We start from the raw sequence: 106,554 nt of genomic DNA, 5'->3' as shown, positions 1-106,554 counted from the left end.
TACAGTTCAATTTTGTAAGTTATGCAACCATCATCATAATCCAGTTTTGGAATAGTTCCATCACCCCTAATAAGATTCCTTTTGCCTGTTTACAGTTACTCACCACTCCCACCCTGGCCCCTGGCAAACACTGATCCATTTTCTGCTTCTATTAGGTCTGACTCTTCTGGAATGTCATATAAAACGGATCACGCAATACATGGTCTTTTGCGTCTGGCAGGTCAGAATAGGGAACTGGATGAAAGGGAAGGGTGGGGAGACAGTGACTACAACATCTCAGGGGCAGAGAAATCACCGTGGGCAGCTAAGCCTAAATTACGTGGTCAGCCAAGCCTGAGATACCGGGTGCAAAACTCAGAAAATAAGTGATAACATCTTGTTCCACCCAAACTGATAAGGACAAACAAACTGAACTTAATTGCTTCCCTGTCAACTGAAGCCACCCACAAGGTAGGGACTTTCCACTTCATCCCACTTAAACCCTGGCCGCAAAGCCCACCCGTTTCTCACCCTTGAGCACTTCCACACTCCAGTGCGTACTTTGACTTTGCAGTAGAACTCCCCGCTGGATGCTTAAACTGGGGCGGCCCTTGAGTTCTTTTTCCTGACGTGGGCAAGAACCTGGAAGCCCATACCGGCAACACTTAGCTTAACGTTTCTAAGGTTCATGCATGACACAGCATGTGCCAGGATTTTGTTCTTTTTAATTGCTGAATAGTAGCCTATTGTATGGAAATATAACTTATTCATTCACCAGTTGATGGACATTTGTGTTGCTTCCATTTATTGGCCGTTAGGAATGTTGTGCTGAAAATAAAACAGACTGAAAAAAAAGGGCGTGTGCAGAGCAAGTTTATTGAGCTAAAGTTGATTAATGCAGGAGCAGCACCAAACGAGGTTTCTGCTTGAAGGGTGAGCTGGGGGAGCAGCTTATAGGGCTGCTTGAAACAAAGGGAAAGTGTGGAGGGAATGGGGAGGGGTAAAGGTGGCTTGATTTATGGTCACTTCAGGGGCTAGGGGGGTGGTTTGGGCAGCGTGTCCTTCAGGCCCAGTTTGCTCATTAGCAGGCAGGATCTGATGTAAGACTGTGGCCATTCGGTGAAGATCCGCAGACTTTGCTGGTGTCAGCTTGAACTCTTTGTTAACAGTTCTTCCTCCTATGCTGGGGCAGGGGTTTTTATCAGCACATCAAAGGATTATTGGTTATGTCAATCTGCTTCAGTTAACCTCCATTTCTTCTTTGTAATTCCCTGGATAAAATGGAAGCAATTTAAGATGGTTAGTAAAATTATAGATCATTCCAATTTCACACTCCCTCCTTTTGGTCGAGGAGGTCCTTTGACTCCCTGAAGACCAAGTATGACTAGTTTGGGGCTCTAGAGGCTGATACTCTAAAGCTTCAGGGGACAGGAGAAAGAGTTTGGTGGCTTTGAGGCACTGTGTGACAAGTTGGTGATGACAAGGATGGAAACAGGTCCGAGGAGAAGGATGACGATTAGCATGATCAGCGGCGAGACCAGGGAATAAAACCAAGAGGTGCTGGGCAGAAACCCCTCATTGATTCCCACGTGGCCCTTTGTTGCTGGTTTATGCTGTGAAGCCATTTGGCTTATTTGAAGATTTCCTGGATGTGGGTCTCTACTTGTCTGATAGCGTTGATCCAGGTACAACAGGTTGTGTTGGCACCGGCACAGGCGCCTCCTCTTCTGCCAGGAGGTAACCTAAAGCTCATCGGTTGTCCACAGTTACTGCTGCGAGGGAAGTGAGAAGGGAGTTAGTCCTTGCAGGGCTTGCACCATTTCTTGAGCTACAGCTTCAAAGGTGGCACTAAGATTGCAGATGACGTGTTCTTGATATCCGGAATCTATCCAGGGGGCTAAAAGTCCAAGTCCAAGCCCTATTCCAGCAAGAATTAAACCGATAGCCCTTTGATTTCAGCAGGAGAGGTAAAGTTATAAGGGTGGAATTTGGGGTCTATTACAGAGCCATTTATGTATGGTCCACCAGCTCTTGGTCAGTGAGCAGGCCGGGAGATACTACAGAACTTAGAGTGGTTTTGCACAGGAAGGCGAAACCTGAGGGGAGGTGGAGAAGTCTTTGGTCCATGAGGGAATAAGCAAAAAAATAGCATAAGTGTCATTTTAGTTAGGCAGTGGGGCTAGGGGAGACGACGTTTGCTACAGGCTAGATGAAGGCAGTGGAGTTAACCGCAGCAAAGAGAAGATAACAGAGCTAACAAGGCTTCCCGGGGCCCAGTCCGGGCGTTCTTGCTCTCAGGGGAGACTATGCACTGGTTAAGAAAAGAGACAAAGGGGATTTTTAAGTGTACTCACCCAGGTCCTGAGTCTTGGAGAGCCGTCTGCGTCAGGTGCCGCTGCCTCTGGAGCCAGCCGAGCTGCAGGGCCAGGTCTCTGGTGCTTTCAGTGGACCACTGGGGCGATGGGGCTGGTTTTCGGTGCCATAGGTGAAACCAGGAGTCCATTCCTCGAAGCTTTGTGGTAGGGGGAGTGTCAGGAGGACTTGCGGGGTCCTTTCCTCCGAGCGCCAGTCCCTGTTTCCAAGGAGGCCATTTCCAGTCGGCCTCACCTCCTGGTTGCACAGGCGGTGGAGAATTGGGGGCCTCTGTAGAGAGAGACTCGGAAACAGTTTTGTGGGGCTCAGAAAGAGGTTGTGACAGTTTTGGGCAGTAGGTGGCCAGTGAGCAGCTCACTTTGGCAGTTTGTGACGAGGGAAATAAGGCCATGGGCCTGCCAGTAACTGTCACACGGGGAGAGTTGGTGAGGGCCGAAAGAGTGTCCCCGAGTTCATGAGGCCTAAGGGAAGAACTTTAACCCAGGGGAGGGGCGGTGGTGACGTTCAGTGACGTTCAGTAGGTTTCCCTAGCTGTGACTTGACTAGGCCATTGGGGCTTTCAACTACCCTGATGATTGGGGTGACAGGCACAGCGGAGGCGCTGCAGGATGGGCGAGTTGACAGGAGTTTAGAGAGGGTGTTGCCAGGAAGTGGCTCAACCAATTGGACTCCCGTCTACCACATGGGAGGCCCTGGGTTTGAGTCCCAGGGCATTCTTGTGAAGGCAAGCTGGCCCACGCTCACAGAGAGCTGACTGCCCGCGCTCGCAGAGAGCTGGCGCAGCAAGGTGACGCAACAAAGGGAGACAAGCAGACACAGAAGAACGCACAGTGAATGGACAGAGAGAGCAGACAGCAAGCAAACCGCAAGGCGGGGGATAAATAAATAAAATAAATCTTTAATTTAAAAAAATAGAAAGGGGTTGCCCTGTAAAGTGGGTGCCACGTCACTATGGATTTTTGACGAGTCTCCAAGTTGTGACAGTGGAGTCTAGGGTTACCTCAGAGACTGCCTGAGCCAAGGTCGCAGTGGTGAAGACTGCAGGTAGTCAGGAAGGAAGGCCTGGAGTTACTGCCTCCAAGGTCTGGCTATAATAGCCCATGGGGAGATAATGGTCAGCATGTCTTTGGGTTAGTACCCCATGTGCATTCCCTCCTTTTTTTTTTTTGCTGCAGTTTTGGGAGGAAAGAATGGAAGGGTTGGGGGAGAAAATGCAAAGTCATAAACACTACAATCCACCCTGTCCCTCAGCTCTTACAATCTTTCCACCACTTCTTCCATGAGCCCTGAGCATGGAATGGGTTTTATAAACGATGTACTGTGATATAAGGCCATAGCTACAACACAAACAACAAGACAGGCAATGACTGGAGTTCGTGGGCTCTGGGAGTTCCATCTAGAAGGTGGCTCTTGTCTTAAAGGGAAGGATATTCCAGGGGAGACTAGAGATACCAGTTACTGGCTTGTGTCTGCACTTCTAACAGTCCAATTAGAGGAAGCCCTGTGAATCTGGAAAAGAAGACTAAGGGCACAAACACAAATGTTTAGTAGGTGCCTGGTGTGGTTTTGTTTTTTTTATTTTGGTATTTGTAGCAGTTTGATTTTTTTTTCTTTTTATCATATTATTACAGTCTTTAATGTAAGAAATCTGAGTTGTTACATATACATACTTGGATCAATTTCTTCTATCAAGATTGTGTCACTTAGCTGCAAGGTTCCAAGTAGTTGGGTCTTTGCCTTTTACAAAGTGGTTCTCTGTGTTCTCCCAATAAGATAAGACTCCCTATAACAGTTTGTGCTAATTCCATCATAACATCACACTGTATTTTAATTACCTGTTTATCAGCCTGCCATTAGTCTGAGAACTCTGTGGGTGCAGGGACTGGCTCACCTCCGCTTGTAGAATGCCTGGTACACATAGTTACTAAATTATTAGCTAAATGAGTAATGAATAATATTTTTATTTAAATGGTCTAAGTACATTTATCATTAATAACCTCCAAATATCCTAGTCTATAGTATGATTTTAAATTCCCAAGTTTAAACAATTATAACAAGGCTTTGTGCCAACTCATTTTTTACAAATTACAGCTTTGAGGCATTTTATTATAAAAAGTTGGTAATCATTACATAAATTTATATGAACTTAAAATTCATACATTTACTTCATTTCTTAGCTTGACCTTCTAGTAAATCTTTAGCTTTGTTGATTTTGGCTGCTAAATAAGGAGATCCTCCCTTGTCTGGGTGATTCGTCTATGAGCATCTCTTATTTTTCCTTTATTGGCAGTAGAGCTTACACCTAGTATTAATGCTGCCTCCCGTTTTGTCATTTTGGGCTCAAATCCACTTCTGTAATAGCCACCACTGAAGGCAGATTTTGGGAGACTTTGAAAAACTTGTTTTACTTGAGGCTCCATATGCTTCATGGTTTGCAAAACATAACGGCCTGCAAATCCTGCAGCAGCAATGGTCAGTCCAACTGCTACCACTGTACTGGCCATAGCTCAGCCTTGGCTCTCCTGCCTCCAGCGGGAGCGCGGTTCATCCCAGCCCGAAGGCCGCGGCAACCACACCTCTACCAAAAAGCGCCACTCACACCTCCGGCCAGTTTGATGATATTGATGAATTCCAAAAAGAAATATTGAATTATGTTTGTAAACTGGTCTTTTTCCTCTGGGCAAATGAGATTATATAGGATTATTTAATCAAGTAAACCTCTTATGTCAGTAGGGCATTGATAAAAGGCATGGTAAAAGACAAGAGTTAAAGCCTTCTGAATGGTTAGAGTTTTGATGTTGGAGTTTTGTTTTGTTTTTTTAAAGATTTATTTATTTATTTAATTCCCCTCCCCTCCCCTGGTTGTCTGTTCTCTGTGTCTTTTTGCTGCATCTTGTTTCTTTTTTTTTTTTTTAGATTTATTTATTTATTTAATTCCCCCCCCTCCCCGGGTTGTCTGTTCTTGGTGTCTATTTGCTGCATCTTGTTTCTTTGTCCGCTTCTGTTGTCGTCAGCGGCACAGGAAGTGTGGGCGGCGCCATTCCTGGGCAGGCTGCTCTTTCCTTTCACGCTGGGCGGCTCTCCTCATGGGCGCACTCCTTGCGCGTGGGGCTCCCCCACGCGGGGGACACCCCTGCGTGGCACGGCACTCCTTGCGCACATCAGCACTGCGCATGGCCAGCTCCACACGGGTCAAGGAGGCCCGGGGCTTGAACCGCGGTCCTCCCATATGGTAGACGGACGCCCTAACCACTGGGCCAAAGTCCGTTTCCCCATGCATCTTGTTTCTTTGTCCGCTTCTGTTGTCCTCAGTGGCACGGGAAGTGTGGGCGGCGCCATTCCTGGGCAGTCTGCACTTTCTTTTGCGCTGGGCGGCTCTCCTTATGGGGTGCACTCCTTGCGCGTGGGGCTCCCCTACACGGGGGACACCCATGTGTGGCACAGCACTCCTAGCGCACATCAGCGCTGCGCATGGGCCAGCTCCACACGGGTCAAGGAGGCCCAGGGTTTGAACCGCGGACCTCCCATGTGGTAGACAGACGCCCTAACCACTGGGCCAAAGTCCGTTTCCCTGATGTTGGAGTTTGTTTTTTTTTTTTTTTTTTAATTTTTTTATTTTTTATTGACTTTGTAATAATATTACATTAAAAATATATATGTGAGGTCCCATTCAACCCCACCCCCCCACCCCCCCTGATGTTGGAGTTTTGATGCTGAAGTCTTAAGCTGGAGCCCCAGGAAGTTAAGCACACAGAGGAAAGAGAAGCAAGCCCCAGGAAGAGAGGAACCCAGGAAGCCTGAACCCTTGCAGACATCCCCAGCCATCTTGCTCCAACATGTGAAAATAGACTTTGGTGAGGGAAGTAATTTATGTTTTATGGCCTGGTATCTGTAAGCTCCTACCCCAAATAAATACCCTTTATAACAGCCAGCAGATTTCTGGTATTTTGCATCACACCCCTTTGGCTGACTAATACAGTAATAGAACAGTGGAACTTTCTCCCATAGGCTCTAGGACATTTGCTTAGAGTGGGCAGGATCCGGGCTCACCATACCTCACATGTTAACCCTGCAAAGGAGCAGGCCGTCATGCCAATTGTGTTTTAACACTCCATGGCCACTCTTTTTTCTTTTTTAAGGTTTATTTATTAATTTATTTCTCTCCCCTTCCCCCCCCCACTCCCCCACCCCAGTTGTCTGTTCTCTGTGTCTATTTGCTGCATGTTCTTCTTTGTCCACTTCTGTTGTTGTCAGCGGCACAGGAATCTGTGTTTCTTTTTGTTGCGTCATCTTGTTGTGTCAGCTCTCCGTGTGTGTGGTGTCATTCTTGGGCAGGTTGCATTTCTTTCGTGCTGGGCGGCTCTCCTTAGGGGTGCACTCCTTGCGCGTGGGGCTCCCCTACGTGGGGGACACCCCTGCGTGGTGCGGCACTCCTTGTGCGCATCAGCACTGCACGTGGGCCAGCTCCACACGGGTCAAGGAGGCCCGGGGTTTGAACCGCGGACCTCCCATGTGGTAGACGGACGCCCTAACCACTGGGCCAAGTCCGTTTCCCTGTTCAATTTGTTTTAATCACAATTTACATAAGGTTTTCTGTAACTTGTTTTTTTAAGATTTATTTTATTTTAGTTATTCCCACCCCCTCCTGCCGCCTGTGCTCTCTGTCTGCTCTGTGTCCATTCATTGCACGTTCTTCTGTGTCTACTTGTCTTCTCTTCTCATCTTATCTTTAGGAAGCCCTGGGAACGGATCCTGGGACCTCTAACATGGGAGAAAGGCACCCATTCGCTTCAGCCACCTCAGCTCCCTGGTTAGTTGAGTCTCTCATTGTCTTTTCTCTGTGTTTCTTTTTTGTTGCGTCAACTCTGATGTGGGCCAACTCTCTGCGGTGCGGGCCAGCCTCACCTTCACCAAGAGGCCCTGGTACTGAACCCAGGACCTCCCCATGTGGTAGACGGGAGCCCAATCACTTGAGCCACATCTGCTTCCCTCTATAACTTTTTTTTTTTAAGATTTATTTATTTATTTCTCTCCCCTTCCCCCCCGCCCGCCGCCCAGTTGTCTGTTCTCTGTGTCTATTTGCTGCGTCTTCTTTGTCCACTTCTGTTGTTGTCGGCGGCACGGGAATCTGTGTTTCTTTTTGTTGCGTAATCTTGTTGTGTCAGCTCTCCCTGTGTGCGGCGCCATTCCTGGACAGGCTGCACTTTCTTTCAAAGACCTTTTTTTTTTTACTTACTTAAATTTGGCAATTGAATTAATTACTCTCATCCCAAGGCTGTTAAAAAGTTCAAATTAGTGAATTATAGAACAAACTATGTAAACTAAGGTTTATTCTGTAAACATTTCCTCTGTCCCTGTCATTCTTAATTTCCAGGCCTACTAGACAGAGTTCTGAGCTAAACTTACAGTTCCCTACTTTACTGAACCTAGTCCTTTCCCCATAGCTCTCTCAAGGAGAAGGCCTTGGGGGTGGGGAGGGAACGGTATGTCAAGGAGCCTAGGAAAAACTGTTTTGTCCTTTTCTTTTTTAAAAGTTATTCAGTTTAAAAGTTACTAAACTTTTAACAGCACCACTTTTTGATTTACAGATTTATTGCGAGGATAGTACAGAGAGTTTCTGTAATGTATACAACATACAGTTTCTCCTATTATTAACAATTTACATTACTGTGGTACACTTGACACAATTAATGGACAAATATTGATTGCTAAGCATCAGTTGTTTTTAATGTGGTTTTCCAGGTTCAATTAAAATTAATAGGAAAACAGAATAGAGAACATTAATGTTACTTTTTTACTATTCCTTGTTTTTCCTAAATAAGATAGTGAAAGTATACAAATGAAACTATAAAAACGCATTTTGTACTAGCAGATTTGTTGAAATACTTAAAATACCTTAGTCAATGTATTTTATGTACTTTAAAGCAGTAATATACAATTTTTAAACAAGAATTAATGGCACATACAAGTATTACACTGTTTTTCTTAAAATGTATACAATTTAATTCTGTATGACTTTAAACTTATGAAAATATTTTGTCTTTACAGTTTTGTTAAATCCCTTGAAATTAGGTATATATACATATTTAATTTATACAAAGGCTGGAAAAAAGTTTTTTCCTCAAATGAATTACTTTTATTTATTAGCACATAATAATAAGCATTTAAAGTATTTATTTTAGAGCGTTCTCTATATTTATTATAAGATTTTTAGATTGCAGTGTATTAAAAAACACTTTTGCTTTTCTTTTCCAAATAGTTTTGTTTATCTAAATATTGGTGTGACATTTACCAGCAATCCTGTAAATCAATTGGCAAAAGTTTGAGTTTCCAGTCTTCTAAATCTGAATGATAAGATCAAATTCTTTACAAGGCCCAATGAATCTTCATTAGGATTTGGAAAATATTATTATAGAAGGGAAGATAAACTAAGTTAGAACCCAGAGGGAGAAGACAGAAGGATTTTTTTTTAAGACTTATTTTTTTTTATATTTATTTCCTGCCCCCTTCCCCCAGTCTTCCCTCTGGTCATCATCTTTTTAGAAGGCACTGGGAACCAAACCCAGGACCTCCCACATGGGAGAGAGGAACCCAGTAGCTTGAGCCACCTCTGCTCCAGCTTATGTTTCCCATTGTGTTTCCTCCTGGTGTCTCTTCCTTGTGTCATCATGTTGTGTCATCCTGTTGCATCAACACATTGTCTTGCTCATCTTCTTTAGGAGGCACGGGGAATCAAACCTGGGACCTCTTGTGTTAGGTGGGTGCCCAACCGCTTGAGCCACATCTGCTTCCCCAGAAGGATTTTCTTTTTCTTTTCTTTTGTTTTTTGTTTTTTTCTTGTTTTTTCTTTCAGAAGGATTTTAAAGAGCACCAGAAGCTCAGCTTCTTCAATTCTAGGAGTATTAATTTATCTTTAAGCAATTTGAATAGAACTCTCTAAAGAATTTTTATTTGTTTAATTTAGTATTACCATCTGAAAGTAGGAAAATACACATTAAACAAACAGACACAAACCACAGAAACAAAGAAATATAAAACTTACAGACTCAGAGAGATTGAGAAGTGAAGAATTTTCTTGTTTTTTGTTTATTTTTTTTTAAATAATGAAAATGCTCTAATAATAATTGAACTATGTGATTATACTAAATACCATTGATTGTACACTTTGGATGAATTGTATGCTTTACTAATATATATCGATAAAATTGATTTTTTAAATACTAAAAAAACCTTACTGACTGACTGTTCCTCCCAACGGAAGAGAAACAGTGAAGAAACAGAAACAGAAGAGAATTCTCTTACCTGACAGCGGAAAACAAAGGCTGTGACAGAGAGCCCCACCAGACTTTAGCTCAACAAATGGATTTTAACCTCAACCACCACATGGCAGGATTTCAAAGATCCGAGAGGGGCTAGCAGGGTGGGCCGAGGGACAACCCCAGAGAGGATGGAGCACAAAGGACTCCTGCAGATGCCTTGCTCCTTTCAGAGGTGTCTTCCCAGCATCTACCTTGGATCCCACTTCTGTACATCAAGTACTGTTGTGCTGAAAATAAAACAGACTTTAAAAAAAAAGAGGTGGGGAAACGGACTTTGGCCCAGTGGTTGGGGCGTCCGTCTACCACATGGGAGGTCCGCGGTTCAAGCCCCGGGCCTCCTTGACCCGTGTGGAGCTGGCCATGCGCAGTGCTGATGCGCGCAAGGAGTGCCATGCCATGCAGGGGTGTCTCCCGCGTAGGGGAGTCCCACGCGCAAGGAGTGCACCCATAAGGAGAGCCGCCCAGCGCGAAGGAGGGAGCAGCCTGCCGAGGAATGGCGCCGCCCACACTTCCCGTGCCGCCCACGACAACAGAAGCGGACAAAGCAACAAGACGCCGCAAAAAGACACAGAAGACAGACAACCGGGGGAGGGGAGGGGAATTAAATGAATAAAAATAAAATCTTAAAAAAAAAAAAAAAAAGAGGTGCAGAGCAAGTTTATGGAGCTCAAGTTGATTAATGCAGAAGCAGCATCCAAAGAGGTTTCTGCTTGAAGGGGTGAGCTAGGGGAGCAGCTTACAGGCTGCTTGAAACAAAGGGAAGGGTATGGGGAATGGGGCATGATGAAGGGGGCTTGATTTATGGTCACTTCAGGGGCTACGGGGGCTGTTTGGACAGCGTGTCCTTCAGGCCCAGTTTGTTCATTAGCAAGCAGGATCTAATGTAAGACTGTGGCCATTCGGTGAAGATCCGCAGACTTTGCTGGTGTCAGCTTGAACTCTTTGTTACAGTTCTTCCTCCTATGCTGGGGCAGGGGTTTTTTATCAGCACATCAAAGGATTATTGGTTATGTCAATCTGCTTCAGTTAACCTCCATTTCTTCTTTAAAATTCCCTGGATAAAATGGAAGCTCAGCAAATCAAGATGGTATAAAATCATTTATCATTCTAATTTTACATGAATAATGCTGCTGTTAACATTCTTGTTTGGGTTTTTGCATGGAGATGTGTTTTTGTATTTCTTGAGTAGATACCTAAAATTGGAATTGCTGGTTGACTGGTAAATTTGTGTTTAACTTCGTAAGAAACTGCCGATCTGTTTTCCAAAGTAGCTATACCATTTTATATTCCCACCAACAATGTCTTAGGGTTACTGTTTCTCCTTATTTAGGGTTACTGTTTCTCCTTATTTCCAACTACATAATATATTTAATTATTTTTTGTTATTGTTTGACTTTTAGACTCTAGCTTTTTTAATGTGAGTGCAGTGATATCCTATATGGTTCCCTGCAGCCCAAGATGACTCCCTTGTCTGTCTGCTCATTGTTTCTGCTCATCTGCTCGTCTTCTTTAGGAGGCACCGGGAACCAAACCTGGGACTTCCCATGTAGGAGGTGGGCGCCCAACTGCTTAAGTAACATCTGCTTCCTGCTTGTTGCGTCTCTCATTGTGTTTCCTCATTGTGTCTCCTCATTGCATCATCTTGTTGCTTCAGCTCAGTGTGCCAGCCATTGTGTCAGCTTGCTGTCTTGCTCATCTGCTTTAGGAGGCACCAGGAACTGAACCTGGGACCTCCCATGTGGTAGGCAGGCACCCAACTGCTTGAGTCCCATCCACTTCCCTATATATTTTTTTGCTTTTTAAAAATATTTATTTTATTTGTTTCTCTCTCCATTCCCCACCCCCCCATTGTCTGCTCTCTATGTCCATTTGCTCTGTGTTCTTCTTTGTCCACTTATATTATCAGCAGGCACTGGGAAACTGTGTCTCTTCTTTGCTGCGTCTTGTTTCTTTGTCCGCTTCTGTTGTCGTCAGCGGCACAGGAAGTGTGGGCGGCGCCATTCCTCGGCAGGCTGCTCCCTCCTTCGCGCTGGGCAACTCTCCTTATGGGTGCACTCCTTGCACGTGGGGCTCCCCTACGCGGGGGACACCCCTGTGTGGGGGGCACTCCTTGCGCGCATCAGCACTGCGCATGGGCCAGCTCCACACGGGTCAAGGAGGCCCGGGGCTTGAACCGCGGACCTCCCATGTGGTAGACAGACGGATGCCCTAACCACTGGGCCAAAGTCCGTTTCCCTGCTTCATCTCTTATTGTCACTCCTCTGTGTCTCTTTTTGTTGCGTCATCTTGCTGCGCCAGTTCTCCGTGTGGGCCTACTCTCCTCTTGGGCCAGCTCACTGCGTGGGCCAACTTCACCTTCATCAGGAGGCCCCAGGATTCGAACTCTGGACCTCCTATGTGGTAGACAGGAGCCCAATCTCTTGAGCAACATCTGCTTCCCTTAATGGTGTCTTTTGAAGCACAAAACTTTTGGATTTTGATCAAGTCCATTTTGTCAATTTTTTCCTTTATGGACTGTGCTTTTCATGTCCTACCTAAGAAATCTCACAGTCTCAAAGAGTTTCTCCTATGTTTTCTCCTTTATATTTTATTGTTTTAGTGCTCTATAATCCATTTTTTAAAAAATATTTATTGATATATAATTCACATTTTCAGAAAATTCACCCACTTAAAGTACACAGTTGAGTAGTTTTTAGTTTAGTAATTCAACCGTCATCACAATTTTAGAACATTGTCATTACCCAAAAAGAAACCCCTGTACCTATTGGCAATCACTCCCTGTTCCCCTCTAGACCCAAGGACCCAGTAAGCTGTATTCTATCTCTATGGATTTGCCTGTTTTGACAATTCCATATAAGTGAAATTATATAATATCTGGTATTTTGCAACTGCCTTCTTTAAAAAAAAAAGGTTTATTTATTTCTCCCCAACCACCTTGTTGTTTGCACTCGCTGTATCTGTCTGTCTTCCTTGTTTCTTTAGGAGGCACCAAGAACCAAACCTGGGACATCTGATGTGGGAGGGAGACACCTAATTGCTTGAGCCATCTCCACTCTCAGCTTAGCTGTGTCTCTCATTATGTTTTTCTTCTTGTGTCTCTTCTTGTGTCATCTTGTTGCATCATCTTTTTGCATCAGCTCACCACACCTGCCTACCACATCAGCTCGTTGTCTTGCTCATCTTCTTTAGGAGGCACTAGGAACCAAACCTGGGACCTTCCATGTGGTAGGCAAGAGCTCAATCACTTGAGCCACATCTGCTTCCCACAACTGGCTTCTTTTACTTTGTATAATGTCTTAGAAGTTCAGCTGTGTTGTAGCATGTCTCAGTACTTCCTTACTTTTTTTTCTTTTTCTTTTTGGAATAATAAACTTTATTTTTAGGGAATTTTTAGATTTACAGAAAAATTACATCAAAAGTATAGGGAGGGGGCAGGGTGTGGGTTATATGGGAACCTCTTATATTTTTTTAATGTAACATTCTATGTAATCTATTAACATTAAAAAAAGCATTATAAAATATATATATATAGGGAATTCCCATGTAACCCCACACCCACACGCACATACATAGTTTCCCCTATTATTATTATTTTTAGGAGGTGCTGGAGATTGAACCCAGGACCTTGTACATGGGAAGCAGGTGGTCAACCACTGAGCTACATCCACTCCCCAATGGGAGTTGGTTTTTTCATTTGTTTGTTTTTAGGAGGTACTGGGGATTGAACCTGGGACCTTGTATATGGGAAGCAGGTGCTCAACCACTTGAACTACATCAGCTCCTCTCCCCTATTATTAACATTTACATTAGTGTGGTGCATTTGTTACAGTTGATGAACCTATACTGAAGCATTGCTACTAACCAAAGTGTATAGTTTACATTATGGTTTATACTTTGTGCTGTACTATTTTATAGACTTTGAGAAATGTATAATGTCATGCGTCCGTCACTGCGACATCATACCGAACAATTTCACTGCCCTAAAAATGCCCTGTGTTCCACCTCTTCATCCATCCCCTTCCCTTCCGAACCCCTGGCAACCACTGTCTTCATATCAATGTTACAGGTTCTTCTGTTAACACAAGATTATAGCTACAATACCAATAAATCTCCTTTGCTCCATGGTTACACTCCCTTCTTATCTTTGTTCATGCCTCACTTTTGAGGGATTTGGAAGGATGTCTCCTCTGACTGATTGAGACTGAGAAGGGACTTAAATATTATGGGGCAGATGGAAGGAATTGTCTTGCTTGCAGTTGTAGATACTCCTTGTTTTTTTGGGATGGGACTTGTCAATCATCACTAATTACTTTTTATTGTCAAATAATGTTACATTGTGTGGAGGTACCATGATTTGTTTATTCATTCATCAGTTGATGGACATTTGGGTCACGTCCACTTTAAAAAAAAAAAGATTTATTTATTTATTTATCTCCCCTTCCCACCTCCACCCCGGTTGTCTGTTCTCTGTGTCTATTTGCTGCGTCTTCTTTGTCCGCTTCCGTTGTTGTCAGCAGCACAGGAATCTGTGTTTCTTTTTGTTGCGTCATCTTGTTGTGTCAGTTCTCCCTGTGGGTGGCGCCATTCCTGGGCAGGCTGCACTTTCTTCCTGCTGGGCAGCTCACCTTACGGGTGCACTCCTTGCGCGTGGGGCTCCCCTACGCGGGGGACACCGCTGCTGTGGCGCGGCACTCCATGCGCACTGCGCATGTGCCAGCTCCACACTGGTCAAGGAAGTCCAGGGTTTGAACCGCGGACCTCCCATGTGGTAGACGGACGCCCTAACCACTGGGCCAAGTCCGCCGCCCACTTCCACTTTTTAGGTTATTGTGAATAAGACTGTTATGAATAGTCATGCACAAGTTTTTGTGTGGACATATGTTTTTATTTGGGTATAAATCTAGAAGTGGAATTGCTAGATCATATGGTATCTCTATGATTAACACTCTGAGAAACTGCCAAACTGTTTTCCAAAGTGGCTACACCGTTTTACATTGCCCCTAGCAACAAATGAGGGTTCTGCTTTCTCCGCATCCCTGCCAACACCTGTTACTGTCTTTTTTATTATATCCATAATAAAAAGAAGAGGTAGCTCCTTGTGTTTTTTCAAGATTTATTTTATTTATCCCCCCATTGTCTCACTCGCTGTCTGCTCTGTATATCCAGTTGTCCTGACATCGTTTTCGAAAAGATTATCCTTTCCTCTTATTGAATTGCCAAGGGCTAGGATCAAATATTAATTTTGTGGGGACCCATGGAATGCACTGAATTTTATTCATAAAGATTTTTTTCTTTAGAAGGTACTGATGCTTGAACCCAGGATCTTGTGCATGGGAAGCAGGTACTCAACCACTGAGCTATACCTGCTCCCCTTGTTTTGTTTTTCCCCTTGTCTTTTAATATTTAAATTTATCATACTTATATATATACTTTTTGCAGCACAATGATAATTACATACTGTGCATTAGATCCTGGTTCAACAAGGCTCAGAGACAGACCAAGAATCAGGCAGGAGTTCCTTAGGTCTCCGGCATGGGGGGTCTGAAGAGGACTCCAGCCCATCTGACTGCGCTGGGAGGATCTTTCGAACTGGCGGAGTTGGGCGGGGCTTGGCCGCGAAGACGTGGGGTGGGAAAGTACCCCGCTTGCTGTTTCCAGCCTAGGGGGTGACTTTCTGAGGACTGCCTTATCGTTGGGGGAGCGGATGTTCTGTGTTTCGGCGGGGATGTGAAAAGAACAGGGGCCTGACGAGCCTTCCGCATTTGCACACATAGCTTGAGCTCAGGGTCTGTATGTTACCATCTAACATTGTGAAAATGACATATGGTGAGAATTATATATTGCAATCATTTATTAATTTGTGGATGTGAGCTGTTTTTAGTTCTCTTAAATCCTAATTTACTCCATTTAAGTTAGTGCAAGATCTGATAACATGTCTTCTAAGTAGTTGTGCCTAAGCATTTACTTATTGAAAAACAGGGAAGCGGATGTGGCTCATGGGATAGAGCTTCCGCCTACCATATAAGAGCACCTGCGTGTGATCCCTGAGGCCTCCTGGTGCGAAAGAAGAGAAAGCGTGCCTTTGCAGCAAGCCAGTGCCCATGCAAGTGCCTGTGTGAGTGCCCATGTAGTGATCCACTGCCCCGCGTAAGTGAGTCAGGCAGCAAGATGACACATCCAAAGAGACAGGGGGAGGTCAAGGTGAAGCGCAGCAGAAACCAGGAAGTGAGGTGGCGCAATTGACAGGGAAAGAGGCTCCCTATCAGAGGTCTGCAGGATCAAATCCCCGTGAATCTAGAGGAGAGGAGAAGAGAAGACAACACAGCAAAAACAGCAGGACAGGAGGAGGGGAAGAGGGGAATAAAAAATAAATTTAAAAATCTTTAAAAAAAAGAAAAAAGAGAAACAATTACTATTGTATTAGTCAGGCAAAGGGGTGCTGATGCAAAACACCAGAAATCTGCTGGCTGTTATAAAGGGTATTTATGTGGGGTAGGAGCTTACAGATACCAGGCCATAAAGCATAAGTTACTTCCCTCACCAAAGTCTATTTTCATATGTTGGAGCAAGATGGCTGCCGACATCTGCTGGGGTTCAGGCTTCCTGGGTTCCTCTGGTTTCAGCTCCTCTGTTTTCTCCACAATGTCAGCTGTAGACTATGAGGCTCTCTAGACTTTGCCTCTCTCCACAAGGTCAGCTGTAGACTCTCAGGTGAATGGCTCTGTCTCAATGCTGTGTCTAAGGAGCCATCTCTATTCCTCTGTGTTCTCCTGGCTCAGGTCCTCTCTTCCTGGGGCTTGCTTCTCTTTCCTCTACATGCTCACTTCCATGGGCTCCAGCTTAAGACTTCAGCATCAAACTCCAACTTCAGAAAACCCTTAACTCTGTCCTTTGCCATGCATATTATCTATGAGTCCCCACCCCTTAAAGGGTGGGAACTCAACGTCCTACTGGCACAAGAGGTTTACATAATTGCTTACTCAAGTAAACCTATGAATCCAATATAATCTAATATGCCCAGAGAAAAAGATCAGTTTACAAACATAATCCAGTATTTTTTTTTTTTTGGAATTCATCAGTATATCAAACTGCTATAACTATGAATAAGATTGCCATTATTTTTCCCTTGTATCCTAGCAATTATACTGATTTTTAAAAAATATGTCAGTAAGCTGTATTACCTATACATTCCATTTCAGGATCGTAAAGAGCATAGTAGAGTAAGATATAGTCTATAGTTAGTAGTGATATTTTGACAATGCTCTTTCATAGTTTGCAACAATTGTTTCACAACAGCGCAAGGTGTTGGTGGTGGAGTGATTTATGGCAGCCCTGTATGTTGTTAAGCATGTTTGTTTTGTAAGTTCACAACTTTTACTATACACTTACTGTTTAAAGAAAAAAAAGAACAACTAAGCGACATACCAGATTCACAGCTCTCTAGATGAAACTAGTGTTTAAACACTGTTATAAAGTCAAAATAAATGCATATAAATGAAAAGAAAAAGAGTATATTAGAAAAGGTTTGTTATGGAAAGAGGGTACAAGGTCTGGTGGGCAGAAGTTTCCCTGGATGGGAGGAGGGAAGCTAGGGGCAGGAGCCGAACTGCTTGGTATAGCTAACTCTTCCCGATTGAAAATCATTCTTTTTTTTTTTTTTTTTTTAAAGATTTATTTATTTATTTAATTCCCCCCCCTCCCCTGGTTGTCTGTTCTTGGTGTCTATTTGCTGCGTCTTGTTTCTTTGTCCGCTTCTGTTGTCGTCAGCGGCACGGGAAGTGTGGGCGGCGCCATTCCTGGGCAGGCTGCTCTTTCTTTTCACGCTGGGCGGCTTTCCTCACGGGCGCACTCCTTGCGCGTGGGGCTCCCCCACGCGGGGGACACCCTTGCGTGGCACGGCACTCCTTGCGCGCATCAGCACTGCGCATGGCCAGCTCCACACGGGTCAAGGAGGCCCGGGGTTTGAACCGCGGACCTCCCATGTGGTAGACGGACGCCCTAACCACTGGGCCAAAGTCCGTTTTCCTGAAAATCATTCTTGCCCAACCTGGCTCTTCTGGATTTTGTTTCATTACTGAAGAGGTATCCTTTGATAGATGTCTTGATAGAACAGGGATCCAGAAATGTTACTAGGTAGCCAGCATTTCAGAATTTCAGAAGTCAACTTCTATCGGGCAGGTAGAACATTACAGAAAAAGCAAGGGATGATTGGGGGGAAAAAAAAAAATTATATATATATATGCGTATCTATATTACTAGATAAGTTGTGAGCTTACAAAATAATCATGCATAATGTAAAGAGTTCCCCTCCATCACCCCTCCACCAACACCTTGCATTGTTGGGGAACATTTCTTACAAATATGAAAGAACATCATCAGAATATAACCACTAACTACGGTCCATGGCTTACATTTGGTATATTTTTTCCATACCCCCTGCTTTAATTTGCTAAAGGGGCTGCTAATGTAAAGTACCAGAAATGTGTTGGCTTTTTTATTTTTAAGATTTATTTACTTTGTTTATTTTTAAAATTTATCCCCCCCTTTCCCCAGATGTTTCTCTCATCTGTCTGCTCGTTGTTTGCTCACCTTCAGCAGGAGGCACCAGGAACTGAACCCGGGGCGTCCCGCATGGGAGACAAGTGCCCAACAGCCTGAGCCACATCCGCTCCCCACAGGCTGCAGCATCTGCTCTCATGTGGCATCTGCTGGCTTGGGCGGCAGTGCAACATCTAGCTCATGGTGGCAGGTGTGGCACTTGCTCATTTTCTTTAGGAGGCACCAGAATCTGAACCTGAGACCTCCCATGTGATAGGAAGGTGCCCAACTGGCTGAGCCACATCTGCTTCCTGAGTGTTGGCTTTCATAAAGGCTATTTATTTGGGGTAAAACTTTAGAGATCTACGGCAGTGAAAAGTCCAACTCAAGGCATCATAAGAAGAGCTTTCTCCCCCAAATCAGCTGCCAAGTGTTGAAGCAAGATGGTGGGCAGTCTCTGCCTAGTCTCTGTTTTTCACTTCAGGCTGTACCATCTCCCAGATCTCATCTGAGGGCAACTAGGTGTAGAGTTTGTCTCTTATTGGGTTTCTCTCAGGCTCGGCCACTCTCCTTTCTTCCCACTTTCAGCTGGAGGCTGTCAAGCAAATGACTCATCTCTCCCTGGGACCTCAGCTCCTTGAGCCTCTCCTGTCACACGGCAGCATCAAATATGGCAGAGCTCTCTTTTCCCATATGTCTCTGTTTTTTTATCAGACCAAGCAAGTGGGTGGAACCTCAACTCACTGAGGTAGTCCAATTAAAAAAAAGGTCTCATACCCATAGGAGTGGTGCATCCTACAAACATAATTTTTCTCATTTTGGGATTCATAAAATAATTTCAAACTGCCACATGCCTTGTTATTAACACCATGTATTAGTATTGTACATTTGTTATAGTTCATGAGAGAACACTCTCATGTTTGTACGTTAACCACAGTCTATCATCTACCGCATGGTTCACTGGGTTATACAGTCCCCAGCCTTGTACAATCCATCCAAAGTGGACACTCGGTGGCTCTGACTTTCATCACATTGTGCGGTCATTGCCTCGGTCAATTTTTGAATATTTCTTTACTTCCAAAGAAAAACTCCCATAGCCCCCTATTATTGATCTTTAGCGTTGATATGTCACCTTCTTTGATACTGATGCAAGAATATTACAATACTGCTGTTAACGATAGTCCATCAGTTACCTTAGTTGTATTTCCCTGCATCACCATATTCTTACCACCTTGTAACAGTGACAGACATTTGTTCTAGTGTATAGAAGAGCATTCTCGTCATTGCATTATTAACTACAATCCTCATTCACCTCCAGGTTCACTGTTATTCAGTGTCTAGATTATTCTCTAGCTTTCTTTCAGTAGATGTTTACGTCCCTAGACTGTCCCTTTCAGTCACAATCCCATTGATAGACCAGCCGTGTTAGTTCTACTCACTATAATGTGTTACCCTCAGCTCTATCCATTTCCACACTTTTACAATCGAGCTCATTAAAAATTCCACATACGTTAAACTTCAGTACCCCTTCTCAGCCCTCATCCTATCTCCTAGTAACCTGTACTCTAGGTTTTAACTCCGTGTGTTTATTCTTTGTGTTTAGTTCATATTAGCGAGACCATGCAATGTTTGACCTTTTGTGTCTGGCTTTATTTCACTCAGCGTAATGTCCTCAAGGTTCATCCATATGTGCAAGGAATGATTTGAAAACAAAAACAAATCAAACATTGCAGAGCAACCTAGTAGCTTTTGCAAATAACCAGCACCTGGCATAGCATTTGGCATGCTTGAGACACTCAAGAAATATATCTAATGTGTGCCATAGGCTGTGGCTATGAATCCAGGCCTCACCACTGAGTAGCCAAAGGGATGTTGAGAAATTTATTTTATTTTTTTAGAAGATTATTTATGTATTTATTTTTATTTCTCTCCCCTCCCTGCCCCCCAGTTGTCTGCTCTCTCTGTCCATTTGCTCTGTGTTCTTCTGTGACCACTTCTATCCTTATCAGTGGCACTGGGAATCTGTGTCTCTTTTTGTTGCGTCATCTTGTTGTGTCAGCTCTCCGTGTGCGGTGCCATTCTTGGGCAGGCTGCACTTTCCTTCGCACTGGGCAGCTCTCCTTACGGGGCACACTCCTTGCGCATGGGGCTCCCCTACGCGGGAGCACCCCTGCGTGACACAGCACTCCTTGCGCACATCAGCACTGCACATGGGCCAGCTCCACACGGGTCAAGGCCCGGGGTTTGAACCACGGACCTCCCATGTGATAGGGGGATACCCTATCCATTGGGCCAAGTCCGCTTCTCATGTTGAGAAATTTAATGATCTCTCATAGTCTTAGGCTCCTCATCTCTAAACTCGGGAGAATAATGGTATCTGCCTTGTAAGAATGAAAGGAGACTATGTACATAAAGGAGTGCAGGGTAAGCATTTGATAAATATTAGCACCTTATTTTAACTGGCTTTATTAGAAAATAAAAAATAAAAGCCTCAAGGCAAATCAGTTGCGAGAGGAATTGAAAGATGAGGTGGCATCTGCCCCGAAAAAAGTTTTCAACCTGAAGGATAAAAAGAAGAAACAAGAGGCTCTTTCACAAACTCTGCCTACAGAGGGAAACTGGATGGGGTGGGGGAGGCCTCCAACCCAACCGAGCACAGCACAGGCAGGACTAGTATGTGCTCAATAAATATTTGTGGAATGAATGATCTAGAGGGAAGTAAGCACTAGTTATCACCTGACCTCCTCCCAAGAATAATCCCTGAGCAAGAGTTCCTGGAAAAACAGGAAGTCTGCATCTACCAGTTCAGCATCTACCCCACTCAGTGCCAGGCCTTCTACAAGGATATGAGGTGCAGAGAATGAGTAAGACATTCCTTCTGGGAATCCCAAGTTTCCTCCATCGACACAGAGCTGACTTGTGGCAATATCTGGTTCCGAGCAGTATACTAGAATACACACATTATCACACTCAAACTTAACTTTATGAGGTTGGAGTTATCACTTCCCTTTTATAGAAAAGGAGCAGAGGTTTATCATGACTGAGTAATTTATTGGAGGTCAAATAGCCAGTAAGTGGTGGAGCCAGGATTCAAAGTCTGCTCATCTCAGTGACTGTCCTGAAGTGCCGCAGGAACCTCGAGAAAGAAATGATTGCTTTGCCTGGAGTGTGTCTGAAAAGACGTCACTGAGTAGAAAGAGAGAGAGAGAAAGAGAGACAGAAAGAGAGAGAAGGAGAGAAAGAGAGAAAGAAAGAAAGAAGGAAACAACACAGTGGTTCCTGAGTGCCTCCTGTGCACCAGGACAGTGATTATCTCACTGATTCCAGTAATGGCGTTGTGGTATCACCTCCACTTTTTTTCCCATACAACAATAAGCACCTTTATTACATGAGTTAGGACGGGAGGGAGAATGATCTGCCTTCCCGGGCCTTGATTTTCCTCAGGTAGAGCTCCGGCTCCTTGCCATCTGCTCAGACACACAGGCCTGGCCTCGGAGCCAGCGTGCAGGCAGCTTGCCCCGCAGGAACTGCTCCTCCAGAAGATGCTGATCTTGGCACTCTTTTTCCTTTCACCATATTTTTTCTGAATTGTCTTTGAGCACTTTTTGTTCAAAATCTCTTCCTCCTCAGGAGTCAGCTTGGCCTCTTTCTTGGACTCAGGGGCAGAGCCTAATGGGGCTTGCACCCTGCCGGCTCACTGTGCTGTCAAGGAGCGCAGTACAGGGAAGCGGACAAACTGATAGGGCGCCCGCCTCCCATAGGGAGGGTCCACGGTTTGATCCCCAGGGCCTCCTTGACCTGTGTGGAGCTGGCCCACATGCAGTGCTGCTGCACGCAGTGAGTGCCGTGCCACACAGGGGCGCCCCTGTGTAGGGGTCCCCCACGCGCAAGGAGTGTGACCCACAAGGAGAGCCGCCCCACGTGGAAAAATCGCAGCCCACCTAGGAGTGGTGTCGCACACGAGAGCTGATGCAGCAAGATGACGCAACAAAAAAGAGACACAATTTCCCAGTGCTGCTGATAATACAAGCGGATGCGGAGGAACACAGCAAATGGACACAGAGAGCAAACAATGGGGGGGGGGGGAAGGGAGAGAACGAAATAAAATAAATCTTAAAAAAAAAGCATGGTACAGTTCTGCACCAGGGTCTTGGGGCAGACCAGCTCATTATGGGATGCTCTGGCCAACATCGCTGGTCCCTGTCTGGCGAGTACAGCACTCAGAGCCCCAGGGTTAGGTCCCACATCCAGCCTGAGGGCCTGCACTTCCGGCCGTCTCCGCAGGTGGGTCTGCGGGGCCGGCCGCACTCCCGCCTTTGGTGGCAGCCTTTCTCTCGCCCCGAGGCTTGCAGCGCTTGTGCCAGCTGCCGGGGAGATGCCGGTCACTCGGCGCTGGCTGGGCGTCGCCTCCCTCTTGCAGGTGGGGAAACAGGCTCAGAGGGCGGGGGTTAATCGGGTCCTAACTGCCCGCGTCACTCCCACTAAATCATATCTGATGTGGTCCATGAGCCAACGTTATCGACAAGCCGCTTGTCACATCCGCTGAGGATAGACTTTGTACGACACTCTCCAGTTGCGGAACTACTCCACACAGCGCCCGTCCTGTGAGAAAGGAAGAGCCCCTGTTACCGTCTGCACCTGATGACGAGCAGGTGAGGCGGCGGGAGGGGGAGGGTTGCCGCCTCCCTCCCTCCCTTCAGTCTCGCCAATCTGCTGTGCAGGTCCTGTCCTCTCTATACCTGATGCTTAATAATCCCCCACAGACCTTCACTGGGGACACCTCCTCCGTGAAGCCTTCCTGGATAACTCACCACCCATGCAGGGTCCCTCCTTGTCTCACTGCACTCTCCACGCACATCCGGTCTGTTTTTCTCTTTACTGGTAATTCTCTACGTGTCTGACTCCCCAGGCTATGGGCCTCTCTATAAACACAAACACTGCCTCTTAATTATCTCTGTGGCCTCAATATTTTGCACGGTGAACCTCTTTAATTAGTATCACCCTTTAAAATTTTTTTCTCAAGGAGGCAACATTCCTACTGCAATCCCCATTCTCTGGGACTGGAGGGCCTCTACTCAATCCTACACCCGGTTCTTCGTTCTAGGCTCTTCTGAAGTTGTAACCTTCCCAGGTTCGTAGGAAGTATAATCGCCATCAATCCGGAGGAAGCCCGTCGCCCTTTACAAATATGGCTGCAATTGCCTCACTTCTGCTATCAGGTGACTGTCCCATCATCATCACGTGACCCACCCACTGCTGGACGGGTTGCCGGAATTAAGCCGCGGGGCTAACCCCAGTGCTTATAGCTGCTGTGGGCACGGGCATCCCTGCTTCCTTTGAGTGGCTTCTCTATCCCTCCAAAGCCCTGGGGCTAACCCCAGTGCTTATAGCTGCTGTGGGCACGGGCATCCCTGCTTCCTTTGAGTGGCTTCTCTATCCCTCCAAAGCCCTGGAACACCTGCAGTCTTCTCGCTATCAGTGATCCTGCGGTGATGGAGCTTTCAAGTCCTTCCAAAGAGGTGAGTGGCCAGGGGTCCCAGTCGGTCTCCTCCCACTGCTTGCTTCTGGAATCCTAGCCATCCAAGCTCTGGAACTCAGTGAATATATAGCCCCTTTTCAAACTCAGGCCTTCTTGGCCCCATTGAGCCAGGGACAGACGGAAGGAGGGAGAAATGGTTGGGAAGAGCTGTGGAGGAGGGTCCTGGCTGGTGGGCAGGGAGCTGTCATGTCAGTGGCTGAGAGGAGTCAGGGGTTGGAGGGAGGGCGACACCTAGGTGTCTATGGGCTTTGTGGCAACCCTAATAAACGTGGGAGACTAGGCTGTGGGCACCTGCAGGCAGCCAAGCCCTGACCTGAAAAGTAGTTGAAGAGTAGAGAGGAGCTTGCCGTCTAGCCATTCCTCCTTCTCTTCTCAGGAACATCCCAGGCACCTGGGCAGGATAGGCCTCCTGGCTGCCAGCCTCACGGGTTTGCTGCTTCTTCATGAAGTGTCGTGGGCATCAGGTAAGTAAGTTAGGGAGGAGGGAAGTAGCACCAAGACTCCCTTCTGCCTTATAGTCCTTTGGTAGCTTTCTAGCATACCAGAGGGACTTTAATAGGTGTTCAATAAACGCTTTGCCTGAAGGAGACCAACCTTGGGATGGGGGGATGGCAACAAGATTTTTGAAACCTGTACTCAGACTCTCTTTCCAGTCACTATGTCAGTTCTCCTAGTCCTAACCCTTCAGCCCTTGCCTCTGCTTGTGCTCCTCTTCCCAGGTGCTCGCCCATGTGTCCCTAAAAGCTTTGGCTACAGCTCAGTGGTCTGTGTCTGCAATGCCACGTACTGTGACTCTCTCGACCCCTTGACTCTCCCTGCCCCCGGCACCTTCAGCCGCTATGAGAGCACACGCAGCGGGCGACGGATGGAACTGAGCGTGGGGACATTCCAGGCCAACCGCACAGGCACAGGTGAGCTCTGTGCCTCTGTTCCCCTCTGTACCCAAGCCAGCCCAGGGCCCTCCTGGAGCTAAGCCATGCCAGTGATCGCCTTGGAGGCACTTACACCCTCTATTCCCTGTGGATGTCCTCAGGGCTGCTGCTGACCCTGCACCCAGAGCAGAAGTTCCAGAAAGTGAAGGGATTTGGAGGGGCCATGACAGATGCTGCTGCTCTCAACATCCTTGCCCTGTCGCCGCCTGCCCAGAATTTGCTCCTCAAATCCTACTTCTCTGAAGAAGGTGAGGAGGAGGGGACCAGGATGACATTGTTCAATGGACACTTCTTTGACCTTTCCTTGACCCTGACCTCCACCCATTCCTGACATTTTGGTCTTCTCTTCATTGCCCAACTCTACCTACCCGTCTTGTGCTAAGTGCTTGGGGACGCTCAGGCTCAGGAGGGCCTGTGCTTCACTCAGGTGGCTGGCTCCACGGGCCCCACCCCAGGAGCCCAAGTCCCCTTTGGCCCTGTCTCAGGAATTATTTAGGACCAGCTAATGGCCGACCAGGTACCCATATTCTCTTCTGGACTCAGACTCCCATATCTTGGTCATCCTTTTCTGCAGGAATTGAGTACAACATCATCCGGGTACCCATGGCCAGCTGTGACTTCTCCATCCGCGTGTACACCTATGCTGATACCCCTGATGACTTCCAGTTGCATAACTTCAGCCTCCCAGAGGAAGACACTAAGCTCAAGGTGGGCACTCTGGCTGCCTTCAGTCCTGGTAGCACTGACACCTGGGGGCTGCGAGCCTCAGGATAGGGCAGCCTACACACAGAACTTGCCCCTTGCTGGGTTTTTTCCCCCATAGTGTTTGTTGATTATTTATTTATCAAGAGAAATTATTCCATAGCCCACATGTTCAAGTTACATAATCCAGGAGCACTGTCAGTGACGAAAATCCAGGGTACTCAATTGAAAGAAATTCTTTATGTTCCAAAATAACTTTGCACCTGGAAAGATACCAGCCTTCCTCATCTCAAAATCTTTCATGGAATTACAGCTTCTGATGAAATCTGCATATGCCTTCTTTCTTGCTTCAGCCACAGCAAACTTAGAGAGTTACAAACCTCCGGGATACAACAAATGCTCCAACAATATGAATTTGCAGTCACTTGGCCCAAAGACCTTGTACCTGAGGTTCTGCCAAAACACTGGAGGGCACAGCAGTTACCCTCCTTAATGCCAGCCTCCTTTGCTCTGTTTTGCCCTGGGTTAGGAGGGCAAGGGCTGACTGCTGAGCCTGACGCACTGGTTGGGCCAGTCTGTGTTACATTCTCTCCTATCTTGGTACCTAGATACCCCTGATTCATCGAGCCCTGGACTTGACCCAACGTCACATCTCACTGTTTGCCAGTCCGTGGACATCGCCAACTTGGCTCAAGACCAATGGAGCAGTGAATGGAAGGGGGACACTCAAGGGTCAGCCGGGAGATATCTACCATCAGACCTGGGCCAACTACTTTCTTAAGTAAGGAAGCAAGACCATTACCAGGCCCAAGAGGGGCCTGGTCCCTCTCCTGGGCTATGTCCCAATTCTCAACCTGATTTGTACTCCACTCCTGACTCTCCTCAGCTCGCCTTTCTACCTTCTTGAACCTTTCAGCCTTGGACCCCTCAGTTTCACACACCCCAACGGGCCTCCCACTCCTCAGGGTCCTGGGCCCCTTTCCTGGCCATGTCCACTTGCTCATGTCGTTTCCTCTGGCCAGGTTCCTGGATGCCTATGCCCAGCACAAGTTACAGTTCTGGGCAATAACCGCAGAGAACGAGCCTTCTGCAGGGCTGTTCGCTGGGTACCCCTTCCAGTGCCTGGGCTTCACCCCTGAACACCAGCGAGACTTCATCGCGCGTGACCTGGGTCCCGCCCTCGCCAACAGCACTCATCGCAACGTCCTTCTGCTCATGCTGGACGACCAGCGCCTGCTGCTACCCCACTGGGCCCAGGTGGTAAGGTCCCAGGACTTCCATGCGTGTCCTCATGACCCCCAAATCCAGGATCCAAATGACTGACTTCCCAGACTTTGAGTGACTTCCTCGCTCCCAACCCTGGTATCCAGGAACACCTCCATAGTTGTCTCTTTAACTCCTCTACTCGCATTCACTCCACCGTCCATTTCTCAGGCCCCCCAGTTCCTCTTCTAGGATCCCCTATGCAGGGTCCTGGTTCTGTGGCTCCCCTTGCCCAGCAGTCCTTCCTTCCCTGCACAGGTGCTGGCAGACCCAGAGGCAGCTAAGTATGTTCATGGCATCGCTGTACACTGGTACCTGGACTTTCTGGCTCCGGCAAAAGCCACTCTGGGAGAGACGCACCGCTTGTTCCCGGACACCATGCTCTTTGCCTCAGAAGCTTGCGTGGGTTCCAAATTCTGGGAACAGAGTGTGCGGCTCGGCTCCTGGGACCGAGGGATGCAGTACAGCCACAGCATCATCACGGTGAGCCAGCGTCTTCTTTTCTGTACCACAGACCACCTCAGATCCCTTCCCAGGGGTCTCCAAAGAATTTCTGAGCACTGACAAAAGGCCCCACCTTTTCTGCAACTGGCTAGCTCTTTGGGGCAAGTTTTGGGATACCACAATTCTCTTGCTTGCCTTCCCTTCAGCCTCACACCCATCCCCTTCTTCCAAATGCGTGGGTCTCAGGCGTGTGCACCTGCCTCAAATTTCTTAGCTTCTTGAGACGCTCCCACTCCCACCTCCCTCTGCTTGGATAAGGAGGCAGCTCCTGCACAGGGCTGAGACACCCTTAGCCCCCATCTTCCCCACGTGACCTTTTTTTTTTTTTAAAGATTTATTTATTTTATTTAATTCCTGCCCGGTTGTCTGTTCTCTGTGTCTATTTGCTGCATCTTGTTTCTTTGTCCGCTTCTGTTGTCGTCAGTGGCACGGGAAGTGTGGGCAGCACCATTCCTGGGCAGGCTGCACTTTCGCGCTGGGCGGCTCTCCTTATGGGGTGCACTCCTTGCGCGTGGGGCTCCCCTACGTGGGGGACACCCCTGCGTGGGACAGCACTCCTTGAGCGCATCAGCACTGCACATGGGCCAGCTCCACACGCATCAAGGAGGCCCGGGGTTTGAACCGCGGACCTCCCATGTGGTAGACGGATGCCCTAACCCCTGGGCCAAGTCCGTTTCCCCCCACGTGACCCTTCACTACATTCCCTCTGCCCCCACCCTAGAACCTCCTCTACCACATCGCTGGCTGGACCGACTGGAACCTTGCGCTGAACCCTGAAGGGGGACCCAACTGGGTGCGCAACTTTGTTGACAGCCCCATCATTGTGGACATCGCCAAGGACACGTTTTACAAACAGCCCATGTTCTACCACCTTGGCCATTTCAGGTGCATGGAGGGCGAGTACCCCCATTCCACAGCAGGCCTATCATCTGCTTCGGGCTTATGTCACCCCATGCCATGAGGGAACAGGAAGGTGTTGAGGGTGGAAACCTTGGAGAGGCACACCCATGCCCTCTTGCACCATCTAGGCAGGAAGCGACTAGATGGCACCAGGCTGGGGCTGGGCCGTGCGAGGGCAGGGCCAGTGCCCAGCAGCACAGCTCAAGCCCTAGAGTCAGGGCAAGAGTTCTGGCCAAGGCCATGGGGCAGGGGTGGAAGGGTCGACTTCTTAGGTGAGGGTCTGATGGAAGCTGTCCCGAGGGCCGGAGGGCTTGGCCTGGGTCCCTGATGATGCCTGTTCTCATGTCTAGCAAGTTCATTCCTGAGGGTTCCCAGAGAGTGGGGCTGGTTGCCAGCAAGAACAATGACTTGGACACAGTGGCGCTGCTGCATCCCGACGGCTCGGCAGTCCTGGTCGTGCTAAACCGGTGAGGGCTGCAGCAAGGCCTGGAAACGTGGGGTGAAGTTGCCGGAGTAGCCCAGGGCCGAAGCTAGGGTGGTGGGCCTTGGCCAGATCACCCTCTCAGCTTCTTCCCCGCCTTCCCCAGCTCCTCTAAGGATGTGCCCCTCACCATCAAGGATCCTGCCGTGGGCTTCCTGGAGACTGTTGCACCTGGCTACTCCATTCACACCTACCTGTGGCGTCGCCCGTGATGGAGCAGATACCCAAGACGGCACCTGGATCGGCATGGGCATTAAAAGGATGGAGTCAGCTCACGTGCCGCCTGTGGCTTAGAGGGCACAGCAGGGCCAGGGTGAAGTCACAGTGATGTAAGCCCGGGAGCAGTGGTGTGGTGACTCACTCTCTCCTCTAGTTGGTGCCAGGGGCTGGAGGCCCCTAGAGAAAGGCTAGGGAAACCCCGGTGGCCCCCCGTCCCCCATGCTTGTGTGAGCGTGTGCTATGTGCTGGCTGCCTGTGGAAACTGGGCGCAGGCCCAGGGTGAGCTCACCGTCTGCACAAACACAGGATGGGCGAGGGGGTGGGGGTGGGAGGAGGTTAAGGAAAGGAAGAGACTAGGAAAGTCCCAAAACTCGGACTGCTTGTCTTTCCTGGAGATGGAGAACAGGGTCACGTGGAGGCACTGTCGGCATCAGGGCAGCGGCGGCTAAAGCCGAGCACCAGCACCTAGGTTCAGGTGTCCAGGTGGCCCCCAGAGTATCAACTGGGAAATATATCGCCCCTTTAAAGGAGAGAATGTCTCTCAGTCAATGTGAGCAAGTTTATTCTGGGGGTGGCACCCCACTTCCAGCTGTGTGGACAACAAGGAGGCAGAGGGGCCTCTGGAATGCACGACAGTAGAAAAATCAGTCCTAGGAGCACGGGGACAACTCATTCCTCTTCATCCTCCTCAGCCATGCCCAGGGCCGGGGTGTTTGGGGCCCGGGCAGGCGTTGCCCGCTGAATGGAGACGATGCCGCTGAGCAAGGCATAGCCCACCATGGCTGTCAGCCCTGCCAGCACGGAAAGGACCTGGTTCCTGCGCCGGTACGGCTCCTCTTCAGTCTCCGGGCCCACTGGCGTCTGGCGTGGGGGTAGCACCTCAGCTGAGGGGCAAGGAAGGTGGGCAGGGGGGCTAGTTCCCAGATCCCTGCCCACTCTCCCCAGGGCTGGCCCCCACCCAACCATCTTCCCTTTACCTCCATCCCAGGGGAAGTAGAGGCTGAGAATGTGGCTGCAATAGGCACAGAGGTTGTGCAGCCCCCGCAGGTGGGCCTGCAGCTTCCCGCTCGGCAGCTTGGCCTGTAGCAGCAAGGCCAAGTAGCTAAAGACAAAGGCGTCCAGGGAGGCGGGGCTGGAGTAGAAAGAGAAGGGAGTGATGGGGGAGGATGACTGAGCAGAAGGGGTAAAGACGGAGGTGGAGGCAGAGTCTAGGCCCTGGGCAGTGGGCTCTGGGCAGCAGGGGCCAGCAGGGTAGGAGAGGACACGCAGTTCTGGACCTGAGGTTGAGAGGGCTCCCCAGGTGGCGCCAGCCTGCCCCTGAATGGGGCTCTATCCCAGGGCCGCATAAAAGGCACATTGAGTGCCCCAGAGCCCTGCAGGCCCCTCCTGCGCCTGGCTGCCCTCCCACCCTCCTGGACCACTGAGGAGGCTCCAGCCCCACACACAGTCCCACTGTCACCAAACCCAGTGTCCGTCCTGAGGACTTCTTGTCCAGAGCCCTGCAAAAGCCATCCCAGAATCCTGCGGCTGCATCTGAACCTGTATCTCTTTCCAAGCCACCCATTTTAGCCCTGGAGTTCCAGACTCACGCGTCTCCAAAAAAGAATTTCTGAGTACCCAGGCGCTGAGAGAGAAGGGTCAGGCACTCCCGAGCCTCCTGATACAGCTGTAAAGAGGACACGAGGAGGGCGTGGGGCTGCAGGCACAGTGCCCCCTCCCCGCCTAGGCACTCCCATCCCCGGCCATCACCCTTGGGGCTCATCTCATACAACAGGCCCCCAACCCCAGAGGTACCTCCTTCTCCAGTTCTTCCTCGTTCTCATGCCTGTGCTCCCCACACAGCAACTGCAACCGCTCCACGTGCTGCCGCTGCATGCGGCCAGGCAGGAAGAAGTTGAGAGGAAAGGGCATAGCCTCGGCGTACCACTTCCGGGTCACTTCCACATAGTTCTTGGCATCTACCCAAAAAGTATGTATCTGGATTGGGGAGGCAGGAAGGAAGAGGCAGGTCTTGAGCCAGTGCACCTGCCTACCTCAGGGTGGGCTTCTGACAGCCTTACAATGAGCTGAGCCTGTGGGTGGGTGCCTGACCCCTCCCCTGCTGGTCGCGGCTGCTGGGAGTCCTGGGCACACTCACCAGCACTGGGAGCAGCTTCTCCACAAGAGACATGAAGGCCAGGGTGTCTGCCCCTTGCCGGGCTGACAGGTCATAGTCGGCATTGTATTTCTGTGGAGGAAAGGTCTGTGTGTGGTGGACACTGGGGGGACCCCAAGGGAAGGTCTCCCGGGAGAGAGGCATCCTGCCTGGCATCCCCCTCACTGGCCTCTGAGTGTAGGGGAGGCAGGGCAAGGAGCGTTTCCCCGCCGAGGCGCCCATGCTTGGGCCCAGCCAGTAGCCTGTTGCTGTTGGCAGAAAGCCTGGGCCTTGGAGCCTGCTGGCCATCAAGGTCCCCCGCCCACTGTGGGGGGGGGAGGCCCAGCCGCAAACTAGGAGCAGCTCCCAGTTTTTCCACGGAAAACTGGCAGCATGCCTGCTGACGGCAACTTTCTAACAGTTACTTCCCCCATCCAGACACCACAAAGCTAGCAGAGCAGAGCTCAGAGGCAGGCTGGGCCTCGGCCCATGCCTCAGGAACGAGGCCGCGCCATCCTCACTCTCCCTGGACCCAGTGACCATGCCCAGGCCCCCCAGCTTGTCCCCTCAGTGCCCAGCTCGTGGCTATTTCTTCATTCCATGGCCCAGGCGTCACCACTTCACCCATACTCTACCCCCACCCCTGGGTCTCAGCCTGCCCTACCTTCCTAGGTTCCAGACTTTACTCTCAGCACACTGTTCCATGTCCTGAGTAAGCTTTGCCCCCAGATAACCTCTTGAGCATATTCCTTAAACATTTCTGAGCCTCGGTCTCTCCCTACAGAAAGAGGTAATAATCTCTTCCTCTCAATGTGACTTGACTGTGTTAGGGAATAATTCAGGAGAAAACTCTTTGGAAACTGAAAGTGCTGCTGTATTTATCCATAAGGAATCAGGGTAGTGGTCCCGCCTCTGCCAGGAGCTCTGGATTTTATCTGGATCCTGCCTCTGTAAGCTCTCAAGTCTCCATTAATTTCCCAGCTCCTTCACCTTTGGAAAAGTAGAAATGAGAAAGAGGGTCCCACTTCTGACACTGTGTTCCTTCTTTGTTTTTTTTTTTTATTTTTTTTAATTTTTTGTATATGTATGTTCTTTCTTGAAATCACAAACCATGAATGTTGGAAGAACCCTTGGAAAACATCCTGGCTAAACCCCCTAGTTCTACAAATAAGGAGTTTATGGCTCTGCAAGATTAAATGACTTGTCCAAGGTCACACAGTCAATGGCAGAGTGTAGAGCACAGCCTACCCTACCCACTCATCCTGGAATGTTCTAATTCCTCACCCTTGCGTGAAGCCTTGTCTGTCCTGAGCCCCAGATCCAGTCAAACCTATTCCCTGAAAAAAGGGAAGTGACCCTCAGAAGTCCCTCTCCAGCCCTGCTTTCGAGGGCCTCATCTGAGCCAACTGCTCTCTTCCATTCTTTCCCTTCCATCGGACATCAGCCTGTGCCTCCCTCCCTCCCTGTCTAGCAGTCAGAAGGCACTGTGCCTCTGGTTGCCCCCTCATGGCACCCTAAGCTCGATCTCTGGTCTACTGCTTACTGTATTGGAGGGACACTGTGTGGGTCTCTCCACCAGACTGTGTACTCCCTGAAGCTCTGTGTTGCCTGTATGTAGCTTGGCCTATGCCTGGTGCTCAATAAATGTGTATTGCACTGGATTGACTGAATTTTCCTCTCTGGCAAACCCCTTCCCTCACCAAGCCACCTACCTCTTTTCGAAGGTGGGTGATGATCTTGTGTGGCACCGAGATGACCTCTCCATGACTGGTCCGAAGGGCTGGCAGAGTCCCTGTCATTGAGAGAGAAGTATGCCCACCAGCCCCTTAGCTGCTTATGCATACACATTTGCACCACATCCCTGCATGTCTCCTCTTCTGGCCCCTGTATACTCCCTTCCTCACCCCACTGATAAGAGTACCTGAAGGGCTCCGCCAGGGGTTGGTGATCTTATGCACCTTGAGTGGGGCACCAGTAAATCTGGCATAGGTCTGCAGAGAAAGAAGCAGAATGTAGAAAGGCTGGGGACATGGTCCCAAATCAAGAGAAAAATACTTATTGAACACCTACGTGCCTGCCATGCCCTCTCCTTAGCACTTTGCTCACAAAAAAAGAGGTAGGCATCGTGGTTCTCATTTTACAAAGGGACACCACAGGGCTCAAAGAGATTACAGAACATGTCCACGGTTACAAGTGCTGCTCTACCAGCAAGGAAAATTCCTTCCATTTCCTCTCCTCCCACTTGCCTGCTGAACACCTATACTCAGAGGCTCTTGGGAACCAGTATCTCTTCTAAGAACTCACCTGCGGCCTGTTCCCACTTATATCTCAACACCTGAACATTTTGTTGCATTTATCTTATGACAGGCCTGCCTTTCCCTATGAGACAGTAAACAACTCGAGAAAGGAACCAAATCTTATTAGTCTTTACATGCCAACGTTTGGTAATTGGAATAATACATATTTATTGAATAAGTGAGTGAATGAATGAAGAGAACTGATCTGACTCCAAAGCTCTTTCCAACTAGCCTGGCTATAGCTTTTCCGTCCAACAAACAATGAGTTCAATAAATGCTATTGAGGAGGGGGAGGAAAGGGAGGCTGAGGAGAAGGCAGAAATGGCAAGCCAGAGGAAATCCCTGTCCAGTCTAGCAAAAACCTCCGGATAAAGAAACAACGTCCAGTGGGAAGAGATGGCCCCAAGGTCACACAGCCAGCCAGTAAATGGATGAGCAAGGACTAGAGTCCACCTGCTGAACCCCGGACTAGGGCTCTTCTCATTGCTGCAGGGAGCCTAGGCACCGGACACTGAGCCCTTATCAGCCAAGCACGCTCTTTGTCTATCTCAGTTTCCCCCACCGCACTCTGTGCTGAGACGCCCGGGCAAAATTCGATGCTCGGCTAGTCCGGACCCCCTCCCAGTCCTCCAGAGCACAGCAGAGGGCACCGGCGGCACGCCTCACCAGCACGGTCAGGCTGTCCAGGTCCACAGACGGCAGCCCCCAGCCCCCCGACCAGCAGTACAGCTCCATGGGCGCCGCCATCTTGCCCGCCCTCTGGCCCGGAAGCACCTCCCCCCGCGCTTCCCCCCTCCCCGGCGCAGGCCCGCCCCCCGCCACCGCCCCTCGGGTCCCAAGCGCCTGAGAGCCGGGCTCGGCCCCCTCGGAGGCGCGGCTTCCCGCGGCGGGGGAGGCGGCCCGCGGGCGGGAGGCGGGGTTGCAGGGTTTCGGGGAGGGCGGCCGCCTGCAGAACCAGAGGCGGCCCCCGAAGGGGGGAAGGGCTGCCGGCCAGGCGCGCCTCAGAAAGTTACAGCGGCTCGACCGAGGGGATCCCCGAACCACCGAAGGCGCGACCAGCCCAAGAGAAGGGGGCGTCGGGCGCCTGGGCCAGCTCTCGCGGAACTGCACGTGGCCTGGATTGCTCCGAGGGGGGCTGCGGGGGGGTCCCCCGAGCCGCATGTTTTCCACAGCGCGTTATGTTTGGAGCGGGCCCCGCGCCGCCTATCGCCATGGAAACAAAACAGGGGCGGTGGCGGCGGCCGGAGCCGAGGCCGGTCAGGGGCCTGGATGGGGGGAGGGGAGGTGGGGGCTCGGGAACTGTTGCCTTGGTAACCGGAACGGAGGCGCGCACTGCTTCATCCGGGTCACGGCCAGCCCGCCAGGACCCCAATCTCGGCCGGGGCCTCTGGCCTTTCGCCTGGTCTTCTCCAATTCCTGGTGTCCTTTTCTTGTATCTTGGTTTCTTCAATTTGCACCTCTTTGACCAGTGTTGTAGATCCTCTCGGTTCCCGCCGGACACTTCCAGTCTTAAGTTTCCTTAGGGATGAGGGAAAACGGAGTTGCAGGACCCCACTTCAATAAAAAGGACTTGCTGTGTCAGAGCAGCAAGCTTCATGCCATGTGGGCTTCCCTTGGGCACTATAGGAAGCTAGTCTTGGTCACTCCCTTGGCATTTTCTCATGCCAGCTGTGGAATAATGCCCACTGTCTGGCACTGCCCCTACCAGGAGTTCCTGCCTTCTCCAACCGTGGCTTTCAGAAAACAGTAGCTTTCCCTAGTAGCGTGTCGGTAGGGCGGAGACACCCCAGCAAGGGGATGCCAGGGGAAAGGGAGGCACCTGGTGGAGACGACCACTGCGGAGGGGCGGGAGGCGGGGAGGCCTCTAGGTCTGCTGCCCAGTGCCCCGGTTCCGGGAGCTGGGGATGCCTCCAGGGTGATTGGCAGCTCTTTGTTTCAGCCCCCTCTCACCCGCCTGCTGGCCCCCCCTCCAACTCTCCCCTCCGGTCCCTCCGCCCCCCCCCCCCCTGGCTATTGCTCTCTCCGCCTAGCCTTTTCCCCTCCCAGCCGTCCTCCTGCCAGGGGTAGTGAGCCGGCTGAGCGGCATGGAGACGCAGGAACTTCGAGGGGCCCTGGCTCTTCTCCTCCTCTGCTCTTTTGCATCTGCCAGTCAGGACCTGCAGGGTAAGCCTGTCTCCATCCTCTTAGACCCCTTCTTACCTCCTCCCTCTTTGCCCCCAGCCCAGGTAGCAGGGAACTTGTGGACAAGGGGAGAGGGGAAGAATCCTGAAACTGAGCCCGAGGGGAGAGAGTTGTACACTGCCTAGAGTTGGTGAAATTATGGGGAGAGGTGGACACCAGGGGATGGTGGATTGGTGGGTGCTGGCCAGGATCAGGTATGAGGCCAAGGCTGAGGGTGCAGGAGCTGATGCTGGGGCGACCTGGCTAAGTTGATGTCTGAGCATCTGCAGGCACCCTAGGGTCGGGGAGAGCAGCACTGCTTGGGTCCCTGGGCTCCTGGCTGCCCAAGGATGAGGTGGGGGTGGGGACCAAGAGGTATGGTCTCTCCCGGAGGTCTGGTGGTGGGAATGGGCCGGCGAGTGTGGGAGAGGTAGCTGGATCAGATGACACAGGCACAGATTCTCTACTGGCTGGAAGGGAAACCACAGACTGGCCAGGACACAGGAGGCAGAGGAGCGGAGCTGGGTCCTACATTCCCGTGGGAAGGAGCCCAGCCCTCAGGAGGGCTGGAGACCTCAGTGGGCAGCTGTTCTCACCCTTAGCGGGTGTGCTGAGTCCCCAGGATGGGAGGAGGGGCACTGGGGTGTGGAGTAAGCCAAATCCAGCAGTGGAAAGAAAAGCTGCCTTCCCGTTTCTGTACTGTGGGCACCAGGTGCCACTGCTGCCTGGAATCAGCACAGAGACTCCCTTGCGCCACCTGGTGGGAGCATCTCAAGTTTGCCAGGCTCTATATTCCCAAGTGAGCCCAGGGCTGAGGTCCCCAGAGGATGGCAGCCTCAGCAGTTAGTAACCAGGGAAAGCAAGGCACAACGCCTCTGTCCTTCGATACCAACAAGGGTTGCTGCCTGATTGTTGGTGGTGGAGTGGGGGGCGATAATGAGGGACACCCCAGCCCTGAGGGCTGGAGGAAGAGGGCAGGCCTTAGCATTTGACCCCTTTCTCTGACCTTGATAATGCCCACCTGGGCAGTGATTGACCTGCTGACTGTGGGCGAGTCCCGGCAGATGGTAGCTGTGGCAGAGAAGATCCGGACAGCCCTGCTCACTGCTGGGGATATCTACCTCTTGTCCACCTTCCGCCTGCCCCCCAAGCAAGGTGGTGTCCTCTTTGGCCTCTACTCTCGCCAAGACAACACGCGATGGCTGGAGGCCTCCATCGTGGGCAAGATCAACAAAGGTGACTGGTGGGCATCTCCCTTCCTGCAGCAGTGACCTTCTTTGAGCACTCTCCCTCACCCCTACACTCAGGCCCCTCCAGATTTTCCGTGGGCTCCACTGGGGCCTTCCCTTCCTTCCTCCTTCCCCCCCGGCTGTGTCCAGGCACCGAGCAGCACTTGGTATGGGGTGCTTAGGAGTTGCCTCAGGAGGTCAGGTACCCAAACAGCAGAGTGAGCTCATATTTGTAGGAATGTAAGGTTGTACTTGGGGACACCTGCAGGGAGGGTGAGGTGTATCTCTGAGCTCCGGCAGTGATACAGAAAGTCCCCTCAGATCCCTGGGAAAGTTCAATGGGTACAGAACCAGCTGGCACCGTTGGAGGAGATAGAGTGATCTGATGTCACTGAAGAATAAGAAAATCCTAATCTCAATTTTAAAAACATTTATTGAGTACCTTTTCTGTACAAGGTATTGAGAGATACATAGCTGAATAAGGGGTGGTAGCCCAAGAGATGTGGTATCTGGAGAGGAGATGATCCAAGACTCAAGTAGGTGATGGGGGAGTGGGGGCCAGTGCCCATACTGACCTCCCCTCCTGGGCAGTGCTGGTGCGGTACCAGCGGGAGGATGGCAAAATCCATGCAGTGAACCTACAGCAAGCAGGCCTGGCTGACGGGCGCACACACACGGCTCTCCTGCGACTGCGAGGCCCGTCCCAACCCAGCCCTGCCCTGCAGCTCTATGTGGACTGCAAACTGGGTGACCAGCATGCTGGCCTGCCCGCACTGGCCCCCATTCCTCCAGCAGAGGTCAATGGGCTGGAGATTAGGACCGGACAGAAGGCTTACTTGAGGATGCAGGTGAGTAAAAGGGAGGACGTGCTCAGGTTCTAGGGAGAACTTGGTAGGTCCTCCCATCCCACTGTGCTCCTATCCCCCCAGGGTTTCGTGGAATCCATGAAAATGATTCTGGGTGGGTCCATGGCCCGGGTCGGAGCCCTGAGTGAGTGTCCGTTCCAGGGGGATGAGTCCATCCACCGCGCAGGTAACATGGGGACTTCTGTTAGCTGACATCCTGGGCCCAGGTCCGGTGGTCTCCAGTGACTTCTCTCCCCTTGATCTCCCTTCCCCTTAACACCCATTCCTTTTGCTCACCTATTCCTGGGGTCCCTGACCCTGTTACGTTAACTCCCTTTCCCCTCTGGCTCTGATTTCCAAATACAGCCATCCCAGAAGTACTGTGGGTTGAAAAATCTCCCTGCTCAGGTCATCCTGCCTACTAGGGTGGCCAAAAAACATAAGAAAATGACCCAAGAGAGCAATCTATTGCTGAGGAACTCTGAGGTGGGGAGAGGAAGTTAACTGCTTGGTCTTGGTGGGCTGACCTACGGGTCTCGGGTCTTTTTTAGCTCCCATTGGCAGCTGTCACCTTCTACCGCAGTTTCTCTCTGTGCCAGTTAGGGTGTTCAGAGGTTCTCACCTAAAAACATTCATTCTCCCAGACTTTTCACAGAAAAGCTCTTGGGGTAAAAGCTTTGGAGGGCGGGATGAAATGGAATATACTGGGGCCCTGGCCCGGCTTTGGGTTACCTCTCACTTGAGTCCTTCCACCACTACCGTGCCTGGGAGCCAGGGAGGACTTGGGTTTTGACTAAGAGGCAACGCCCTTAGAGGGCCCCTCACCCAACTGGAAAGAGCTGGTGCTGTTTCCCTGTCATCTCTACCCTCTCCCACCATCCATACTCCATCTTTATTTTGAGGCACCAGCCCTCTGTCCCTGCCCCTCTCCACATCTCCACCCCTGTGTTTTCTCCTCTCTAGTGACCAATGCACTCCACTCCATCCTAGGTGAGTAGGCCACAGCGAGAACGGGGTGGCATGCAGGGGGTGAGGAGGCTCCAGGCTTTGGTATCTGCATGAAACTAAGTCCTTTGCAGCCAGAAAGGGGTGGGATTTATTGTTCAAGGAGGAGCCAGGGCTGGTAACCCCGTTCTGAGCCTCTCCACACCCTGGGCCCTAATAGGGGAGCAGACCAAGGCCCTGGTCACCCAACTCACCCTCTTCAACCAAATCCTGGTGGAGCTGCGGGATGATATCCGAGACCAGGTTTGGTGGGCCAGCGAGGGGTGGCACTGATTCTGGGGTAGGGTGCCAGATGCCGAGAGCTGACTCCGCCCCATCCTTCCATCTACCAGGTGAAGGAAATGTCCCTGATTCGAAACACCATTATGGAGTGTCAGGTGTGCGGTGAGTGGGAGAGCAAAGGAGGGCACCAGGCAACAGTGCTTCCCCTCCCGGTGTCTTGAACGGTGTCTTGGGGTGCCTCTGACTGTGCCTACCTCTACCCCCAGGCTTCCACGAGCAGCGCTCCCACTGTAGCCCCAACCCCTGCTTCCGAGGCGTGGACTGCATGGAAGTGTACGAGTACCCCGGCTACCGCTGTGGGCCCTGCCCACCTGGCCTGCAGGGCAACGGCACCCACTGCACCGACATCAACGAGGTGGGGGAGGGCAGAAAGATGGGGTGGTGAAGGATCCAGAGAGGGCCAAGGAGGTGGGGCTAAGGTTGGTGGGAAGTAGAGGAACCTGGAGTTTAGGGGAGGATGGAGATCAGAAAAGAGGTGAGAAAGGAAGGAGACAGGAGGCACCCGGCAAAGACTGGAGGGCCACGAGGGCCTGGGGAGGGAGTGGGGGCACCCAGAGGGGAGCTGGGGGTGAGGATTGATACAATGAGGTTGGGTGGGGAGGGCTGAAAAAAAATTGTTTTTAAATGGGAGAGTGGGAGCCATGGGTCTAGGGGAGGAGTTTCCCAGGCCTCACCTTGCCCTCATATCCGGCCTGCAGTGCGCTCATGCTGACCCCTGCTTCCCGGGCTCCAGCTGCATCAACACGGTGCCCGGCTTCCACTGTGAGGCCTGTCCACGAGGGTACAAGGGCACACAGGTGTCCGGTGTGGGCATCGACTATGCCCGGGCCAGCAAACAGGTCAGGTGGGACAGGGATCTGGGCCTTGCAGGGGCCAGGGGCTCCTGGGTTGGAAATGGGACCCTTGTGATGAATGGAGGCGGCAACTGGCTTCTCTGCTTGGCATCGGCTTGGGTCTGGGCTTCATGTCTGTTCACAGATCAGGGGACGCCAGTGCCCTCTGCTGTATCCGAGACCTGCCCTAGGTCTGGTTCCACCCAAAGTCTGTCCCTTCAGGTCTGCAATGATATTGATGAATGCAATGATGGTAACAACGGCGGCTGTGACCCAAACTCTGTCTGCACCAATACAGTGGTGAGCTGAATACCCTGAGTATGTCTGGAGCTGTGGGAATGTGCCACCACTGCCCCCTTCAAGTTTCCTGCTTCCCCTGCTCCTGCCCTAGGGCACTACATAAAGCAGATGCTCCTCATGAACCTGGTTTGGAATTCCTATTCTGCCTCGTACTAGCTGTGGGACTGTTAGCAAACCGTTAAACTTTTCTGAGTCTCAGCTTCCCTATCTGGAAAATAAATCTTGAAGGCTTGTTATGAGACTCTAAAGGAGATAACTGATAGGCCTGGCATATAGCTGTGTGTACCCATCTTATACCCCAGGTGGGGTTGGGGGTGGTCCTGGGCGCTTGGCTTCCTGAGACATTGCTTCCCCACTCCTAGGGCTCTTTCAAGTGTGGTCCCTGCCGCCTGGGTTTCTTGGGCAACCAAAGCCAGGGCTGCCTCCCTGCCCGGACCTGCCACAGCCCAGCCCACAGCCCCTGCCACATCCATGCTCACTGTCTCTTTGAACGCAACGGTGCAGTGTCCTGCTTGGTGAGCTAGGCCGGGGGCTTGGAAAGAAGTGAAGAGCCTGGGGAAATGGGGAGGACTAGTGGACATGTTTAGGACGGGGGCCTTCAAGGGAAAGGGAGGTGGGCCTGGGCCTGGTGGGGAGAGATGACAGGCTGTGGGAAGCCAGCCAGACGGCTCACTCCCTTCTGTGTGGCCCCAGTGCAACGTGGGCTGGGCAGGAAATGGGAACGTGTGTGGGCCTGACACGGACATCGATGGCTATCCAGACCAGGCACTGCCATGCATGGACAACAACAAACACTGCAAGCAGGTGCAGAGGGCAGGCAGGTGGGTAAGCAGGGTGGGGAGCCCTAGGCTGGGTCAGAACCCCCCAATCCTCTTCCTCTCCCCTGACTTTCAGGACAACTGCCTTTTGACACCCAACTCTGGACAGGAAGATGCTGATAACGATGGTGTGGGAGACCAGTGTGACGACGATGCTGATGGGGATGGGATCAAGAACGTTGAGGTGGCTCCCCCGCTGCCCTGCCCCTCCCAGCCCCTGGTTCCCTTTGCTCTTCTCCTTCGCCCTCGCCCTGTCTCTGTTACCTTGCCCCATACTCCCTCTTCTCCTTGGCTCCCCAGGGCAGCCAAGATCGCAAATTAGGGTGGCATGAATCTGGTGCCTAGACAAATAAGGTGGACAACATGGAGGCTGGGTGGATGGGGCTGCACCAAGCAGCTGAACCATCACATGGGTGGTCATCTTCAACAAGGATGAGGGACAAGATGGGGGCAGGGTGGTCAGTGATTCCGAGGGGGCCTGACCCTTCCCTTTCCACTCGCTTGGCCAGGATAACTGCCGGCTGTTACCCAACAAGGACCAGCAGAACTCAGATACAGATTCATTTGGTGATGCCTGTGACAACTGCCCCAACGTTCCCAACAATGACCAGAAGGACACAGATAGCAACGGGGAAGGGGATGCCTGTGACAACGACGTGGATGGGGATGGTGCAAGCCTGGGGCCGAGGGGGTGGGGTGGCTGGGGAGAACTGCAGAATTTGCATCCAGATGGAGATGAAGCAGGGAGGCTAGGAAGTCTGTGAGGCTTTTGAGGGGCTTGCTTGTGGAAGTCAGCCTGGTTGAGGGGAGCAGATGACCCACAGCGGATATCAGCGGGAGTGTGAGGTAGAGTGGGGTCAGCCAAGAGCGTGCAGGCAGGTTTCTTGACCAGTTGCCCTCTGGGTGGGGAGACAAAGCTTGGGGCTTTCACCAGCCCAGAAGAGAGTGTGTGGTATGTCCTGATAATGACCTTGTGGTACCCCCATGTCTTCTAGGCATCCCCAATGGATTGGACAATTGCCCTAAAGTCCCCAATCCTTTACAGACAGACAGGGATGAGGACGGGGTGGGAGATGCCTGCGACAGCTGTCCAGAAATGAGCAATCCTACCCAGGTACAGGAGAATGGAAAGGGCAGAGGAGGGGAAGGGGGACTGGTGGATGGAGCCCTAGTCTTTGGCTGGAAAGTGGTCAGGTCACCTCTTCAGTTATGAAGAGGAGATGGTGAGAACAGATCCCCCTCTCTCAGACAGATGCAGACAGTGACCTGGTGGGGGATGTCTGTGACACCAATGAAGACAGGTAGGGTCTTGGCCAAGAGATGGAAGGCCTTGCAAGGGCTATTTTCCTTTTCTCTAGTATATTCTCAACTCCTTGTTTGGTTTAGCCTTAAATCTCCATTACTGTTGGGCAGGAAGTTATTCCCATGGTCTTTCTCCATTCCTACTGCTAGACCTTCATTTTCTTTGGCTGACTGCAGGGGGTCTGGGCAGATGGAGGGTAGATTCCAGAGAGACTCTGAAACAGAAGAAGGGAAAGCTGTGGTACCATCAGAGGCTTTATTGGATGCCTTCTCTTCTGGGTAGTGATGGGGATGGGCATCAGGACACCAAGGACAACTGCCCACGGCTGCCCAATAGCTCCCAGCTGGACTCAGACAATGACGGACTGGGAGATGAATGCGATGCAGATGATGACAATGATGGTGTCCCAGATTATGTTCCTCCTGGTCCTGACAACTGCCGCCTGGTGCCCAATCCCAATCAGAAGGACTCAGATGGTAAGGCTGGGGTTCCACAGAGGGTTGCACTGGTGGGGAGAAGGGGGGGGGGTCAGGAATGCAAGGCCTAAGAGGTGATGGGCCCTGGCTTGTGGCAGTCGATAAGGCCTCTCTGAGCAGTAGCCTCCCTCCGCCTAGGCAACGGCGTGGGTGATGTGTGTGAAGATGACTTTGACAATGACGCAGTCGTCGACCCCTTGGATGTGTGCCCCGAAAGCGCAGAGGTAACCCTCACAGACTTTCGGGCCTATCAGACCGTCGTCTTGGATCCAGAGGGTGATGCTCAGATTGATCCAAACTGGGTCGTGCTCAACCAGGTACACAGGGTGGTGGGCTGGGCAGGTGCCGTCAGACCAGACTGCCAGGTGGGGCCTAGGTGGGGTGGTGCACCTGGATCAGGGCTTTCTTCTTTACTGCACAACACCAGGGCATGGAAATCGTTCAGACCATGAACAGTGATCCCGGCCTGGCAGTGGGTATGTAAGAGTGGACACCCAGTTCAGTAGTTTCTGAACAGAGGAATCCTACAGGGGCAGAAAAAAAAGGTGGGAATGGAGACGGACAGGGAGGATGGGTGAAGGGAAGAGAGAAGGTGGTGGAGCCAGCTGGCAACACATAGCACAGGGATCCCTTCCCACTTCTACCCCACACTGGGTCCTGTTCTCTCCCTGCCACCAGCCACCTTGCTGCCCCCGACCTTTATTCCCCCACCAGGATACACAGCCTTCAATGGTGTGGACTTTGAAGGTACCTTCCATGTAAACACGGTGACTGACGACGACTATGCAGGCTTTCTCTTCAGCTACCAGGACAGCGGCCGCTTCTACGTGGTCATGTGGAAGCAGACAGAGCAGACCTACTGGCAGGCCACACCTTTCCGGGCCGTTGCCCAGCCCGGTCTGCAGCTCAAGGTTAACCATCTCCGTTTCCCACCTTCACTTACCAACCTGTTCCCCTCACTCTGGTCCCTGTGGCTGACCCACTTTCTCTGTTGATGACCCCCCTCTACCCTAGGCAGTGACATCAGTGTCTGGCCCTGGTGAGCATCTCCGGAATGCCCTGTGGCACACTGGCCACACCCCTGATCAGGTTCGACTGCTGTGGACTGACCCACGAAACGTGGGCTGGCGTGACAAGACCTCCTACCGTTGGCAGTTGCTGCACCGGCCTCAAGTTGGCTACATTCGGTGAGGCGAAGGGCTGAGTCCTCCTGGGGGACCCCAGGCCTGGCCTTCCTTCCCCTTTGGCTGGGACTCATCAGTGACCTCCCCTCTACTCAATTCCTTGGTGCCAGGGGCTGGAACTGGGGCCACTTCTCTCCATCTCCCCTCTCACCACAGACACGCTGCCTTGGCCCTGCTCTCCTCCTAACATCAGGCAGCCTCGGCTCTGGTGCTGGTGCTGCCGAGGACCAGTATGCAGTGTTGGGCAAGTCATCCCTCCTTTGTGCCCCATTTTTCCCTCTGGAAAATGTGGGCATTGGGCTAGATGCCCTTTACAGTTCTCTCAGAGTCTTTAAACCCCAAGCCAGTCTGTGGAGGGGCCCATCACACCCAGCCCCTTCACTGGTACAGCCCGGAACAAGCTTCCTCAAGTGTCTGACCTGGAAGGCCTGTGTACAGAAGAGAGGCCCAGAGAGGGGCCCAAGACTTCACAGCGCTTGGGAGCAGAGCTGAGGCCTCTCAGTTCAGCACTTTGTCTACAACTTTGCATTTCCTTCAGACAAGTGCCCCTAGTTGGTGGGAAGCCGGGACTGCTGACTGGAGAAAGGGGGATGACAGGGAAGGGAGGGGAAATGGGCCTGCCTAGAGATTGGACTTTCTATGGCCAAGAGCCCAGAGTCCAGGGTCCAGGGCTGGTTCCCCTTTAAGGTGCCTGGGGCTGAGGGGGGCCAGGACCTGGGACGAGGGGGGGTGGATTAGAGCCTGGGAAGCGGGTGACTTCACCCCCCAGCCCATTGTACTCATCGCCATGACAACCCAATCCCCGTTTGGAATGTGGCTGGTGCTTTGAGATGCAAAGGGGGCTGGACAAAGGGCCAGGGGCCCCAGGCCTGAGAAAAGCAACCCCCCTTCCCTCCCCTTTCCTTCCTCCCTCTCCCTCCCTTCTCCCTCCCTTCTCTTCCAGGCTTGGTGAGTTCTAGGGGGGCTGGGGACAACAGAGCCTGGGCATGATGGCACAGTGCCCACTGGCACCCCAGCACCCATGGACACCCCTATCCTGGACAGGGTGAAGCTCTATGAGGGTCCCCAGCTAGTAGCGGATTCTGGGGTGATCATTGACACATCCATGCGAGGAGGGCGTCTCGGTGTATTCTGCTTCTCCCAAGAAAACATCATTTGGTCCAATCTCCAATATCGATGCAATGGTGAGGCTCTAGACTGGGATCCACCTGACCCTCCAGGCCCTGCAGGAGGGCCCGCACTTCTGACCTTCCTCATTTCCCCTTCCTCAGACACAGTACCAGAGGACTTTGAGCCATTCCGGAGGCAGCTGCTCCAGGGAAGGATGTGAGAAAGTGGCCACTGGATTCAGAACCCTGATTTTAGACCTTTTGGCCTTGGGGGTCCATCCCAGAGATCCAGAGGTCTAATCTACAGCCCCACAGCCAAGCACAGATCCTCTAGTACCGACTGAAAGTTCAGCCCCCGGGTAGGGTGGGAGGGTGGGGGGGATGACCCCACTGTTCAGGGGATGGGAAGTTTTCAAGGGGTATTTCTCAGGCATCAACCCCAGGAAAGAGATCAGCACACTCCCATAAAGTTCCAGTTGTTTTGTAACCTAGTGCAATTGCTTATTTTAGAGATTTGTGGGGATAGTATGGGGAACCGGAAAGAACCTGAAGCAGGTGAAGGAGGAAGGCTAGTAGGACGGAAGTTAGAGATCTAGGGTAAATTTGGTTGAGTTTGGGGCTTGGGTGGGGAAAGGCGTCGCATGAGGTTAGGTGAAAGATGGGGTGCTGGCCCGAGGATGGCTAAAGTCCTCCCAGCCCCACTTACTCACGGTGGCAGCGGTGACACTCCAGTCTGTCTTACAGCAACAGGGGTCGAGAGCCAGGAGGGCAGGGGTGTGCTCCGCTCAGGGAAAGGGGGAGGCCGGGGGGTCGGGGGGGCCGGAGGCCGGGACGAGTGCAATATTGGCGGGGGAAAGAACAACACTGCACCGCATCCCGTCCCTCCCGCCCGCCCGGAGCCCGGGATCCCGCCTGAAGCCGGACCGGCCTGGGAACCGGGGGCGCGCTGGGGTGCTGGGTTCTCCGTGGAGGTCAGAGAGACTTGGCGCCCGAAGTGGGGTGAAAGGGGGTGGGGAGAGAGAAGGAGACCGCGGTACCCCGGAAGGCCGCTTTCCGACGCCCGGGCGGTGCGCGCGCTTGTTCTTTAAATACTCTGACCGCTAGGCGCTGGGCCGTCGCCATGGTGACGCGTGTCCCAGCAACTGAACTGAATGGCTGCACCCTGGCAACGCCGGGGGCGGGGGTTTGGGGCCGCCCACCTCGATCCTCGTGCTTTCTCCAGCCTGCGGAAGGCGGGGGTTTCGCGGAGGGGGGGCGTTCCCGCCTCCCAGCCCGGGCGCCCAGACGCGCTGACGTCAGACGCCCCCTCCCTAGCCCCGCTAGTCCGCGCGGCGGGCCGCGGCGCCCGGGGGCTCCATGAGGCCGAGCGGTCCCTGGCCACCTGGCGAGCGTCCCCTGAATTCCCTGCCGTACCGTAGTACTTTTAGTGTCATTTTCCAGTCTGGACTGGTTGGGGCTAAGAATTGTTTTCCTAATACAGCCGTAACTGATTTCCTCGGTTTGGACCGCAACCAGAGATCCCCGGACGGGGCCGGAGACCCTAAGCTCCGCGTACCACTGTGGCCCAGATGCCTCCCGGCCTTAGCATCCACACATGCGGCCTTACGTCCCTCCATCAGTTTCTACCTTCCCCAAATACCAATCTGCTCCCCAAAGGATAGTTCTGTCCCCCCAAAACACTTCCAAATACCAATTCTGTTGCCCCACCTACTCTGCCTCCTAAATACGTGACTGCCCTCAGCCCTCCGTGCCATTCCCCCCTCCCACATCCCGATGTCCCCTCCCACTTACGCCTTCCACATACCTCAGGACCCCACCCACTCACCGCCATTTTTCCCAGGTACCTTCCCCCGAGCCCCCGAGTGTCCCTCCTAAGGCTCCCAACCCCTCCTGCAGTGTGCTCTTCCCCTTCCCTCCCGAAGCGGGCGCCCTCGCCCGGGCCCTGGCTGCCGCAGGCTCTCTCACCCCCACTTGGGCTGCGCTGCCTGTCGCTTAACCTCTCCCCTGACCGAGCAGCCCCTCAGCCCGCCCGGGCCTGCCCCGCCAGGCTCCCGGTGGCCACTAGAGGGCAGGAGAGCCTGGCGGCGGTGCCTCCGCGCGCCAAGGTGGAAGGCTGGGCAGGAAGGACCCCAGGGTGTTCTTTAAGTGGAAATTTCTTCTTTGTCCTCTCTCTTCTCAGAAATAAAGCCCGGGAGGGAACCCAGGCACCTAAAAGTCCCCCGGGGTTGGGCAGCGGGACTGTGGGTTTCAGAATAGAACGGTGTGAAGAACGGGAAGAACGGGACAGGGAGCGGTTAGGAGGGTGGGGCTGTTCCGGGAAGTGGTGGGGGGAAGGGGTCCAAAACCAGTGCCTAGTCCACTCTTTCTTAACCCCTGTCATTTCTTCTCAGCCCCCACTGGGAGAGGGGACCTGGGGTAGACGACCCGGGGGTGGGCTTCCAGGCCTTGATGTCGAGGACCTGATCTAGCTCACTTTCTCTGTTCCCTTTTTCACCCTAGCTGTTGTCCTGGGGCCAAAACTAGAGCCATGGGACCCAGGTCCCAGTGCCTTACCCACACCCCCCCACACACGCTGCAGGGCCCAGGGAGTGGTTGGCTGGCCAAAGGGGGAGGCCAGGTGGAGAACAAACAGGTTGTCAGAGTTGAGCGATTGGAGCCCATGTAACTGAGGGGTCAGGAATGGTTGAGGAGGAGGAGGAAAGGGTAGGAGGTTGGGAAAGGAGGCGGGGGTGGGGTTTTGTCACCTGTCACCTGCTCCGGCTGGGACTAGTGCGGGGTGAGGTGGGGGGGGCGGTATAAAGCAGCAGGCGCCAGGGCCTGCTCCACCTCACACGCAGCGCGCCGCCGAGTCCGTTCTGCCCATTCCCCACCCAGTTCATCACCACCATGGCACCAGGCGTCCAGCCCCCTTTCTTCCTCCTGCTGCTACTCCTAGTACTTACAGGTGAGGGGCACAAGGTGGGGAGGGGGCTGTCTTTCTCATGTTGTCTTCCGGCCTTTCTGTGGGTTTTGCTTGCTGGCAGATGGCACCGGGAGAGGAAGTAGTTGCAGATGAGTGGCCCATTCTGTGCCAGAATGGAGGGGAGAGGCTGAGAAGAGGGGGGCCCCCCAGGAGAGGGGGTCAGGGGTAGGCGAATGTCCTGCAGACATGCCTGAAGGGGGGGAGTCAGGAAAGGTAAGTCATGGGAGTGGAGTAATGGGCCAACCAGGAGCAGAGGGGGCAGGCTGCTGAAGGGGAAGACAGAGAGGGTAGACCCGGGGGCTGCTTGATGCTGCCTCGCCCACGGCCCACTCCCCAAATCCTCCTGGCATTATTTCCTGGTTTGCCAGAGGTTGTATTTTCTCCTTGTTCAGATTTGTCCTCCAGTCCCAACCCTCCATTCTCAACTTCTTACTGCTGCCACAGCACCAAACCCCCAAACAGTTGTTAAAACTTCTGGTTACACAGGCCCCAGCCAGAGTGAAGATAAAACTACAGTCACCATGACGCCAAGCAGCCCGACGTCCACTTCCTCGGAGAGGAAAACTGCACGCACGACCAGCAGCTTACCCCACGCCTCCAGCCCTGGCACTACCTCGCCCACCACTCCAGCCCCCAATGTTACCTCTGCCTCGCCCACCACTCCAGCCCCCAATGGCACCTCCACTTCACCCACCACTCCAGCCTCCAATGTTACCTCTGCCTCGCCCACCACTCCAGCCCCCAATGTTACCTCTCCCTCGCCCACCACTCCAGCCCCCAATGGCACCTCCACCTCACCCACCACTCCAGCCCCCAATGGCACCTCCGCCTCGCCCACCACTCCAGCCTCCAATGTTACCTCCGCCTCGCCCACCACTCCAGCCCCCAATGTTACCTCTGCCTCGCCCACCACTCCAGCCCCCAATGTTACCTCTCCCTCGCCCACCACTCCAGCCCCCAATGGCACCTCCACTTCACCCACCACTCCAGCCCCCAATGGCACCTCCGCCTCGCCCACCACTCCAGCCCCCAATGTTACCTCCGCCTCGCCCACCACTCCAGCCCCCAATGTTACCTCCGCCTCACCCACCACTCCAGCCCCCAATGTTACCTCTCCCTCGCCCACCACTCCAGCCCCCAATGTTACCTCTCCCTCGCCCACCACTCCAGCCCCCAATGTTACCTCCGCCTCACCCACCACTCCAGCCCCCAATGTTACCTCTCCCTCGCCCACCACTCCAGCCCCCAATGGCACCTCCGCCTCGCCCACCACTCCAGCCCCCAATGTTACCTCCGCCTCGCCCACCACTCTAGCCCCCAATGTTACCTCCGCCTCGCCCACCGCTGCAGCCCCCAATGGCACCTCCGCCTCGCCCACCACTCCAGCCCCCAATGGCACCTCCGCCTCGTCCACCGCTGAAGCCCCCAATGTTACCTCCGCCTCGCCCACCACTCCAGCCCCCAATGGCACCTCCGCCTCGCCCACCGCTGCAGCCCCCAATGTTACCTCCGCCTCGCCCACCACTCCAGCCCCCAATGTTACCTCCGCCTCGCCCACCGCTGCAGCCCCCAATGTTACCTCCGCCTCCTCGCCCACCACTGCAGCCCCCAATGTTACCTCCGCCTCGTCCACCGCTGCAGCCCCCAATGTTACCTCCGCCTCGTCCACCGCTGCAGCCCCCAATGTTACCTCCGCCTCGCCCACCGCTCCAGCCCCCAATGGCACCTCCATCTGGCCCACCACTGCAGCCCACAATGGCACCTTTGCCTCGCCCACTGCTGCAGCCCACAACGGCACCTCCGCCTCGCCCACCACTGCAGCCCCCAATGGCACCTCCGCCTCGCCCACCGCTGCAGCCCACAACGGCACCTCCGCCTCGACCACCATTGCAGCCCCCAACAGCACCTCCACCTGGATCACCACTGCAGCCCAGAACGGCACCTCCGCCTCGACCACCAGCCCTGGCTCACGCTCACCCACCACTCCAGCCCACAACGGCACCTCCGCCTCGCCCACCCCTGCAGCCCACAATGGCACCTCCGCCTCGCCCACCACTGCAGCCCACAATGGCACCTCTGCAAGGCCTACTGGGACCCCAGATATCAAGAGTACTCCATCCTTAGTTCCTAGCCGCCACTCTGATGCTCCTGCCACCCCTGCCAGCCACAGTACCGGAACTGTTGCCAGTAGCACCAACCATAGCAGGGTGTCTCCCACCTCATCCCTACATAGCACTACTTCCCAGCTGTCCATTAGGGTCTCCATCTTCTTCCTCTCTTTTCACATTGTGAACCTACATTTCAACTCTTCCTTGGAAGATCCCAGCACCAACTACTACCAAAAGCTGCAGAGAAACATTTCTGAATTGGTGAGTAGCTAGCCTTGCCTCCACCTTGCTCCCCCTAGAGCAGCCAGTATTCTTAGCAAGCCTGAGACCTTTTCCTCTCACCTCAGTTTCAGCAGATTTATAAACAAAAGGATTATCTGGGCATCTCTGACATCCAGTTCAGGTACAGTTCTGAGCAATGGCCTCCGTGGGAGGGGGTGGGTGGATATTGGCATGACCATGAGAGGGCTGGTGCACTTGAGGTCGGGAGGAGGTGCTGAGCCAGAAGCCGGGATCCCGGCTGAGTGGCTCAGTTCCGTTTGACCAGGCCAGGCTCTGTGGTGGTGGATTCGACTCTGGCCTTCCAAGAGGGTACCACCAATGCCGATGAGGTGAAGACACAGTTTGTTCAGCATGAAAGGGAGGCAGCCAGATATAACCTGACCATCTCGACAGTCAGTGGTGAGGCCGCTTCCCCCGCTGCGGCCCAATGCCGTGCCAGGGCCCCTCTCGCCCTGCGCCTGGGTTCCCCGCTTTTCCCTCTCTGCTGGTGGAAGGAAGGGTCACCTCCTTTGGGCCAGTGCCCTGACTGTTGCTTTTCCTTCCAGCGCAAAAGGTGTCTTTACAGTCCTCTGCCCAGACTGGACCTGGGGTGCCAGGCTGGGGAATCGCCCTGCTGGTACTGGTCTGTGTTCTGGTTGCACTGGCCATCGCCTATCTTGTTGCTCTGGTGAGTGCTCAGTCTCTGACCCTGACCCAAGTCCCTCTCCCGGAAGGGAACCCATGGCCCACCCTAACCTTCCATCCCCCCCAGGCTGTGTGTCAGTGTCGCCGAAAGAACTGTGGACAGCTGGACATCTTCCCAACCCGCGACACCTACCATCCCATGAGCGAGTATCCCACCTACCACACCCACGGGCGCTATGTGTCTCCTAGCGGTATCAAGCGTAACCCCTACGACGAGGTGAGGGCTGGGGGAGGCAGGGAGGGCTGGGTGGGTAGGAATTTGGAAGCGGTATTTGGAAAACCCAAAGAGCTTGGAAGAGGTGAGAGGAGGCATGAGGTACGCGGTGACGGGCAGGGCAAGGAGCCTGGAGGTGTGAGTTCTGGGGAAAGGCTGGAGAGGAGACCATGCAAGAAAGGGGAGCTCTAGAGAGAGTGCCTCCACTACCGGCCTTCCCCCAAGGGCACTGCCTGTCCCCAGGTACCGCTCAGCTGAGCTGCTGTGACTGAGCTCCCTAGGATGCCTGGAGGCAAAGCGGGGGAGCACTGTGCCCAGGAGAGCCCTTCCTGCGGGGGCCACGAGGCGCGAGAGCGCCTGTGCTCCCCCATCTCCTCAGAGTGGAGAACAGCCTGGGGAAGGGTGGGGCGGGCGCCCACAGTTCTTTAGCTGTGGAGGAGGGTGAAGGCAAGTCGGGCGGGCGAGCCTGGGTGCTGGTGGGGTTCTTAGGAGCCTTGGGGAAGTGAGGCCCCCTCCCTTTCCAGGCCTTTCCCTACAGGACCTGGTAAATAATTACTGCGGCCTCCCGGGGCCGAAACTCCAGTCTGCGCGGGGGAGGGGAGAGATGTTTCCTTTCCTTGTGCCTTTTCTTCCCTTAGGACTTCCCTCTCCGGGTTTTACATACTCACACACACGCCTCAGCCTCAGGGAGCCAAGAATGAGGGAGAAAGGGGCAGGACAGGGCAGGGGGGCTGATTCCAGCTGAGGGAGGAGCAGCCCTGTTTACAGTCACCTGGCCGCTGGGGGGCGGGGGGGGGGGGGGGGGGGGGGCGCAGCAGGTGTGAGCTCTGCACTAACCCTTTGGGGGCTGGAGCTGGCCAGGCCCCTGGAGCTGTGATCCCGGCTGGAGTGCCACCCAGGGGCCCAGGAGAGCAGGCCTCGCTCAGGAGAGCCTCTCTGCGCCTTTTCCTGATTCTCTTCTCCCCGGACCCAACCCAGGTCTCTGCGGGCAATGGTGGCAGCAGCCTCTCCTACACGAACCCAGCAGCCACTTCCGCCGACTTGTAGGGGCACCTCCGGAGGGTCCTGCTGGTGCCAGCTCTCCCTCAGGTTCCTCCCCTCTGTTCTGAACTGAGAGTTAAGGTGGGCTGCTCGCCGTCTTCCTCAGAGGCCAAGTCCCCTAACCCATCTCAGCCCAGGGAAGCCCCTCCCAGCCCTTGGGGGAAGGCCTGGGGCCCTCATGCTGGGGTGCCTTCCAGGGAGGCTACCCAGAAAGCACGGAGAAGGGGGTGGGAACCGGAACGTGGCTGAATAGAACAATAAAGCTTGGACCTCCTGCTGGCTAACTTCTGATCCCTCATCTGTGACAACTAAATAGGAGGGGCCAGCCTGTGTGTGTGTGTGGTGTGTGTGGTGGGTACTGGAAGGGGGAAAGGAGACGAGAGGAAGCAGGCCTTGTTTGAGGAGAAACAGGCATGGAGGTGAAACTGGGCTCAGGTGGCCGGGGAAGTCACCTCTCCCCCATCCCTGGAGGCGCAGGAGGAAGGAGGAAACGAAACCTAGGCCCTAGGCGGGCTCCTGAGGGCCAGCCTGACGGGCGCTCCCCGGTCACCGGCGTCACCAGCATCGGCCTGCACCCTCCTCTCCCCTTGGCACGGTGCCCCGGGAGGCTCTATTCTTAGCTGCCTGGGTGTGAAGTAAATCCTTGGGCAGCGATAACAGTGGCAGAGTCAACACGGCCTCGATAAGAGGGGGGCTGCGTTAGATTTGGGCGCTGGCGCCAGGCCCCGGCCCCGTCTCTCGCCCTCACCCGCCCCCTGGCTCTGGGGTCCACTCCCCAGCACCCTGGGAATGGGGAAGTCGTTCTGGTTGCCTGACCCCTTTGGATCCAGGCACCGTGCCCGCCCCTTTAGCCACCTTCCCGCAGGGCTGGCCGCCCAGTCTGGGGGTGACTCAGGCAGCTGGAGTGACGCGACCCCTGGTGGCCGTGGCCGGCCCAGGCCAGGGACAGGTACCTGGGTGACAGGAAGTGCAGAAGTGCCAGGCGTGGGGGCCTCCTCTCAGGGGCCGGACCCGCTGGGCACCTCTGCCCTGGCACGACAGCACAGCACCCTGGGGCCCTCCTGCCTGCCACACCCCGCACAGAAACCAGCAAGAACGGGCAGGCTCGGGGAAGGCAAGAGATGTGCCTGGCATCACAGTTTATTGTTTAGAAACCATGAGAATAATCGTTGTGGCTTGGCACAGGCCTAGCAGTGCCCACCGCACGGGGTCAACGGTGGGCACCAGAGGCCTTGCCTGCCCCAACCCAGTGGGGACGCTTAGCCTCAGCTGGAGCCCCAAGGGAGACTTGGCACATTGGCATGGGTATGGGACAGGTAAAGCATGCAAGAGAGAAAGAGGGACATAAGGGGCATGCGGCTGGGGTATAGGGACCCAAATAAATAAATCAGGATGGCAGGGTCCCCTTCCCCTCACCAGGGAGTGCATGGGCAGTGTCCAGCCAAAAAGCCTGCCCGCCCCAGGCTGTAGTTCAGCATCCATGGGGCAGGGCGCTTGGTAGGGCCGAGCTGGGGATCATGCCCGATGTTCCAGGTGCCCTCCCTCCCAATCAGCCCGGGGAGGGACACAGGGCAGGGACTGGGAAGAGGCTCTCTCCATAACTTGGATAAGATGCCAAGGGCAGAGCATGGGCCAGGGCCTTGGTGGAGGGGCCTGGGCTAATAGGCAGTGCAGAGAATGGGGGCATCCAGAGAGGTGAGCAGAGAACCCCTGGATCAAGAGAAGGTTCTAGGGAGACACAGACATAGGGTGAGGGGCAGGACCACGTGGTAGGAAGAATTTGGGGGAGAAGCTGCCAGGGAAATAACCTGGCATCAGGAGGCTCGGGGGGCCAGGGCCCAGGAGGGGACCAGCTCCAGAAGAGGGGATCGGAAGGGTCAGTCCAGCTTGGCAAAGCCCCCAATGGTGACCTTCCGCTCAGGCTTAGTGCCCACGGGCTCCTGTAGTTGCACTGCGCCACCCCCAATGAAGCAAAAGGCAGGACACACAGGCCCCGAGCAGTCCAGGGGGCACTCCAGGAGCCCGCGGAAGGACACGGCATCCAGGAAGGACACCCGGCCCCTCTCGTAGTCCAGGCAGATGCCAAGGCGGGGCGGCAGGGGCACCGTGCAGCTGGCTGCTGGGCCGTCCCTCCCCGTCAGCCCTGCGTTGGAGCTCGCCCCGGACCCCAGCAGGATCTTGCCCATGCCGATGGTCAGGAAAGCAAAGGGTGGTGACGCCTCCACCGTGGCATCCTCAGCACCGCTGTCATGCCCGCTGTCGGGGTCGTACCTGCAGGAGCGGGTGTTGGGCAGGAGGATGTTGGGGGGTGGAGTAAGGAAATGGGGCATGGGGTACCGGAGGGCTGAGATGTTGGAAGGATGGAACGTTGGGGAGCAAGAGATTGAAGAGATTGGTTTTGGGTATTGAGGAGGAAACGTGAAGAGATAGGGATTAGAGTACAGGGTTGGGGATGTGGTTGGGTGGGAAAGGGATATTGAAAGGAAAGCATATTGGCAAGAGAGGTGTGGGGGACAAAAGGAAAGACAATGTGTTGACAAAGTACACTGAAGAAATGGGGAGCTTATCAAGATAGGAAGGGGGGAAAAAATGATATTGGGGATATGCTTGGGAGAAGGTTTTGAGGGTTGCAGGATGTTGGAAGAATAAGTCGGAAGATATTGGGGGAAGGGCAAAAAGAGAGAGATGACGGTGGATTGGTTTGTTAGAGGGATGTGGGGCCCAGTACTATAGAGTTAGGAGGGAACTGGTATTGGGAAGAAAGCATTCTGAAGAAATGGGAGATAGCATGTTAGGAAGAAAGGGTTCAGAAGAGGAGAAAAACATGAGTGGGAAGGGTGTTTAAAATAGGAGTTGGGGTAAGTGGGTTATGGAAATGGGACGTTTAAGGCAAGAATTTTGGGATACTGAGAAAAGATGTGAGTGAAAAAAAGGATGGCAGAGGTTTGTGGAAAAAGGCTGCTGGAACTGGGGTACTGGGAGAAAGGATGTGCAGGCTTGGAGAGATGGGGTGTGGGTCCTAAGTGACAGATGGAAGGCCGTGGAGACGGCTCCCTCTTCTCTCCTCCCTCTTCCCAACTACATACTCGACAGTCCTCAAAGCCCCTTCACTGAGCCCGCGTCTCCCCCCTCCTCGCCTGGCTCCGTGCACCTGCTGAGTCCTCCTCCGCCCTTCCCAGTCCTGCCACCGAGAGTCTGCACTCCCCTTGCCACCCTCTCCGCTGCCTCCCAGGCCCCCACCCCTCATCCCTTCCGGAGGGGCCTGACCTGGGGCTGATCACGTCGGGGGCACCCTGGAAGCTTTCCTGCAGCTTGCTCTCGAGGCCGACGCCCACCTTGACCAGGTAGGAGGCTGGGTCCACGGCGCAAGCCCAGTAGCTGCGGCCCTGGGTGACGGCCACATCGCCCAAGACCACGTCCACGCTCAGGTGGCAGCCGGTCAGCAGCCGGTCAGCAGCCAGCAGCAGGGGCAGCCCTGGGACACTCCGCACTGCTCGCTGGTCCTTGCTGATGGCCAGCCGCTCCCGGCTTGCGCCCCAGCGGCCATCAAGGAAGAAGTGCAGGACTGGGGGTGGGAGGAGGGGTTAAGACACAAGGAAGGACCTCAGGGAAACACACTGGCACCGGGACCCATGAGGTGTCAGCACAAGACACCGGGAGACCTCAGAACAAGGGATAAGTTGCCGAAGGGCTCAGAATCCAGGGACGGCAGGGCTCAGGGGAACAGCCTGGAAAACTAGCACGAGGGAAAGAGAATGGGGCAGGGGGAGGGGAATGAGGAGTTATTGTATAATAGGTCCAGAGTTTCTGCTCAGGGTGCTGACAAGTTTTGGTAGTGGGTGATGGTGATGGTAGCACAACACTGTGAAAGTAATTGATGCCATTGAACTGTACACGTGGAAGTGCTTTAGATGGGAAATTTCACGTTGTATGTGTAGAACCCCAGGAAGAGTTCAAATGGTGGTGGGTGGGCTCAGAAACCAGTGGCCCAGGCCCGGGCAACCAGCAGTGCTTCTTCCAACCCCTTCCCGCGGACATTGGTCCATTCCACCTGGGGACATCGCCACTACAGCCGTGCTCTGGGACACAGCCTGGCCCCTACACCAACCCCTGCCTCTCCTACCCCTGCTTAAATGGCGCTGCTCCTCTCAGGCTCACACCTCAGGGCCCATGATATTTTCTAGATGGTCACTTTTCTAACACTTCTTGAGCCCTTACCATGAGCCAGAATCTGTGCTATGACTGTGTGCAGCTTCTTGTTTCATTCTTACAACAACCTTTTGAGGTAAATATTGTTATTATCCCTATTTTACAGAAGCTCAGAGAAGCTGAATAACTTGCCCAAAGCCACACAGTTGGCAAGAGGCAGAGCTGGAATTTGAACTTGGGCAGTCCAGCTCCAGAGCTAGAGCAGGGCTGCTATGTCATACGGCCTTTCCAGTGCCCACCCTGGACCGGCTGTCAGTGCCTGGGCCCTGGCATACCCTGAGCCCTTCGCCCGGCCATCCAGGCCCACCCCACGGTGCCCACCGCCGCTCACTCACCAGGGGCTGGGGGCGTGTGCAGGTGCACGTCTTCGCTGTACTCGCCGTAGCCAGCCTTGTTGCAGCCACGGACACGCAGCACGTACACGGAGCCTGTGTCGGGGTTCTCGAGCAGGGCGCTGGTGCCCCTCACCTCCTCCCGCCGCTGCCAGCGGGTGGGGCCCGGCTGGGCGGGCACATCTGTGCGCCGGAACTCCACGGTATAGTGCCAGGCAGGTGGTGAGTGGGGGGGCAGCCGCCAGCACAGGAAGATCTGGTCGTAGGCAAAGGTGCGCTGGGTGTCAATGACGGGCGCCTCGGGCACTGTTGGAAGAGACAGTGGGGGTCAGTCAGGGCCTGGCCGCTGGCCTGGCGTGGGGGCAGGGCAGGCAGGAAAAGGGAAAGCAGCGGGAGCCGGGGGGTGAGTGTATGTGAGAGGGAGCTCGGGAGAAGACCCCAGCTGGGCCCTAGAGGTCTGGTGCAGCTGCTAAAGGGGGCGCCCACAGGATGGGCCGAGCCCACGGGCAGGGAGAGAGAGGGAGGAAAGCACCAGGCAGGGTGTTGGGAGGCCTGTGCGCCAGTCCTGATCTGCCACCGTCGCTCTCGGGCCTTAGGTAAGTTACTTCTCTTTTCTGGGCCTCAGTTTCCTCCTTTGTCAATTAAGGGTATCAGAACAGATAGTTCTGGGGACCCTTCTAGCCTTGACATTCTATGAATTAAGAGGAGCCCCAGGGAGAGGCAGGCAAAGGCCACTGAACTCAGGCAGGAGAGCACAGAGCAGGAAGGAGAGGGAGCGGAATTGGGAGGGAGCGGCAAGAGGCAGCAAGATAGAAAACCGGGAGAGGACAGAGGGAAAGCACAGGCCTGGGTGGGGGTCAAGGGGAAAAGAATGAAAGTCCAGAGGGCAAGGGACAGAAGGGCAAAAGGTCAGAAGGGCGAGGATTAGGCCAGAGCCCGAGAGAGGCAGAAGCGAGACAGAGGGCAGTGGTCAGAGGTCTAGTTCAAACAGGAAAGGGGAGGCAGTGAGTGGGCCGTGAGCTGCGTGGGGGTGGTGGGGCGGGTTGGGGGGCCCGGCAGGGGGCAGGGCCCCCAGGACAGGGCCGCTGACTTGCCTGGGGTGCTCCGGAGCAGAGTCCGCGGTGGCCACAGCCTACAAACAAAGAGAGGGAGAAGCAGCGCTGAGCGCGATGGGACGGTGTGGCAGGGTGGGCTGGGTGGGAGGAGCGGCTGGCCAGGCCGGGCGGGAGGCCAGGGAGGTCCCTGGTGGGCACTGCCCCCCGGGCCCGCTGCTGGGGAGAAAGGGAGGAAGGCACTGTTCGGGCGTGGGGCCTGGCCATCTCCTTACCTCGCAGGAAGTTAAGCTCCGTCAGCAGCTTCATCTCACGCCCCACGTCCAGCTGACAATGGCGGAAGGAGGAGCTGGCAGCTGGCCGGAACGTCTGAAGGGCCTCGGTAGCTCGGGCAATCCTGGGAAGGGGGCAGGCGAGGGTCAGGCACTGCCAGCTGGGCAGCCACCCTCCTCCTTGATTCTGCCTCGCCTGCCCCTGGAGCCTGGGCGTCTGCTTTAGGTCTCTGCCTTAGAGGGGCAAGCTGGACATGAGCTGGCCTCATCACCATCCTGGGGGCTGCCGCTCTCCACATGTCTTAGACGTTTGGCTACACCCATGACGCCCCTGCCCCCCAGGAGCCCACGCCCCTGTGCCACGCCCCTAGATACCTGTTGTGCAGCTGCTTGGCCGCTTGCACGAAGCAAGGCTGGTCTGTTTCCTTAAGCACCTCCTGGGCATAGCCCACCAGACCTGAGCCATCCAGCAGGCTCCGGTGCTCCTGGATCTGGGCACTGAGCCGGGCCAGCCGCTCCTGCTGGCATTCCTCAATGGCCTGGAGCAGCGATGCCCGCTTCTCCTCCAGCACAGCCCCCAGTCCCCGCACCAGCTGGGACACCTCCTCCTTGGCCTGCTGACCACTCACCTGCCCAGGGAGAAACAGGAGGCATGATTTACTGTCTTTCTCTTGAGGCCAGCGCCTGTGCCAACCTCTTGTGGCACCACACCATTCCAGGATCACAAAGGATCAGGGAAAATCCTACCTGCCCGTGCCAATAGGGCCAGGCTGTATGTAGCTGCAGAGGGGCCCAGACACCCAGAAGGGCTCAACCCCTGACCACTTGTGCTAACTTCCCTGGATGTTTGCATCATCATCCTGCCTCCTGAAGGGCCACCCCACCTCCCCCAAATAAAAGAGACTGGTGATTGCACTTAGGTCCACTGGTACCTATGTCATCCTATGGCCCATTTCCAGGTCAGCTGACTCAAGCAATCAGGCAGAAGGTATTCGAGCCACCACCTCGAGCCACCACCTCGTTTGAGCTCCCACCTTCAGGGATACGTGACAGCCGCAGGAGGCAGCTGAGCCCGAGGGCATCCCTTCCTGTCCTGAGCTATAGCCACCACCATCGCCACCCCCACTGCAGCTCCAGCTCCAGCCTGGCCTGGGGCACTGGCGTTCCTGCCAATCAGATTTAACCAGAACCTCAACGTGCATGAACCCCTGCCCCCAAGGCAGTTACCAAGTGACCGGGCTGTGCCCACCCTCGCTTCCTTCTGCCCTGCTCTCAGGCAGGGCCCGAGGCCCACCACCCTGCCCTCCCTCACCTCGGTGTGCCTCACGGTCTCCTCCAGCTCACAGATCTGGGTCTGCACAGTGTCCTGGTTTCCCAGGATGTATGTCAGGCTCTTTGTCAACTTGTCCTGAGAGGGAAGAAAGAGGTGGGCATCAAGCCCAGGCTGGCAGAAGCCAGCAGTGCCGAGTGTGTGAGTGTGGGTCAGCACTGGGGGTGCGTGAGGAGGGGTCCTCACCCTGAGAGCCTGGTAGGCGCTGAGCACCGGTGTGATCTTGTGCCCACTGTGGGTGCGTCGCACGCGGCAGAGTTGGCACACCAGCCGCTGGCACGTCTTGCAGTAGTGGGTCACCTCTTCCTTGTGGTCTGGGCACATCAGGCCCTAGGGGCACAGAGAGCAATGAGACAGTCAGCCGGTGGTGGAAGGGTGCTGACCTCGCCCAGGAGCTGTGGTTCCCTCCCTCCACGGGCCTGTGGGGTGGAGGGGAGTTCCGCTGGCGGCGCTCTACAGTGCCACCTGGTGGCACACACTGGCATCATCGAGCCTTTCCAGCAATCTCCAGGCAATGCTTGTTTCATCAGCATTGGCCCTTCATCTACCTCTCAAGGATGCATGGTAGGGATGGTGATAACAACCTTGGATTTAGGGTTAATAATTAATCTTGTTCATCTCATTCACTGCTGTATCCCCAGTGCCTAGAATAGCACCAGGCACAAGGGTGCTTGGCAAATATTTGTTCAATGAATGAATGCGTTCAGCCCTTCTTAGTGTACAGAAACTTTCACAAACATCCCGTGTGAGACTCTCAGCAACCCTCAGGAATGGCTATTGCAGGACAGATATTCTCACTCCCTTTCAAGCAGGTGAGGAGACGGCAGCTCAGAGAGGTTGAATGATTTCTCCACTGACCGTTTCAGAAAAAGGAACTCGGCAGTGGCAAATCTCTGCCCACCTCTTTGCTGTCCCTTTTGGGGACCTGCCAGGTACCCCCACCCACCCACCGCCGCCATGTCCCTTCTTCTTCAGGCCCTGCAAGGGCTGGCTCACCTTGGGGCGGAAGGAGAGGGTGGGCAGGGTGGGCTCGTGCTGGGCCTTCTGGGTGCCCCAAGGGTGGAAGAGTTTGAAGCACTCGTTGCAGAAGGTGGCCCGGCACTCGGTGCAGCCCTTGGTGGCCTCTAGTGGTGGGGGCTTGCACAGCTGGCACAGGATGGCACCACCCACACTCACACTCTGGCGGTACCGCTCCACCACGCGCTCCAGCGTCAGGTTCCGGAAAAGCCCGGCCAGGCCGCGCTCCCCCAGTTCCACATCACCCTGGCAGGCTGGGCATGGAAACATGATCACCTGGGGGTGCAGAGCGCCTCGCTTCCGCCCGGGGTATGTCCCGAAGCCTGTGGATGGGCCAGGGAGGTAGAAGAGACAACAGTTAAAGCCCACTGGGTGGGGGGAGTCTATTCGTTTGAAAACCTAGATTTTTATTGTGCAGGAGTTCAGCTCTCATTAGAACCTGGATGAGCCCCTGACCAGCAATGGACCCCTTCCGTCTTCCTAACAGACATCCCAACAGCCCTTACCCCCACCCCACAGCCCCCAGCCCCACCTGACTTAAGCAGCCGGTCCAGGCGGTCTGGCTTGGGGAGAGTTCTTCGGGAGAGGCGGGGGCTGCGGGTGGAAGGAGTGGAGGCAGGAGAGGTGGGCTCGGAACTGGGGTCCCCGCCATGGCCTATGTAGCCCTGCTGCCCCAGCACCTCCCGGGCACAGGCCTGGCATACGTTGTGGGTGCAGGGCAGCACCAGGGGCTGCTTGTACATCTCTTGACAAACTGGGCACAGCAGTTCCTTCTCCATGTTCTTCATGCTCGTCTACGGAGGGACCAGGAGGGGAGGTCAGAGCTTGGACATATCTCAAGCAGGACCCTCAGCGGCCCTCAGGGACCCCAGAGACCTCAAGAAGAGGCAAGACAAGCATGTCGGCGTTTGCCTCTCCTGGTTCACAGACCTTTCCAGCTTTCTGCCTCCGGCCTGTTTCTCACCCGCCCGGCTTTGGGCCCAGGGAGGTGAGATGGCTGGAGCTCTCACTTCCCCCAATTTCCAGCCCCACACCCCCTTCGCTCCTGATGCAGCAGCGGGAGCAGCACCCAGCTTCACCTGGCTGTTGTCCCCATCCCCCAACCTCTGGGCCGTCGGCCCCAGGCGCTGCTCTCAAGGACACCGCCCATTCTGCAGCTCAGTGCGGACCCCCGCCCCCTTCTCTAGCACCCCCGCGTGACTCCTCCCCACAGCCAGGCGCTGCTAGCTCGCCATCCTTCAGCTCTCTCCAGCCGTCCTCCTGCCGCGGCTCCGGCCTGCGGCCACCCCAACCTCCACTCCCCATCCTCCCCTTCCCCATCCGCCTCCGCCGGTCCCCCGATTCCAGCCCATTCCCTTTCGCCCCCCACCATTTGGTCCCCCTGCCCTTCCCTCCCCTCCCCCCTTGCGACCCGGCTAGCTGCAACCCCCTCCCCAATTCTAGGGAGAAACAAGCGCCCCGCCTTCTTGCCCCCTCCCCACCGGAAGTAGCCCTCCCTTTTTGGGTGGCGGGGGTCCTCAGGCTATGCCCCACCCCCCACACCTCACCTTGGTCCCTCTCTTAGCAGCCATCCCGGTCAGGGGCGCAGCTGACACAAAGGAGGGAGGGACAGAGAGGGAGGGGGAAGGAAGTGGTGGGGGGAGCAGGGTTGGCACCGCCCCTGGGAGAGACGGGCACGGGTTGCCATGACAACTGCAGGCTCGCAGGCAGCCCTGGGTGGGGGTGCAGTGGGGTGGGGTCTCGGGGAGGGGCCCAAATTGGGAACAGCACCCTGAAGCGGCTCCTTCCTCGCCTCTCACCTGTCCTCGGCTTTCTGTTTTCCTGGCTGCCACACGCCCCCTCCTCAGAGCAGAGCCCCCTCCTGCAGCCCCAGCCCTGGCGCACTCCTGGCGGCTGCCCCATCTCACCCGCCGCGGCCGGGCAGCTCCTCGCCCCTCACACCTCAGCAGACGGCCGCGTCCACGGCGCTCGCCTCCCGGCTGTCCCCGGCATTACCCTCGCCCTCCTGCCTCCCGACCCTCCAGCCCCTGGTCCACGTCCCAGCAGCTTCCTGATCCCCACCTGTTCGAGGTCCTAGTCTGCCCCGGACCCCTCTTCTCCCGCTCCCCTTCCCCTCGACCCCACTTTGACTCACACTGATGCGGACCAGTGCATCCATGATGGAGGTGAAGGTCTGCATGTCTTCACCCTCGGCCATGGCCCCACCGCGCCCGCCGCCGCCCGCCCGCCCCCGGGTGCCCGATCCCGGCTGCGGCTGCGAACCCCCGGCTTAATGCAGGAGCCGAGTGGGGGTGTGGGGAGTGGTGGGGGTGAGGTGTCACTGCGCATGCTCCAGGGACCAGCCTCGAAGGGCTCCAGTCGGACTGGGGGTGGGGGGTGAAGAGGGTGGGAAATAGTTCTCCCCACGTGGTTCCCCGAAGGTGATGGGGGGTGGGTAGCACGGACGGGTGTTTGACGGGGAGCCATTTCTTAGGTTCGCTTTCCTCCCTGGCCTCTAATCTTACTCATGTAAAGCGGGGGGGAAGAGTTTTACAGGAAAATGGGCTCCAGGGTGGGAGCACTGGATTTTGCTTTGGGCACAAATCCACGAAAGATGTCGAAGCCATGATCATGAGGGAGGAAACAGTCATTGGAGGTGACACAAATGGGAAAGAAGACAGAGGTAGGCTAGAGGTGATGGGCAGTGACTTGGAGAAATAAGTGCAGCTTGCACTGAGAAGTAGTGGAAGCACGGGGCGCGGGGAAAGGCGGGGGACCGGGACGGTGGCCTGGGATGCTCTTGGATTCACTGCTTCCTCCTCTCCGGCAGGGGGCGCCGCGTCCAGCCGCTGTGCGCAAGAGAGAGGAAGACGTGGGAGGAAGTAAGGCTGCGAGGGCCCCTGGCGCATGCGCTCAGCCGAGAGCACCCGGTTTGGTCCCTGCAGTTTTTTGGCCCGAATCGCCTGTTCGACTCGCCAGCTGGACATGATGGGTAACAGGGCCGGCGGGATCCTCGGGACAGACTGGCGGGGTCCGAGCTGGGCCGGGTCAGCTTTCCCGGTCCTCTCCACGCAGAGCTGACGTGTCCTGGGCTCCGGGGAACCGGCATTTTCCACGGGACCGGAGGGCTTGGGGCGCTCGGGGCTGGGGAATTCCTGGGGGGCGCCGACGGAGCGGGGAGTTGGGGAGTGGCTGCAGCCCCGGAGCGCTTGAAAGCGGTGGGCCCACCGAGCTGTGGGTGTCCACTCCTCATTTTCCCGCCCTCTTCATCTTCAGTGGTGGGCACGGGCACCTCGCTGGCGCTTTCCTCCCTCCTGTCCCTGCTGCTCTTCGCTGGGATGCAGATGTACAGTCGCCAGCTGGCCTCCACCGAGTGGCTCACCATTCAGGGGGGTCTGCTTGGCTCCGGCCTCTTCGTCTTCTCCCTCACTGTATCCTCCCGGCGGCGTAAGGGGAGGGGTGTTTGAGGGTCAGAAGGGTGGAGAGCCGCGCGGTCTGGCGCCTTACCGTTACCCACACTGGTCTGGCCCCACTGCTCGCCCTGCTCCTTAACTCCCTTAACCCAGGCCTTCAATAATCTAGAGAATCTTGTCTTTGGCAAAGGATTCCAAGCAAAGATCTTCCCTGAAAGTAAGTAAGAATTGAGGGGTTGGGCATTTGAATCCTCACCTCTTCACCCTACTCCCCCAACACCATACTGAATCTCCAGGAGCTTAGATGGTAAAGGTTGTACAGGGCAAGTGAATATATGTTTAATAAAATGGAAGACACAAGAGGCTTTTGGATCCAGCATTTTCTCAAACTCCTGGGATTGGAACTGGAAGAGGACTGTGAAAGCAAGAAACTAAGTTGCCTTCTAGCCAGCTCCCAGGAAAGGTTTGAGGGGAACAAGCAAGTCTGGGCTGATGTTTTACATCCATCCAGGGGGAGGTGTTCTCTGTCCACCAAAAGAGAAAGCAGTGAAGGGTTCTGAACTTGACTCTTCTTGAGCCAGTATTAGTGAATTCTGTTGGTTTGAGGTGATTGAAAACAGCCTTAAATATTAAATACACCAAAATTTCTATGGCAGCAGCAATCCCAACAAAACTAGAACTGTTAGATTATCTTCTCTTTGTTATTGCTCATGTGATGGAGACTTGCCAACACCTATGTATCACTGTTGCCCTCATTTCTTCACCCCTCTCTGACCTTGCCCTAGCCCTGTTGCAAGCTTCCAGAGCGCCTTCCATGGATTTTGTTGCCATGTGTATTGTCTTCATTTGCTTCTGAAAGAAACCTTTGCTGGGGGGGCGAGATCCCTGACCCTCATTGGTTGCCCTGCCCTCCCCAGCTGGGCCAAAGCTACTCTGCTTGCCCTTTCTTTCTCCCCTCCCTTCTCTCCTGTCCTACTCCAAATGTCTTTAGGTCATTTCCTGTCCCCAGGGAAGAATGTATCCATGTGCTGCCTTCTAACCTGTGTCCAGGGAGGGAGGCCCCTGGCCAGCCAGTTTAGTGAATTAAGTCCCATTGGCTGGTTTCTGATGGGAAGGCTTTAATGCTTTTCCTCAAATGAGAGCAAGCCTTGCTCTTCAGGTTCTTTCCTTGTCCTTTTTCTCTCTAGGTGAAGAAAGAGCCAGGTTAGGAATATTAAAAAGGGATTTGGGACAGAGCTGGTTCTTCCATGTCCTGGGCATCACGAAGGCTATCTGAAGGCCCCCTGCCCTCGTCATGCCATACCCCTCCAAGCAGCTCCCCAAGATTCAGAGGATCCAGATTTCTCCCAGACTCAACATATGAATACTGGCTATTTCCATTCTGACCACAGCTTTTCTTGTCCTCTCTTGCTTCCCTAGTTCTCCTCTGCCTATTGTTGGCTCTCTTTGCATCTGGCCTCATCCACCGAGTCTGTGTCACCACCTGGTATGTGCCTGACAGCTGGGTAAGGGATGCAGTGCCTTGACCTTTGGCACTGGATCCTACTTTGTGGGCTAGACCTTCTTGCCCACACCTCCTTCCCCCTCTGCTCTTCCTCCTTTGTCATTACCCGTTTTCCTAAACCTGGGCCTGGGTTCCCTGACACTGCTGTTTCCCCTAAGAGGCATCAGACTGCATGCTCACTAACACCATGACCGTCTTTCTGTCTTCACCCTGTAGCTTCATCTTCTCCATGGTTGGTCTGTACTACATCAACAAGATCTCCTCCACTCTGTACCAGGCCACAGCTCCAGTCCTTACACCAGCCAAGGTCACGGGCAAGGGCAAGAAGAGAAATTGACCCTGAATGTTCAATAAAGTTAATTCTTTGTAGCTCTGTGTGTCATCTCTGCCAATGACCACCTGGATATACAGAATATTAGGGCTGGTGGGTTCTTACCCTTTACAGACTTTGGAGATGGTAGGAGATGGAGGAATCCTTCCTCCAGGGTTCACTTACCACACATTTATTCAGTGCCATCAATGTCAGGCACTTTGCTGGTCCCTGGAGGGGCATATGCTTGTGTGAGAATCCCATCATGGAACAAAAGAGCATGGCTGTCCTGCAGACTTGACCTTTGGGGAAAGGGGTAAAGGCTGCAATGCAGGAAGATCTGCCCATCAAAACTGGAAGAGATCCTGGAAAAGAGTGAGGGCAGGCAAGGTACTGCTCTGTGGGGTTCCATTTGCCACCTGTGGTGGCTCCGATACTGAACTCTGCATCCTGAGCAAATGACCCCCTTCCTCCTTCACGTTGGTCGGTGGTAATTCTCTACTAATCTTGCCTTCCTGGGCAATCCATTCTACTCCAGCATGGGCATGTGCCTGTGTTTAAAAAACTTGACCACTGCCCCATTCTCCCTCTTTTGGTGCCTTTATTTTTCTCATAACCAAGAGATGGGAACTTCTTGAGTTTTAGCAAACTAGTCCAAAGCTACCAACCTCTGAGACAGCCTAGATGGAAATGAGAAGGCTGGCTGCTCAGGTCCTGTGCTATCGGTGCTCTGCCTGGAGAAGCACCTCTCTGTCCAGAGTGCTTGTCCTTTGGGGCACTCTCTGGGTGGTGTGAGCTTTAGGGTGGCCACAGTGCCGTGGTCAGCTTTGTATTCTCTATAGTGCATGGGCAGTGGACTGGTGGGTTGGTTGAACCAAAGAACCTCCCCTAACAGTACAGAATCCTGTATGTGGGAGGGACCTGTGTCCTGGAGGAAGACTCAGTGAAGACGAGAAGTGAGTGAAAGGAGTCCTGGCCCTGGATTAGAGGGCCTCTTCCATTTGTGGCCAGGACCCAGGCCCTTGTCCCTCAATCCCTGGGCGGAGGGAATGCTCTGCAGTTTACCCAGATGCCTGGAGAGGGCGCCTCGAGCTCACGCCTGCCTCCAGACTAGCAACATCCTTCCTAGCAAGAAGCCCCGCAGGACTGGGGACTGGGAGCTGCTGGTCCAGAGTCCTCGTGGACGCCAGGGTTTTCGGAGGACCTGAACGGCAGGCTAGTTGGGAGACCTGAAGCCTGAAACAAACCTCCTCTGCTCCCCCGTAGGCTGCCAGCCAAAGCAGAGAGAGTCCAGTGGAGACCAGAGGCTGCCTGAAGGATGGCCCCTCTAGGCTCCAGTTCACCTAGTGATGGGGGTGGGGTGGGGTGGGGAGTGTCCAGGATGTGGGACCCTCTGGGGGGGAAAGGGAAGTTGTCTCGAATGGGCCCTGGACTCGAAAGGAGGCTGCGTTTGGTCTAAACTTTTCTCCTAACCTGGGGTGGGAGCAGTGAGCCGAAGGCCAGGGTCTAGCCCGGGCAGCACAGACATAGCCCAGGGAGCCACCCACCTGGGGGCACCCTGCCTTCCATGAAGACAGCTGGCTTGGGTGGGGCCAGGAGTGTCACCGAGGAGCCAGGAAGCAGGTGCCCATGGATCTGGACACCTGCTGCCACCTGCTGAATGGGCACCAGGGGCAGTGTGTGGCCCAGGAATAATGACCCCTTTCTCGGGGATCAGGTGCATTTACAAGGCAGGCTGGCGCCGACCTGGGCCTTCCAGCCAGCCTGTCTCTGGGGTGCTTAGTCTCAGGCTGCCCGCACCTCACCTGCCAATTAACCCTGGCAGGGGTATCACCGCCATCTAATAACCATCATTAAACAAAGAGGCATGAGGGCATCACTGACCTGAGGCGAGAAGGGCAAAGATGCTAACCTCCCGGCTCCTGAGGTCTGCTCCACCCAGGAGGCTGGAGGCCTGGGGCCTCCAGGGGCACTCCACCCCAGGAGGACAGAGGGAAGCCAGATGTTTCCTCCCACTCCCTCACACGCGGCCCCGACACCCTCAGGCACCCGTCGCCAGCTCCGGAAACAGGAGTAAATAACACAGGGGGAGGGCCTGTGGACACTAGTGCGGGACGGGAGAAGGACACGCCGTGGACTCCTGGCCCAGGGAGCGAACCTTGGGGCAGGAGGTGATGTCCTGACAAGGAGGGGGCAGCAAGAAGGTGAGGTCAGGTCCCAGGAGGCTCCCCTGTCCCTGGCAGAAGCTGGGCTCCCCCCTGACTAACGCTAGCCTGAGGGCACGCCTGGCACTTAGGCCATGCCAGAAGGTCAGGGCTGGGAGCAGGCCTGCCGTGAGGGCGCCCAGGGCAGGCAGGGAGGGGGAGTCCGCGCCGGGCCTTGGCTCCAGCCCTTTCCGGCCCTTATTGTCCTTGGTGAGAACAGGACGCTGTCCTGTTCCCACTGCCCGGCCCCCCCAGCCCTGCTCCCCAGGGGCTCGGGAAGGATGTTGGGAAACAAGAGTGAGCCAGAGACTCGTAGCGACAGAGATGCTGAGAGACACAGAAACAGATATAAAGGGGGAAAAAGCAAGCATTGAAACTCATTGTGAGCCGAGGCAGCCCTGGGCACTGTGGGAACCACAGAAGAATAGGAAGCCGGAGGCCCTGCCCTCGGGACCTCCGGCCGGCTGCCCGTGCACACTCCTCCTTGACTTGGGGTCACTCACAGAGCCGCCTCTGCAGCAAACAATGGCCTGAACCCCTGTGCAGGCGCAGTTGGTGGCATTCAATTGCGCCACTTCAGGTACATTTCTTTGCCTCCCTCCCAAGACACTGGAAGTTTCCTCGGGAGGCAGGGCCCCCGGAACATGCTCCCAAATCCCGCCCCCCAGGGCCGAGCGCAAGTTGGCCACACAGAGGTTGCACTGTAGACTCTATTTGGCTGGGTTCCAGCAGAGGCAGTGAAAGGCCCCTGCTGGGACCAAGGTGGGCACCCCCGTCACCTGGGGTGAAGGGCAAAGTGCGACATGCTGCAGGCCTGACAGGAAGAGAGGGGAGCCCTCTCCCCAGGACCAGAGAGCCAGCTCTCCCCACCCAGGCCTGGGCAACTGTGGGGGTGGGTGGGAAACTCCAGCGTCCTTTGCAGCTCATTTTGACCTGGGCTCACAGGTCTCAGCAGGTCCTCCCTTGAGAGGACCTCGGGAAGACGGAGAGAGGTCCAGGAAAGACGGAGAGAGGTCCAGCACCCTTCTTTTCTGTTGAGGCTCCAGACACACTCGAATGAAGAAAAACCGAGACATGTTTGAAATGTTCACATTTGACCTGTAACTTTTTAACACAAAATTTCAATACAATTGTGCTATGCACAAAATAATTACAGGAATTATAGGACATTTTCATTCAAAGGGAAATACTGGCCCTATTTTATGAAATTCTATGATCACAGATATATCAGATTGGTTATCCTATTCTTTCTGTGTATATTTGGAAATCCCGTAATAAAAGCTCGAGTAATTTTATGGAAAGTCCCTTCTTTAAATTCTGTCAGAGAATTTAAACCCTCTGTGAATGTCTGTATGGCCCCATTTGGAGATAACATCAGAAGTCTGAATTTGAGGCCCCAGCTGACAGTAAAGCCTGAGCCAAAAATCCCTCACAGCCTGTGACGAGCCCTTATCTTGAGGACTCCGCTTAACCCTCACATAAGCTGGAAGAAACAAGCAGGGGAAGGTTCCCCTATGCATTTTAGGCTGAGGCTACACTGCCAGGGGCCCACAGAAAAGGAATTTCCATATACCAACCCCCTTCCTTTCTGCAGCAAGAGTTGTTGAGAGGGCTGACCTCGGAGGCAGTTTCAAGGGAATTTCTGGGATTGAGGTATGTGAATATATATGAGAGGACGAGGAGCCCACCACCGCCACCCACAGAAACCGCCTGCAGCCTGGGTGTGTCAGGCTGTGGCTCAGATGGGTTCACATATGGGACAGGAGGAAAGGACCTCAAAGAGGTTTTGAAATCAGACAGACCTGAGTTCTAGTCTTGGCTCTGACTCTTAGGCAAGTTGAGTGACCTCTCTGAACCTTAAATTCCTCAACTGCAAATAGAGATGATAAACCTACCTGGAAGCCTCCAAGCTTGGTCAAGAAGATTTGAATGAAATAACAATGTGGTGGAGCCTACCTAGCATGGTACTCAACCTAGTAGGCATTTGACAATGTGATTTCTTTCCTATGTAGTGACAACTTTAATTGAACATTTACCACTTGCTTGACAAATATTTTCTCTTTTAACCCTTATACCAGCCTTTTGAGACCAATATTATGACCCCATTTTACAAATGAAAAAGAAAATGAAAAAGAGGTTAAAATAATCTGCCCAAGATTATACGCAACTGATAAGTGAAGGCAGGACTGGAGTTGAAATTCGGATCCCTCTGCGCCTGTCATGGGGTTTACTGGTTATAACACACGGCCTGGCCCCAGCACCTCCCTGGTCTCATGGGGAAGAATGCCTTTCCACCGTTTCCCATGTCATTGCATCACCACCCAAGCCCCCCAGAGTTCCCTGTATCAAGCTTCCACCCCAGGGCCCTTGCCCTTGTCATTCCCACTGTCTGGAACTTTCTTTAGGAATATTTCCTACCCTTCTCCCTCCTTTACTTCACCCAGGGCTCCGTGTAAATGTCTCCTTATCAGAGAGGTTCTTCTGGCCATGCACCCTTGTCATCCTCTAATCCCCTTACCTGGCTAATTTTCCTTCACGGCTTACTACTTGACATGCTAAATATTTGTTTCTTTTCTGTCTCCCACCACTGGAAAATCAGCGTCATTGAAGACAGGCAATTTGTCTGTTTTGTTCGGTCTGGATCCCCAGTGCTAGAACACTGTGTTACATTTAGCTTAGTAAATATTTGTTAAAAAAAAAAAACAAAAAACTAAGGGGAGCCAATGTGGCTCAGTGGTTGAGTGCCGGCTTCCCACACGTGAGATCCTAGGTTCAATCCCAGCCCCAGCACCTCAAAAAAAAAAAAAGAACTAAGAACCCCATTACCAACACACAACTGTGATGCTTTCAGCTCTCCTCTGAAACTCAACTTCCACCCTGCCTCAACTCCAAACTGCTGAGTCCCCAGAATGAGCCAGGTGTTTCTCACAGCTGCCCAGGCCTGTTCCCCATCCCTCCTCCCTTAGGCTATCATCTTTTCCCAAGGTAGGTTACCTTGTTTAGGAAATCCTGACTCACCCAGCTCCTTCTCCAATCAGTAGCATAATCTCAGGTCCACCGTTTCCCCTTCCAGTCTGTCTGCAATTTTGTAAATCTGTGCTCTGTCATGTGTCTGTGCTGTGACCCCTAAGAACTGTGAGTGCCCTGAGGGCAGGGATGGAGTCAACACAACCTGACCACCTGGAACCTTCTCCAGGGACCTAGTAATCACCTTGGTACGTATGGGCACCCAGAAATCTCTACACCTGATAGGAGACACACAGGCCCACAGACGGGTCACCTACCTTCCTAAAGGGTGGGCCCGCTGCCCTGAAGGACTGACCCCCGGTAAAAAACCACCTCCTATACTTTTAAGCGTCCTTAATAATCGGGCCCTGGCCAGCTTTTTCATCCTCATCTCCTGCCACTTCCCCCATGAGGCATTCTTTGGGCCAGAGACAGACACAAAGGATTACTCACCACCAACTCCCGCTGCCCTGCCTTTGTTCAGGCTGCTCCCCGGGCCTCGCTGCCCCTCCCCCTTCTCCACCTGAACGGCTCTTACTCAGCGTTGCAGTCACAGCCCTGGCGTCTGGGCCTCTGCGAAGCCTCCCCCCACCCAGGCAGAGGCAGTCCCCTCCTCCTCAGGGTTCCACATAACTTTACATATTCCTCCATCTTCAAAGCCCTAGAATATGGGGCTTCCATATTTAGAATTGTCTCCCTCGGAAACCGAAGCTAGGAAAATCAACAATCATAAGCTTAGCCATCTGAAGAAGAAATTTACTTCAGAAGATGGCTTGTGAATGAGGGTCAGGAGGCTGGGGAAACTGCGGAGGCTGAGGTGTGTCCTCGGCCCTGAGACGTAACTAATGAAAGGCGTTCTGAGCGACGACGACGGCGGTGACAGAAACTAACTCCCCTTGCACGCTTCCTAAATGCCACCCATTGTTTTAAGCACCCTCCTGTAACCGAGGGTTAAGGATGAATAATTATGATTACTAAATCATTATATAGATGCCTTTTACTTCCAGTATATTATAAAATAGCCAAAGGTTAATATCTGAAATGACTGAAACTAGCTAGACTGACTCACCCTTTGTATATGGTCATTTCCAACTAAAAACCTGCTATTATGATGATTATTCCAGATGGATCTCACCTTTATATATGGTCATTTCTACCTGCTATTATGATGATTATTCCAGAGGAATCTAACCCTTGTGTATGAACACTTCTATTGAAATGGTAACCACTCTACCCTCCTCGGCTGAAATCCTTAAGAGACTTGTGGCTGATTCTCTTGCTCTGTAACCCCCCCAAGATGCCTGGATTTCTGATGATTGTTTTGTGATTGTAATAACCTTGTGACTCACCCTTGCCTGTTTTGTGCTCACAAACCCCGCCATGTCCTGTTCAGCCCCTTAATGTTTATTAATGAGAGAACATGAGCCAGCCCCACCCCTCTTACTCATTAGCATAAACTGCTAAGTCTGGTATTATTAATTATCAGGATTGCTGCAGTTCTGGGAGGCAGTTTTTGGGCCTTTAAGGAGACTGTTCTTTGTTTTTTCAAACAAACTCTTTATTTCTTTGAAACCCTGGTGTCTCAGGAATTGGTCTTTAACGTGCATCTGGAGGAGCAGGTATAGCTCAGTGGTTGAGAGTCTGCTTCCCATGTACAAGGTCCCTGGTTCATTTCTCGGTACGTCTAAAAAAAAAGAAAAAAAATTGCATGAAGAGGAAAAGAAGATGTTGTTTTCCTTGTCTTTCCCCAAAAATATACTGGAAAGCTGCAGTTTCTTCTATGGACAGGGCTATTCTGGGTAAATAAAATAGAATTGCCGGATTTTCAAAGCTGATGTGCTGCCTCCAAACTGTGTCAATATCTGAAAGTCACTGTGACCAGTGAGGCACTGATTGAGCCACCAAAAGGATTTTCAGAGTGATGGCAGTGGGGGTTTGAAACTCATATGGCAGATTTTTTAAAACTTTTTTAAAAAGATTTATTTTATTTATTTCTCTCTCCTTCTCCCCTGTTGTCTGCTCTCTGTGTCCATTCGCTGTGTGTTCTTCTGTGTAGGCTTGCATTATCTGGCGGCACTGGGAAACTGTCTCTTTTTTGTTGTGTCATCTTGCTGTGTCAGCTCTCCGTGTGTGTGGTGCCACTCCTGGGCAGGCCGTGCTTTTTTCACTCAGGGCAACTCTCCTTGCAGGGCGCACTCCTTACGCGTGGGGCTCCCTTACGCGGGAACGCCTCTGTGTGGCACAGCACTCCTTGCACGCAGCAGCGTGGGCCAGCTCACCACACGGCTCAGGAAGCCCTGGGGAACGAACCCTGGACCCTCCATATGGTAGACAGATGCTCTATCAGTTGAACCACATCTGCTTCCCTAAACGTTTTTTTTTTTATTATGCCTTAATTTTTACTTTAACAAGGCATATTCATAGTTTAAAAAGTCAACTAGTTCTACAAGGTTTGTAATGAAAAATAGTCACCTGTCTCACTTTTTCCCACCCTTGCATATACAGTCCTCAGAGACATCCACTCAAGTTTCTTGGCTACTTCTTCTGGTATTTACCTCTATATTTCTGAAAAGCATGCTCATATTATTATTATTTGTTTTTTTTTTTCCATTTTAAATATAATGAGTTTACTGTCTGCCATGGAAGATGAGGATTTAGTTTTCTCTATTCCTGACTCTCCTAATACACCCCCCCAATTTAAATATAACCCAACTTTTGTTTAAATCAATACTCATTGCTTACATTATTATGGCTGTGAAAATATTCTTCACAGCTGAACAATGTGATGCTTATACTAAGTCTCCGTGAACCTGTAAAAAACCTGTTTTGTTAATTAACATCAAGGACATAGGACTGAGAAACCTCACTCGCTAAAATCATAGACAGGGGAGCGGACTCGGCTCAACGGATAGAGCATCCACCTAACACATGGGAGGTCCAGGGTTCAAACCCAGGACCTCCTTGACCCGCGTGGAGCTGGCCCACACACAGTGCTGATGTGCGCAAGGAGTGCTGTGCCACGTAGGGGTGTCCCCCATGTAGGGGAGCCCCACGCTCAAGGAGTGCACCCCATAAGGAGAGCCGGCCTGGGTAAAACAAGTGCTGCCTGCTCAGGAGGGGCGCTGCACACACGAGAGCTGACGCAGCAAGATGACACAACAAAAAAGCAAACAACACTGGGAAGTGGACTTGGCCCAGTGGATAGGGCGTCTGCCCTCCACATGGGAGATCCGCGGTTCAAACCCCGGGCCTCCATGACCCATGTGGAGCTGGCCCTTGAGCAGCGCTGATGCGCGCAAGGAGTGTTGTGCCACGCAGGGGTGTCCCCCGCATAGGGGAGCCCCACGTGCAAGGAGTGCGCCCCGTAAGGAGAGCCGCCCAGCACGAAAGAAAGTGCAGCCTGCCCAAGAATGGCACCGCACACACGGAGAGCTGACACAACAAGATGATGCAACAAAAAGAAACACAGATTCCCGGGGAGAGAAATAAAAAAAATGAATCTTAAAAAAAAAAAAAAAGCCAACGCAGTGTCCCAGTGCCGCTGACCAGAATACAGGTGGACACAGAAGAACACATAGCGAATAGACACAGAGACCAGACACCTGGTGGGGGTGGGGGGAAGGGGAGAGAAATAAAATAAATCTTAAAAAAAAATACATATATATATAAGAGGATCCCATATACCCACACTCCCCACTCCTCCCAGATCACCAAATTCTTTCATCAGTGTGGCACATTCATTGCATTTGATGAATACATTTTGGAGCACTGCTACACAGCATGGATTATAGTTTACATTGTAGTTTACACTCACCCCCAGTCCATTTAGTGGGTTATGGCAGGATATATGATGTCCTGCATCTGTTCCTGCAATATCATTCAGGACAACTCCAAGTCCTGAAAATGCCCCCATATCACACCTCTTCTTCCCTCTCTCTGCCCTCAGCAACTCTCATGGCCGCTGTCTCCAGGTCAATGATACAGTTTCTTCTTTCGCTAGAATCACAATAGTTCTATAGTAGAATACCAGTAAGTCCACTCTAATCCATATTGTCTTTTAAATTTCTACTTTCCAAGTGGATCCCAAATTCACTTTTCAGCGTTGGCTTGTTGATTCCTTTATTTACAGCCATGCTTACCTTTGAACTTACGAAAACACTGCATCATTTCAATTTTACCTAAACTCAGCTCTTTGCCATATCCTGTATTGACCCTGTTACTTCCTTTGGTAAGTTGCCCTACAGTTTCTCTGGTGTGAGTTTATTTGTGTCAGGAAGTTAAGGAAGTAAATAAACCTAATTCTGCCCAACTAAAGGTTTGTTCCTGGTGATCTTTCGCAGATGGGCTTTATCATTTCTTTTATAACTGTTTTCCCTAAAGTTGATAACTACCTGAACTTTTTTTTTACTTGTGTGTGTGTATATATATATGTACACTCACAAGTATATATACTTGTTTACGTATATGAATTCATCCCCAAAAATGTTCTGAAATTAGTTGTCAGTGCATCTGCTTCCCTGACTCCTCTTTTCCCCTTCCACCCCAGGAGGAGCTGAGTCTCATGACACATCTCTATATCTTCAAAATCTGTCATGGCACTCAGGAAATGTTCCAGCGAATGAATGAATGAGCAGGTGAGCAAGTAAATAAATGAATGAGCGTGGTTCCTGTCCCCCAGAACTGGATCTATGGGTGGACATTGTATTCCCACCTTGTTAGGTAAGGTCATTCGCTAAGAACGAAACTTGGGGGGGTGGGGGGCTCCCCCGAGCGAAAGAAACAGTCCAGAAACCCTTCCAGACCCAGCCCACTGTCGGTAGAGCAAAGGCAACTGAAGACCGCCTGAGGGAGGGAACGCGACGGGGGTGGGGGCTCTCGGCGCCATTTAGACTACAATTCCCAGAAGGCCGCGCGGAGGCGGAGCATGCGCTGTGGAGAACTTTCGAACGCTGACGTCTAAGCTGCGTGGGGAAGGAAAGACGCGCGGCAAAGAGGTAAATGTAGGTTGAATTGAGAGGAAAAGGAGGGCGAGAGCGGCGGAGGAGCGAAGATGAGGCTAGGTGATCGGGAGGGTGGGTGAGGGAGGATAGGGAATAAGGCTCGAATGCAGGGGGTGGAAGGGACCCCGAGCTTTGCTTTCTCTTCCCGCAGGGACCATGACGAAGCTAGCGCAGTGGTTGTGGGGACTGGCGCTCCTGGGCTCCACCTGGGCGGCCCTGACCATGGGCGCCCTGGGCCTAGAGCTGCCCTCGGCCTGCCGAGAGGTCCTGTGGCCACTGCCCGCCTACTTGCTGGTGTCCGCCGGCTGCTATGCCCTGGGCACCGTGGGCTATCGCGTGGCCACTTTTCACGACTGCGAGGATGCTGCCCACGAGCTGCAGAGCCAGATCCAGGAGGCCCGGGCTGACTTGGCCCGCAAGGGGCTGCGCTTTTGACACCCTACCCCCACTCCTTCCCCGGGCGGCCAGTCTTTTCACCCCCTATTAAAGAGCACGTTTATTTTCTACTATGTTTAGTTTGAGTATGGAGAATGGGAATTCGGAATTCGGTATACCAGCGGTGGAGAAGTTAGAGGCAGACCAGCTTCCTGAGGCCATCTCACCTTCTTTGCATCCTGTTGGTATTCCCCCTTTTTGGACGAAATGAAGCAAAGCCCCCTCTTCTCAAGATGGCTCAGGATGGAAAGTCATTCCACTTTCCTGGTCCTTAAGCTTGTCAGGAAGTATTTCTTAAGGCCTACTCTCTTTTTCATCATAATATCCGAGCTATTCTCTTTTAAAGGCTTTCCTGGGTCTTTCCAACCTCTTGGTTCAGATCCTCTTCTGACTCCACTAGAATACCTGGATCAGACAGTGCACCCCTCCCCTGCCAAGAGTAAACTGCCCAGTAGTTGCCCTTCACCAAACCAGGCAGGTTGGGACTCACTGAATGGAGAAGATATAGCAGTGATGGGCAGGGTAGGTTTATTATAAGGCACATTCCAATGATATAGCCCCAACCTCCAAAATTAAAAAAAATATATAATCTCTAGAAAATAAAAGTGATTTGTCTCCCAGGGCCCATCCCATCTTAAAAGTAAAGCTCTTCATTGGTCTATTGTCAAAATTGTCCCTTTTTCTTCCCGACATCCCATTGCACCCGTGGGGTTGGTCAGCAGGAACAGCTGAAACTAGGGGCTCTCTTTGGTATCAGGTTGGCAGTAAGGTGCCCAGTGGTGAGGTGAGCTGACTCAGGTTTGCAGAAGCTGGTAGTTCCTATCTTGCTCTCGGGGGTACTTCCAGAAAAGCCAGAGGCGGATGAAGCTGGTAAGGATTCCTGGAATGTTGGGCACCTGAAATCACAAGGCCACTATGAGAGGAGCTGGCTTTCCACCTTGCACACCTGTCACCCTATCCCTGTTCTGCTTACCATAATGTAGGGATCTCTGAGTTGAAACCCATAGAGGGTCCAAGAGGCAGAGGTGAGGAGGGTGGCAATGGTGAGCGAAAAGGAAAGACGTTCTGTTGATTTGGTCTGAATGACTTTGGCCTATGGGAAAGGATGAAAGACAAGCCCTTGTTGGAGCTTTTCTGCCTCCATAAAGGGAGGTCCCACCCCTAGCCCACACATAATAAAGCTCTTACCCTGCCAAACAATTCTCTCAAGTAAAAAGGTCAACCATCTTCCGTATCACCCAACCCTTCCCTTTTGCCTCCTACTCACCCACCTCTACTGCCTTGTCTCCTTCCAGGGTTAGGATCTCCCTTCTTCTGGGGGATAAGCGTCCACAGTCCCTGGCTATGGGAGCCTGGCCTTTCCTCCCCCACCTCCCTGGACACCCCCACACACCAAGTCAGCCAGTGGTGAGAGGTACATGCTGATGGTGAAGACACTGCAGAAGAGGCCCAGCTGCTCAAGCCGGGTCCTGGGGTTGGGCACCAGGAGCCAAAAGTAGCCATAACCCAGGAGAAGGAACCCCAGCAGTGTTGCAGTCTGGAGGAGCACGACATGCTGTAGGGGAGAGAGTAATTTTCCAGATGTGCCAGGCGCCCTGCCTGAAGCACCCCCTCTGCCACAATCAATTCACCCTGCCCTCTTCCATGCTCCTCTGGGGAAGCCGGCCTTTGCCTGCCCCTCCAGTGCTGCATTTGTTACAGCCTCCTTCCCACCAGTTACTTGGGCACATGTCTGATCCATCTGCAACACTGGTAGTTTCTAGGGGAAGGAAAGGTATCCTTTTCTGTGAGTTCTGTACACACAATAGGAGCTTAATAAATGCTTCTGTAATTGAATGAGGATGCAGAGGTAATCATTTCATTCTTAGCAGCTGGGACTCGCTAAGAAGACATTATCAGAGAGAAAGGCCCTTTGCCCTCAGCTTGTTGGGCAGCTCAGGGCAGCATGGGCACCATCAGGCCAGGCAGAACCGGGGCACCGGCACCGTGTGATTCTCAGAGGACTGGCTTCACAGAGGAAGGAGGACTGCAAAGCTGGAGGGGCCTTCTAGGAAAAAAGGTGGCAGTGCCAGCCTGTTACATATAGTCTTCTAGGAAGTAGTGTTTGCCCTGCCAACAAGGCAGGTCGTGCAGCAGAGGTGGGTCCAGGGAGGGCCTCTACCTTCCGAGGGCAGTAGTGCAGGTACGTCAAGATATACAGGGTTTGAAGCACAGCCCCCACGGCGTTGACGACGATGAGGGTCCCATCACCCTTCAAGGCCCCATAACTCAGCCAGCTCAGGTTGCTGCAGTGTGGAGGGAGGGACATCGTCCCTAGGGCTTGATAGGGGAGCGGGGCCGAGGCCTCTCCTCGGTGTTCCTCTCTTCCCGCTCTCCCACCTCCCTCGGGCAGCCTTCCCCGCCGCTGCCGTCGCCCCTCTCACTTGACATCCGTGGTGAGAAAGGGCAGGAACTGGACGCTGTCCACGCTCCGGGTCATCCTCATGTGCCTGAGGTCTGAGCTGTAACAGGGCCCCGAAGGGAGGGATGGGGGATTGGAAGGGAAGACCGGGCTGCTGAGAGAACGAGCCCCCCATTCCGGTCCTCCAGTCCCCAGAGACCCCCGCCCCCACCCTCAACTCCCTCGCCTGCTCCCTCAGGCTAAGCGGCGGACCCCGCCGCTGGTCCTGCTCCCCTCGACCCCATTCCACTTGGACCCCGGGTCCCGGCCGCAGCCTGGGGCGGCCGCCGCGTCTCTGCCCTCTCTCCTTTCCCGACTTCCTGGTCCTGCCCCGGCCCGGCCCGGCCGCGCTCTCACAGGCCGGTGGAGAACATGCCGAGGGTGAAGAGCACGCAGGCCCCGGAAAGGAGCGAGTCGGCCGCGCCGCCCGCCGCCATGCCGCGCCGAGCCGATCCCGCGCGCGCCCGCGGCGGCGCAGAGCTCCGCCCCGCCCCGCCCCCGCGCGCCCGGCCGTTTCTCCGGAAACAGAACCGGAATCCGGCCGGCGCCTGGCACGCCGGGCGGGCACCAGGCCCCGCCCCTCGGGACGCGCGTCCGGGCGGGCCCGCGGCCGCCGCTCCCGGGGTGCGGGGTTCTGAGCCGGCCTGGCCCGGCCTGGCGGGCCCAGCCCCTCGCGGAGGGTCTCCGCGCTTGTCCCCGACACCCGCCGCTCCTCACACTCTTACTCGCCTAGACCCCCAGCCTTAACTCTCGTGCTCCCACAGGCCTACGTGTCAGACCTCCTTAAACTAAAACCGGGATATATTCACGTACCACACGATATCTCCATAAAACAGCTTAATAAATTAAAATCGGGCAAGATTCAGCCAGACCTCAACACGCCTTCCATCCAGAGCTCCAAAGCTGAATCAGTTTCCTAGGCCTGCGGAGGTTTTTCTTGGAGTTGGCTGAAGCCTCTTGCCAGCCCCTAACCCTTAAAAACAGTGATGATCAGGAATCACTAAGCCTTTGTCAGATGCTCTCCCCCTTCGGCCAAGCTGCCAAATTCACGACTTGGCCAATCCACTTAGAACCCTGTCATTGACCCCTCAGTACATCCTCCTTGCTGCTGGGAACTTTCCCTCCCAGCCTCCCACAGGCCTGTGTTGGTGGGGCTGAGGGCAGTGCGTGCCTCAGCTGGCGTTCCCCTGCGCGCCGCCCTGACTCACCCGAACAGCATGAGCACCTAAATGGATGCCAGAGCCGGGCGCTGAGGGGGTAGGAGTGGGGCAGAGGTTGGGCAGGAAGAACTTCCAGACTGAGGTGCAGCCTAGAACCAGAGACACTGCTATGGGAAACACTTTCCTGCCCTGAGATCCCCCCTAGGGAAGGACACACTCCACCCTTTCCGACTGGCGAGGGGCACCTGTTCTCCAGGGGGAGAGGGCAAGGTGTAGCACAGAATCTAGCATACAGTAGGCACTTAATGTTTTTCACTGAATGGTCTTAAGCCAGTATGGAGGGGCCATCAGAACAAAACAAAACACATGAATTTATTTTGAAACATTGTATAAAAATTCCAGTTGTAGAAATCAGCACAGACACACAAGTATATATACAGATATTGTACACGTGGGCACTGCCCTTCACACTACACTGTAGGCAGACTCTGTACACATGGGCACTGCCCTTAGTTACACTCGAAGAACAGGTTGGCACAGCCCCCTGCTGGCACAGTTCTGAGGAGTGCTGCCACCAGGGTGGGGGACGAGGATGCAGGGCCTTGCTACAAACCTCTCTATGGCAGTTCCACAGACAGAAGTCTGTGATGACGCTGGGTCAGCCCGAGCATGCTGTCTCTCTTTTGTCCCTGCCTCCCAAGCTTTTCCTTCAGTCAGTTCATGTGGGCATCCTGGCTCTCTCTGCGAGGGGCATCTTTGCCAAGCTCAGCATCCATCTGCATAATCCTAGGCCTCTGCCAGCTCCGCTCCTGATGTGCCCTTCTTCAGTGGTGATGCCTGTGCAGCTTGTTTCTTTGGCTTAAGGGCAGCAATGGCAGGTAAAGGACTGTCCCCACTGCTTTCTCTGTCCCTTTGAGGTGGAGGTGGGGATGGCACTACCAGGCTTGCCAACCTCCTTTGGGTTGCAACTCTTAATACTGACCCGTTTTGAGGCTGCTGGGTGGCAGCTTGTGCATTTTGTCGGAGTGGTTCCCAGAGCTGGGGCTTTGAAAGCTGCCCCAGGACAGGCGAGGGGTGCCTGTTCCTGCCCCCCTCTGTCCAGTTTCAATCCTTAAGCCAGGTGTGGCATACACCTTCATGGAGTTTGCAGCAGCAGAAGTGGCAGGAGCAACACCACCCAGGCAAGTGGGAAGAGGCGGGGGGCAGCACTGTGACCGATGCTATGCAGAACCTGTACCTCCGGGTCATCTGCATGGTGAGAAGGCAAAAGCCCCAAGGTGAGTAGTCCCACTGCTGGCACTGCCCATCAGCCTGGTGGGGCTTCCCCAGCCCCTGCCTGGCAAGGGGCCCACCTCCTGGACCCAGCCTCTTCAAACAGACCCTTCTGTACCCTAGGCCCAGTATGTTCCGGCTACCCACCTCTTTGAGGTTTCTTCTCCTGTGCATTGGCATGGGCTTGAGGACTGTGAGCTGAAAGGCAAGCATGGCAGTAGATCAGGAATTGTGCCAGGGAGGCAGGGGTGTGTGTGTGCTGGGTGGATTGGGCAGTGGGACTTCCCTATCATCCCAGACCAGGCCCAGCATAGAGATGGAGGAAGGAACCCACAAGGCCCAGACACTCACTAATTTTGCCATTGACGGTCACCTTCAACCTCAAGCACTGATCTTCTTGGTGGTGAATGGGTTTGGCTGCAAAACAAATGCATAGGATGTTAACGAAGGAACCTTTGTTAAAGAAGAAAAGATTTCTGGTCCCTGCTTTCTCAGGTACCTGCCTGCTCATTTTAATCCCCTCTCTTCTCTCTAAACACGGATTCTTACCCTTCTTAGTTTTTGCCCACTTGCTACACAGTGTTCAGCCCACTCCTATTCTTTGGAAAAACCCTCAGCTTTGGAACATAAGACAGGGCACCAATGTGGCTCAGTGGTTGGGCATGCCGGCTTCCCACATATGAGGTCCCAGGTTCCATCCCTGGCCCCGGTACCTCAAAAAAAAAAAAAAAAAAAAGGAACATAGACAGTGTCCCCTCTCCACATTCCACCCTCCACCTCTTCACACCTAAAGTTGGGTGAGGCCTTCACAATATGTTCCCCTTCCTTGGTCCATCTTATATTCCACCTGCCTAGACCCCACTGACAGAGTGAGTCCTGGATCTTTTCTCCACAGAGCTGATCTTCTAACTCTTAAAATCTAACTGGGGAGTGAGGGTGTAGCTCAATGGCTGAGCACCAGCTTTGCATGTACAAGGTCCTGGGTTCAATCCCCAGTACCTCCTTAAAAGGAAAAAAAAAAAATCTACCAGTGACTTTCCACTGCCCTCAGGATAAAGTCCAAACTCCATAGCACTTCTGGGCCTTTCCATGATTGCTGCTGTCAACTTCTCCAAACTCACCTCTCCCTGCTTCCTGTGTTCATCCCACTCCAGCCAGGCTGACCCATAAGGAGTTCCCTGAAGATGTCATACTCTCTTTAAACATGTGCCATCGTGCTGGCTGACTTCTCTGCTTGTCCTAAGCTCTGAGGCTGTCTTCCTCACCTGCCTGCCGTGTGCCCAGGGCATTTTCTCAGGGTCTCTGTGCTCATGTTTTCCATCACACTCTACTAATGGTCTGTTAACCTATGTGTGTCCCCTCCCAGCTTGAGGACAGGTGCTACATAGGATCTTATTGATCTCTGGGTCCATAATGCCAAGCAGAGCGCCCAGACACAGCAGAGGTTCAGTCCATATTTATAATGTGAGCAAATGACTAACATAGAAGACACCGGAAGGGACTCTGCTGCTTGACTGCCCACCAAGCACGTACCTCCTGTGTTCCCCAGTATGCCCATCCACCTGTGTGGAGGTCTCCCAGGCACTCACAGATGTAGTAGTAGCTGTGTCCCTCTTTGAACTCCTTGCCCAGGGTGAAGGGTGTGAAGCGCTGGAACTTCTCAGACAGCTTCTCTGGACCATGCCTGGCTCGGGGCTGGCTGCACTGCCATCGCACCTGGTCCTTGGATTGGGGCTGGCACAGCTGGTACTCCTCACGCTCCACCAGGTACAGCGTGTACTGCTCCATGGCGGCGTCTGCCACAGAGTCATCCTCGTAATGCGGACAGATGATGTCCAGGTAGTCATTCAGCTGCACGTGTACCGTGTAGTCCTTACTCCAGAACCTAGGCACGGGCAGAAGGGGAGAGGGCAGGTGGTCATTCAGGAACCAGAGCACAGCCTTGAGCCTCCAAGTGTTGAAGTGACCCCTCCCATTTCACACTCGAGTCCACCAAAGATTTTTCCAAAATCTCAACTCCCAATAATTGATTTTGAGCTTAATACCTCCCGCGATCCCCTCATCACCACTGTCTCCCATTAATCCTCCAAACAGCGTCCACTGACAGAATCTTTCAGGCATCAAAATACTTCCCATAGGCCAGCTAACTCGGGAGCCCTGAAGGCCAGAGCCAGGGTCAGAGGCCACTGGCCTGAAACAAAGTCGTCATCTCCTTGGGAGACCCGCTTGGATATTTCCCAGGCGGGAGGGGTGGGTTCAGCCTGATCGTTTTGTATCATCTATCAGTCTACAAGTCACTGCTGCACAGAGCTGGCACGTGGTAGGTATTCCACCGACATTTATCCAAGAATGGGCTCCTAAATATTTCCTTAGCTCACTCATTTCCTTCTACCCATAAATATTTCCCCCCGATCTATCCTACCAATTGCTCCTTGAAGTGTTCTTAGACCTCAGCCCAGGGCACTGCAGGCTCATTCTGGAATCAGAATCCAAGTAACTCTTTCTCTTTACCAGTCTACCACTGAGCTCCCGACACATTTAGTCTTTACTTCTCTCTCCCCCATCATTTTCTTCCCTGAACCACCAAGTATATCCCACATTTCCCACCTCCATTCTTTCCTTCAACCCATGTTGAAGGAAACCCAGGCCCACAGGTAATGCCCCTAGTTCTTTAAGTGAAATCACTTTCATAATTCAGTCTCCTCAAATCTCTCTTCCTAGCTACCCAAATTTATGCCCAGGTCTCCTTGTCCACTTCTTTCACAACATCTCTGTCCCTTTATAACCAAAAGCCACCCTTCTACCTACGCTGAGATGGGCTGCAGAAAAGCTGGAGTTCTCGGATCTGAGGCTGCCTCTCCCCTCCCCTCCTCCCAAGCTGGTCCCCTCCCCCAGCCCTCTCCCTCCAGGTCCCCCAGGCTCCAGCCTGACTGCCTAACCCCCTCAGCTCCAGACACCTGGCTCCAGTATGAGGAGAGGGAAAAGTGTCCCCCCGCCCCCCTCCCAAGCTGGGCAGCTCCTTTGAATTCCCTCAAGCGCTGCCAGCTAGAGACTCAGCAGAGCAGGCTGCCAACTTGCTTCAAACCAAAACCCTGGACAGGGGTGGCGGAGGGAGGGGCAGGGTGTTGGCCAAGAGGCCTTCCAGGGTGGGCACCCACTGCCCAGTCAGCATGACCCCCTACGAGGCCTGGCTTTGCAGGACCGGCTCAAGCTGGGCTTCCCAGGGCCCCTCCCCCACTCCGGAGAAAAGAGAGAGAGGGAGAGAGAGGAGCAGAGAGAGGCTTTTAAAATTCCTCTGTGGAGAGATAAACATAGAAGCCATTTCGGAACAGGTATTTCAGCTCTGGGCCTGGCATCTGTCCCCTGTTCCCGTGACGGGCACTGACTCATTCCTCATTCACCTCTGCCACCCGCCCCGGCACTCGTGAGAACCTGTAAAAATTTACCTTGTCAAATGTGGACGGCCCCTAAGACCCCCAAACCCCAGGATGGCACTGCCCACTTGCCCCCAGGCACCGTCCTCCAGGCTAAGGGAGCTGGCAGGGTCCATGCCCCTCCGGGGACAAGGAGGCCAGGGACCAGCTCCGAGTGGCACCACCCTTCTCATTAAGTTGCCCCCGCCTGGGGCCTGGAGATCGCAGGGCCAGTGCCCACTGTCCTGAGTCACCCATGTCAGCCTCATACCCACCCAGCTCAGCGCCACCTCAGCTTTGTCCCCAGCGGGGCCCGGCCTAGCTGCCCATGGACTCCACTGCGAGCCGGCTTCTCTTTAGTCCTGGATATGGTCGGGGTGTGTGTGTGCGTGCACGCACACACCAGATGGACAGGGCAGAGCTGTGCTTGGGGGGAGGCACCCGTCACCCCTCTCCTGGGGGTACAATCTGCTCCACTTAGCCCCTGTTTGACTCTTGCTCTCCATCTGGGAAAGGAGGGCAGCGGCGTCAGGGAAGGCAGGAAGGGGGGGCAAGGAAGAGGCTCCTTCCTGAAAGGGAGGAAACCTGGGAGTTTGGGAACGGAAAAGGCCAGGGTCCCCCCCTCCCTACTCATGGCTTCCTGTCTCCTCCTCCCCCTCAGCCAACACCTGGCATGGCATAAACAGGGACTTTGCTCTCTCCCACTAGGACAAGACTGAGTCTAGGAAGCACAGAACAAACTGCAAGGTGGGGGGGGGGGGCGGGGGGGGGACTGCCCGTGTTGCCCTGGCACCCTCTGGGCAAGAGGGCATTGACCTCTGGGTTGGCAGCTGGCTGTTCCCTCCACCCCCTTCATAACATGCCACAGACGAAAGACCCCCCCACCAGGGAATGCCACAGGGTCAGAGGAAGCTGGCACAATATATTTCCCAGGAGAGAGTGACAGGGGAGTGGGGAGACGGGCTGGATTAGGTGTTTTTAGGGTCGCCAAGCTGCCCGGCACTCTGCTCCTGCCTCCTCCCTCTCCTGTTTTCCCGAAAATGTCGGTCCCATAACTTCAGAAAATCTCAAGGGCAAGAACAAAGAATCCAGGGAAGCTTCTTCCTCCCAGTACCTTTTGCCTCTCAGCCCTAAACCTGCCCAGGAGAAATTAACTCCTTGCTGCACAGAGCGCTTGGTAAGCCTCTTAACCCCTTCCCTTCTTCCCCTGGTTATTATTAGGAATAATTGTATGTCCCCCCCATCTCTTCAGTTTTACTGACTTAAGCCTCGTAAACTTCAGCCTACCCATGGAGAGTCTGTGCCTCACTCAGGCAACCTCAAAGGACCCCCTGTAGGGGGCTTTCCAGGGTCACTTTGCATACAGAATTAATGCTTAATACCTGCCGCCCAGAGCCCTGCTGAGGGGTCCTTCCAGGGGACACAGAGCTCTGCTCACTCTTAATGTCACATGGGGTACCTGTCAGAACACGCAGATGCCCAAGTGACAGACAAGGAAGGGCAGAGGCTTTGACGGTGGAGGGTCTAGAGCAAGAGTCCTGGCAGCCAAGGAGGGTGGTCCATGCGCGGCGCGGGTGACTCCCGGCACGGGTCCCTCACTTCAGAGTAACAGGGGTGCTGGGGGAGGAAGGGGAAGGGCAGAGGCAAGGTCCAAGCGAGTGGGCACGGTCAGGTTCCTGCCCTGGGGTGGGGTGTTCCCAGAAGTGAGGGGAGGAAAATCCCCAGAATCCCTCCCGCCTCTGGTCACCTTCCCTGGGCTCAGGACAGGGCCTGGCCGGGACAGTTGCCCTGGAGGGGAGGGCAGTGTCAGCGGGGCACCCAGGCAGCCGGCAGGAGACTCGGGGCTTACTTGGGGTTGGAACTGTTCCAGAAGACGGTGTGGCGGTCAGCAGCGGCCAGACTGCAGCACAGACCCAAGAGAGGGGCCCAGAGGAACTCCATCGCGCGGGGGCCTGGCCAGGCCAGCGGGCCGAGGGGCTCCTCGGGGTCGGGGCTCCGGCTGCCTTTCTCCGCCGCGGCAATCAGCGCCGCGCTCTCAGCTCTGGCCCCCGCGCCCGGCGACTCCGCCTTTTGGGCCGGCGCCGCCCGACACCCCGCCCCGCCCCCGCCCCGCCCGGCGCGCGGCTGCCCGGGGGCCTGGGAGCTGGAGGAGGGGAGGCCGGGAAGGGGCGGGGGCCAGGGGTGCGGGCGCGAGCGGTGCGCCAGCCGCTGCACCACAAAGCTCAGAGCTGTGTGTCTTCGCTCACTTGCGGGTCTGTGTGCAGTTTCATCGGCCTGTGCCCCGCGCAGTTGCAGGCGGGAGAAGGGAACCAGCTCTCAAGTGCGGGTCTGCAGATGGCGTAGGGTGCGGGGCAGGGCTTTGATGGATCCCGCGCGGATCTTGCAGGGTGCGAGCTTGTTGATATGCTCCGCATCTTTCTCGAGTCTTGCAGGCACAAGCTCGGGCGCCCGCGTTCCCACACTGCCCACCCGCCCCCACCCCCCACCCCCTTCCTGGACTCCGCGCTCTGCTACCCCTCCCCACGCACACGCGGCTGTTTGTTTTTGTTGAGTTTGTCAATGTTGTCTTTGTTCAGGAGATTGTGTCATCGCCTAGATGCCGGGAATAAAGTGCGACCCTGTGCGCGGCCGGGGGCTAAGCCTCGTTCCTTTAGTGCCTGTGCGCAGAAGGGACACGTGGGACCCGGGGCAAGCCCGGGGGCTCGCTCATGTTTCCACATGCGCCAAACGGGCACTGTGTGTGTGTGCGTGCGTGTGACACAACACGCGTGTGTGCCGTGCGAACGGGCTCTTGAATATGGGCCGTGAGAATCTGGGCAGGGAGGGTGACAAACTGCAGCCACACATGTGCATCTGGCGTGTGTAAATAACGCGAGATGGTGAGAGCATTTGTAAGTAATATCACAGCCCCATGGGGGCAAGCGTGTGAAACTCTTTGACTTACGTATGCTAATGTTGGTGAAGTGTGTGAAGAGGAGGGGAAACGAGTAGGGGCAGACAGTGTGTGTGGAGGGGGCGGGAGGCAAGTGTTTGTGCGGCGACCCCGGGCTGGGGCCCCTGTCCCCAGCCGGGGCCCCCTCCCTCGCGCCATGTAAACAAACCCGCTGGAATTCGCCTCTCCGGGCTCCCCTCCGGGGTCTGCGGCCGTCTGGTAGCGGCGGGTGTCTGCCTCCCAGCTCTGGGGTGGGGAGGCGGGCAGGTGTTTGCTTAGGCTCGAGTGTGTGCCTGGAGGGGGAGGGCCGATTGCGGTGAGTTTGGTGGTTTGTGTGTGTGGCTGTGTGGCGATCTGCGTGCGCGCCTGCGGGTGCTGGAGAGCGCGTTTACCCTGCCGGCCGGCCCTTCCTTGCGGCTGCGCATGGTGGGAGGGCGCTGACCCGGGAGGCGGCCAGATCGGGCCCGGCTTCCCGGGTTCCCAGGCCTTTTCATCCTTTTACAGCCAGGCCTGGCGACAGCCCCTGTAATTATGCGGGGCCTGGACGCCGCGGCGAGTCCGGCGCTGACCCCGCCAGGGAGGAGCCTGAGGCGGCTCAGGGCCCGGGCCGGCCCCCATCCCCCGCGGGGCGCAGGGGGCCCGACACACCCAGAGGACGACAAATATTTACTGTGCGAAAACCTTGTGCCGGGCCCGGTAACCCCGGCGGTCGGGTCGGGGCCGAACTTTGCGCACGGCCACCCAGGTTCGCGCCTGGCGCAAGCGACGTGCCCAGCAGCGCGTTTCCCTCGGGTGCGTTCCGCTCCGCACCCCCCCCCCCCCCCGCCCCGAGACCGAAGTCTGCCCGCCAACCAGCCCGGGGGCGCGTCTCACGCGCCATTTGCTCACCTGGGAGGATACCTGGGCGTCGGCCTCTCACGCGCTCCGGGCGAAAGGCGAAAGTACCCCCATCCCAGCTCTTGTCCCCAGAGAATCAGAGCTCCGTGAGGGCAGGGATTTGTGTCTGTTTTGCTCACTGCTCTGTCTCCAGAGCCTGGCCCAGCACCTAGCACACATAGTAGATGGTCAATAAATATTTGTTCAATGAGTGAACTCACTGTTCAATGAAGGTGCTTAACTAAGTCTGCTAGACAGAACTGCTCTGAAAAGAAACAAACGAGGGGCTGGGGGATAGGTGGCCCTCTAGAGAGAGTGGCCCAGGATCGGCTCCTGGAGGAAGGGGATTTGAGCAAGATTCCCGTTTCTCTGACCGCCCGAGATGGGCAGGCACTTGTGGGGTCCCTGGACTGCGCCACTGGGCCCAGGCGGGTTCCGACTCGCTCCACACTGGCTGGCTGGGGCCACGTCCGCTCTCAGCCTGCCTGCGTCTAGGGCTGGAGCGAGCAGGTGGAGAAGGGGTGAAGGAAATCCAGGGCACGGGGGGGACGCGGACCCCCGTTTGGCGCCCTCCTCCACATTCTCAAGTCACTCCCTGACCCCAGCCCTCCTCCATCCACGCGCTCGTGCGTTCGTGGGTCGTTCATCACACCCAAGAGGACACCTCTGGGCGCCGGGCGCTGTGGCGGGCCCCGGGAGAGTAAGGGTGAGCTGCCCTCGTGGAGCCCCCTGCTCAGTAGGGGAAATAGAAAAGCCACCAGTTACACAACACGTGTCCGTTTGCAGGCTGGCAGCAGCCCCACAGCGCACTGGCACCGCCGGGACCCCTCCCGGAGCCGCTGCGACGCCTGGTGGACCGAGAGCAGAGCGGCAGGCACTGTGCGATCTACAGACAACAGCAGGAACTTCCGCGGGGAGACTCGACCTACCCACCGACTCCGCCCCCGGGCTTCTCCTCCACTGCGCCCGCCCCCCAGCCTGCTCCGGCGGGTCGCGTCTCTGTTCTGCCTAGGGCGACCTTCCCCCGCTAAGACGTGCGCGGGTGTTGGCTCTCAGCACCGCCACCCCGAGGCAAACATCTGTGCTCAGGGGCGGGAGCTGTCTGGGGTGTCTGTCTATCTGTCTCCCTGTCTGGGAAATTCCCCCCATGAGTCCTTTCTGGGAATTCCTGGGGTGCAGGGTTAACCCTCAGCGTGCCCAGGGTGGAGGCTCTGGCGCTGGAAGGAGACGCTGCCTGCCCCGGGGGTGGCATTTCCAGTCTGGCCCGGGCACAGCTGCTCGGTGGCTTCTCCCTTGATTGGTACCCTGTGGTTTGGGGGTGGGGAAAACCGGAGAGGCTTGGCCTGGGGCACCGGCTAATCTGGCTCAGCCCCAAGGGCATCTCTGGGCAATGGGCGAGGCAGGGGAGGAGGGTTGGACTTGACCCTGGAGCCCCCTCAGCTCCACTCTATATCATTTAGAAAAATAAGAAGTGTATGTGTATGTTTCCTTTGCTGTACATAACTGCTACGGAGAGATTGAAAGGTGAAGCACTTTCTTGTTTGCTTCTTGTTTATTATTTTTGAAATAATGAAATGCTGTAATGATTGAAGTGATGAATGCATAACTATGTGATTATACCAAATACCATTGTTTGTACACTTTAGATGAATTGTATGCTTTATTAATCTGTACCAATAAAATTTATTTTTTTTTAAGTGTATGCTTTCTAGTTTTTTAGTAAAGTGTGCAGTTTTCAACATAGACAACAGTAGAATAAAAGGGCGGGCAACCACCAACCACTGTTAACATTTGAGTCTCCTCCCTGACCTTTTGCTTGTGTGAATTTTTGCTAGCTTGCTTTATTTTTTTTCTTTTAGTCTTGCTTGCTTGCTTTATTGTGATAAATATGACTCAATTTGTTCTTCATTTTTTCCACCTTTAACTTCACCACATAAGGAATTTTCCTTGCTATAAACTCTTTGTAAACAATATTTTTCACAGCAGCGTAACGTTTCATTGAGCTAGTGTTTCAAAGTTTGCCATTGCAATGAGGCAAAGTTGAAATAAACATCTTCACATATACACTCAACCACTCCTTGGTTACTGAGCAGTTGGACGGATTAGTTTTTAGAACTAACAAATAACCCTGTGGCTGACTTTCATTCAACCTGTATTTATGGAGCCCCCACTCTGGACCAGACTCTGGCCTGGGTGCTGGAGACTCAGGGTAGGGCAGTAGGCAAAGGCCCTGCTCTTGTGGAGCTTATATTTTAGATGATATCTTGGTATGTGCTTTACTGGGTTTTGGAAAATTTCACATATATGGGAAAATGCTTTTGATATTGCCAAACGGAAGCCAGATTGTTTGCCTGGGACATTTCTCTTACAGCAGGCCAAGTGGCTGGAAATGAAAGGCATCTGTCTCCCCTCCCATATCCAACTCAGAGTGGGGCCAGGCTCCATGGCGGAGCTGGAACCCTCCCTGGTGGTCTTCTGGTAACCCAGGGGAGAGGCTGTTGGGGCAGGATGGGGAGAAGTAGGGAGAGGGAAGGGGCAGATGCCAAGGGGATGGGACTGTGGTTCTATAGCCCTGCCCCCTCTTCCATTCCAAATTTTCTGGTCACTTGAGTCACTCTGCTGGGAGGTGCTGAGGGCTCTGAAATTCATCCTTGCCCCAAGGAATCTGGTCTTCCGGCAATTGTACAGTTTGAATATGAGATAAGTATTATAATAGAGGTATAAGTGGTGAGCTGTGGGCTCACCAAGGTGGGAGGGCTTCACAAAGGAGGGGAGATTTGAAATGGGTTCTGAAAAATAGGTGGGTGCCCTTGCAGAGAAGAGGGAACAAAGAGCACAGGTGGAGGGATGAGCGTGTGTGCCGGGAAAGCTCTGCTATAGTAGAATTACAGAAAGTGTCTGGGGGTGCTACCAAGCAAAAGCTGGTTCTCTTCTCCCAATGTCTTTTTTTTTTTTTTTTTTAAGATTTATTTATTTCTCCAACCCCCGCCACACCTCTCTCATTGTCTGCTCTCTGTGTCCACTTGCTGTGCCTTCTTCTGTGTCTGTTTGTCTTCTCTTTAGGCAGCATAGGGAACCAATCCTGGGATCTTCCAGAGTGGGAGAGAGGTGCTCAATGTCTTGCACCACCTGAGCATCCTGGTCTGCTGCATCGCCTATTGTCTCTCCTGTGTCTCTTTTTGTTGCATCATCTGGCTGTGCCAGGTCTCTCCTCAGGTCAGTTTGCCGCGCGAGCCAGCTTGCCTTCACCAGGAAGATTGGGAATTGAAACCTGGACCTCCCATATGGTAGATGGGAGCCCAATTGCTTGAGCCACATCTGCTTCCCCCAATGTGTCTTTAAAGACAATTTCTGAGACGACAGGGTTTCAAAGAGAGAGAGTTTAGGGAAGCGGACTTGGCCCAGTGGTTAGGGCGTCCGTCTACCACATGGGAGGTCCGCGGTTCAAACCCCGGGTCTCCTTGACCCGTGTGGGGCTGGCCCATGTGCGAGCAAGGAGAGTGCCCTGCCACGTAGGGGTCCCTGCGCTGGGGAGCCCCACGCACAAGGAATGCGCTCCGTAAGGAGAGCTGCCCAGCGCGAAAGAAAGTGCAGCCTGCCCAAGAATGGCGCCTCCCACACGGAGAGCTGACACAACAAGATGACGCAACCAAAAGAAACACAGATTCCTGCGCCGCTGACAAAAACAGAAGTGGACAAAGAACACGCAGCGAATAGACACAGAGAACAGACAACTGGGGCAGGGTGGCGGGGAGAAGGGGAGAGAAAGAAAGAAATAATTTTTTTTTAAAAAAGAGAGAATTTATTGGTTGTGCAAGCAATGGAGCCCAGTGGCCTCATGGCCCAAAACTGCCTCTCTGATCTGCAGAAATTGTAATATTGTTTAACATCAGGGTGCTACTGAATAATTGGGGTAGAGCTGGACACAGGCACCTTCATTAATAAACATTAAAGGGTTGAACTAGCCTGGGGGTGGGTGGGCCGCAAATGAGGCCGAGTTACAAAGTTACAGTCATTTTCAGAGATCAAGGTTCTGAGATAGGAAAGTAGAGTAGAGGTCAGTCACAAGGTTTCCATATGAATGTAGTAAACATACACAGGGCAGAGTTAAGAATTACCACCACCATAATAAGTGTACACAAGGGTGACCTAAATCTATAAATACGGTAAGGTCAATCTAGAATTACCATCACAAAGGTAAACATATGCAAGGGTGAGGCTACGTCTAGATTAACCATAAACAGAGGTGAGACCACTCTAGCTAGCTTCAGTAATTCCAACTTTTAACCTTTTGCTATTTTGTAAAATAAAGACATCTGTATAATGATTTACTAATCATAATTATCTGTTATTTCTTAACCCTAGGTTACAGGGGAGCCGCAGGAGATAAGGACAGAAGGTGGCTCAGGGACATGTTGCTAGGGACCTCGAATGCCAGGCCCAGGATTTTGAATAAGTAGGGAACGTAACAGATCTATATTTTAGAAAAATCATTGGTGGGAAGTGGATGTGGCTCGACTGATAGAGCATCCGCCTACCACATAGGAGGTCCAAGGGCCTCCTGGCTCGTGTGGTGAGCTGGCCCATGCGCAGTGCCGCTGTGCAAGGAGTGCTGGCCCATGCAGGGGTGGCCCCGCGTAAGAGTGACCCCCGTGCAAGGAGTGGCCCCTGCACAAGGAGCGCTGCCCCGCGTGAAACCGCAGCCTGCCCGGGAGTGGTGCCACACACACGGAGAGCTGACACAGCAAGATGACGCAACAGAAAAAGACACACATTCCCAGTGCTGCCTGATGAGAATACAAGTGGACACAGGATAACACACAGCGAATGGACACAGAAAGCAGACAACTGGGGGCGGGGAATAAATAAATAAATCTTTTTTAAAAAAGAAAAGTAATTGGTTACTGTGGCGAATAGAATGTGGGTGGGGAAGGCGTCCTGAGGTAGGGGGCTGGTTCAGCCTGAGCTGCGGTGGGAGGGATGAGGGTCTGAAGCGGAGGAGTCCGATGAGAGCTGAGCTGGGGCCATAGGGCAGGGAGGAGTCTGGGGTGGCTTTTAGATAGCACAGGGAGAGGAGCTGCCTCGGGAAGCATGGATGAAGAGTTCAGTTGTGGACATTGTATCAGTTAGGAATGATTTTGGCTGCAGAATACCCAACTACTAATGGTTTGATCAAGAGGGGTCATTTTACCCCCATGACAAGCAGACTGGGGGTGGGAAAGCAGCTGGACAGTGTCATCAGAGGCCTGGCGCTCTCCTCCCCGCCCTCCTCTTTGCGCTCCGCTCTCCTCCTCTGCCATCTCTTTCTCTGTTCTGCTGTCGTCCTCATGACCCTGGTTACAGGGTGGCCACCTCAGCCTCAAGAAGAAGGGGTGGCCGCAAAATGTCTTTTCTGCTGGAGGCTCTCTTTTTATTTGAAAAGAAAAACTTTCTCGCAGTTTCCCAGCCAGCAGACTCTCACTGGACTGAATCGGCTCATGCGCCCACCCCTGCAAGTGTGTCCGTAAAGGAGAAGGGGGTTCTGAGCTGGGGCAGGGGCCTAACTCCCCAAAACAGGGATCTCCTCTGCTCCCCAAAGAAACTGGAGTACTGTCGGCCAGCAAGCAGAGGTGCCTGGCTTTGTCTCTGCCGCAGACATGCTGCATTTGAGGGGCCACTGGACCTTCCAGACGGAGGTGTCCTGAGGGGTATCTGGACATGGTGGTCTGGCGCCCAGGAAGGTGGGAAGCTCAGAACAATTGTTTGGGGATCTCACGGTGAACCTGGAGGCTCACGGGCTGGATTTTTAGCTTGCAGTGCTTCAGGCAGGGAAGAAAAGCAGTGGAGAAGTGGCTGAGAATCCCTTCCTTGTGGTTTTGGCTGGGGGGACATCCCTCCTCTCCAGCTGTCCAGCTCTTGGCCTCCCAGAATGGAAAAGTTGGCTGAAGGGTGGCAGGAGGATGCTCACTCTCAGTGCAGCTGATAACCCTTCTCCACCCCTGGCTCTAATCTTTCACTGCACCGCAGCATCAGAGCAGGACCTTAGAGATTTTCATTTCAGAAGTGTTACTTTTATATATAGTCATAACTTTTTTTTTTCTAATTACAGAAGAAATCGGGATCAGTGCAGCAAACTTGGAAAACTTGGAGAAGCACAAATGAAGAACAAAAATTGCAAACAGAAGTTAAATCTCAGGAGCCAACGCCTGTCTTGATTCTCTTCCCATGGCTCTGTAATTTTATGGTAAATATCTTTGAGGGTTTCAGTTTAATGCCCAAGTTACAGTCAGCTTGGAATCCCTTACATTCGTGTAGCATTTTATGATCCTCCGGGGTTTTCAGTTGTATATTTTATCACATACTGTTTCACCTTTATAGACTCCTATGCATTGTGAGGTGGGCAAAGCAGGGACGGTGTTCGCACTGACCAGGTGAGGAAATGGAGGCCAGGCAAGGTGACAGTGTCTGTGTCGCCACTCAGACCCGTGCCTGGGGGAGGGGAGGGCTCAGGCCTACGCTGCAGGGTTTTGTTTGTTTGTTTTTAAAAGATTTATTTTTTGTTTATTTCTCTCCCCTTCCCCGCCCCGCAGTTGTCTGCTCTCTGTGTCTGCTTGCTGTGTGTTCTGTGTCCGTTTGTATTCTTGTCAGTGGCACTGGGAATCTGTGTCTCTTTTTGTTCTGTCATCTTGCTGCGTCAGCTCTCCATGCGTGCGGCGCCATTCCTGGGCAGGCTGCACTTTCTTTCGCGCTGGGCGGCTCTCCTTACGGGGTGCATTCCTTGCGCGTGGGGCTCCCCTACGCGGGGGACACCCCTGCGTGGCACGGCACTCCTTGCGCGCATCAGCACTGCGCATGGCCAGCTCCACACGGGTCAGGAGGCCCGGGGTTTGAACCACGGACCTCCCATGTGGTAGGCGGGTGCTCTATCCATTTAGCCAAATGCGCTTCCCTACACTGCAGTTTTCCTTCCTTACCTCCCTGCCTGAGGGCCCTGGGTATCATGGAAAGGCCTTGGCACAAAGCCCTGAATTTTCTGTGAGGTATGGAGGGAGTGCACGGAGAGAGGGAGAAGGAAGGGGCTGGAGCCGGGCCAGGGGAATGCCCAACTCCTTCTTGAACCTGAGCTGATGGGAGGGGGCAGGGGGAGAAAGGACAGGGGGACAGGAGGGACCTGGAGGGGATCTGAGGATATTTATGGGACTGCCTGGTGAGACGCGTCCCCTAGGGCGAAAGCCGGCCCTGGCCTGCCCCTGCAGGTGGTAGATGTCCAGGTAATGGCTCACTCTCCACTTCATCAAACATTTTTTAAGATTTATTAATTTATTTATTTCTCTCCCCTCCCCTCTCCCCCCCGCGCCCCAGTTGTCTGTTCTCTGTGTCTATTCGCTGCGTGTTCTTTGTCCACTTCTGTTGTCAGTGGCACGGGAATCTGTGTATCTTTTTGTTGTGTCATCTTGCGGTGTCAGCTCTCCGTGTGGGTGGCACCATTCCTGGGCAGGCTGCACTTTCTTTTGCGCTGGGCAGCTCTCCTTATGGGGTGCACTCCTTGTGCGTGGGGCTCCCCTACGTGGGGGACACCCCTGTGTGGCACGGCACTCCTTGCTTGCATCAGCACTGCGCGTGGGCCAGCTCCACACGGGTCAAGGAGGCCCGGGGTTTGAACCGCGGACCTCCCATGTGGTAGATGGATGCCCTACCACTGGGCCAAGGCCACTTCCCTCATCAAACATTTATGAAGGTCGGCATTTGCCTGGGCATGGGGCATTCTGCTAGGCACTGCAGAGGACGCTAGATAAGGCAACTGTGGACAGGGAGAGAGCCGAAGAGAGCTGGGCTGGAGTGCCAGCTGTGCAGACTCGGGCACGTTATTTACCTTCTCTGAGCCTCGGTTTGTTTCAGCTGTAAGATGCGGACAAGACTGTCTTCCTCATGGAGCCATTATAGGGATGGAATGAAATAGTGGATGGAGGGGCCTGGTGCTGAGCCCGGGGAGTGAGTGAGTTGTCAAGAAGCATTAGTGTGTGTTTCTCTTCACGTGCTCCTTATGGGCCGATTGGGGGGAAAGTTGACACTGGGGCTGAGGAGGGGGCGCCTCCAGGATATGGGAAAGGTGGGAGGAAGGAGTTCCAGGAACACAAATATTTGCTGTACCAGGTAGCGTGTGATAAATGACCACCCCAGGGACCTGGCGGCCAGGAGCTCTGAGGTTCAGTGGGGCAGACAGACAGATGGGGGAAATGGCTTTTGAGGGGTCTCCTGGATAGGGAGGGTGGGCAAGGGCATTCCCTGCCTGAAGGGGCTGCCAGACCACTCCTCCTGGGCCTGCAGGGAGAGGATCTGGACTCAAGAATCTAGGCGGCCTCTGCCGCTGGTCAGCTCCGCTCCGCCCCCCCAGCCCTCCCTTTCTCGTGGCCTCGGCTTCACCAACGTTCACCAGCCGTTTGCCAGGCGTTGTTGGGCCTGGGGATCGGCTGTTGAGGCTTACACAGGAGTAGGAATGAACTAGGTAAAGGAGGGGGTCTGAGTGCAAAGACTAGCCTGGGGGGGGTGTAGAGAGGGAGGCTGGGAACCCCACAGAGAGGTGGGTGGAAGTGTAGGAAGAGCTGGAAGGCTGGGCGAGGCCCCTGGGCAAACACCCTGGGGGCGCAGGTACTTTGCGCTTTGGGGACCCAGAAGAACTGAGCTCCTCTGGGGCAGGAGTCCTCACGTGGGGCCTGGGGTCAGGCTGGCAGCCTGCAGGGTCCCTTGGGGACTGGCCTGGATGGGCTGAGGCCATTCCAGATGAGGCTGCAGAAGGGCACGTGGGCCCCCTCGGCAGAGCCCCCCAGAGAGGCCGAGATGTTTGAATTTGACTGGGGAGCCAGAGCAGAAGGAAGAAAGAGAAAAAGGGTTTGGAACCCAGAGAGTGGATAATGGACCAGGTGCCCTGGGAATTGCAACGGTATCAGCTTGCGTTTATAGAACACATTTTCCATTCCAGGCTCATTTGAAGCCCTTTGTGTACATTAGCGCACTTGATCTTCACGCTTATCGTAAGAGGTAGGCAGTATCACTAACCTCATTTTACAGATGCGAAAACTGAAGCACAGAGAGGTTGATAACTTTGCCGAGGCCACACAGCTACTAAGTGGTAAAGCCAGAGCTTGAAATGAGGCAATCTGGCTTGAAAATCCTGCTTTTGACCAGTGCACCATCCTATCCAGCTGTCCTGGCAGGCGCTCTTGGAGGGGGACAATGAATGCTGGTCTGAGGCGGAGGCTTTGGGGATGCAGAGGATGCAAGACCATTCTCAAAACGGTCCCGACAGGATGCTGCAGTTGTTTAGATATGAGAGCGGGAGGGGGTTGTCTGTCCAGCATCAGGCGCCTTGGTGGGAGGTAGGCCTATGAAAGCCTAAAGATAAAATACTTGCTGTCCCAGGCCTTGTCTGCTGGAGCGCAGCCATCAGACGCACCCACTCAGGGCCGCGGAGTTGGGCCTCGGATGTGGGGTGTCTAGAATTCATTCCTTCTAGACTCTTCCGGTGACTCTGGCTGTGGTTCTGGCTGCCCGTATACCAGGCTCCTGCCCTTCCTCCAAGGCGGCTTCCCCAGCCTTTTCCTCCCCTGTGCACGCCGCCTGCTTTCCTTCCGACACGCTCCTTTTCTGCTTGAAGTGACAACCTGTTTCTGTCACTGGCAAGCCAGGACCTTGACTGTACAGAGGGAGTCAGTGGTGGTGCCAAGTCTACAGCCTGATAGACCAGGAAGACGGAGATTCCACAGACAGGAAGGGAGATCAGGAGCAGGAGTGTGTTTTCGGGGAAGGATGAAGAGTCTATTTCAGGAGGTTTAAGGTGGCTGGGACTTCCAGGAGAATGGGCTGAACAAGAAGTTTCAAATCAGGGGTTGGACCTGGAGTCAGTGCTTTGAGTTAGAGGTGTGACTGTGGAGCAGACTTGGGATCTGAGGCCCTGGAATAGGTGTGAGACTGGGAGTGAGAGCTGGCTCGCAGAAGCTGTGCCCGCAGTGGCCAGGCAAGTATCATAAAAGAGTGAAGGGGACCAGGTATATTTGTCAGGGAGGCAAAATATAGGCTTTAGGCTTGCATTATATCGCCTAAGTCACCCAGAAGAAGAAAATACCTCTAGCTGTTTCAGCAAAAGCCCACACAGGGGAAGTGGACTTGGCCCAGTGGTTAGGGCGTCTGTCTACCACATGGGAGGTCCGCGGTTCAAACCCCAGGCCTCTTGACCCATGTGGAGCTGGCTCACGTGCACTGCTGATGCGCACAAGGAGTGCCCTGCCACGCAGTGGTGTCCCCCGTGTAGGGGAGCCCCACGTGCAAGGAGCGCACCCCGTAAGGAGAGCCGCCCAGCGCGAAAGAAAGTTCAGACAGGCCAGGAGTGGCGCCGCACATAGGAGAGCTGACGTAGCAAGATGACGCAACAAAGAGAGACACGGATTCCTGGTGCTGCTGACAAGAATAGAAGCCGACACAGAAGAACACACAGCGAATGGACACAGAGAACAGACAACTGGAGCGAGGGGTGGAAGGGAAGAGAAATAAATAAAAATAAATCTTAAAAAAAAAAAAAGCCCACACAGGGTTCTCGCAGTCCTATCTTGGGCCACATGTCCATTCCCAAACTGAGCTCCATGGCCTGGGACTGCTGTCCCACCGCACCCGGGGAATCGAATCCAGGGCCTCCCCTATGGTAGACAGGAGCCCAATTGCTTGAGCCACATTAGTTTTGCGAGGAATGTTTTTTCGTTGTTGTTTGTTTTGGTTTTCGGAGGTTCCGGGGATTGAACCTGGGACCTTGTACATGGGAAGCAGGCGCTCAACCACTTGAGCTACATCTGCTCCTGGGATGTATTTAGTTAGTTTGTTTGGTTGGTTTTTGATGGGGAAACCTCAGCCCCGTTATCAAGAGAGAGGAGAGGACCAATGGAGAGAGCCTGGTGATGCCCGGGGCACGGAGCAAGTAGGTCCAGGGGGAACAGGAGGCCGTGGGGTAAGTCCATCTCAGCAAGCGGGAGCAGCTGGTCCTCGGAGTCGGGGCTGGCAGGGAGAAGGCGGTGGGAGGTGGTGGCGGGAGGACGGTGGAGGGAGAGGAAGGGAGTTGTCCCGAGCCTGTTCCCAGGTCACCTTGCTTCCCCAGGCCTCACTCAGGCCAAGAGCCTGGGCTCCAGAGACAAGCTGCAGGGATTCACATCCCAGCGCCGTCATTTGCCAGGGTGTGACCTTGGGATATCACAGCCGTGCCTCAGTTTCTTTGTTTATGAAACTGAGGGAAATGGTAGTGCCCGCCCTCCGGGTTGTGGGGAGGACTGGCGAGATGAGGTGTGTAAAGCGCTTGGAAGGGCTGGCACGCCTGGAAGCACCTTGGGACTAGCTGGTATGATGGTGATTATTATGCCTTTTATTACAGAAGGCTGCCAGTGACGGTAACCATGCCGATCCAGCTGGCTCCGGCCCCTACCTGCTGACACAGTCGCTGCCGTCCCTGCAAAGCCCCCCGCAGATACTGCTGATGGTCCCCATAGGGCGTCTCACGTGAGCTCGTAAACGCGTCCGAGCTTGCTGGAGGCTGCAGCTGTTCTGCTGGGTGCAGTGTTTTCCTGCTGGTGGGGGGGTGGGGGGGTGGAGGAGGATCCTGTGTCACCTCTGTCGGGGGTTCCCAGGAAAGGCCGCTGGCACTTCCGCACGCTCTGGTTTGTGTGCCGGCACTTTAGTTTTCAATCTCGACCCGCGGGGCTGCGGGCGGCTTGCCGGGACGGGGCTGAGGGCGGGTCTGCACGCTTGCCACCTTGCCGGACGACGCAGAAGGCTGGGGCAAACCCCGGGAGCAGCCCCGCCCCGGGCGAGGGCAGTCAGCGTGACGGAGCCGGGGCCAACCCCCCTGCTCTTGTACTGACTGGAGGCAGGACCCTCTCCTCTGGGCTGCCCTTAGTCACCAACCCCCGGGCTTAGCCCTGAGTCCCCAAGACCCTCAGCAAAGCCGGTCACGAGGCTCCCGCCCCCACCCTTCTACCAGGGCTAACCTCCCCTGCTCCCTCTGCCTCACCCCCCATCTTCAGGCCCCTTTTCCCACAGAACTGCCTCCTCCCTAACTTACATTTAAAAAAAACAACATAAAACAAAAAAAAACCCTGTTTCTACATCAAGCGATGCACCTGGATGCTCTGCAGGACTGGAGAAGGACAGGGAAGCAGGGAGGGGGCAGCGTCTGGTCCCAGCGCGGGCCACAGCGCCCGGCTAGAGGAGGTGAGCGGGTTTCAGGGCGTTGAGCCAGAGCCCAGAGAGCAGTTCAGGGGTGGCCTGGGCCTGGGGCAGGAGGAAAGGGGGGCCTGGCCTGAGGAGCAAGGAGATTTCCCCGGGAGATGGCAAAGTGCTTTATCCTGATCAGGGTGGTGTTTACACAGGGTACGCAGTAGTCAAAAGTCATAGACCTATATACTAGATTGTGTGAATTTTATTATAGGCAAATGATACATCATTAAAGGTGACTAAAAATACAACGAACAGGTAAAAAAGCTCACTGGAGACTCGCGTTGCTTGTGAACCGCAGCGTCCTGAGGGGCTCAGCACCAAGGCCTGAGCCCGGGCTGGGGCCGTGAGGGCTGAACTGCCCTCCCCCTAAAGGCCTCCAGCCCACCCAGCACCCTGCGCGCCCTCTGTCTCGGCTGCCAGGAGAGGGGTGTCTTTCCAGGCTGCCCGAGTCCAGAAACGTGCGTTTATGGCCAGGGACGCCCGTCCCGGAGAGGCTTCCTCTGCCATCCCTCAGAGCCCGCTGGACGGCTCTGTGCCAGGCCGGCGCAGAGGCCAGGGCGCAGGTTCCACCGCCCCGCGTGCGCCACCAAGGAGCCAAGCAGTGCTCCGTGTCCCTGCCGGCTACTGCGAGCGCCTACAAAACAAACATGGTTAGAAGAGCCAGAGTCTGCAGAAGACACAGATGAAACGGGGGGAGAAATAAAAATAAACAACCCCCCCCAACCCACCTCTGCGCCTCATACAGAAAAACCAACCAAGGTGGCCGAGCTGGGTGGGAAGAGAGCAGGCCTGGTTTTGGGGGTGATATTTATATAAGGGGCTTGGTTCCTCCCTCGGGCGAGTTGTAAAATTGGAAGGCACATGTTTAAATTGTTTAAAATCCTCCAAATGTGCTTCCTGTCTGGCCGTGCGTAGGGGGAGCCGGTAATATGTGTGCCTGTGTGGTCTGGGGACGTGTTAACGAGGAAGTTTAGAGGTAACGATACTGAGGGGCGGGCGAGAATCGGGAGGAGAAGGCGCCTGTTGTTGGTCGGGTGCGTGTTCCCGGCGCTGGAATGCACGTAAACGGCCGCGGGCCTGGGGAGGGGGCTTTAGTCTGGGAAACGAGCATCCCTTTTAAAACCGCTGGGCTTATAAACCCTAGGAAAAGGCCTTAAGGGCTAATGACGCAGGTATGTGGGTTTTGCTTCTGAAGCAAGAAGATGTGATAATAGTTGACAACATGTAATAATTGGAATTTGGCAATCTGCATTTCGGTGGATGAGATGAGGATTTTGTCCTGCAGCCATCTTGGCCTTCTACCTTTGCTTAAGCTGCGCCCGCTGCTGGGACGCCACCACCAGCTGTCGAAATCCTACTCATCCCTCTGCCTGGCTCAGTACCACCTCCCCACAGTGAGAATTAATCACTCCCTCTTCTGGGCCCCCATGACATTTTGTCTGGTACAGTGTTTACTTTGTTCCTTCTTGTCTGAAATGTAGCTGAACGTGTGTCCGCGCCATCGCGAGGACCAGAACTGGGCCTCAGCTGCCAGTGTCTTCCCTGCAGCGCTGTAATGTTGAATTTCACTGTGTTTTTTTCCTTTTACTTTGTTTTGTTTTAAAGCAGATTACTTTGCAGAAAATAAAGACCCTGTATTGGCATTGGCCTACCTTGGTTAAAGCCACACTTGAGCATAGTTTTTATTTGACACTGTTTGAATTTTGCATCAAGGTGTAGACGTGATTGGAACTTCGGTGGAATTCAAAGCTAGAGGAGGAGAGTGGACTTGGCCCAGTGGTTAGGGCGTCCGTCTACCACATGGGAGGTTTGCGGTTCAAACCCTGGGTCTCCTTACCCGTGTGGAGCTGGCCCATGCGCAGTGCTGATACGCACAAGGAGTGCCGTGCCACGCAGAGGTGTCCCCCGCGTAGGGGAGCCCCACGTGCAGGAGTGCGCCCCGTAAGGAGAGCCGCCCAGCGCGAAAGAAAGTGCAGCCTGCCCAGGAATGGCGCCACACACACGGAAAGCTGACACAACAAGGTGACGCAACAAAAAGAAACAGATTCCCGTGCCGCTGACAACAACAGAAGCGGACAAAGAAGACGCAGCAAATAGACAGAGAGAACAGAAAACTGGGGTGGGAGGGAAGGGGAGAGAAGTAAATAAATAAATCTTAAAAACAAAAAAAAGCTAGAGGAGGCAACGTGGGACTGTACAGCATTGTGAACCCTGTTGTGGACGATAAGTGTGTTTAATAGTGCAAACACATATAAGTGTGTTCTTCCATGAACTAGAACAAACCTGTCACTATTATTACAAGGTGTTAATAATAGGGGAGTATGTGGGAAAAATACACCTAATGCACGTCTGGACCATAGTCCGCATTAATATTCTAATATTTTTCCATTAATTGTAACAAAGGCACCACACCAAGGCTGTGTCAATAATAGGGGGTATTAAAGGGTATGAAATGTCCTAAAATTGATTGTGGTGAAGAAAGCACAACTCTGTGATTCTACGGATAGCCATTAATTGTACAGTTTGAATGGACTCTGGTGCGTGACTAAAACTGCTTTAAAAATATATATAATTTGAAGAAAGTGTGGCTTTATTTCATTGCAATCTGATATGCCACATCTATCTTTTTACGAAATTTTTTGTTTGGGGATGGCATTCGTGGAGGCCAGGAAGGTCAGTGGTAAATTTGTCTCTACTGTGAAATTTCCTGGCACCTGGTTGATGGCGGATGGTGACGCTCCAGCAGCTGGGCACGGCTCCCCGCGGTGGGTTCTGGGGATGGGTGTCATGGAACACGAAACCGAGCAAGGAGGAAGACTCGATCTGGATGAATAATTCAAATGCACCCAAGATGGGTTAAAAGGAAATCTTAAAGGGAGCGGCAGTCTCTAAGTCTAGCTGCTGTGTTTGGTTCTCAAAAAGAAATGACAAAAACAGAAAAAAGAAAGGAAAAAAAAACATTAGGGAGTGTTGGCATGAAGCCGCAAGCTGTGCCAGACCAGAACGGGCAGGGCTGCCTGGGGTGGGCTCTCGTGTGAAGGTGGGTGACTCTGCCCTTTTCCTTTGCTTCTCTCTGCCCCACGGGAGGACTGCAGTGCACAGGAAGAAACAGGTGCTCAAGGTTTAAATACTTGCTAGCAGTGACCTTGAGTCTCAGTTCCCTCACCTGTAAAGTGTAAGGAATAATAAATAGCTCACAGGGGTTCTGGATATTCTTGTAAATTGCCCAGCACAGTACCTGGTGTATGTAAGCACAGATAGATTTTAGTTTGTAGGTTTCCCTCCATCCCCTCCTTCCAGCCCATCCATGCTACCCCTTTTTCAAGTTTAGGGTTGCCAGATTTAGCAAATAAAAACATAGGCTGCCCAGTTAAATTTGAATTTCAGATAAATTTAGTATGTGTGTCCCATGCAATATTTGGGACATACTTATACTAAAAAAAAAGTTTATCAGAAATTCCAACTGAACTGGGAGTTCTATATTTTATCTGGCAATCCTATGTCGAGCTCCATCTTTTCCACAGAGCATCCCTGGTCAACTTAGCCACAGCTCCAGTCCCTGAACTCCTGTAGTCCTTCAGAACTTGGGCACTTGTTAGGCACCTAGTAAACAGCAGAACTTTTACTTATGTTTTTTTAAAGATTTATTTTATTTATTTCTCCCATCCCTTCCCCTCTTCCCCCCGTTGCCCCCGTTGTCTGCTCTCTGTCCATTCGCTGTGTGTTCTTCTGTGTCTGCTTGTATTCTCATTAGGCAGCTCTGGAGACCGATCCTGGGACCTTCCAGAGTGGGGAGAGAGGCGATTACGCTCTTGTGCCACCTCAGCTCCCTGCTCTGCTATGTCTTTTTATTTTCTCTCCTCTGTTTCTCTTGTTGCATCATCTTGCTGCACCAGCTCTCCGTGTCGGCCGACACTCCTATGTGGGGTGGCTTTCCTGCACTGGGTGGCATTCCCATGCAGGGTGGCACTCCTGTGCTAGGTGGCATTCCCACATGGGCCAGCACCCCATGTGGGCCAGCTCACTGCATGGGCCAGCTTGCCCTCACCAGGAGGCCCTGGGCATCGAGCCCTGGACCTCCTATATGGTAGACGGGAGCCCAATTGGTTGAGCCACATCCGTTTCCTACTTTTACTTATTAGTAGTACTAACTAGCACCACTTGTGAGCATCTGTGATGTACCAGGCACATGGGAGCTTTGCATAACCTGCCACAGTAACCCAGTCGGAACCCTCCGGGGCAGGATTAGGGTCCGCATGGAAGCCCGACGAGTCGGTGCCATCCAGGTGGTTTGCAGCGGCTTCAAGCTCCAGGTCCAGGTCAGCGGGACTGGACTCCAAACGCACCCTGCTTCCCCTGCTCCAGGAGGTCAGGCCTCTCCCAGTGCCTGGCACACAACCACGTCTGCATGTGAGCGATGGAACAGAGCGAGATGTTCCAAAAGGGCAGCGCCAGTATCAGAACTGATTTGGGAACCATGGATTGTGATCTGTTTCCCTAGGGCCAAACAACACATCTGGTTTTCAGACTAGATAAAGTTTCTTAACTTCTAGAAGCTTCTAAAATGCTATTTGCTTTAGTATGTGGATTACTCCAGCATAGCTGCTTGAAGTAATTGTGAAACTTGTCCCTGAGCAAAGTCCTCTGTGATAAGGCTTGTGACGTGGTGTGGCGTGAGGCGCGGAATGTATACGTGGTACGTGGCAGGGAGCTGGGCCTGGCCGGGACCCAGGAGGCCCAGGGCAGGCATCGACATGCCCCTGCGTGTGTGTATATATAGATATATATTTAACTCTTTAAAAAAATTTTATTGAAATATATCATTCATACATGAACATACATAAAACGCCCTGTATTTTTTTTTTTTTTAGTTGAAGTACTGGGGCAAGGGATTGAACCCAGGACCTGGTATTGAGAAGCTGGTGCTCAACCACTGAGCCACATCGACTTCCCTGAGTTGGTTTTATCATTTGTTTTGCTTGTTGTTTCTTTTTTCTTTTTTCAGGAGGCACCTGGGAACCGAACCTGGGACCTCCCATGTGGGAGGCGTGTGCTCAACTGCTCGAGCCACATCCGCTCCTGCTTTGTCTGTTTTTATTAAAATGAGTGAATAAACTGAAGGAAGCCATGGTCCTTGTTGGAGAGGATGTTAACCTAGTGAAGCGGTGGTTTCTGCTACCTGATCTGTGCCGGCGGTTCTTCACCCGGGCGTGACGGAGCTGGGTGTGAATCATCAGCCTCTCCTGGGGTAAGGGTCAGGAAAGGTTTATGATCACCAAATGGAGATGCAGCTCCTTCTGTCCTGTGGGCCTCCCTTGTCATATTAATGTTACTTCCTTGCTTGTGCTTCAAAGTTAGACAAATGCATCGTGGTCAAGCACATCCAGTTCCCACGATAGAAAGCAGTGGCTGTAGTGAGCAGGGGCCAGTACCTGGGACTGTCCCTGAGCCAGGGGGCGGCTCCGTCCCTGGTGGGGTGTGGCCTCTTCTCTTTCCATCCCCGTTTGTCTGTTTTTATTCTCATCACGTGTCATTTGGGGAGCTGGTTTTATAACGGGTGAAGAGCAGGGGAACCAGTCTTCCTCATGATAGTCAACACAGAAGGTACCGCCCCCACCCTGGCATGGAGACGGCAGGAACTCTAAAGCCTTCCCAGCACCCCCCAGCTCTAAAGAGTGGAGCTGGAATTTGAACTCAGAGCTGACTTTGAATCTTTCCATGATGACACTCAAATCCCATCCTTCAAAAGAAACTGTATCATTGATGTGGAGAAAGTGGCCACGGAAGTTGCTGAGGGCAGGGAGAGGGAAGAAGAGATGTGATGTGGGGGCATTTTCGGGACTTGGAGTTGTCCTGAATGATATTGCAGGGACAGATGCTGGACATTACATATCCTGCCATAAGCCACTGAATGGACTGGGAGAGAGTGTGAACTACAAGGTAAACTATTATCCATGCGGTGCAGCAGTGCTCCAAAACGTATTCACCATATGTAATGAATGTGCCACCATGATGAAGAGGTTGTTGATGTGGGAGTAGTGGGTGGGGTGGGGGGTGGGGTATACGGGAACCTTATATTTTTTAATGTAACATTTTTTGTGATCTATGTATCTTTAAAAAAATACAATAAAAAAAAGGCATCGAAGTTG

At 53.7% G+C, this 106,554-nt stretch overlaps 9 protein-coding genes and 1 long non-coding RNA gene across 22 annotated transcripts; 6 read left to right on the top strand and 4 right to left on the bottom strand.

Annotated features, from left to right (window-relative positions):
• Nucleotides 1-22,483: 22,483 nt before the first annotated feature.
• Nucleotides 22,484-32,544, top strand: GBA1 (glucosylceramidase beta 1). Of its 3 annotated transcripts, XM_058309808.2 has the most exons (13): nucleotides 22,484-22,861; nucleotides 23,314-23,428; nucleotides 23,657-23,728; nucleotides 24,125-24,212; nucleotides 24,468-24,659; nucleotides 24,782-24,928; nucleotides 25,255-25,388; nucleotides 25,991-26,163; nucleotides 26,405-26,642; nucleotides 26,904-27,128; nucleotides 27,871-28,034; nucleotides 28,400-28,516; nucleotides 28,637-32,544. In XM_058309808.2, exons 3-13 carry the CDS (start codon nucleotides 23,702-23,704, stop codon nucleotides 28,740-28,742), a joined length of 1,611 nt encoding a protein of 536 aa, XP_058165791.1. In that variant the 5' UTR covers nucleotides 22,484-22,861; nucleotides 23,314-23,428; nucleotides 23,657-23,701; the 3' UTR covers nucleotides 28,743-32,544. The 3 variants fall into 3 exon arrangements, with proteins under 3 accessions (XP_058165791.1, XP_071063571.1, XP_071063572.1); XM_071207470.1 differs by lacking the exon at nucleotides 22,484-22,861 and having other exon boundaries at nucleotides 23,081-23,428; XM_071207471.1 differs by lacking the exons at nucleotides 22,484-22,861; nucleotides 23,314-23,428; nucleotides 28,400-28,516 and having other exon boundaries at nucleotides 23,570-23,728.
• MTX1 (metaxin 1) lies at nucleotides 29,295-34,341 on the bottom strand. Of its 2 annotated transcripts, none has more exons than XM_004482833.5 (8): nucleotides 33,847-34,341; nucleotides 32,805-32,874; nucleotides 32,596-32,675; nucleotides 30,887-30,976; nucleotides 30,544-30,726; nucleotides 30,339-30,415; nucleotides 29,727-29,881; nucleotides 29,295-29,633 (listed from the first exon to the last, which is right to left on the bottom strand). In XM_004482833.5, the coding sequence occupies exons 1-8, from the start codon at nucleotides 34,339-34,341 to the stop codon at nucleotides 29,419-29,421; spliced, it is 1,365 nt and encodes a 454-aa protein (XP_004482890.3). In that variant the 3' UTR covers nucleotides 29,295-29,418. The 2 variants fall into 2 exon arrangements, with proteins under 2 accessions (XP_004482890.3, XP_058165792.2); XM_058309809.2 differs by having other exon boundaries at nucleotides 30,367-30,415.
• Nucleotides 34,342-34,397: 56 nt separating this feature from the next.
• THBS3 (thrombospondin 3) lies at nucleotides 34,398-45,211 on the top strand. Of its 6 annotated transcripts, none has more exons than XR_011645419.1 (24): nucleotides 34,398-35,343; nucleotides 36,370-36,576; nucleotides 37,161-37,417; nucleotides 37,499-37,601; nucleotides 38,378-38,404; nucleotides 38,580-38,662; nucleotides 38,752-38,803; nucleotides 38,908-39,056; nucleotides 39,400-39,540; nucleotides 39,757-39,834; nucleotides 40,197-40,349; nucleotides 40,528-40,638; nucleotides 40,729-40,836; nucleotides 41,162-41,321; nucleotides 41,648-41,766; nucleotides 41,901-41,953; nucleotides 42,238-42,431; nucleotides 42,570-42,748; nucleotides 42,859-42,907; nucleotides 43,146-43,342; nucleotides 43,446-43,618; nucleotides 43,772-43,859; nucleotides 44,660-44,799; nucleotides 44,887-45,211. XR_011645419.1 is itself a non-coding variant. In XM_012521335.4 (23 exons), exons 2-23 carry the CDS (start codon nucleotides 36,405-36,407, stop codon nucleotides 44,943-44,945), a joined length of 2,757 nt encoding a protein of 918 aa, XP_012376789.2. In that variant the 5' UTR covers nucleotides 34,398-35,343; the 3' UTR covers nucleotides 44,946-45,211. The 6 variants fall into 6 exon arrangements, 4 of the variants coding, with proteins under 4 accessions (XP_012376789.2, XP_023441626.2, XP_004482879.2 ...); XR_011645418.1 differs by having other exon boundaries at nucleotides 43,726-43,859; XM_012521335.4 differs by lacking the exon at nucleotides 43,772-43,859 and having other exon boundaries at nucleotides 36,405-36,576.
• Nucleotides 45,212-47,536: 2,325 nt separating this feature from the next.
• Nucleotides 47,537-52,299, top strand: MUC1 (mucin 1, cell surface associated). 2 transcript variants are annotated; one of them, XM_058309807.2, is made up of 8 exons: nucleotides 47,537-47,668; nucleotides 48,173-48,653; nucleotides 48,690-50,055; nucleotides 50,142-50,197; nucleotides 50,342-50,475; nucleotides 50,622-50,743; nucleotides 50,828-50,977; nucleotides 51,953-52,299. In XM_058309807.2, the coding sequence occupies exons 1-8, from the start codon at nucleotides 47,611-47,613 to the stop codon at nucleotides 52,019-52,021; spliced, it is 2,436 nt and encodes an 811-aa protein (XP_058165790.1). In that variant the 5' UTR covers nucleotides 47,537-47,610; the 3' UTR covers nucleotides 52,022-52,299. The 2 variants fall into 2 exon arrangements, with proteins under 2 accessions (XP_058165790.1, XP_058165789.1); XM_058309806.2 differs by having other exon boundaries at nucleotides 48,173-50,055.
• An 821-nt stretch (nucleotides 52,300-53,120) lies between these two features.
• Nucleotides 53,121-62,529, bottom strand: TRIM46 (tripartite motif containing 46). 2 transcript variants are annotated; one of them, XM_004482810.3, is made up of 10 exons: nucleotides 62,362-62,529; nucleotides 60,760-61,021; nucleotides 60,207-60,550; nucleotides 59,397-59,540; nucleotides 59,193-59,288; nucleotides 58,256-58,509; nucleotides 57,884-58,005; nucleotides 56,560-56,862; nucleotides 55,283-55,580; nucleotides 53,121-54,286 (listed from the first exon to the last, which is right to left on the bottom strand). In XM_004482810.3, the coding sequence occupies exons 1-10, from the start codon at nucleotides 62,422-62,424 to the stop codon at nucleotides 53,893-53,895; spliced, it is 2,280 nt and encodes a 759-aa protein (XP_004482867.1). In that variant the 5' UTR covers nucleotides 62,425-62,529; the 3' UTR covers nucleotides 53,121-53,892. The 2 variants fall into 2 exon arrangements, with proteins under 2 accessions (XP_004482867.1, XP_004482868.1); XM_004482811.4 differs by lacking the exon at nucleotides 62,362-62,529 and adding an exon at nucleotides 61,775-61,979.
• A 530-nt stretch (nucleotides 62,530-63,059) lies between these two features.
• KRTCAP2 (keratinocyte associated protein 2) lies at nucleotides 63,060-65,492 on the top strand. Its single transcript, XM_004482808.4, has 5 exons — nucleotides 63,060-63,198; nucleotides 63,483-63,637; nucleotides 63,773-63,836; nucleotides 65,039-65,105; nucleotides 65,340-65,492. Exons 1-5 carry the CDS (start codon nucleotides 63,114-63,116, stop codon nucleotides 65,458-65,460), a joined length of 492 nt encoding a protein of 163 aa, XP_004482865.1. The 5' UTR covers nucleotides 63,060-63,113; the 3' UTR covers nucleotides 65,461-65,492.
• Nucleotides 65,493-75,543: 10,051 nt separating this feature from the next.
• Nucleotides 75,544-76,149, top strand: DPM3 (dolichyl-phosphate mannosyltransferase subunit 3, regulatory). Of its 2 annotated transcripts, none has more exons than XM_004482807.4 (2): nucleotides 75,544-75,637; nucleotides 75,795-76,149. In XM_004482807.4, exon 2 carries the CDS (start codon nucleotides 75,800-75,802, stop codon nucleotides 76,076-76,078), a length of 279 nt encoding a protein of 92 aa, XP_004482864.1. In that variant the 5' UTR covers nucleotides 75,544-75,637; nucleotides 75,795-75,799; the 3' UTR covers nucleotides 76,079-76,149. The 2 variants fall into 2 exon arrangements, with proteins under 2 accessions (XP_004482864.1, XP_004482863.1); XM_004482806.4 differs by having other exon boundaries at nucleotides 75,603-75,703.
• Nucleotides 76,150-76,583: 434 nt separating this feature from the next.
• SLC50A1 (solute carrier family 50 member 1) lies at nucleotides 76,584-78,996 on the bottom strand. Of its 2 annotated transcripts, none has more exons than XM_058309805.2 (6): nucleotides 78,876-78,996; nucleotides 78,502-78,579; nucleotides 78,240-78,363; nucleotides 77,472-77,633; nucleotides 77,052-77,171; nucleotides 76,584-76,974 (listed from the first exon to the last, which is right to left on the bottom strand). In XM_058309805.2, exons 1-6 carry the CDS (start codon nucleotides 78,953-78,955, stop codon nucleotides 76,873-76,875), a joined length of 666 nt encoding a protein of 221 aa, XP_058165788.1. In that variant the 5' UTR covers nucleotides 78,956-78,996; the 3' UTR covers nucleotides 76,584-76,872. The 2 variants fall into 2 exon arrangements, with proteins under 2 accessions (XP_058165788.1, XP_071063570.1); XM_071207469.1 differs by having other exon boundaries at nucleotides 78,895-78,913.
• A 1,032-nt stretch (nucleotides 78,997-80,028) lies between these two features.
• EFNA1 (ephrin A1) lies at nucleotides 80,029-86,409 on the bottom strand. The gene is made up of 5 exons (XM_004482803.5): nucleotides 86,213-86,409; nucleotides 82,540-82,835; nucleotides 81,302-81,367; nucleotides 81,098-81,148; nucleotides 80,029-80,926 (listed from the first exon to the last, which is right to left on the bottom strand). The coding sequence occupies exons 1-5, from the start codon at nucleotides 86,302-86,304 to the stop codon at nucleotides 80,814-80,816; spliced, it is 618 nt and encodes a 205-aa protein (XP_004482860.1). The 5' UTR covers nucleotides 86,305-86,409; the 3' UTR covers nucleotides 80,029-80,813.
• Nucleotides 86,410-86,413: 4 nt separating this feature from the next.
• On the top strand, nucleotides 86,414-89,873 carry LOC131280892 (uncharacterized). The gene is made up of 2 exons (XR_009188559.2): nucleotides 86,414-87,254; nucleotides 88,958-89,873. It is a non-coding gene; the product is annotated as an uncharacterized lncRNA (long non-coding RNA).
• Nucleotides 89,874-106,554: the final 16,681 nt, after the last annotated feature.

The sequence above is a fragment of the Dasypus novemcinctus genome, chromosome 13, assembly GCF_030445035.2.
Source record: "Dasypus novemcinctus isolate mDasNov1 chromosome 13, mDasNov1.1.hap2, whole genome shotgun sequence".
Classification (NCBI taxonomy): Eukaryota; Metazoa; Chordata; class Mammalia; order Cingulata; family Dasypodidae; genus Dasypus; species Dasypus novemcinctus.
This window is presented reverse-complemented; position numbering and strand designations above follow the sequence as displayed.

Coding starts and splice junctions, on each gene's coding strand:
- GBA1 (XM_058309808.2), top strand. CDS start 23,702: ATGGAGCTTTCAAGTCCTTCCAAAGAG. Junction 26,164..26,404: donor TGGGCCAACTACTTTCTTAA/GTAAGGAAGCAA, acceptor TCCTCTGGCCAG/GTTCCTGGATGCCTATGCCC. Junction 26,643..26,903: donor TACCCCACTGGGCCCAGGTG/GTAAGGTCCCAG, acceptor TTCCCTGCACAG/GTGCTGGCAGACCCAGAGGC.
- MTX1 (XM_004482833.5), bottom strand. CDS start 34,341: ATGCGGCTCGGGGGACCCCCCCGCAGCCCCCCTCGGAGCAATCCAGGC. Junction 32,875..33,846: donor TGGACAGCCTGACCGTGCTG/GTGAGGCGTGCC, acceptor CTTTCTCTGCAG/ACCTATGCCAGATTTACTGG. Junction 29,882..30,338: donor AAATTCTTTTTTGGAGACGC/GTGAGTCTGGAA, acceptor TTTCTACTCCAG/CCCCGCCTCCCTGGACGCCT.
- THBS3 (XM_004482822.5), top strand. CDS start 35,265: ATGGAGACGCAGGAACTTCGAGGGGCCCTGGCTCTTCTCCTCCTCTGC. Junction 42,908..43,145: donor TGATCCCGGCCTGGCAGTGG/GTATGTAAGAGT, acceptor TTCCCCCACCAG/GATACACAGCCTTCAATGGT. Junction 43,343..43,445: donor AGCCCGGTCTGCAGCTCAAG/GTTAACCATCTC, acceptor CCTCTACCCTAG/GCAGTGACATCAGTGTCTGG.
- MUC1 (XM_058309806.2), top strand. CDS start 47,611: ATGGCACCAGGCGTCCAGCCCCCTTTCTTCCTCCTGCTGCTACTCCTA. Junction 50,056..50,141: donor AGAGAAACATTTCTGAATTG/GTGAGTAGCTAG, acceptor CTCTCACCTCAG/TTTCAGCAGATTTATAAACA. Junction 50,198..50,341: donor ATCTCTGACATCCAGTTCAG/GTACAGTTCTGA, acceptor CCGTTTGACCAG/GCCAGGCTCTGTGGTGGTGG.
- TRIM46 (XM_004482810.3), bottom strand. CDS start 62,424: ATGGCCGAGGGTGAAGACATGCAGACCTTCACCTCCATCATGGATGCA. Junction 61,022..62,361: donor ATGCACTGGTCCGCATCAGT/GTGAGTCAAAGT, acceptor GTCCCTCCGTAG/ACGAGCATGAAGAACATGGA. Junction 55,581..56,559: donor GCACACGCCCCCAGCCCCTG/GTGAGTGAGCGG, acceptor TCCCACCCCCAG/TCCTGCACTTCTTCCTTGAT.
- KRTCAP2 (XM_004482808.4), top strand. CDS start 63,114: ATGCGCTCAGCCGAGAGCACCCGGTTTGGTCCCTGCAGTTTTTTGGCC. Junction 63,199..63,482: donor TCGCCAGCTGGACATGATGG/GTAACAGGGCCG, acceptor CTTCATCTTCAG/TGGTGGGCACGGGCACCTCG. Junction 63,638..63,772: donor TCTTCGTCTTCTCCCTCACT/GTATCCTCCCGG, acceptor CCCTTAACCCAG/GCCTTCAATAATCTAGAGAA.
- SLC50A1 (XM_058309805.2), bottom strand. CDS start 78,955: ATGGCGGCGGGCGGCGCGGCCGACTCGCTCCTTTCCGGGGCCTGCGTG. Junction 78,364..78,501: donor TTTCTCACCACGGATGTCAA/GTGAGAGGGGCG, acceptor TCCACACTGCAG/CAACCTGAGCTGGCTGAGTT. Junction 77,634..78,239: donor TGCACTACTGCCCTCGGAAG/GTAGAGGCCCTC, acceptor TCTCCCCTACAG/CATGTCGTGCTCCTCCAGAC.
- EFNA1 (XM_004482803.5), bottom strand. CDS start 86,304: ATGGAGTTCCTCTGGGCCCCTCTCTTGGGTCTGTGCTGCAGTCTGGCC. Junction 82,836..86,212: donor TGGAACAGTTCCAACCCCAA/GTAAGCCCCGAG, acceptor GCCCGTGCCTAG/GTTCTGGAGTAAGGACTACA. Junction 81,368..82,539: donor ACACAGCTACTACTACATCT/GTGAGTGCCTGG, acceptor TTTGTTTTGCAG/CCAAACCCATTCACCACCAA.